Here is a 144,179-nt window from a genome sequence, read left to right as displayed (position 1 = left end):
CTTCAGCACTTCGGAACTTCGGCACTTCGGAAATTCGGCAACTTCGACACTTCGGAATTTTGGCATTTCGGAATTTCGGGACTTCGGCACCTCGGGACTTCTCTTGCAGCCGCTTGGTAGATAACTCCCTAATTCCCACGGTATTAGGGAGTTATCTACCAAAAGGCTGAAAGACCTAATTTCGTCTTTCAGCCAAATTTGCTAATACTAAGTAAAAATTACTTAGTATTAGTAAGTTTTGCCCCTACTCGCTATACCGCGAGTAGAGGCATGTCTAGTAAACAGTGAGCAGCCTGTGACTGCTCACTGTGTAAAAAAAAATAGAACCCCCCGGCGGTGGGTGGGGGCCCTAAATTATAATAAGGGGGGACCTAATGTCCTCCCCCCTGGCCCCCACCCCTGAGCGGTGGGTGGGGGCACTACAGTAAAATAAGGGGGGGACCTAATGTCCCCCCTGGCCCCCACCCCTGAGCGGTCGGGGGGACCTAAATACTAATAAAGAGGGGGGACCTAATTTTCCCACGCTGTGTAATTTGACTCATAACTCTCTTAATCCACCAATCAGAGAGTTTTGAGTCAAATTACACAGCGTAGGAAAATTCCAAAGAACTTTCCCAAGCTGTGTAAAATGACACAGAGCACTCTGATTGGTGGATTTCAAACCAACCAGACTGCTGTGACAGGTAAATGTAGAGACTTACCTGTCAGTCTCTTTATTTACCTGTCAGAGCACTCTGATTGGATGGCTTAAACCCACCAATCAGAGTGCTCTGAGCCTAATTGCAGGGCGGGGCAAGGTTTTATAAGCCTTGCCCACCCTGCAGAGCTCAGTCTGCGCGGAGCCCTCGCCTGGTGAAGAAGGATTTTTTTTTTTTGCGCTGGTTTTTTTGGGGTTTTTTTTTATAATTGCGTCGGTTATTATGGTTTTTTTTTGGCCTTTTTTGGGGCTGAAAAAAGAAGATTTTAGAAGAAAGAAAACATCGAATGGTAAGTATTTTTTTTTTTACAGGTACTTAGTAAAAGGTCCCCCCCTCATTAGTTTTTAGGGTGAGGGGGGTAGCGATGGGGATAATTTTTATTGGGGGGGAGGGGGTGACTAGGGGTTTGGGGACCCCATGTCACCTGGGGGGATTTTTTTAGGGCCCCCACCTGCCGCTCAGGGGTGGGGGCCAGGGGGGAGGACCATAGGTCCCCCCCCCTTATTAGTATTTAGGGCACTTGGTCCCCCCTCTTATTTCAATCTAGGGCCCCCACCCACTGCTCAGGGGTGGGGCCAGGGGGGAGGACACTAGGTCCTCTTATTTCAATTTAGGGCCCCCACCCACCGCTCAGTGGTGGGGGCCGGGGGGGAGGACATTAGGTCCCCCCCCTTATTAGTATTTAGGGCCCCCACCCACCGCTCAGGAGTGGGGACTGGGGGGGAGGACCTTAGGTCCCCCCTTATTTTACTGTAGGGCCCCCACCCACCGCTCAGGGGTGGGGGGCGGGGAGGAGGACATTAGGTCCCCCCCTTATTAGTATTTAGGGCCCCCACCCACCACTCAGGGGTGGGGGCCACGGGGGAAGACATTAGGTCCCCCCTTATTTTACTGTAGGGCCCCCACCCACCGCTCAGGGGTGGGGGCCAGGGGGGAGGACATTAGATCCCCCCCTTATTATAATTTAGGGTCCCCACCCACCGCTCAGGGGTGGGGGCCCGGGGGGAGGACAATAGGTCCTCCCCCCATTATTTTACATTAGGGCCCCCACCCACCGCTCAGGGGTGGGGGCCAGGGGCTCGGGAGGGGGGAACTTATTTTTATTATTTTACAGTGAGCAGCCACAGGCTGCTCACTGTTTAATAGACAGTGAGCGAGTAGGGGCATAATTTACTAATACTAAGTAATCTTTACTTAGTATTAGTAAATTTGTCTGAAAGACCAATTTAGGTCTTTCAGCCTTTTAGAAGATAGCTCCCTAATACCGTGGGAATTAGGGATTTATCTACTGATTTATTCCTGTCATTACATTGACAGGCTAAGTAACCTACATTTTATATGAATGTATGTTACTTGATTGTTGTAAGTGTTGCAAATGCTTACAGCTGAATCCTGGTATGTTTGTATACTTTTTATTTAAAATTATTTACAATGTAACATTCTTCTTCTTTCACTGGGTAAGTATATTAGTACTTAGGCAATACTGTGCTTCAGAACTTCGGCACTTCAGCACTTCGGATCTTCGGTAATTTCGGAACTTCGGCAATTCTGCACTTCGGTAATTCGGACTTTCGGAAGTACCCGAATGTCCGAAATTCGTCCGAATACATATTCGGACCGAAACGAATTGCACATGTCTAGTGTTAACCCAGATAGCTATGCCATGGAGGCTATTCGTGTAATTAAAGACTTTGGCTCCATGGCAATTGAACTGTGTGAATAGGATCTGAGCGCTATTCGGTAGTTTTGTGCGCTCAGAACCCAGCTATCTGGGGATGTGTGACATGTCTGTGTTTTATGTATAAAATATGACTTTGTGTATTTTAAAGTGTTTTTATGTACTTGTGCTCACCATGTGCATAATGGCAATTTGCCTTTGTCCTGGGAGATATTTGAATTACTTCTCAATTATCTCCAGAGCAGAGGAGAGGAAGCCAGGATGCATTGTGGGAAAGTATTGTGACTGTATGTCCTAAATTGATACCTGTCTGTCTTTTGTTACAGTCTCCCATTTGGTCCCCTAGGGGAGTGTCCACCAAGTGGGAGACCTGCATAAATACTGGGCGGGTAGCCCATAATAAACCAGACCACTGCTTGACCCTCAACACAGAGACTTGTCTCGTCTTTGGGGGGATTCACTGTATGCTGATAGAGACTGATTGCCAGGCCGCTTGGGAGCTTTTCCTGTTCGTCTGCTAGCTGCTATTTGTGAGGTTCCGGTTCGGGAGTTTGGAGTGCTACCTGATTCCCTTGTATGCAGTTTGGGAGTTTGGTGCATTCACTTGTATTCAATTCGGGAGTTTGGTGTTTTCCTGAAGCTGCCTTTATATCTGAAAGGGGAATATCGCCTTAACTGGAATTTAACCCCTTATCTGCTGAAACGGTCCGTTACAATTTGTGGCAAGCGGCGGGATCGTTCCTACAGCCAGAAGGACAGCTACAGGAGACACCATTCCGTGGATTTTACAATTTGAGGGCAACGCATGTCCCAGTACAGCGACCCTGACAGCACCGGGATGGAACCAGCAGTGGAGTACGATGAGGGTGTCATGGATGACCGAGATGCAGTCCGCAAAGGCATCTGGTACCAGGCACTGGGTTCTAATGGTTATACTACCATCCTTATGGTGGTTGACCGCTTTTCAAAAATGGCACACTTTGTTCCACTCAAACAATTGCCTTCCTCCTAAGATCTAGTTCATATATTTATACATGAGATTGTCAGGTTACTTGTTATTCCACAAAATATTCTGTCTGACAGAGGCTCCCAATTTTGGAGAGCATTCCATAGACAGCTTGGTATTGAACTATCCTTTTCTTCTTCGTAACATCCTCAAACTAGTGGTGCAGCTGAGAGGGCTTAGCAGTCATTGGAACTGTATTTATGTAGTTTAATCAACAGCACGCAGGAGAATTGGTCTGAATTGCTACCTTGGACCGAATTTGCCGATAATAATGCTACCCATGACTCATCCGGGCATAGTCCATATTTTGTCAACAACGGTCGCCATCCTGCTGTTCTCCCTGCTGTGTTCTCTGACACTGCTATCCCTGCACTGGATGACCACCTTACTTATTTACGTGAAACTTGGACTATAATCCGCTCAGCTCTTGAGACTGCGTTTGCTCGTTTCAAGTTTCATGCCCATAAGCGCCGGGGTGCCAACCCTGTTTACCAGGTTGTTGATCGAGTGTGGCTCCCCTCACGTAATATCAGACTCAAGGTTCCTAGCATGAAGTTTGCTCCCAGATTTATTGGTCCCTTTCGTATTGTTTGGAGGATCAATCCTGTTTCATACGCTCCTGCTCTTCCTGCCTCCTTACGTATAGTTACATAGTTACATAGCTGAAAAGAGACTTGCGTCCATCAAGTTCAGCCTTCCTCACATATGTTTTTGCTGTTGATCCAAAAGAAGGCAAAAAAACCTAGTCTAAAGCGCTTCCAATTTTGCCACAAACTAGGAAAAAATTCCTTCTTGACCCAAAAATAGCAGTCAGATGTCTCCTTGGATCAAGCAAATATTACCCCACTAATTAGAAATTATATCCCTGTATGTTATGTTTTTGCAAGTATTTATCTAATTGCAGTTTAAACATTTGTAGTGACTGACAAAACCACCTCTTCAGGCAGATAATTCCATATCCTTATTGCTCTTACTGTATAAAAACCTTTTCTTTGCCTTAGATGAAATCTCCTTTCTTCCAGCCTAAATGTGTCCTATGTATGCCCTGTTTATGAATAGATTTCCAGATTAAGGTTTGTACTGGCCCCGAATATATTTGTGTAAAGTTATCATATCCCCTCTCAGGTGCCGTTTTTCCAAACTAAACAGATTTTATTTTTTTAACCTTTCTTCATAACTAAAATGCTCCATTGCTTTTATCAATTTTGTAGCTCGTCTCTGGACTTTTTCTAGTGCCATGATATCTTTCTTTAGAACAGGTGCCCAAAATTGCACAGCATATTCAAGGTGTGGTCTTACCAGCGATTTATAAAGAGGCAAAATTATATTTTCATTCCGAGAATTTATGCCCCTATTTATACATGACAAAACCTTACTGGCTTTAGCAACTGCAGATTGACATTGTTGCCTAATTTGTTGTTTATAACAATTCCCAAATCCTTCTCGTGTGTGGTTATCCCTAATTCACTAACATTTAGTGTGTAAATTGCTTGTGCATTCTTAACCTCGAAGTGCATAACTTGCATTTCTCTACATTAAATTTCATCTGCCATTTTAGTGCCCAGTCCCCCAATCTATCCAAATCCCTCTGCAGCAAAGCAATATCCTGCTCACATTTTATTACTTTACAAAGTGTTGTGTCATCTGCAAACACTGATACATGGATTTTAATATCATTTATAAATATGTTAAATAGAAGTGGTCCCAAAACAGAACCCTGAGGGACATCACTTACCACTTTTGTCCAGCCTGAAAATGTACCATTAATTACAACTCGATGTACTCTATCCTTAAGCCAAATACCTAATTCATGTTTCTTTGCTTAAACCTCTTATTTGTAATAGGCATACTGTCCCTTTTGTCTCTCCTGCTCCCCTGGTTGTTTCTGGTAAGGAGGAGTACGAGGTCTCTTCCATGGTTTCGGGACTCCCTACAATACCTGGTTAATTGGAATGGTTATGGGCCTGCTGATCGTCCCTGGGTTCCTTTCTCTGATATGCATGCTGGCTGCAAAATTTGTGCTTTCCACGCCAAATTTCCTCTCAAACCTGGTGCTGCCTGCCCGGTGGGCAGTCTTCAGGTGGGGGAGGGGGGGTAATGTCACGTTTACATCCTCTCCAGATGCCAGGCACAACATAAATCACATTTCCAGGAATAGGAGAAGTGCTGCTCGGTGGTCCCATGCCATAAGACCGGGCTTTTGCAACATGCCAGTGGACGCCAGCCACTGGGGATCCACATTGTTATGTAGCCCCACGTCTGTACACGATGGTAGTGACGTCGACGTGCGGATGTTGTCATGCAGAGGACGCATGTGCATGTTTTGGGGTCAAAGGCCAGATACGGGCAATCAGATTCACAAGAGGGATATTTAAACTCACTAATTTCTTCTAATCATTGCCCTGTCGTGGTTTCCCTTTGCTGGTTATCCAAGAGTGTGTTCCTGATCTTGTTTCTTTGGTTATTGACTTTGGCTTCGTTCTGACTTCTCTGAATTCTGGTATCCCTGACTATTGGCTATTCCTTGCAACTGTGTTTCGTTCTGTGCTCCTGACCTCAGCTAGTATTTAGACTATTCTCTGGTATGTTAAGTCCGGCCATTCTAAGGTCCGGTTAGACCTTATCCCTATTCCTAAGTGTGATACGAATACTGTGTGTTTGCTCAATTGTAATCCTGACAGGGCTAATGTCTGATCCTCATGGTATACTCATACATCTAGGAAATCTACTTAAAGTAGGTCCACAGTCATGGTAAGTTCAATGTTGTTTGTAGCTTCATTGATGGATTGGACCATTGATTGCACATCAGAAGTTGTACCCTTCACCAGCATGACGATATCGTCTATATAATGTGTATATGCCAGTATACGTTCTTTGTAGGGTTCCAGAAGGTGCTTTCAAACTGGTACATGTATCCTTTGGCATACATGGGTGCCATGGCTGCACCATGGATGTGCCTGAGATCTGACGGTACCATTGCGACTGAAACCTGAAATAGTTCTGAGATAATACAATATCCAGCAGTTCCAATATATATTCCATGGGTGGACCATGGTAGTGAGGCAAATTAGAGAGCAATGTATGCATTGCTTGTATACTATCTTGGTGAGGAATCACCGTATACAGACTTAACAACGCAGGTCACTAAGACCACTAGTTCTTATGGTAACTTAAGAGTCGACAACATCCTCAGAAATGATGGAGTATCCTTGATGCATGCACTGAGATAGTTGATTGTATCTTTAAACAGAAAATCTAACAAGTTGGCCACTAGACAAGCTAGATGGTCCAGTATGCCACCGTTAACCGAGACTATCGGCCAACCAGGAGGATTCATGCTATCCTTATGCACCTTTGGGAGTGTGTATATGACTGGTGTTTTTGGTGTACTTTGGAATAGATATTGATATAATTCCATCGTGATGAAACCACTTTCAATGCCCCTTTATAGAGTACTCGTGATTTGCTGTTGAACCAGGCTAGTAGGGTCACCTGGAAGACAAGTAAATAGGTGTTTGTGTCAGATAGCTGGCGTAGGAGCTCCATCCTGTAATCAGAATAGTTTTGCAGGACTTTGCCACCCCCCTTATCCGCCGGTCTAATAATGATGTTGCTGTCTGTGGATAAAGATTTGATTATCTCTCACTCTCTTTTGGAGCACTTGGAGTGGAATTGGTGTATGTCCTTGTTTTTGTGTTGCGTTGCAGTGTCCAATGTCTGTGGGGTTTCAGATTCAGAGTTTGACTCACCAGAAGTTTTATCAATAGTAAACTGCCTTGGTTTGCAAATAGGTCTCCGACGTCTTGCAAGTCTAGGAATATCGTTCTTACCATTCAGCCACTTGTATACACAATCTTTATAGTCCGCTGTAACAATTTCCTGCTTTTCCCTTTTGAACCTAATCAGGTCTGTTTTATAATCGTTTACGTTGTCCTCAAGTTTTAGCAAGGTGGTAGCGGCCTCTGCTGAGGATAGGAGAACAGCTTGCTTAGTCTCCAGATCAGGGATTCTTCTCCTCACTTGATTAGATCCTTTCTCACATCCTCGATAATTAGAAGCATTAGATCAAGAGAACACTTATTGAGGACCACTATCCATTTCTTGCATACCGTTGGTTTCAATCTTCCTATTATGGGTACATTATTAACCCTTATCCCCCTTGGGATCACCTGACCCTTGATCGATTAAGGCCACATATCTTTGACATATGTAGTTGATCATCTGCATGCCCCTTCATAACGATTGGATATCTTCTGTTTTATAATCATGGGTTCCATGCATTAATGCAGTGAGTAATGATTCAGTGCTTATTCCTTGAAGTGGCTAGCTTGGTCCGCTTAATTAACTCACATCCACCATAGATAAGATATGGCTGATTTATGTGGCTTGATATTTTATGTTCTATTCTTGGGTAGTGTTGTCACGAACCCGAAATTTTCGGTTGGCGAACGCGAACTTCCTCAAATGTTCGCGAACCGGCGAACCGCGCGAACCGCCATTGACTTCAATGGGCAGGCAAATTTTAAAACCAACAGGGACTCTTTCTGGCCACAAAAGTGATGGAAAAGTTGTTTCAAGGGGACTAACACCTGGACTGTGGCATGCCGGAGGGGGATCCATGGCAAAACTCCCATGGAAAATGACACAGTTGATGCAGAGTCTGGTTTTAATCCATAAAGGGCAGAAATCACCTAACATTCCTAAATCACAATGGATATGGATTGACACCTGACATATGACATACTGACACCTTGACATATGGATTGACACCTGTCCTCAGAGACCCTGATACACACTGACACAGAGCAGAATAGGGACTGTTCCCCCTACATAGGGTCACTTGGCAGGTATAGCGTGGTCGTGGGAGGAGGAGGAGGATGACTTTCACCTCTTCCCCTGTTAGATTCCCGTTGTGCTGTGACATCACCCTTATACGCTGTGTAAACCATACTTTTTAATTTATTTTGCAAATGCTGCATCCTTTCCGACTTGAAATTCGGTAACATTTCCGCCACTGTCTGCTTATACCGGGGGTCTAGTAGCGTGGACACCCAGAACAGGTCGTTCTCCTTCAGCCTTTTTATACGAGGGTCCCTCAACAGGAACGACAGCATGAAAGACCCCATTTGCACAAGGTTGGATACCTAGCTACTCATTTCCCGTTCCTCCTCCTCACACAGAGCAGAATAGAGACTGTTCCCCCAACATAGGGTCACTTGGCAGGTATGGATTGACACCTGTCCTCAAAGCCCCTGATACACACTGACACAGAGCAGAATAGGGACTGTTCCCCCTACATAGGGTCACTTGGCAGATATGGATTGACACCTGTCCTCAAAACCCCTGATACACACTGACACAGAGCAGAATAGAGACTGTTCCCGTCCTCAGAGACCATGATACACACTGACACAGAGCAGAATAGAGACCGGGGGTCTAGTAGCGTGGACACCCAGCACAGGTCGTTCTCCTTCAGCCTTTTTATACGAGGGTCCCTCAACAGGCACGACAGCATGAAAGACCCCATTTGCACAAGGTTGGATGCTGAGCTACTCATTTCCCGTTCCTCTCTCTCACACAGAGCAGAATAGGGACTGTTCCCCCTACATAGGGTCACTTGGCAGATATGGATTGACACCTGTCCTCAAAGTCCCTGATACACACTGACACAGAGCAGAATAGAGACTGTTCCCCGTCCATAGAGACCATGAAACACACTGACACAGAGCAGAATAGAGACTGTTACCCCTACATAGGGTCACTTGGCAGATATGGATTGACACCTGTCCTCAAAACCCCTGATACACACTGACACAGAGAAGAATAGAGACTGTTCCCCGCCTACTGAGACCATGATTCACACTGACACAGAGCAGAATAGAGACTGTTCCCCCTACATAGGGTCACTTGGCAGGTATGGATTAACACCTGTCCTCAGGGACCCTGATACACACTGGGGGGAGCTACTGTCCTCCCCAACCCCTGCGCGGTGGGTGGGGGCCATAAATCACAATGGGGGACCTACTGTCCTCCCCCCCTCGGCCCCCACCCCTGCGCGTTGGGTAGGGGCCATAAATCACAATGGGGGGACCTACTTTCCTCCCCCCCCGGCCCCCATCCCTGCGCGGTGGGTGGGGGGCATAAATCACAATGGGGGGTACCTACTGATAGGAGTGGAGTATTGTTCATATCAGTTTAATACCTTCCGCGTCTCCTATCAGTGGACGTGTATATGGCAGCCATTTTAGGAACCGCACACCTGGGACCCGAGCAAGGTCACCTCTTTCAACAGGCGACAAGATTTGGCCCTGTAAAACTCTCCTGGATATTATGTACAATTTCTATGGATATGGCAGTGATTTATGTAACAGGGAGATGGAAGAAGATGCTTGGTCGGTCCTCTTACTTTAAATTTTGGGCACTGCGCGGGCAAGCTAATGTGCCACCAGATAGGAGTGGTGAGTTTAGTATTGTTCTGATCAGTTTAATACCTTCCGCGTCTCCTATCAGTGGACGTGTATATGGCAGCGATTTTTAATTGTGGAATCACCTCCCCTTTTTAGGTCAAGGTTGGAAGATGTTTAGACCACTGGTATATTGGTGCCATCTTGGAGGATTTTTTTTTGGTTTGGTTTTTGAAGCCACAGTGCTGCACCAGTGGGCCTACAAATTAGGCATGTACACATGCCTGAAAAATTTGGTATTGTTGCAGCCGCTGCTGTAGCAGCGGCCAGAAAAATTGATGTTTGTTTCACAGGCAGAAAGTGCCCTAAAACATGGCAGCTTGAACCCTAGTTGGTGGCGGATAAGTCACGCAAGTCAAACGTCATTCAGAGCTAAAATACAGCAGCGTGTGGACCATTTTTAGCCCAAGGCAGCTCATCTCATCAGGGCTTTTTTAATCGAATGTATCGCCCTGTGTCAGTCCCTTCGGGATCCATCCCTCATTCATCCTAATAAAGGTGAGGTAATCTAGACTTTTTTGACCTAGGCAACTTCTCTTCTCAGTGACAATACCTCCTGCTGCACTGAAGGTCCTTTCTGACAGGACACTTGAAGCGGGGCAGGCCAGAAGTTCTATCGCAAATTGGGATAGCTCAGGCCACAGGTCAAGCCTGCACACCCAGTAGTCAAGGGGTTCATCGCTCCTCAGAGTGTCGATATCTGCAGTTAAGACGAGGTAGTCTGCTACCTGTCGGTCGAGTCGCTCTCTGAGGGTGGATCCCGAAGGGCTGTGGCGATGCGTAGGACTTAAAAAGGCCCGCATGTCCTCCATCAACAACACGTCTTTAAAGCGTCCTGTCCTTGTCGGCGTGGGAGGAGGAGGATGACTTCCACCTCTCCCCCGTTAGATTCCTGTTGTGCTGTGACATCACCCTTATACGCTGTGTAAAGCATACTTTTTAATTTATTTAGCAAATGCTGCATCCTTTCCGACTTGTTGTAATTCGGTAACATTTCCGCCACTTTCTGCTTATACCGGGGGTCTAGTAGCGTGGACACCCAGTACAGGTCGTTCTCCTTCAGCCTTTTTATACGAGGGTCCCTCAACAGGCAGGACAGCATGAAAGACCCCATTTGCACAAGGTTGGATGCCGAGCTACTCATTTCCCGTTCCTCCTCCTCACTGATGTCATTGAAGGTATGTTCTTCCCCCCAGCCACGTACAACACCAGGGGTACCAGATAGGTGACAACGAGCACCCTGGGTCTTGCTCCTCCTCCTCCTCAAAGCCACATTCCTCCTCTGACTCCTCTTCCTCACAATCCTCTTCCAGCGTTGCCGCAGGTCCAGCAAGCGATGCTGATAAGGCTGTTTCTGGTGGTGATGGTGACCACAACTCTTCCTCTTCCTCTTCACGCTCATCTACGGCCTGATCCAGCACTCTTCGCAGGGCACGCTCCAGGAAGAATACAAATGGTATGATGTCGCTGATGGTGCCTTCGGTGCGACTGACTAGGTTTGTCACCTCCTCAAAAGGACGCATGAGCCTACAGGCATTGCGCATGAGCGTCCAGTAACGTGGCAAAAAAATTCCCAGCTCCCCAGAGGCTGTCCTAGCACCCCGGTCATACAAATATTCATTAACAGCTTTTTCTTGTTGGAGCAGGCGGTCGAACATTAGGAGTGTTGAATTCCAACGTGTAGGGCTGTCGCAAATCAAGCGCCTCACTGGCATGTTGTTTCGCCGCTGGATATCGGCAAAGTGAGCCATGGCCGTGTAGGAACACCTGAAATGGCCACACACCTTCCTGGCCTGCTTCAGGACATCCTGTAAGCCTGTGTACTTATGCACAAAGCGTTGTACGATCAGATTACACACATGTGCCATGCACGGTACATGTGTCAACTTGCCCAACTTCAATCCGCTATCAAATTTTTTTCAGTTGTCACACACCACTTTGCCGATATCCAGTTGCTGCAGGGTCAGCCACTTTTCCACCTGTGCGTTCAGGGCGGACAGGAGTGCTTGTCCTGTGTGACTCTCTGCTTTCAAGCAAGTCAAACCCAAGATGTGGAATATATCCGGGATGTGGAATAGTACCTGGGGAGCTGGGGGGGTGCCGTTGATGTGGAGCAAGATGCAGCAGCACAAGAGGACTCAGCCGAGGAGGTTATGGAAGAGGATGGAGTAGGAGGAGTAGAGGAGGTGGCAGCAGGACTGCCTGCAAGTCGTGGCGGTGTCACCAACTCCTCTGCAATGCCACGCATTCCATGCTTGTCAGCCGTCAGCAGGTTTACCCAATGCGCAGTGTAGGTGATATACCTGCCCTGACCATGCTTTGCAGACCAGGTATCAGTGGTCAGATGGACCCTTGCCCCAACACTGTGTGCCAGACATGCCATGACTTCCTTTTGCACAATCGAGTACAGGTTGGGGATTGCCTTTTGTGAAAAGAAATTCCGGCCGGGTACCTTCCACTGCGGTGTCCCAATAGCTAAAAAAATTTTGAACGCCTCAGACTCAACCAGATTGTATGGTTAAAGCTGGCGGGCTAATAGTTCGGACAAGCCAGCTGTCAGACGCTGGGCAAGGGGGTGACTTGGTGACATTGGCTTCTTACGCTCAAACATGTCCTTGACAGACACATGACTGTGGGCAGATGAGCGGGAACTGCTCAAGGCGGGAGATGGAGTGGCGGATGGTTGAGAGGAGGCAAGGAGGACAGCAGTGGTTGACGTGACTGAAGATGCTGGACCAGAAGGAGGCTTAGAGTAGGCGTGCTGCTTGTACTCATGTGTTGATCCCATAGGCGTTTGTGATGTGAGATCATGTGCATACGCAAAGCAGTTGTACCTAGGTGGGTGTTGGACCTCCCACGACTCAGTTTCCTTTGGCACAGGTTGCAAGAGGCATCGCTGTTGTCAGAGGCAGACACACAAAAAAAATTCCACACTGCTGAGCTCTGCAATGACGGCATTCTGGTGGTGGACACGGCATGCGTTGATTGGCGTGCTGTCGGGCTGACCCCGGGTGCCGATGCATGCTGTCTGACTGTGCCACTAGCTCCTTGCGACGACCCCCCCCTGCTTCCAACTCGTCTCCTCCTCCTCTCTGTCTCCCCATCTGAACTTTCGCCCTGTTCTTCTTCTTGCCGAGCGGGCACCCACGTGACATCCATGGACGCATCGTCATCATCAACCGCTTCGCTTGTATCTGACAACTCAGAAAAGGAAGCAGCAGCGGGTACAACATCATCATCATCACACCGTACCTCCATGTGTTTAATGCTGCCTGCCTGAGACATATCCCTGTTATCTACATCCTCTAGCAATAATGGTTGTGCATCACTCATTTCTTCAAACGGGTGTGTGAATAACTCCTCTGACATACCAAGTAAAGCGGCTGTGGTGCTAGTTTTGGTGGTGGCGGCAGGCGGGTGAGTGGTATCTTGAGAGGTGCCTGAAGCTAAGCTGGAGGAGGATGGTGCGTCAAGGTTCCGAGCGGAGGCTGTACAAGATTGGGTGTCCTGTGTTAGCCAGTCAACTATGTCCTCAGAACTTTTCAAGTTCAGGGTCCGTGGCTTCTGAAAACTGGGCATTATTCTAGGGCAAAAGGGAATCACAGCACCACGACCACGACGGCCCCTGCGGGGTGGCCTGCCTCTGCCTGTCATTTTTTTGGGGATTAGTGGTACTATGCGTGCAAGCTACTGTGAGACCAGATATGATTGGCATGTGATATGAATGTGAACTGTAACAGTTCTGCAGAGCACACACTGTAGGCCTGACACAACCGCTTGAAGACAAGTAACTGCTATTCAATCTATAACAGTGAAAAAAAAAATTTGGTTTTAAATGCACGCTATAGAGACACCAGATATGATTGGCAATGTGCAATGGAACAGTTCTGGAGAGCACACACTGTAGGCCTGACAGAGCCGCTTGAAGGACACTGACTGGCTGCTATTAGCTTACACTGGAAAACTTTTTTCTTTGTAAAAGCACGCTATAGAGATACCAGATATGATTGGCAATCTGCACTGGAACAGTTCTGCAGAGCACACACTGTAGGCCTGACAGAGCTGCTTGAAGGACACTGACTGGCTGCTATTAGCTTACACTGGAAACCTTTTTTCTTTGTATGAGTGGTGGCACTGGGCAAGAGGGCACAGTATCCACTGTGAACCTCACACAGAAGCTGGCAGGCAGGCAACTGCTCTTCTATTACAGTGGAAAAATTTTTTTGGTTTTAAATGCACGCTATAGAGACACCAGATATGATTGGCAATGTGCAATGGAACAGTTCTGGAGAGCACACACTGTAGGCCTGACAGAGCCGCTTGAAGGACACTGACTGGCTGCTATTAGCTTACACTGGAAAACTTTTTTCTTTGTAAAAGCACGCTATAGAGATACCAGATATGATTGGCAATCTGCACTGGAACAGTTCTGCAGAGCACACACTGTAGGCCTGACAGAGCTGCTTGAAGGACACTGACTGGCTGCTATTAGCTTACACTGGAAACCTTTTTTCTTTGTATGAGTGGTGGCACTGGGCAAGAGGGCACAGTATCCACTGTGAACCTCACACAGAAGCTGGCAGGCAGGCAACTGCTCTTCTATTACAGTGGAAAAAATTTTTTGGTTTTAAATGCACGCTATAGAGACACCAGATATGATTGGCAATGTGCAATGGAACAGTTCTGGAGAGCACACACTGTAGGCCTGACAGAGCCGCTTGAAGGACACTGACTGGCTGCTATTAGCTTACACTGGAAAACTTTTTTCTTTGTAAAAGCATGCTATAGAGATACCAGATATGATTGGCAATCTGCACTGGAACAGTTCTGCAGAGCACACACTGTAGGCCTGACAGAGCCGCTTGAAGGACACTGACTGGCTGCTATTTGCTTACACTGGAAACCTTTTTTCTTTGTAAAAGCACGCTATAGAGATACCAGATATGATTGGCAATCTGCACTGGAACAGTTCTGCAGAGCACACACTGTAGGCCTGACAGAGCTGCTTGAAGGACACTGACTGGCTGCTATTAGCTTACACTGGAAACCCTTTTTCTTTGTAAAAGCACGCTACAGAGACACCAGATATGAGTGGCAACTGTCAAAGTACGCTGGCACAGGTCTGCAGAGCACACGCTGAAGGAGGCCTGACACCCAGACGCTTGCAGACAACTAACTGCTCTTCTATTACAGTGGAAAAAAAATATTTTTTTTAAATCTAAAGCTTAAGCTATTGTAAAAACAGATATGAGTGGTGGCACTGGGCAAGAGGGCACAGTATCCACTGTGAACCTCACACAGAAGCTGGCAGGCAGGCACCTGCAATTACATTACACAGAAAAAAAAAAAAAAAAAGCAGCCTGATGTTCTAGCCCTAAAAAGGGCTTTTTGGGGTGCTGTCCTTACAGCAGAGATCAGATGAGTCCTTCAGGATTGTAGTGGACACTGAATACCCTAGCCTAGCTATCAATTTCCCTATCTAATCAGCAGCAGCTAAACTTTCCCTCATCTCACTAAGCATGCAGCTTCAGAACGAATCGAAAATGGATGCTGGGAGGGAGGTTGGAGGGTGTGGAAGGGAGGGAGTGCTGCTGATTGGCTGGAATGTGTCTGCTGACCGAGAGGCACAGGGTCAAAGTTTGCCCAATGATGATGAATAGGGGGCGGATCGAACTGCGCATGTGTCCGCCCGCCGCGGCGAACGCGAACACGCTAAGTTCGCCGGGAACTGTTCGCCAGCGGACAGTTCGGTACATCACTATTCTTGGGTGGTAAGTATTAGACATCTGTACATTCCTTCTTTCTGCCTTGCATTGAAATATAGATAACCCGTGATGCTTAGTGTTATGTTTTAATCAAGGTGATTCCTTGGGATGTCGGCTTAATTGTTTTGAAGCCATATGCTCTTTTTTCTTGTATAAGGTCTCCGGTAAGCTTGTGGTATTGTAAAATAGAATTGGAAACGTTTAACGGACTTGTTGACCGGTTACCATGGAGATGACCTCTGATGACGCAATCAGGGTCAATTAGTAACCAAGGAAGGCTCTGGCGGTCTCGGAATCCCCTCACTAATTGGGTGAGTGAATATGTTGGTGGTGGGTATATAATGATTATCTTTTACTGTATTAGCGCATCTTGATGAAAGTTTGGTTTACAAACTGAGACGTTGATCTTTTTAATTTGAGCAATAAATGCTAAGTTTTATTTTTTTTTTTTTAAATTTGTATTTTATTTGGTTTTGTACACACAGTATACAATTTTCCATTGTATGGGTTATTGAATAGGTTATGACAAGATCGTGTAACATTACGGTGGGATGCAAACATGGCATTAATCACAGTATTGGTGAAATATGTACATCTACATTGCGAGGTATCAAGTTGCTTATTCTACTTTTCGCTTTTATATTTTATACTGTTGTTATTGTTAAACTTTTATTGCGGTTATACGAGGATCCCTGCTAAACGAGTATGCAGAAGTGTAGCGTTCTCTACTGTCACCTTCTGTGTCTGTGAAGTCAGGTGGATGGTATCTATGTGTGAGGTAGTAGACTAGGCGTGTAAAACTTCTAAACATTCTGAAACTATATACATAAACATAAAGACACCTGGACTACAGCATCATATTAATTAAGTGTTGCAAGACTAAGTATTGCGTTTCTCAGTTCTCTTGCTGTGCCCGGTGGCTAGCAAATCTAGCTTTTTGAAGAAAGTCTCTGGGTCTGCCCCTGAGGACAAGGTGAGTACTTCAGTGCCCTGTTGCACCACCAGTGAGCTGTCTGTGCCCCATCGGTACCGGACGGAGTGCTCTCTCAGTCTCTTTGTGACCGGAATTAGTTGTCTCCTTGCTGCCAACACTGCGAAAGGGAGGTCATTATACATAGCTACCTCGTTTCCCTCAAATTTCACCGATCCCAGTGGTCTGGATCCGGCCATGATGGCGGCCTTCGCCGCTATGTCTCTGGTGGTAGCTATCGCGTCTCTGGGGGCACCGGCCGGTGCTGCTGGCGATTTGCGTACCCGGAAGGTGGATAATATCAGCGGAGTGTCTGAGTTGCATCTGAGACCCATGGAGGAGATAAGTCTCCGGACAAACGGTAGTAGGTCTTCTCCGCCTATTGTCTCAGGGATGCCCCTGAGGCGAATGTTACGGCGGCGGTGTCTGGATTCTAGTGTCGTCACCGTTCCTTGCAAGCGCCGGACCTGCTCAGCAAGTCCTTCCACTTGTTGCTTAGTGTCCTGGAGTTGGACATCCCTGGATTTGCCTTTGGTCTCCACCTCCTGGACTCTCTGCTGCAGGACCCCTATGTCATCCTGGGTCTCTTTTAGATCGGCCTTCCAGACCTGTCTTAGGTCAGTCAGCAGCCTCCTGATGTCTCCTTTAGTGGCTGGGGAGTCATCTTCCTCCGAGTCAGACCTGGGAGTGGGGCCTGGGAGTGCGGCTTGGGAGTCCCTCTCTTCCTGGGAGTCGTCAGACATCTCTACCTCACTCAGCGGTTCCGGCGCCATCTTGGCGGGCCGCGCCTGTGTAGGCCTCTGGAACGCCAGCCTTATGTCGGGAGCCTCGGGTCTCTCCGTGTAGTTTTGTCGCTTGTGTTTGCGCCCCATATTGTCTGCTGTCGGGCGGCAGGTAAGCTGGGTGATTTGGAGCGGTTTTCTCGGCTTTAGGTCTCTGAATCTGTGGGGCTGAAGCGGAGCTCCACAGACATGCGACTGTTCAGCTCCGTGGTCTGCCACGCCCCCCGCTAAGTTTTATTTTATCCTCCTTAGAAATCCTTGGAGCATTATCTGAATAATTTGAAACTGTGATTGCTGATTAGCACCGGCATTAACACCAGGTAGTTGGAGTGTAAGACTATTTTTTGGTTTATACACATATACCTACATATAGTTAATACAATGTTAAACAAAAATCTGCACACCAGTCAAGCCATAAGACTTGCTTTTCCCACAGGAATCACATATAAATGTTACAACCGCAAAGGATTCTGGGTGGTCATATGCAAATTAGTTCAACAAAGAATCACATTTTTGCCTCATTCAATTTTAGACATGGATTCCTTTGAGTCTGTCTTTGCTGTATACAACAGCTTTGGAATACAACTTAGGAAAAGATGCAAAGCCAGTGAACCACACGTGGACAGCCGTTTCATTGTTAATCCCCTTAAGGATGGCAGGCGTGCTATGCCGTCCTTGGGGACCCGGCTCTAAAGGCCGGGGGGCAGCATAGCACGCTCCCGCCGTCCTATTCACTTACACGATGGCCGGTGATGGTGGTGGGGAGACTCACCGGGCATCTGTTCCGGCCCTCCTGAGCCATGTGATCGCAAGTTCCTTGCAAGGACCTCACGATCACATGGACGGCATAGTCGTCCACAGCAGTGCCAGCAAGGGGAGTGCCTACATTACAAGTACTCCCCCTGCTGCCTGAAAAAATGAAAACAGTTTAAAATTAAGGGGGCGGGGCCAAGCCGGCAAACCGAGCGGTCGCATGCAAGCAGGGCTCCTGACTACCGAGCCATAACACTACTGTTATTAGCCGAACCCGAGCGCCTAACTGGAACCGGGAAGCGCTACTAAAGCCATAGGAACCCTGGCGACAAGCCTGAAACCGGAATTCAGCCCCTCGGAGACCGGGAGTCTGAGCTGGCCAGACGCGGCCCAGAGGTAAGGGGACTGGGGGGAGGCGGCCGCTCTCCCCGGCCCTGCATCGGAAAGGCAGCCACACGAACACCCTGTCCCGTCCCCCCCCGGACCGGTGGGGTTACCCCGGTCAAAGCCTGACGGTGCACTCACCAGTTTAAGCTCCAAGACAGAGCCCGCGACGGCGGGTAGAAGCGAAACGCCATCAAAATGGCCGCCACCACATGCGCCCGGCCCATAGAGAAGCCTGACCTCCTCACCAAACTCGACATGATTTTTGCCAAATTCTGGGAGAAGATGGCACTAAGAGAGCAGCAAGCACAAGCAGCCAATACTGCTAATCACATTCCCACAACGGGACCGGCAAGCATCAAACAAGGGTCGTACATTCTCCTCGGCAAACAGAGCCCAAAAATGGCGCCGAAAGAGACAAGGCCGCAACCAAACGCGGAAGATCCAAATACAGGCGGGATCCCATCGCACCAGAGACCCGGCAAGATTCAGCCTACCACCCAGGCAAGGGCTACAGACCATCCAGAACAGGCACTCTAACCCACGGTGGGACCGGGCGTTGCTGAGGAAGCTGAGACAGCAGCCACCGCAGAACACTACCCACTACTACCCAGAAGCGGACCCCCGAGATCAACGGGACATCCACACCAGCATACCGACACCTAGAGACTGTCCCAGAGCACTGAGCCGTGGCATTGGCTGAAACCACCATGTTGTACATGCTGAGGCACCCGCCATACTTGGGACATATCTCCAAGTGCTGCACTACTAGATCTGTGGTAGGGGGGCGAATACTCTAACTGAACTTAATCTGATGGCAAGTTACATCGGACCCCTTAATGATATTCTGTTTTTCTGTTAGTTGACTTATATACAGCAGTAGATGTTAAACTGACATATATAGCATGTACACTTCAGAGGGCCTAACCTAAAAATTATGTGTCACACACTACTAGATCTTACGATATCAGTTTAAACTATGACTCTCGTTGCTATATTAATGAAGTTCCGCCTGCCTCACTCAGATGTAACTTAATAAGCGCTAATTTTAAGGCACTATACGTATGCCCCTGCATAATCCAAGTCATCACGACAGGCTACCTTAGTCCTTCCTTATTAAAATGTGCAAATAGCCGCTCAATCACCCTAGTATGGCACTATTCCTCATAGCATATATTTGCTCAACCACTACTCGACTCTACGCATATGCCTACCTATTTTTTACTGTTATTGCGTGAAACTTGTTAATAATACTGTGTAAAATCAAATTACAAAACATGTGCATGTTCTCTACATACCACATATCTGTTATCACTTTTTGAAAATCGCGCTTGTGAGAGCTAATGTGGCTATACAAGCACTGTTGTAAGCCTTTATGCACAACAAAAATAAAGAATTTAAAAAAAAAAAAAATTAAGTTATATATATATATATATACTTAGATCATATAAATATATATATTTATACACACACAAAACATAAATCCTTGCACTCACGCTCAAATGTCCTACTGTCATACAGTGGTGTGGTTTGCCGGTTGCCAATCCTTCTGGGGATCTTTGATAAATACCAATTTGCAAAAATGTAGGCAGCACTCACGGACTTCAAATTTCAATATAGGTGCTTTATTCCATTAAATAAATAAATCGACGTTTCGGTCCACACAGGGACCTTCCTCAGGATGAAATGACACAAACATCAAGTGCATACAACACTAAATATATTTCAATAATAATTACATGTAAGTGACTTACCCCAGGTGTGATGCATAAAACCCGGAGTTCCCATTTACTCACCACGCATGTGCTGAAGTAGTGTAACTGCCCTTTGACCCGCATTAGCTACGTCGTGACGTAACACAGCGCCGTAACCCCGGCAACGTTGTTGTCATGCCTTAATTATATTATCCCCTTACTTCCTGGTTCCACGGAGCTTAGCCACACCTCTTCATGACCCGGTCTCCCTATTTAATCTGACCGCACCAGCTGATCGACGCTGGATTAATGAACTACGTTCCGTACTCACGAACCGGCTGCAACATCGTTGTGAAAGCCTGCTGTTACCGGACCGGACTGGAAGACTTCAAGTTCCCTTCACCTTCCCTCATCCACGGCTAAAGCTGAACTCTATCCATGCAGGATAATCCGCCTCTGAGGAATCTCGGGAACCAGTGTTCTATGTGCCAGAAGCTAAGTAAAACTTCTCTGATAAGCGTTGCATCTAAAGCTGTTATTTCCTGTCTTCAAAGTCCTTCGTTAAAGCCAACCGTTACAGCTAACTTCTACTCATACTTGTCTCAGTTAGCTGCATCTATCTTTCTTCAGTTAAAGTCTATGGAACAGCTATTGTAACTTCTTATCACCTAATTAATTAATACTACTAAAGGACTCTTGCTGCTTCAGTTACCGTTTACTCCTTAAAGCTACAGCGCATATAATTGTGGACTTCAGTTATCGTTTACTCCTTAAAGCTACAGTGCATATAATTGTGGACTTCAGTTATCGTTTACTCCTTAAAGCTACAGTGCATATAATTGTGGACTTCAGTTATCGTTTATTACTTAATGCTACAGTACCTGTAAATTGGAATTAAAGTCAATACCAATTACTTTCTAATAAATATTCGAACTATAAGAAATCTGCAGTTGTGTTCCTTCATAACAAATGTTTAAACGTGACAGTTGTCAACGTCTCCATAGTAACCGCTACGGGTAAAGTTTGTACTAAAGTACCGTGTGAGTGCTATTCATGAAGGAAATAGAGAAAGTGCCGAGTGAAAAGGGATACAAAATAATAAGAATAATTAAAAAGATATACATTATATAAAACCAGTGAGTTTAAAAAGAGCTAGTTTTCTAGTAAGCAGACAATATATAACTAATCTCTCTGTGACCTATTGTATAAAGCTGCAATTCTATAATTTTTAAATATCTTATACCCTAATCTTAGTGTATTAAACTGTACATCAAACTTTAATGTCTACAGATTTCACTTATATAGTGATATATTTGACACTGTTTAAGGTATCTTTAATTGGCAGCTAAATTCTAAAATCAGGATGAAAGCTCCCAAGCGGAGCTGAAACGTTGATGTGGTTTTCCTCTGAATAAAGACAATTATACTTTGAAAAGCCCAGGAGTGCCGGTATTTTTTCGCTTTATATATATATATATATACCAATATACCAAATCGGTATATATATATATATATATATATATATATATATATATATATATATATATATATATATATATATATATATATATATATATATATATATATAAAACAAGATCCAACCTCTGGCACTCAACCTCCAATAGTAGTAATCCACAGACACATACCCGGGTGCATCCCAGCAGACATGTAAAAGAATTGAAGACAGGAGCACTCTCTGGGATTTTTCAAATTTGTATTAATAAGTAATCACCACCTCTACATCAACGTTTCGACCCTTCTGGGCCTTTATCAAGACTTGATAAAGGCCCAGAAGGGTCGAAACGTTGATGTAGAGGTGGTGATTACTTATTAATACAAATTTGAAAAATCCCAGAGAGTGCTCCTGTCTTCAATTCTTATATATATATATATATATATATATATATATATATATATATATATATATATATATATATATATATATATATATATATATATATAAATAAATACCAAAAATGAAGGCTTGCACTCACGGTCTGTTGTTTGAATTAAAACACTTCTTCTTTATTCAAATTTGCTTAAAACATGGTTGCTGTCATCTCATCAACGTTTCAGCCACATCAGTGGCTTTCACCAGGATCAACTCAGCTTACACTTACACTGTGTAAGCTGAGTTGATCCTGATGAAAGCCACTGATGTGGCTGAAACGTTGATGAGATGACAGCAACCATGTTTTAAGCAAATTTGAATAAAGAAGAAGTGTTTTAATTCAAACAACAGACCGTGAGTGCAAGCCTTCATTTTTGGTATTTCTGCATATTTTTTGGCTATGGCTGGAATGCACCCGGCATTTTTTGACGTTCTGTGAGTGTGTGTGCTGGGTACTATTGGATACTATATATATATATATATATATATATATATATATATATATATAATCATACATACACGGTCTAAGTGTATTTTAATATTAATATATATATTTTAATATCAAAATACACGTAGAATGATATTGATTAATATATATATATAAAATATGTAAATATGTTAAAAAAATATATATGTGTTTAATTTCATTCTAACTATTTTAAAGTGAATATATAGGGGTGTTCCTTAAATACATAAGTGTATAACAATAAGCTCCTCCCACAATTACAGGCCAAACGGCCTTAATACACACATGTATATATATTCTACATATATATTTATGTAATAATTTTACATAATTAAGTCATTTTTAATTAATTACAATTTGCGGGACCTACCTGACAACCCAGGGCGAAAGGCCAGGGAATTTTATTTGCTAGCACTATATTTAACCCTGAAACTTTCCAAGACACCATAAAACCTGTACATGGGGGGTACTATTTTACTCGGAAGACTTCGCTGAACACAAATTAGTGTTTCAAAACAGTAAAATGTATTACAACAATGATATGGTCAGTGAAAGTGACATTTTTCACACACAAATGGCACTTACACGGACGATATAACTGTTGTGATATGTTTTACTGGTTTTGAAACACTAATATTTGTGTTCAGCGAAGTCTCCCTGGTATAACATGTACAGGTTTTATGGCGTTTTCAAAAGTTAGAGTCAAAAATAAGGCTTGTGTTTCAGTTTTTTCACATCGAAATTCACCAGATTGGTAACGTTGCCTTTGAGACCGTATGGTAGCCCAGGAATGAAAATTACCCCATGATGGCAATTATATATATATATATTAATATCAAATTACACATAGACTGATACTGATTATATATATATATATAATTATTGTTATATATATATATTTATATATAATATAAAAAAAATGTAAATACGTAAAAAAATAAAATAAAAAAAAATAATTAAAAATAAAATATAAAAAAATATATAGATGTGTTTTATTTTGTTCTAACTGTATTGTGATATTAATATATATACATTTATATCAAAATACACGTAGAACGAAATAATATATATATCTATATACATAAATATATACGTATATATCACTATATATATACCTATATATAAATAAAAATATTTAAAAAAATTATATATATATACGTATATATACACATATGTATATATATATATATATACATATATTAATTCTACACATATATTTATGTAATCATTTTACATAATTAGGTATCCTAATTAATTACAATTAGCGGGACCTGCCTGACAACCCATGCCGAAAGTATAGGGAATTTAATTTGCTAGCACTATATTTAACCCTATAACTTTCCAAGACACCATAAAACCTGTACATGGGGGTACTGTTTTACTCGGGAGACTTCGCTGAACACAAATATTAGTGTTTCAAAACAGTAAAATGTATTACAACGATGATATCGCCAGTAAAAGTGACGTTTTTTGCATTTTTCACGCACAAACAGCACTTACACGGACGATATTATTGCTGCAATACTTTTTACTGTTTTGAAACACAAATATTTGTGTTCAGCGAAGTCTCCCGAGTACAACAGTACCCCTCATGTACAGGTTTTATGGTTTTTTCAAAAATTACAGCGTCAAATATAAGGCTTGTGTTTCATTTTTTTCACATTAAAATTCGCCAGATTGCTTACGTTGCCTTTATGACCCTATGGTCACGGACGTATTAGCCGCGACGCAAACAAGGCATTTGCCTTGGGCGGCATTTTCCAGGGGGCGGCAAAAAACGCCGCCCCCAAATGCCCAGGCAAATACCTTGTTAGCCTTGGGGTTAACTGACAATCCGGGCGGGCTGCCGATCGGGCGGCGCTGGCGAGGGAGCTCTTCCCCTGAGCTCACTGCTCAGCTCCCACGCGCGCCGCCTGCAGAGTGATACCGGGAGCCGGAAGATGACGTCATCTTCCGGCTCCCGGTATCACTCTGCAGGCGGTGCACGAGGGAGCTGAGCAGAGAGCTCAGAGGAAGTGCTCCCTCGCCAGTGCCGCCCGCCCGACTGACCAGCAGCCCTCAGGGAAAAGGAGACCCCCTCCCCAGCATTCCCAAAGGTAAGGAGGCTGGGGGGGTTGAATTTTTAAAAGAAATTGTGTGTGTGTATGTTAGTGTGTGTCAGTGTGTGTGTATGTTAGTGAGTGTGTGTGTCTGTTAGTGTGTGTGTCTGTTAGTGTGAGTGTGTGTCTGTGTCTGTTAGTGTGTCGTTTAGTGTGTCTGTTAGTGTGTGTGAGTGTGTCTGTTAGTGTGAGTGTGTGTCAGTGTGTGTATGTTAGTGTGAGTGTGTGTCTGTATGTCTGTGAGTGTGTGTTTGTCTGTTAGTGTGTGTCTGTTAGTGAGTGAGTGTGTGTCTGTTAGTGGTTTGTCTGTTAGTGTGAGTGTATGTTAGTGTGTGTGTGTCTGTGTCTGTTAGTGTGTTGTTTAGTGTGTCTGTTAGTGTGTGTGTGTGTATGTTAGTGTGAGTGTGTGTCTGTATGTCTGTGAGTGTGTGTCTGTTAGACACACACACTCACTCACAGACACACACACAGACACACTAACAGACACACACACTAACAGACACACACTCACACTAACATACACACACACAGACACACACTCACACACACACTAACAGACACACTAACAGACACACACACTCACTCACAGACACACTAACAGACAGACACACTGTTAGTGTGTGTCTGTTAGTGAGTGAGTGTGTGTCTGTTAGCTAGTGTATGCATGTCTGTCAGTGAATGTGTGTATTTGGAAGGCGGGGGAGGGGTGGGGGGGCGGGGTGTCGGTGGCGGGGGGGGGGGGTGTCTGAGTTTTGTCCTGCCTAGGGCAGCACAAAACCAGGATACACCCCTGCCTATGGTAGCCCAAGAATGAAAATTACCCCTATGATGGCATACTATTTGCAATAGTAGACAACCCAAGGTATTGCAAATGGGGTATGTCCAGTCTTTTTTAGTAGCCACTTAGTCACAAACACTGGACAAAATTGGCGTCTTTTGCATTTTTCACACACAAACAAATACTAACGCTAACTTTGGCCAGTGTTTGTGACCAAATGGCTACTAAAAAAGACTGGACATACCCCATTTGCAATACCTTGGGTCGTCTACTTTTGCAAATGGTATGTCATTATGGATGTAAATGTATTTCCTCGGCTACTATACAGTCTCAAAGGCAACGTAACCAATCTGGCGAATTTCAATTTCAAATGTAACACGCTATATTTGACCCTGTAACTTCCCAAAACACCATAAAACCTGTACATAGGGGGTACTGTTTTACACGTGAGACTTTGCTGAATACAAATATGTGTATTTTATTGCAGTAAAAGCAAACAGTATTATGACATTGACAGTTAAAATGTCATGTAGAACTAAAAAAATTAAAAAAAAAAACGTATTTTCTCCCATTTTTTCATATTAAATTATGTTTCATAGCTAAATATTTGATATTAAATGAAAGCCCTTTTTCCCCTGAATAAAATGATATATAATAAGGGGGGATGCATTTAATATGAAAGAGGTGAATTACGGTTGGACAGACATATAGCGCAAATGCCAGGTTTTGTTTACATTTTGTTTCGTTCACAACTTGTACATTTGGCTGCGGTGTTAAGGGGTTAAGGGGCTAATGCTAATCATCTAATTTTTGTTTAACATATCCACAGACTCCAGGTGGAAGATGTTTAAATCACAATTTTTCCCCACCATACCTTTTTTGATTTTTGCTTTACATTCATACATAATATATATATATATATATATATATATATATATATATATATATATATATATATATATATATATATATATATATATATATATATAGCTCAAAAAAATAAAGGGAACACAAAAATAACATCCTAGATCTGAATGAATTAAATATTCTTCTGAAATACTTTGTTCTTTACATAGTTGAATGTGCTGACAACAAAATTACACAAAAATTAAAAAATGGAATACAAATTGTTTAACCCATGGAGGTCTGGATTTGGAGTTACACTCAATATTTAAGTGGAAAAACACACTACAGGCTGAACCAACTTTGATGTAATGTCCTTAAAACAAGTCAAAATGAGGCTCTGTAGTGTGTGTGGCCTCCACGTGCCTGTATGACCTCCCGAAAATGCCTGTGCATGCTCCTGATGAGGTGGCGGATGGTCTCCTGAGGGATCTCCTCCCAGACCTGGACTAAAGCATCTGCCAACTCCTGGACAGTCTGTGGTGCAACATGACTGACACACTACAGCCACATAAAGTATAGCATTGTCTTGCATTAGGAGGAACCCAGGGCCAACTGCACCAGCATATGATCTCACAAGGGGTCTGAGCATCTCATCTCTGTACTTAATGGCAGTCAGGCTACTTCTGGAGAGCACATGGAGGGCTGTGCTATCCCCAAAGAAATGCCACCCTATACCTTTACTGACCCACTGCCAAACCGGTCATGCTGAAGGATGTTGCAGGCAGCAGCAGGGCTGCCATCAGAAATTTTGGGGCCCCTGACACAGCTCAAGGTCTGGGCCCCCCGGCGCCTGCACCCAAGTCCCCCCCCCCCCCCCCCGAGTCCGCCCACAGGGATGCAGTGTCTGCAGGGCCGGTGCAAGGATTTTTGCCGCCCTAGGCAAAAGTAAAGTTTGCCGCCCCCCCATGTGACATCACAGTGCCCCACCCATATGATCTGCCATGTTAACTAACACAGTGCTGCAGTGCCGACGTGTTTACAATAAAAGGCCTGCAGGGACAGGCTATGGACACCAGAACCACTACATTAAGCTGCAGTGGTTCTGGGGACTATAGTGTCCCTTTAATGTGAGGTAAATTAAAGATTAGTGCCACGAATAATATACTAGATTGCCTACTTACAACCAGATGAGGATGATGATGGGCTTCAGCTGCCGTCTGGCTCCACTGGTCTGGTGTAGAACAGGCTCTCTGGAGGCGGTTTGTAACTGTGGTCACAAAAATCAATGTTCTGGGAGAACGGGAAGCAGCTCCATTTTTTGAGGGCCATTTACACAGCTCAAGGTCTGGGTCCCAGGGTCCACCTTCATGTTCCACCAATGAGTTTGTACACAGGGGTGTGTGTGTGTGGGGGGGGGGGGGGGGGAGGGATGTCCTGATGTGTGTAAGGAATGCGTTGTGTGAATCTGTGTTTGTATGTGTAAGGGCTGCAAGGTGAGTTTGTGTATGTATGGGATGCAGTGTGTGTCTGTAAGGGATGCACTGAGTGTGTGGAAGGGGTGCATTGTGTGTTGCTGTGTGTAAGGGATGCATTGCTTGTGTATGTGTGTCTGTGTGTAATGCATTGTGTGTTTTTCTGTGTGCAAGAGGTGCATTGTGTGTGTGTGTGATGGATGTCAATCTCTCCCCCTACCCCCGTCAATTTCCTTCTTCTCCCCCTCCAATTTCCTTCCTTCTCCCCCCTCCCTCAAATTTCCTTCCTCTCCCCCCTCCCTCAAATTTCCTTCCTCTCCCCCCTCCCTCAAATTTCCTTCCTCTCCCCCCTCCCTCCCCCTCAAATTTCCTTCATCTCCCCCTCCCTCAAATTTCCTTCCTCTCCCCCTCCCTCAAATTTCCTTCCTCTCCCCCCTCCCTCAAATTTCCTTCCTCTCCCCCCTCCCTCAAATTTCCTTCCTCTCCCCCCTCCCTCAAATTTCCTTCCTCTCCCCCCTCCCTCAAATTTCCTTCTTCTCCCCCCTCCCTCAAATTTCCTTCCTCTCCCCCCTCCCTCAAATTTCCTTCCTCTCCCCCCTCCCTCCCCCTCAAATTTCCTTCATCTCCCCCTCCCTCAAATTTCCTTCCTCTCCCCCTCCCTCAAATTTCCTTCCTCTCCCCCCTCCCTCAAATTTCCTTCCTCTCCCCCTCCCTCAAATTTCCTTCCTCTCCCCCCTCCCTCAAATTTCCTTCCTCTCCCCCCTCCCTCAAATTTCCTTCCTCTCCCCCCTCCCTCAAATTTCCTTCCTCTCCCCCCTCCCTCAAATTTCCTTCCTCTCCCCCCTCCCTCAAATTTCCTTCCTCCCCCCCCTCAAATTTCCTCCCTTCCTCTCCCCCCCTCAAATGTCCTCCCTTCCTCTCCCCCCCCTCAAATGTCCTCCCTTCCTCTCCCCCTCCCTCAAATTTCCTCCCTTCCTCTCCCTCCTCCCTTCCTCTCCCCCCTCCCTCAAATTTCCTCCCTTCCTCTCCCCCCTCAAATTCCTACCTCTCCCTCCCCTCCCTCAAATTTCCTTCCTCTCCCCCCTTAAATTTCCTACCTTCCTCTCCCCCCACAATTTCCTTCCTCTCCCCCCATCAAATTTCCTCCCTTCCTCTCCCCCTCCAATTTCCTTCCTCTCCCCCCTCCAATTTCCTTCCTCTCCCCCCTCCAATTTCCTTCCTCTCCCCCCTCCAATTTCCTTCCTCTCCCCCTCCAATTTCCTTCCTCCCTCCCCCCTCAAATTTCCTTCCTCCCTCCCCCTCAAATTTCCTTCCTCTCCCCCTCCCTCAAATTTCCTCCCTCCCCCCCTCCCTCCCTCAAATTTCCTCCCTCTCCCCCCCACTCATTCATATTTCCTCCATCCCCCCCCCCTCCCTCAAATTTCCTCCCTCCCCCCCCCTCACTCAAATTTCCTGACACCCGGCGGGCGCGCGAGGGAGCACTCTCCCTGGCTGAGTGCTTCCTCTTCAGCTCCCTCGCGCGCCGCGTACTGATGCCGGAGCCGGAAGATGACGTCATCATCCGGCTCCGGCATCAGTACGGTGCGCGAGGGAGCTGAAGAGGAAGCACTCAGAGGAGAGTGCTCCCTCGCGCGCCCGCCGGGTGTCAGCAGGGCCAGCCTCTGGGGGGCCCTGAGGTGACCGGCTGCTGGGCCCCCCAGGAGAAGAGGCTGGCCCAGTGGGAACATACCGGGGTCGCAGGGCCCCCTGCGACCCGGTATGTTCCCACTGAATGTGGGGCCCGGACGACCTGAGCAGTCCGGGCCCCCCAGGACCGCCGGGCCCATGACAACCGTTGCGGTTGTCATGCCCTGATGGCGGCCCTGGGCAGCAGAACGTTCTCCACGGCATCTCCAGACTCTGTCACGTCTGTCACATGAGCTCAGTTTGAATTTGCTTTCATCTGTGAAGAGCACAGGGCACCAGTGGCGAATTTGCCAATCTTGGTGTTCTCTGGCAAATGCCAAGTGTCCTGCACGGTGTTGGGCTGTAAGCACAACCCCCACCTGTGTACGTCAGGCCTTCATACCACCCTCATGGAGTCTGTTTCTGACCGTTTGAGCAGACACATGCACATTTTTGGCCTGCTGCAGGTCATTTTGCAGGGCTCTGGCAGTGCTCCTCCTGTTCCTCCTTGCACAAAGGCAAGGTTGTTGCCCTCCTACGGCCTCCTCCACGTCTCCTGATGTACTGGCCTGTCTCCTGGTAGCGTCTCCATGCTCTGGACACTACGCTGACCAACACAGCAAACCTTCTTGCCACATCTCGCATTGATGTGCCATCCTGGATGAGCTGCACTACCTGAGCCACTTGTGTGGGTTGTAGACTCTGTCTCATGCTACCACTAGAGTGAAAGCACCGCCAGCATTCAAAAGTGACCAAAACATCAGCCAGGAAACATAGGAACTGAGAAGCGGTCTGTGGTCACCACCTGCAGAACCACTCCTTTATTGGGAGCGTCTTGCTAATTGCCTATAATTTCCACCTGTTGTCTATCCCATTTGCACAACAGCATGTGAAATTGATTGTCACTCAGTGTTGCTTCCTAAGTGGACAGTTTGATTTCACAGAAGTGTGATTGACTTGGAGTTACATTGTGTTGTTTAAGTGTTCCCTTTATTTTTTTGAGCAGTGTACATATATATATATATATAAAGAAATGCCAAATAATAGCTGCTCACCGGTCTTTTAAAATCCAAAAGTTTAATTAAATCATATTAAAATCTGTGATCACAGATTTTTTTTTTTTTTAATTCTTTATTTTTGTAGTGCAGGAAGGTACAGTACATTGACAAGCGCCACAACAGCGTACGTATATGTAAAGAGTTACAGACTTAACATTGGCAAGAGAATATGCACATTTTAAGATATAAAATGAAATACAGGTGAGATCGATATAGCAGGTTTACAAGGGTTGAGCGTTTCTGCGAGTAAGTCTGCGTGTGTGTGAATTAGGATGCTTTGCTGTGTGCTACTACTGCAGTATTTTAGGTACATAAGTGAATATTCTGGCTGCACTAAACATTTATAACAGTGAAGTATATATTGCAAGTTGGTAAATAATTAAAACAGGTAAGTACTCGAAACATTAAAACATACAGTGCTTGATAACACTAATCTATCTATATCTTTAGCTTTTTTTTTTTTTTATTATGTCACCTGCTGGACATGCTGTTCCTGTCGTTCTGGTCAGGTATACGTGGGTTGTGTTGGCGTGTGGTAGGTGTTTCAAGTAGTGCTGTATTAGCGGTGGCAGAGGGACAGCATAAGAGAGTGATGATATGTGTTGTTGCATGATATGCCTTTGCTGGCGCGTATGCTATTGCTGGACATTATGTGAAGGCTTTTATTGAGCCCACAGATCTGGAGGCTAGTTGCAGCCTGTCGCATCAGAGTTGTGTGGGAGGTTGTGTGTCATCTAGTACCGTGTCTCTTATATTAGCTTAACAGCGAGTAATTTAGATTAAGTGGTAGGAGCAGGGTGGGAGTCCTGACGGTGCGGTGAAGCTTCCCAGCGTCTAGTCAGCCCTATGTACTTGCCGCTAGGCGAGTGCCCGGGCTTTAGGGTAGTGCTAGCGGTGGTCATGTTCCCTGAGCTGCATGAGGCAACCGTTTTGTTCTCGGGGTGTGTGCCTATAGGGATTCCCCCTTCAGTCTGCACCGTAGGAAGTCAGTTTGTCTGGGCTCCCGACTGAGCGGATGGATTCTTCTTGGAACCCTTCTTGAGTTGGGTTGAGGGAGTATTCTATCCGTCTTGGCTGGGGAGGGAGGGTAGGGACGGTCTGAAATATGGTCCCTGTAGTGGGCCCCAGTAGACATATTATGGTCCCTTCCAGGGGCCTTAAAGAAACATGGCCTCAGGTGACCCTCTGTTGGTGGCAGAGGAACTTAAGTAAATTATAAATGTGTTGAAAGCAAATAACAATTATAACTTGCGGTGGCGTGTGTCGTAGTTCAATGAACGGTGGGGTCCTCCCTTAGGTCTGACCCAAAAGTGAAAGTCCTGACACCAGGGCGATAGAGTTCAACCTGTGCCTGCTGCGGAGCTGGGCACAAAAGGAGCAATATTTGCAACGTCCCATGAGCTTCCAGCGCGGGTGCTGGGACGGGTGGCTTGCGCTAGCCCCATGTTGTGCAGGAAGGCACCGGAGTCGTCGGGCGAGGTGAGTTGGAAGGTGTTGTCTCCTTTGGTGGCAGTGAGGGAGTGGGTTGGCCCCCACCTGTACTTGATGCCGGCTTCCCGGAGGGTTAGTGTCACCCGGCGAACTGAGCGCCTCCAGTCCAGTGTGGCTTTGCATAAGTCCTGGAATACGGTGAGCTGCATCTCTTCAAATGTGAAGGGGCTCTGGGTCTTGAAAGCCTCCACAACCGCCATCTTGTCGCGGTAGGTTTGGAAGCGAAGAAGGACATCGCGGGAAGCTGCTATTGGAGCCCTTGCTGATTTAGAGAGCCTGTAGTAGCTCTCTAGGGTTGTGTGTTTTGCTTGCCTGGGCTGTAAGATCGTTGCGAGTAGCCTTCGGAGGAAGTGGGGGAGCTCTTTGTCATCTATTGTTTCTGCTATGCCCCGTATTTTCACATTATTCCGTCGCCGTGCGTCGTCCAGCATGTCCAACCTGTCTTGCAGCGCCTTGTGTGAGGTCTCGAGTTTTTGGACTTGTGTGCTCGTGTCTGTTTGGCGTTGTATGACTGTGGGTAGGTCCTCTTCTATGACTCTGACCCTGTCAGTCACCGCCGTAATATCTTCCCGCAGTATTGCCATATCGGCGTGGAACCAGGAGCGCACATTTTTTAGTAGGTTTACTATGTCGCCTTTTGTGGCTGGAGCTCCCAGGTCGCCTAGAGGGGCTGTCGCAAACGGATCCCTGGCCTCTGGTATGGCGTCAGGTGCATCCAGTGTTTCCTCCTCGGAGGATGAGTCTTGGGAGTTAATTGCGGCCGCCATCTTTGAGGTAGGCCTCACTGGAAAGAGGTCTCCAATCTTCCTGCTGCCATCTCCCGGGTGAGTCTTTAGCTTTTTAAGCTTCTTCCCCATGGTTTTGCACGGGTCTGGAGTACTTGCGGGTGTCGGTATGTGCCGTATTTCGGGCTAGTTATGATTATTTGTCCGTTTGGTGTACGGAGCGCTGCTGACATGCGACTGCTCACTTCGCTGGTCCGGCCACGCCCCTGTGATCACAGATTTTAATATGATTTAATTAAACTTTTGGATTTTAAAAGACCGGTGAGCAGCTATTATTTGGCATTTCTTTGTATCTTTGGAGTCCAGGCTTTGGCACCCGGCTAATGAGGAACGACTAAGCGTGAGTGCATGGGATTTTTTCTATATTTATATATATATTTGTGCTCGGAATTTAATACGTAATGGATAGTATCTGAAAAGGAAAAGTTGGTTGTGGTGTGCCGAAACCAACATACGAGTGGGCCTGTAAATAAAAGAAGCCCACCAAGGAGAATTGTAATGCTAACTGGGTGTAGGTAGGTGGGGACAATCAACTGGATTGGCAGAGGTGAGTAGGGGCTGGGAGTTTAAGTAGGGGACTTACTCCTCCCACAAATTCAGGCCTAATGGCCTTTCAACATATATATATATATATATATATATTTGAAGGCTTGGTTGTGGGAGGGGCTTGAATTCCCTTTAAAAGGGTTGCCAATCCACTCCAACCTTACTGTTACTGGTCTGGCGAGTCTGAAACGTTTTACTTCCGGTTCAGACCGCCATCTTGGATTTTCCTTACCTGTTTCCTCGAGGTCTCCTGGTCCGGCGCTTCCATGGGTCTCCCCCCGTCACCGGCGTCTGCACAGCCCGTTTCGTTACTCACAACCGCGGCAAAACCGTAAGTCAGGCCCGCCATAAAGCAACCGCCGCAAAACTTCCTAGCTTTACACGGCGGAGCCCCGTTCGTTTAAACCAACGCTCGGTTCTTTTCGTTTCCGCATAAATATACCGTTCGGCTAAAAACTTGTATTTACTCACATGATTCACATTTCTTAAATCTAACGAACAATATTATTCGGTTATATATATATATATATATGAAATTGCCAATTCGGTTTACGATCTACACTTAGGATGTATCCATTCGTATGTTTCAATACTCTATCTAGTCCTTTCAGGGATTACATACAACTCACGAATAAGCACGAATTTCAAACGGTACTCCAAAGGATTTTGCCCCTACTGGTTACAAACGTTATTACAGTCACTTATAAATTTCTACTAATATAAATGGTTATACATGGATGATATGTCCTGATTTTCCTGACCTTTTTTCACAGGTTCATACCAGGGGTTCGTACTAGGAATAGTGATTTATCAAACCTGTGTTTATTATATTTACCTTATAGGTTGGTTGGAATTTATTAGGTTTAAATTTAAAAAAACTAAACAATACACATTAAAAAATAGGTAAATGTGTAAATTTACTCTTTTAGCTTATTATACGCTGGACGGCAGCTTTTACAAGCACTGAAGCCGTCATCTTCTTTCTCATTAAAACTATCCTCTGCAAAGTATCGGGTAGGTTCTTGTTTTAGGGCCCACGATCTGGCCAAAACTACTACATTACAGTCAGACGTCTATATATCAATCTCATATTCACAGGTAAACATCCTAATACTTTTTCAGTCACTGGTTACCTCTACTGTAACAACTCGGCCTGACTCACATATCCGGTACTACGCCAGAACCCATTACTTTCTATGTGTTAAGGGGTACTGGTCCTAGGTTATGTGTCCCAATTAGGTATATTCTTCTGGTCTTAATCCATAGGCTAGTGGTCCCGCGAGGCCAACATCCCCATCTCCATCCCCATCCTCATACTCAGAGGTACTACGCCCCTCGGGCCAAATCATAGTTTGTCGCCTCGCAACAATGCAAAGAGAGGGCCTCACCTGTCACTCCCATTCTTTCTGATGCTTTAATTAACACCGAGAGGCCAACACCCCGCCACAACATTCGGTGGCCTCAAACTTCCACTCGGGCCCACGCATAGATAGCGCCTCTCAAGCCGCTTGGCAACTAGCAGGGACTCATCTGTCACGCTCAAAAGCATAATTGTTTCACCACTTGGTATTTAGCTAGCCCACCAGTACCCACCCATTTCATTTCATGTACAAACCAACAAACCACAGCATTTTTCACCTAAACACTGACCCCTATCGATCATTCGGTATACTACAGGCTTCTTAGACGTTTTGCTTTTCATGTACAAACCAATAAACCACTGCATTTTCACCTACACAGTGACCCCTACCGGTCATTCAGTGTACTACAGGCTTCTCAGACATTATTGCATTTCATGTACAAACCAATGAACCAATGCATTTGCGCCTACACACTGACCCCTACCGGTCATGCGGTGTACTACAGGCTTCTCAGACATTATTGCATTTCATGTACAAACCAACGAACCACTGCATTTGCGCCTACATGCTGACCCCTACTGGTCAATAGGCATACTACAGGCTTCTCAGACTTTATTTTCATTTCATAAGCAAACAAACTAACTACAGCATTTTCACTTTTATACTGACTCCTATCTGTCAAACGGTATACTACAGGCTTTTCAGACATATGGTTATTCCCCTCATAACATTCCCACTATAATTATAATTACACAATAACACTTCCTTACAACTCATGCTTGCTATGATATAATCATTTCCGAATACCTGCCTCCATAGGCATTTAGTTACATTTACTGACAATACGCATACTTTTACCCAAGAATGCACATACTATTTAAAGCACTATGCAGGATTCCAGAGTCTAATACAGAATATTGGCATGATTGCACGCTTAAAATATAAGTCTTTCTAATTACGTATTTTCACATATTAGGTTATTCAGCTGCCAGTCATGGTTCACTACACTCAGGTTTCGGGGTACAGTGGTTTTCCATGTCACACATGATTCAACACTCCCGACAAGTTAATTTTCTTCAAACAGGGACATTACAAACATACAATAAACATTGGGGCGGAGCACTTTTGCTCTATTAAACTTGCATAACACACATATGGGTATACGCTTTTAAATGTCTATATTTAATTTTCATACATTGTTTACCCGTACGGGATATAGGTATTAATAACCCTTATGATGAGAAGGGTACCTAATCATACTACCAGGTACATACACCTGCTCATGTGGGATATACATACATTTTCTGTTTCCCCCTGGGTATATCCTTAGGGTACTGGCAATTAGGGACTATAGGTTTCCAATAGGTACTCTCCTTTGTTGGCATCTACGCCTGTCATATAGTGGTCACGCGAGGCCAACACCCCGCCTCAACGTTCGGAGGCAAACACCCATTGGGCCACTCGTGAGATAGCCGCCTCGCATGATATAGAGAGGGCCTCACCTGTCACTCCCTTCCCCTTTTTTCTGGTTACAGTCACCGAGAGGCCAACATCCTGCCACTACGTTTGGTGGCCACAAAATATCCCCTCGCACCACTGCATAGATAGAGCCTCTCATGCCACTTGGCAACTAGCAGGGCCTCACCTGTCACCAAACAAAGGGTTAATTGTTTCACCATGTGGCTTTAGCTAGCAAGCCAGTACTAGCACACTGTGGGTTTATATAATGATGGCTATCGTCATGTTTTTAGTATGTATCAAGCAGGTGGTAAGGATTTCTCTCTACCTAACACTCCAGCTAGAGTCAACACACTTTCACTTGGAGAAGATGTTGCTAGTCCCACACGACAATTTTGTCCCAACACAGTGGACGATCACGTTTCAGGCTTTAACACCTCTGGTAGTACATAGAGAACTACCAGAAACAAATTGGGTTGTCTCATTCTCTTTGGCAAATCCCAGATTTGCAACAATTTCCATGTTGGCACATGTACTTTCAGTGCATGCAGACTGTTGCAGATATGTTCTCAATATGTCAGGGCACATGCAAACCATGTGTCCCAATAAATGTACCCGGAACCTTATTTTACGTATGTAGACATAATGAATGTCCAGTACTGTCTAACTCATCACCCTTCCAGACATTTAGTCGATTTCCTAACCTCCGATTTTAAAGGCCTTCCGTACAGGTATGGCCATATACTTTTGGGGGAATCTAGAATGCCATAACTTGCAGTCATCACAGCAGCATCCAACTGCGGGCATTACACTCATGGCCCAAGAAATGGCAGAAAGATTTCTACCTGGGCCTCTCCGATCTACACCATTTACAGCATGGCGCAATCCCATTGGGGATTGTCACAGGGAATCTTCCCTCACACTGTAACTAATCACAGACTTCTCTGCACCTCACGTCTCGGCTACCCCAAGTCTCAAACTCCCTAATACCCTCCGAGGAGTTTTCATGACTATATGCCATCATTGTTCATACCATTATTCAAGAAATGCATCACTGAATTCCACATCCGTGACATGTTCACGTTAGAATTCATATTGAGTTTCACTTCTTTTTGCCACATTAACCTTAAACTATCATGTAACACGATAAAACTGTACCTTACTGGTATTCAACATCACATGCTTATCCAACAACCCAACGCTACAGGTTTTCTGTCCTCGTATCAAATTAAGACAATACTTTAAGACATTAAAATGGGACGCACATGTCCCCTCACAAAGACTACCCATAGACAACAACATACTCCATTCACTAATCAATTTATCTTCTCCTTTTGAGCCCATAACTAATATGGTAAGAAGACGGCTATATTAAGCCTTCATGGGTTCCTCCGACCCAACAAATTCACGACTAAGACCATTACAACCCCCGACTACCTAAGAACTATGGTCTTGCAAACATAACGACCGTTACCTACTAATTTTAAAACAATCAAAAACCAGCACCATAGGTCCTACTATTACAATCCCCTTGTCTCCTACTCATAATAAATGGTGCCCTGTACAAGTTTTGACGCTTATCTTCTTTCACTTCACAACAACCTTTACAACCTTTGCTCAAACTGCATGGTAACATTCTGACTACAACAAAGTTTATGCTTTATGTACGTCTATTGACTAGGCTTGGCCTAAACCCCAATCATTTCTCAGGTCATTCTTTCCGAATCGGGGCAGCATCTACAGCATCTGCTAATCACATACCCCCGCACATTATCAAGACAATGGGACGGGTGTAGACTGCACATTCTCTCACTATCATACACGTGTGTCACGTTTATATTTTTGTTATTTTACACAGATTGCACTGGCTTATATTCACAGGTTTCTTGTCCACTCTATTCTTATTTAACTTTTATTTTGGCAGTATTTGCCTCTATTTCTTGTTGGCATTAAACATAGCCAGCTTTTCTCCATAGCGGTCTTTTTATACCCGCTCGGTATTTGGTTTGCACTGTCTACACACGGTCACTATGGAAACCACATCATTCCGCCGTGCGTCTAGATCATGTGACGTCACTAGCGGCTTCCATTCACTTCCGGGTTCTAATGGGCAGAGACACTTCACTATTTGGTAAGTGTTTTCATATTTTGTATATAAGCACATGTAAGATATGTATTCAATGATCTTGAAAAAGAACCGGCAGGGTCGAAACTTTGGTCGATTTTTGTATACTTTCAATGGATTAATAAAGCACCATTTTTTCACATATATGAAGACCTGTGAGTGCATCTCATTTTTCTAATTCTCTCATATTATAAATATATATATATATATATATAGATAGATAGATAGATAGATAGATAGATAGATAGAGAGATAGAAACTCAAAGTTAAAAAGTTTTATCAAATATTTATTCTGTTACTAGCTTAAAATATGTTTTAATTCAGTGGTGGAGAGCAACATTCCAGTACCACAGCTTCTCTAAAATATGAATTTAGCAAGTAGATTATTCTTTCAGCATAAAACAATAGGTGTTACAGTTAATGTTCTAAGTGGCACCCCCAGTCAACCCCCCTCCCCACCCCAAATTTACTTTCTGTTCAATTATTTGCATAAGCTATCAAAAACAACGTGCATTTCCCCTATTCACAAAGGAAACAGGTGTTTCCAAGATAATTACCCGTTGGAATGGGGCTTCCCTAAGTTTTAAAAGAATGAGTGACTCAGACATTTGAAAGCAAAATTATATATATATAAGTTTTTATTTAGCAAAAGAATATTTGGAATGGGAAAAGGAGCATGTTAATCAAATAATCTAGCCCCAGGATTAGCAGCAATCTTTTTAACCCCTTAAGGACGGAGCCAAATGTACACGTTGTGAACAAAACAAAACCTGGCATTTGCGCTATATGTCTGTCCAACCATAATTCACATCTTTCATATTAAATGCACCCCCCTTATTATATATAATTTTATTCAGGGGAAACAGGGCTTTCATTTAATATCAAATATTTAGCTATGAAACAATTTAATATGAAAAAAATCGGAGAAAATAAGACATTTTGTTATTTTTTTAGTTCTACGTGACATTTTAACTGTCAATGTCATAATACAGTTTGCTTTTACTGCAATAAAATACACATTTGTATTCAGCAAAGTCTCACGTGTAAAACAGTACCCCCTATGTACAAGTTTTATGGTGTTTTGGGAAGTGACAGGGTCAAATATAGCACGTTACATTTGAAATTGAAATTTGCCAGATTGGTTACGTTGCCTTTGAGACTGTATAGTAGCCCAGGAAATAAATTTACACCCATAATGGCATACCATTTGCAATAGTAGACAACCCAAGGTATTGCAAATGGGGTATGTCCAGTCTTTTTTAGTAGCCATTTGGTCACAAACACTGGCCAAAGTTAGCGTTAGTATTTGTTTGTGTGTGAAAAATGCAAAAGACGCCAATTTTGGTCAGTGTTTGTGACTAAGTGGCTACTAAAAAAGACTGGACATACCCCATTTGCAATACCTTGGGTTGTCTACTATTGCAAATGGTATGCCATCATAGGGGTAATTTTCATTCTCGGGCTACCATAGGGTCACAAAGGCAACGTAAGCAATCTGGCGAATTTTAATGTGAAAAAAATGAAACACAAGCCTTATATTTGACGCTGTGACTTTTGAAAACACCATAAATTCTGTACATGAGGGGTACTGTTGTACTCGGGAGACTTCGCTGAACACAAATATTTGTGTTTCAAAACAGTAGAAAGTATCGCAGCAATAATATCGTCCGTGTAAGTGCTGTTTGTGCGTGAAAAATGCAAAAAACGTCACTTTTACTGGCGATATCATCGTTGTAATACATTTTACAGTTTTGAAACACTAATATTTGTGTTCAGCGAAGTCTCCCGAGTCAAACAGTACCCACAATGGACAGGTTTTATGGTGTCTTGGAAAGTTATAGGGTTAAATATAGTGCTAGCAAATTAAATTCCCTATACTTTCGGCATGGGTTGTCAGGCAGGTCCCGCTAATTGTAATTAATTAGGATACCTAATTATGTAAAAATATTACATAAATATATGTATATATACACATGTGTATATATATATATATATATATATATATATATCATTTTTTATATTTTTATGTATATATATAGGTATATATATAGTGATATATACGTATATATTTATGTATATAGATATATTATTTCGTTCTACGTGTATTTTGATATAAATATATATATATATTAATATCACAATACAGTTAGAACGAAATAACATCTATATATTTAATTATTTATTTTTAATTATTTTTTTATTTTATTTTTTTAACATATTTACATATTTATTTATTTTATATATAAATATATATAACAATAATTATATATTTAATCAGTATCAGTCTACGTGTAATTTGATATTTATATATATATATAATTATATATATATTAATAGTGAAATACACCTAGACAGTGTATGTGTGTGTATGTATATGTGTATACATATATATATATACTTAGATCATATATATATATATATATATATATATAATCTAAGTATATATATATATATATATATATATATATATATATATATATATATTTTTTTTTTTTTTACACTTATTTATTTAATTTTTATTTTATTTCCAGCCAGCAGGGGGACTAACTGTCATTACAGTTAGTCCCCCTGCTGGCATTGCTGCAGCCAGCTATCCCGGCCATGTGATTGTGAGGTCCTCGCAAGGACCTCACTCTCACATGGCCAGGGGGGGCTGAAGAGGGCAGACGTACCACGCCGGCGACCGGGTAAGTAAAAAAAAAAACGGAGGGCGCCCGGCGGCGTTTAGAGCCGCTTAAAAAAGGACGTAATTGTACGCCCTCCGGTCTTAAGGGCTTAATACTACATATTATTCCAGTCTTCAATTTAGATAACATACCGTATATACTCTAGTATAAGCCAACCCGAATATAAGCAGAGGCACCTAATTTTACCACAAAAAAAACTGGGAAAACTTATTGACTCGAGTATAAGCCTAGGGTGGGAAATGCATCAGCTACTGGTAAATTTCTAAATAAAATTAGATCCCAATAAAATTACATTAATTGCATATTTATTTACAGTGTGTGTATATAATGAATGCAGTGTGTGTGTGTTTGTGTAGTGTGTGTATAGTGAACACAGTGTGTTTGTGTAGTGTGTGTATATAATGCAGTGTGTGTGTGTTTCTGTAGGTAGGTATGTAATTTGGGGGAGGGCATTTTTAAAAATTAAAATAAACACCAACAAACAGACAAACAGTACAATGAAAAGTGGAGTGCTTAATAAAAAATAGTAACATAGGAAACACAAATTCTAATTGCTTGTTACACCATTACAGTGATGGAATTATGATCTAAAATACAAACAAAATCTTTGTCACCATGAAATATGCAATATATAAAAAAAGCAAATAATGAGGTATGAACATTTCTTGCATCATATTTGCATGACACTTGCACTTTAAAACTAAATCATCTAAATCCGCACTAGTGAAATATGTGAATTATTTTTTTTGTCCCCCCTCCCTGCTTGTTACCTGGCCAGGGAGGGGGGCTATGGCATTCCCTGGTGGTCCAGTGGTATGTACTGAGCAGTGTGGAGGGCCGGCAGCAAGCTGTTCGTCACCTTTCCAGCAGCTCCTTCAGCTCCCGTGTAAATCTCGCGGAGCGTTGCCACAGGACAGCCGCGGGACTCGCGAGATTTACACAGGGGAGCTGAAGTGAGCCGCTGGGAAGGTAACAGCTTGCTGCTACTGAAAAACTCAGCTTATACGTGAGTATATATGGTAATTATGCATGTTTTCAAGGTTTCAGTTTTTGAAGTGCAAATATGACTGTGGTTAATTTAGACAAATTGAATCTGTATATTGTGTTGCCATATATATATATTTTTTTTTTAGCAAATCCTGTATGCAAAGGATTGACTTACAGACGAGAACAGGATCCTCATCAAGGCATGTCTATTTTATTTAACCCCTTAAGGACCGGACTGTTTTTGTGATGTTGTACATTTACGACCAGGCCTCTTTTTACACTTTTGTGGTGTTTGTGTTTAGCTGTAATTTTCCGCTCTCTCATTTACTGTTCCTATACAAATTATATATTGTTTTTTTTTTTAGGACAAAAAGGGCTTTCTTTACATACCATTATTTATATAATCTCATGTCATTCTTTATTTTTGCAATGACGGTGGATATTACAATTGTTACAGTTTAGTAGCTTGTGCAAAAGCCCATGTGTGGTTCTGTTGTGTACAGTTGGATCAGAATCACAGGCAATGTACGTGGTATATCTTGTTAACACTTGTGCTGTAGCTGCCATCTGTCAGCGTTTTTTATACAAGAAGAATGAGAAACATTCTTAACATACAGTAACAATGTGTTTAATTACATGGTCTGTCTAAGTGTCCCTATTGTTTGTCAATGTAGCTTTCCCATGGTTCCCATGTCTTAGAAAATGTTTTTGTGGAGCCTCGTATTTGGGCTGTCAGTTTGTCCATGAGGTGACATTCTTTAATTTTGTTGAGCACTGTGGCCATGGGTGGTGTGGTGGGTCGCAGCCAGGTTTGGGCCAAGACCCTTCTGGCTGCTAGGGCGATTTTGTTAAGCAGCTAATGTTCTGGTCTGGTCCAGTTGTCGAAGGGTTTTGCCAGCAGAAACGTCCATGGGTTCAGTTCTACCGGTCTGGATAGTATCTGGGATGTTAGTGTTTGGATGTCTTCCCAAAATAGTCTAACCTTAGGGCAGTGCCACCACATGTGGGTGTAGGTCCCTTTTTCTCCGCAGCTTCGCCAGCAGAGGTCGTGGGCGTCTTTTTCATATGGTTTAATTGGACCGGTGTGGTGTACCACCGGAACATTGTTTTAGGACTGTTCCTGCATTGTGACACATATGGAGGTTTTTGAGTTGGCCTCCCATATGTTTTGCCAGTCAATACCCTTAAGTGTTTCGCCTAAGTCCTTTTCCCATTTGTCGGTGTAGTGTAGGTCGCCCCATTCCCGTGTGGTGGAACAGAGGTGGGAGTAGAGTTGGCTGATCATGCCCCGTTGGTATTTTTCGGCGTGGCAGAGTTGTTCGAAAAAGCTCGGCTTGGTTTTGGCGGCAGTTTCCGTCGTCGTAAGGGTAGCGTAGTTTTGGAGTTGGAGCTATCTGAAGAAGTCAGATGGGGTTAGGGTTGCTCTAGATTGCAGTTCCGGGAAGGAGACCACGGAGTCGCCTGTGTATAGTTGGTGGACTCTCTGGAGGCCAGCTCGCTCGATGCCCCTTAAGTCCCTAGGTCTCATGCCCGGTTGAAGGCCCTGTTACGGTATATAGGGGTAAGGTCGGGGACTTTAATTCGTAGTTAAGGGCAAACCTGTCCCATAGTTGGATGAGTTGGTGATGGATGGGCATGCTGTTCTTGGGAGTGCGCTGTGTTCTTTCGGGGTCCAGGTGTAGAATTGTGGGAGGTCTGATTTCATGAGCAACGATTCTAGGTCAACCCATCTTCTAGTTTATGGCGGGGTATGCCATAAGGCTATTTGCGTCATTTGGGCCAGTAGGTAGTAAAAGTGCAAGTGGGGTTATTCCAGGCCGCCTCTCGTCTTGGGGCAGTAGAGTATATTGCGGGACACTCTGTGTCTCTTGTTTTGCCAAATGAATCGGTCGATTGCCCGTTGCAACGGGATGAGGCCATGTTTTGTAATGGGGTGAAAGCTCATGTAATTTAATTTAAAAAATAAATAAAAATATGAAAAAAAAAATACATGTTTTTGACTTTTACTTGAAAAAATCTTTTACTCATCTACAAAAGCTAATGGAAAAAAAAAACTGCTAAATAGATTCTAAATTTTGTCCTGAGTTTAAAAATACCCAGTGTTTACCTGCTTTTTTTTTGCAAGTTATAGGGCTATAAGTACAAGTAGGATATTGCGGTTGCAAAACATACAGTTTTAAAATGTATCAATAGTGACATTGTAACACTATTATCTGTCATAAATCTCTGAATCACAACCCACATGTACATATTTTTTTTTAAAGTAGACAACCCAGGGTATTTAATATGGGGTATGTCCAGTCTTTTTTAGTAGCCACTTGGTCACAAACACTGACCAAAGTTAGCGTTCATATTTGTTTGTGAAAAAAGTAAAAAACGTAATTGAACGCAAATTTTGGACAGTGTTTGTGACTAAGTGGCTACAAAAAAAAGACTGGACATACCCCATTTGCAATACATTGGGTTGTATTCTTTTGCAAATGGTATGCCATCATGGGGGTAATTCTCATTCCTTTGGCAGTGCTGGCATGGAGTCTCTATGTCCCAGTGTGGCTGCGCGTGCAATCGCTGGGGTCCAGTGGGGCTGCTGAGCGGCTGGCAGAGAGGGAGCAGTGATTTCCCTGCTCGGCTCCCTTGCCTCTTAGTGATGTCAGAGTGATGTTATACTCCGGCTCTTGCATCACTGCTATGCGCGCGAGGGAGCAGAACAGGGAGATTATTGCCCACAGCTCCATCGCCGGCTGCGGCCATTTTGCTTTTAGAAATCTTGGCGGAACCCCATTTGTGGAACACCAATGGGAAACGCTGCTATAGTGTAAGGATTATAAAGTTACACTAAAGTTCCCTTGCGCCCCCCCATCCATGATGGAATGGGATATAAAAATTTTTTTTTAAAAAAGACAAAACACCTTTCTGTACTCACCCAATTCCAGCACTGATCTCCCTTGGTCACCCGACAGAGGGGGAAGGGGGGAAACTAATTCCCATGTGCGGCAAGCGCATTAGACCCTCCCCAAAGGAAAGCATTGTATAAATACTTTCCTATGGGGATTTAACGGACGCTGGATATCCTCATGCAAAGCTTGAGGGTGTCCAGCGTCATAAAGGCGACGAAAAGTTGCTAAACAAGCAGGAAGTGCCCCTAATGGCAGTCTTAATGAAGCAATGTAATTATTGCAGTTTCAAAAAACTGCAAGGATATACATTGCAGGACTAAGTAGGACAGGAACATTGCACCCGACAACTTTAATGAGCTGAAGTGGTCTGGGTGCCTATAGTGACCCTCTAAGAACCACTGTATTAGAGTAACACTCAAAGTCTGTATAATGGTGATAGCAACAGCTCTGGAAAGGGAGTAATTGCACACATAGAATTGTATTTAATTTATTACATAATTTTAATCACTTAAAGAACAGGTTCGCTTCAACCTTAGATCAAGCCATGAGGATTAGAACAGATACCGTGATCTGATTGGAATAGGAAATAAAATTTAGCAGGAAAAGAATTGGAAATTAAGCTAATTCCATGCATATAATTTGGTGGAAGTGAAAAAAATTGCAATAGAGATATAAATCCCAATGTTTTTTAGGGCACTACATGACATTTCCTTTAGAATCCTAGTCTAACAACAAGTATATTTGTAATACACGATTGGATAATTTTGGACTCCGTTGGCACACAAAAAGTCTATCCTTTTACAAATGCCTAAATTGACTGACCATGCAAGGTGCTGATGAACATGCATTGATATGTTCTCTCAATAAGTGCCAAGCCAATTCCATTATACATAAGCATTTCCATTAATATAGTATTTATTTTAACCATAATCTTCGTACAGTGTGTGTTTTTTTGGGGGGGGGCGGGGGGCTCTGGGAAAAAACAACCAATAATTGTATGAAACCAGATTGCATTGGATTGTTTCCATAGTTGGTGGATAATTGATGATCTTTTTGCACTATATACCAAACAGCAAACATATGCTGTCCAATTGTTTTAATCAAACATAACAAATGTGACTATTCATAAACACAAATTTGATTAACTTAGACGTAATTAATGTGGTCGAGATATTTTAAAAATTATCTCACCGCAGTTATCAAACCCATCTGAAAACAGCAGGGACCCATTTGGCTCAGTCCAGCTCCATATTGTGGTCGTGTCTGAGTTTATACCAGAGGTCCACAGCAATAATACTCGGACTAATAGGTCTTTATATTACATTAAATGTGTTTATAAACAGTTGATAATTGTTCACGTTCTAAACTACTTTTTAGTTTCATAGATTGTTCTTAGTAAGTCACCTAAAATGTCTCATAACAGTCCCATCCCCACTCACACCCCAAGTGCCCCTCTTTGACCATTTAAAATGTTGGGAGTGACTTCACACTTTAATGGCCATTGGAGTAATATTAAAAAAATAAAAACATCCAGTTATTCAAATGTGCATAGGGACTTGGGATAGTGAGCAGGTAACACTTTTTTGTTATTCTATCAGTTGTGCGAATGCAGGGTCCCCCCATCCATGTTAACCATGGTATGCATACCCTCAGGTATGTTTTAGCCTATTTAAAAATGGTAAAATGTAGTAAGATGTTTTCTCTAAATGAGTAAGATAATGACTCGTCAAACAGCAAGTTTAAAAGAACTATATTTGTTTTGCATAGTTAAAGTAGTCAGTTATTATTAGCGGTCTAAGATGCATTCCCTTTATTGGGGGGGGGGGGAAGATCTATGTTCAAATTATTACCAGTTAAGGGTTGAATGAAGTACAAAAAAAATAGCAAGTGCACAACAAAACTAGTTTTAGCTGTAATCTGACAGATTTGCAAACAAGAGAATGCCTTTATGCAATAAATAGATTACCATTTAATAGATAAAATAATAATTTAATGCATCCTGAGATTGCTTCTACTTAATGTGTTAATTGCATTATTGCCATCAAAAACAGATTTAGAAAGAAAGAAATAACATTTTCAGCATGAAAGAAATAGTATTTTTGCATTACTACTAACTGCAGTATTTGTTTTAATTGTATTTGTTTTTATAACATTGGGTCATTTACCCACAGTATAGTTAGAATTAAGTGGGTTAATATATTCTACTTAATATAAAAATACAAGTCTGTCTTTGGGTATGAAACATACAGTAACTAAAACATGTTCCTTACCAGAGGAGTATTCAAGAGTTTTTATAATGCAGTGGTAGCTAAATATCCTGGTAGTGAGAACAAACAATTATTTTGTAATAAGCACTTGTTGAGGTTATTTAAACAAAAGAGGGTGTTGACAAGAAACATGTTTCATTCACATGTTCATTTCACCTCCATAGGAGATGCAATTGCCTGCAAGCACATCTTGATGAAAATATAGTTTTGCAGAAATAAAAGAACATAACGTTGCCAAAAAATGTGGCGATAATTCAGTATTCAACATGGATGGAGACACAGGACAGACAACCAACTATGTAAAACCAAAGAAACTTCTAACGGAAAAACAACTTCCTGTCTTTAAAGTTTAGACTTTACATACACTTAAAAAAAATGGCTCATGTTAGCAGTAAGTGTAATTGTCTTCACTAGAGTTAAGTGAAGTAAATTATTATGAACAATTGTGGTCCAAGAGTAAGCAACGTTTCTAAAAAAACAAACCATATTTTTTTCTAAATCTTGCATATAATTAAGGACTAACACGAGAGAAAAAATATATCCAGTAGGCAAATAGCATTAGGTTTAGGCACATGCTTATAATATCAATGTTTTCTGGCCCAGTGTTGTACTGAAAAAAAAAAAAAGATGCATTCAAGCATCAAGAATAACAAAATTACTACAGTATTGCACAATATAGCAGGGTTAAAGATTAATTCCTAGACTGATGCCATGCGAACCCTACTAGAGCCAGTAATGAGATTGCTTAGTCCATTGTGAACCTGAGCTTGAACAGGGCCATATTCTACCCGTTCTCCATCTACAGTAATTATCCCCTTTCGTGTTAGAGGCTCTAAACGGAAAGCTCGAACAGGGACATGAACAAGGTATGGACACTCCATCTCTATGTGGTTACCTTTTTCCATGGCTAGGAAAAGGCGCACAAGGGCTGCCCGAGATATACCCGCTTTCACATAGAAAAGGTGTATTAAACCATCATTAAAGGAGGAAAACGGTGCTGTAAATAAGTCTGCTCCCAAATGACTCTGATAAATTGCCAGTACCAATACAAAATCCTCTTCCACTGTTACCCAGGTCTTCGGTATTGGTTGCTCCAATGCAGGAACAAGGTCATCCTTGGGTCCATTTACTTGATGGTGGATTGTACGTTCCATCTCCCTGTGCAGTGTGCTATCTTGTTGTGAAGAGTCAGACACAGAGTCAAATGGAAAGCTAGAAGAATTCAAGGCTGTTGGAGAGCCTGGAGAAGGTGTTTCAAAACTGGGTAACTCGTTGGTGTCAAGAGAAGCAGAGCTGCGCTTATACATAACATTGCGTTCTTCACAGAGGCCCATATCTGAAACAGTACGGTGCAACTGAGAGCGCTGGAACGGAACAAGACTTCCATTAGGAGCCAAGGTGATACTTCTACAAATCGGACGGTGTGCATCTAGCACAGGTAAATAAGAGAGACGGCCTTTATAGGTTCGCAGTGAAGCCACCCTTACCATAGTCCCTACTGTAAAACGAGCAGAGCCCATGTGTCTGTACTTCTCACTTTCTATGTCCACATCAGAAATGAAACCCCAAGCAACACTTAGGAAAGAGAAAGAACGGATTCCAGAGCAGGTTGTTACTGACACAAGGTCCATAGGCATAACTGTACCACGGCAAAGCAGTAAGATACAGTTAAGTAGCAGCTCAGACCCCATTGCCTGTTCAAACCTGAAAATAAAAATACAAAATAATTAAAGAATATGAATAATAAATACAATTGCAGTACTCTCAACTATAAATATGTTCTGTTCATGAGGAGTGTCCAAAGAAGTGTAGATCACTGCAGAGCCATAGTACATGATCTCCAGAACAAAACTAGATTTAGACTCTAAAACAACTATTCCCTCATTACAGTAAATTGTTGATAGGACAGAAGCAAACAAAACTGGAGTCAGTAGGATGCAAACAAAGTGGTCCTATTTGTGATGGTATAGCCCCCATTTGTTTTCTAGACTTTTATTATTAATATTTTTTTTAAAGCAGTCAAGCATCTTGCAGCCAAATACATTATTTTGACTGTTTTACCCTGCATTGTAGTTGATCGCTCCAGCCAAGGCATTTCCTGAGCCACAAGGAAGAATTCCAATTGGCATTTTTATTGCATCTTCCCAATCAGAGCGCTCCATCAAACCATTAATAACCTAACCAGAGAGAGCAAAAATGTGCAGATTAAAAATAAACCACAAACAATTATATTGAGGCAGAATTTGTATTGCATTAAACATTTGCATGTTACAGAGAGGGAAAAAAAATAATAAAAAAACAAGAATTTATGGAGCTATTAAATGCAAACCACAAAATGTTAGTTTATCTATAAACCCGATCATAACAACTGAACAATATTAAAGGTTGAAGTGAAAAATATATTTACGACAGGTATTAAAGTCCATCCACATTTGTAGATTCCTCTAACGGAGAAAAAAAAATGCATGGAGTCTAATGCTCTCCAGATACAGAGATAATGTGCTTTGCTGCAGGAATTGTAACTATACTTAGGGCAGCATCATTAGCAGCCCAGAACAAGGGTTCTATGCTTCTAATGCCAATTCTTTGCATGAAAGGTGTCAGTCATTAACATGACTACCATGTTTGCAACACTTGATCATTGGCGCATGGCCTCTCTCCGAGGCACCCATAGTACTCACTCTGCCCTGCATCTAAAATGTTTCTCTGCCTGCAGTGAAAGGGGAGCAACATCCCTGATGTCAGATTGGACTGCAGGAAATATTTGGCCTTACAGGTGAGAGAGTCGGTTCCAGCAAAGGCTACTTCAACCAAAAACAGTGTTTGATTAAAACAGTTTTGGTTGGAATAACCATTAACAGAGCAGTCTAGCAATCATAACCTCTACATCTCATTGTTGCGGGCTGAGTGCAGCTATTCTGGACACTGCCCTCCAGGTTTGTGTCAAACTATAAATGGGTCTTTTTTGGCATAAAAAAGCCAGCCATTCTCCAGCTGTTTGGGTAATGGGGAGGTGAGCTAGCACAAGGCTAGTGCCTTGCCTAGCATATAATTGCAGTCCAAGGCAAAGATAATGTAGAATTTATCAGTGTGACAGACCACTGTCCCTGGGTTTTATATTTTCTCTCTTATTTTATCGGTTTGTTCAGCAATCCTAATTTTCCCTATGAATACCCTGTGACTATGGCCCCTTTAATGTTGAGAGACCCTATTTGTGCCTATTTGGACTCTGGACAATAGCACTTCTAACAGTACACTTGGCGGAGGCTATCTTATTTGGTCGAAGTGCTCAGCTGTGTTTTGTCGTCGAGTTCATGGAACTCAAATCGGACACGCGATGGCACGAACACCGCTGAAAAGTTACCTTCCAGGAAACTTCGACAAGTCGAACGGCGCGAACAAGGGACACACATTGACTATGTTCATTCGGTAATTCGAACAGATATTCGACTGTTGGAAATATACCAGTCAAAATGGGACTTCAACAAAATTCCTGAACCCCTGCTCTGATCTGGGTGATTTTTAGATATGTTGTTCACCCAGATCAGAGCTATCAGGGGATCAGGGACATTTAGGGGAATGTGTTGTATTTTAGGGTGCTTGTGCCTATTTTATAAAAATGTGTTTTTTTTTCTGCCTTAGGTTAATTAACCGCTTAACCCCTTAAGACCGCAGGACGTTCTATGCCGTCCTTAATTGGCCGGCTCTAAACGCCGCAGGACGGCATAGAACGTCCTGGGCGGTCTTGCCTCCCACGTGGCCGGCGGCACATGGCCGCTGCAGATCGCGGTCGGGGGGCATGCCTGGCCCCCCAGGCAGCCCCCCTGTGCCTGGGGACCGCGGTCTGCAGCTTCCGATCGCAGTGACAGGCTGTCACTGCGATCGGTATTTACCATGCGTCAGCCGATTTTAAAATCGGCTGACACATGGAGCCGCGGCATTTTCCCGCTGCAGATCGCGGTCGGTGGACATGCCTGGCCCCCCAGGCAGTCCCCCTGCGGTCAGTGACCGCGATCTGCAGAGTATGATCGCAGTGAGAGGCTGTCTCTGCGATCTGAATGCAGAGACAGCCTGTCACTGCGATCAGAGTTACTATGTGTCAGCCTATGGGCTGACACGTGAAACTACAGGCAGGATCCCCCTGCAGATCGCGGTGGGGGGCATGCCTGGCCACCCAGGCACTCCCCCTGTGGCCAATTACCGTGATCTGCAGGAGGTGATCACAGTGACAGCCAGTCACTGTGATCACTAGTCCTGTGTGTCAGCCAGTGATGTAAAATCACTGGCTGACACTGTCTCTGCCCCTCTCCTCCCCTCTTAACCCCTTAAAGTTAAAAATAAATAAAAATAAATTAAAGTTACAAATAAAATATACTTAGATCAAATATATATATTACACACACACACACACACACACACACACACACACAGACACCAAGTGTATTTTAATATTTATATATATAATTATATATAAAATCCGAATGCCCCGCACTCAATTTAACCGGTCTTGTTAGATGCCTTGGTGCAACAGCTCCAGCCACTCCATATATTCCCGAAAGAGTGCACTCAAAGGACTTGAATAAATTTCAAATAGATACTTTAATGAAGTATTATATTACAAGAAAATACGGATCGACATTTCAGTCCCAACAGACTTTTATCAAGACAATTTTCTAACGTGCAGGCAATGGTTAAATACACAACAGTGCATACTGATTGGAGAGTGAAAACTGAAATCGAGGTTCTGTGATGTCATCAATGACGTGAACAGATTCAAAAAACGTAATGTGATTGTATTAACCCCTGTGAGGGAGGGGGAGGCTAGATTGAGTGATGCTCAAAGATTGAGTTAAAGTAACAGCCATAAAAATACCGATATATATATACAGAGGATTATTTACAAAGAACTATTTACAAGCCACGGATAGTAGTCAATGGAGAAGAGGCAGATAAGGACAGCAGGACCTGCTGAGAAACCAACAAGCAAAAAACACATACATAGATCATGAAATAAACATGTTGAAATAAAAATGTTCGTATGCGAGTCCTAACCCCCCTTACCTCTTACAAAGGAGGCCCCTTAACTCACCAGAGACAGTATTGAAAAATTGACACATTAGTATATTGGTACTTGCTCAAAATACATGCTAAAAGTACGTATAACAAAGCATATGGTATAGCATGGTATACACGTACTCTGATTCAAACATTCGTAGTTTCATAATTTCATAATACGATAGCACTAGAAAGCAGACAGCATCTATACTATGGAGCTAATAACTGCAGACAATGTAACCAAAAATTGAACAATTGAAAAACTAAAAGTTCATTCACCGTCTCGGAATGAAACAGTATAACAGATTCTTCTCATTAAGTCCGTGCGGAGACATAGTCCCCAGTGTGTGGATCCAATACGCTTCTCTCTTCAGAAGCTGGTTGTCCCGATTACCCCCCCTAGGAGATAGAGGTACATGGTCTATACCCATGAAGCGGAGTGATGGTAGGGTATGTTCTGCTTCTAAGAAATGTCTAGCCACCGGGGTAGTGGCCGAGCCACTAAGTATTGCTAATCGAATAGCTGATCGATGTCCTCTCATCCGTTCTCTAAGATCATTAGAGGTTTTTCCAATATATATCAAACCACACGGACATATGATCCGATAAACAACATGAGTCGTAGTACAAGTTATCCTATGGCGAATTTTGTATATGTTTCCCGTTCTTGGATGAGGAAACGATTTCCCTGGTATCATATTATTACATGCCATACAGTTTAAACACCGAAAACATCCCAGATTTTTATTGGGTATCTGTTCCTGTATACGGGTAAATTGATCCGTGTGTACCAAAAAGTTCCTCAAGTTTTTACCTTTCTTATAACTCATCACAGGGGGTTGCCTGAATTGAGTAGGGAGAGAGGGATCTTTCTTCAAGGTCTCCCAGTTGGCTCGTATTACAGAAGCCACCTCCTGGGACTGGGTGTGTAGTATCTGAGGGAAGATGAATCTATCCCCTGTTCCCACACTCGATGTCTGGTTCATCCTTGGTTCCTTTGCTTTGGATAGTGCCGTCTGTATAGAGTATTTGGAGTACCCTCTTTCAAGGAACTTCTCAGACATATTCAGTATCTGCGCCTCCGCATTCTTTGGGTCTGAATTGTTCCGTATTACCCTAGAAAACTGTGCCACAGGTAATGAGTTTTTCAAGCTCTGGGGGTGAAAACTAGTGGCATGTAAGATCGTATTCCGATCTGTCGGTTTTGAAAAGAGAGTGTATCCCAGTTTGTTGTTGTCAACGTAGATACGTAAATCCAAGAAATCGATTTGTTGATCATTCAATTGGTATGTAAATTTAATCGGTGATACATGATTATTTAATTCTTCTACCATCCGATGCAGTTTTGGTTGTCCTCCTGTCCAAATAATCAAAATATCGTTAATAAAACGAAAGTATTTCTGTATGTACTGGCCGTAAACTTGCAAGATATTTTCTGTTTCGTATTTGTGCATATATGCGTTAGCATACATAGGGGCCATAGGTGCCCCCATCGACGTGCCAGTCCGCTGTATGTAGAACTTGGATTCAAACCTAAAGTAATTCAATTTCAGACAAAGTTCCAGCAACTCCATCAGATAGTCAATAGGTGGTGTCATTTTGTCATTGTGCAGCTGTAAGACTTCTTTCATGGCTTGTATGCCGTCTTCATGCGGTATCACCGTGTAAAGACTACTCACATCGAGGGTTACTAAAGTAATACCCTCCTCAGGTAAGGTAAAGGTTTTAAGATGTTCAATTACATCTTTAGTATCTTTCACGCAGGTAGGTAATGCAATTACCGGTGCTTTGAATTTTAAATCCAACCATTTACCAATCGGCTCTAGGAGGCCACCTATGGCAGAGACTATTGGACGTCCTGGTGGCTTACTGAGGTTTTTATGGACTTTAGGTAATGTATAAATGATGGGGCATCTTGGGCTCGTTTCCCATAGGTATTCAAATTCCGTGCTGGTCAGATAGCCTGCTTCTAATCCTCTTCGTAATGTATTGTAGATAGTGCGGCTAAAATTAATTACGGGGTCCTTCACAGAGATTTGATATACTTGTTCATCTGATAGTTGTCGAAGGATCTCAGCTCTGTAGTCATCATACTGCATAATCACAAGTGCACCCCCTTTGTCTGCTGGACGTATGGATATAGACATGTCACTAGCTAGTGTGTTCAAAGCCATTCTTTCCATTCTGGAAATATTCGAAGTTCCTTTCTTATCTTGGTGTAAAAGTCTAGTGCTGTCTGTCTTGAGGTTCTGCGAAAACACTTTCAATGAAGCACTAGTAGATGGGGGGGTCGAATGTACTGCGGAGTCGTAGAGTATCACTCGGATTAATGATGGCAGGTTGAGATTTAAAATACTCAGCTAAGCGGAGTTTCCGTGTGAACTTAAATTGGTCAACCTCCCATTCAAATTCATTGGTCCCTAATGTAGGGATAAAAGACAGTCCTTTAGATAGTAATGCAGTTTCTGTTTTTGTGAGTACCCTGTTTGACAAGTTAATGATCGGATGATCTATTGTCTTCTCGGGGGTCGCCCTCTGACTCCAGTGCCTTTTCCCCTTCTGGCCCCTCCTGGTGGTGTATCGATAGGATGCGGGCGATCTATAATTCCTGTATCTCTGGTTGAAGATTCTCGGGTGAGGCCCAGACCTGGGTCTAAAAAAGTGCTACTTGAATCACTGCGGTACACTTGGTGTTTCTTAGATGAGTCACTCAGTTCAGACTCAGACACTGATTCCCCTGCATCGGATGGTAGAAGAATTAAATAATCATGTATCACCGATTAAATTTACATACCAATTGAATGATCAACAAATCGATTTCTTGGATTTACGTATCTACGTTGACAACAACAAACTGGGATACACTCTCTTTTCAAAACCGACAGATCGGAATACGATCTTACATGCCACTAGTTTTCACCCCCAGAGCTTGAAAAACTCATTACCTGTGGCACAGTTTTCTAGGGTAATACGGAACAATTCAGACCCAAAGAATGCGGAGGCGCAGATACTGAATATGTCTGAGAAGTTCCTTGAAAGAGGGTACTCCAAATACTCTATACAGACGGCACTATCCAAAGCAAAGGAACCAAGGACGAACCAGACATCGAGTGTGGGAACAGGGGATTGATTCATCTTCCCTCAGATACTACACACCCAGTCCCAGGAGGTGGCTTCTGTAATACGAGCCAACTGGGAGACCTTGAAGAAAGATCCCTCTCTCCCTACTCAATTCAGGCAACCCCCTGTGATGAGTTATAAGAAAGGTAAAAACTTGAGGAACTTTTTGGTACACACGGATCAATTTACCCGTATACAGGAACAGATACCCAATAAAAATCTGGGATGTTTTCGGTGTTTAAACTGTATGGCATGTAATAATATGATACCAGGGAAATCGTTTCCTCATCCAAGAACGGGAAACATATACAAAATTCGCCATAGGATAACTTGTACTACGACTCATGTTGTTTATCGGATCATATGTCCGTGTGGTTTGATATATATTGGAAAAACCTCTAATGATCTTAGAGAACGGATGAGAGGACATCGATCAGCTATTCGATTAGCAATACTTAGTGGCTCGGCCACTACCCCGGTGGCTAGACATTTCTTAGAAGCAGGACATACCCTACCATCACTCCGCTTCATGGGTATAGACCATGTACCTCTATCTCCTAGGGGGGGTAATCGGGACAACCAGCTTCTGAAGAGAGAAGCGTATTGGATCCACACACTGGGGACTAGGTCTCCGCACGGACTTAATGAGAAGAATCCGTTATACTGTTTCATTCCGAGACGGTGAATGAACTTTTAGTTTTTCAATTGTTCAATTTTTGGTTACATTGTCTGCAGTTATTAGCTCCATAGTATAGATGCTGTCTGCTTTCTAGTGCTATCGTATTATGAAATTATGAAACTACGAATGTTTGAATCAGAGTACGTGTATACCATGCTATACCATATGCTTTGTTATACGTACTTTTAGCATGTATTTTGAGCAAGTACCAATATACTAATGTGTCAATTTTTCAATACTGTCTCTGGTGAGTTAAGGGGCCTCCTTTGTAAGAGGTAAGGGGGGTTAGGACTCGCATACGAACATTTTTATTTCAACATGTTTATTTCATGATCTATGTATGTGTTTTTTGCTTGTTGGTTTCTCAGCGGGTCCTGCCGTCCTTATCTGCCTCTTCTCCATTGACTACTATCCGTGGCTTGTAAATAGTTCTTTGTAAATAATCCTCTGTATATATATATATATATATCGGTATTTTTATGGCTGTTACTTTAACTCAATCTTTGAGCATCACTCAATCTAGCCTCCCCCTCCCTCACAGGGGTTAATACAATCACATTAAGTTTTTTGAATCTGTTCACGTCATTGATGACATCACAGAACCTCGATTTCAGTTTTCACTCTCCAATCAGTATGCACTGTTGTGTATTTAACCATTGCCTGCACGTTAGAAAATTGTCTTGATAAAAGTCAGTTGGGACTGAAACGTCGATCCGTATTTTCTTGTAATATAATACTTCATTAAAGTATCTATTTGAAATTTATTCAAGTCCTTTGAGTGCACTCTTTCGGGAATATATAATTATATATATATATATATATATATATATATTAATATCAAAATACACGTACAAGGATATTGATTAAATATATACATAATTATATATATATATTTTATAATAAAAAAAATATGTAAAAAAAATAAAAAAATAATAAAAAATATGTGTGTAATTTCGTTCTAACTGTATTTTGATATTTATATATATATAGATATCAAAATACACGTAGAACAAAATAATATATATATGTATATACCTAAGTATATACGTATACATCACTATATGTATACCTATATATAAATAAAAATAATTGTAAAAAAATATATACATACATACATACATACATACATATGACCAAGTGGCTACTAAAAAAGACTGGACATACCCCATTTGCAATACCTTGGGTTGTCTACTTTTGCAAATGGTATGCCATCATGGAGGTAATTCTCATTCCTGGGCTACCATACAGTCTCAAAGGCAACGTAACCAAACTGGCAAATTTCAATGTGAAAAAACTGAAAAGTGTAACATGCTATATTTGACCCTGTAACTTCCCAAAACACCATAACACCTGTACATAGGGGGTACTGTTTTACACGTGAGACATCGCTGAATACAAATGTGTATTTTATTGCAGTTACACTTTTCAGTTTTTTCAGTTTTTTCACATTGAAATTTGCCAGATTGGTTACGTTGCCTTTGAGACCGTCTGGTTGTCCAGGATTGAGAATTACCTCCATGATGGCATACCATTTGCAATAGTAGACAACCCAAGGTATTGTAAATGGGGTAATGTCCAGTCTTTTTTAGTAGCCCCTTCGTCACAAACACTGGCCAAAGTTAGCATTAATATTTGTTTGTGTGTGAAAAATGCAAAAAACTGTAATTTTACTTACAGTAAATTCCTTTTTTCTTAGTATAGTGGCAGTACTTACAAGTGGGATGTGCCTTCTATAGAGGACAAGAAGCTCCCCCTTATTTTAGAAGATAACTGTGTGCCCCGCCTGCTGCACCTATAAATCCTGTATCTTAGAGGAGAACTCCAGTTATACAAAGGAACCAAACGGAGCCTGAACACTGCAAAATTTATTTAATCCAAAAAAAAAAAAAATAGGAGGGAAAAGGCAGTACTGCCACTATACTAAGAAAAAAGGAATTTATGGTAAGTAAAATTACTGTTTTTCGGCACGTATAGTGGCAGTACTTACAAGTGGGATATAGCAAGATCCCTGCAAACAAACAAAGGGTGGGAACTTAGAAGGCCACTGCCTGGAGCACCTTATACCCAAAAACTGCTTCAGAGGATGAGAATATGTCCAGCCTATAATGCTTAATAAATGTATTAAAGGAAGACCAAGTAGCCGCCTTGCAGATATCTTCAGGTGAGGCTGCTGCTCTTTCAGCCCAGGAAGTTGCCATAGCCCTTATGGAATGGGCCCTCAATGGAAATCCAATTGGAACCCCTCTGGTTTGATAAGCCAGTTTAAAGGTTTCGGTTAGCCATCTGGATATAGAAGATCTGGAGGCAAGACTACCTTTATCAGAGCCCTGAAAAGAGATGAACAGAGGTCCTAAGGCATTGTGACCTCTGAAGATATATTTCCAATGCTCTTCTAACATCATTTTCTTTCAAGATCCGATGAAGGGAATTGACAGAAGGAAGGCAGAACAATAGGTTGGTTCATAGATTTTCTTGAAATAACCTTAGGCAAAAAAGAAGGTCTGGGGTGCAGGACCACGTTTGTCTTGATGGAAGATCGTGAATTCAGAAGCAGAGGAAAGAGCCTGAATTTCCCCTATCCTTCCTGCTGAGGTGATTGCTACCAGGAAAGCCGTTTTGATAGTAAGCAGTTTCAGGGGAACATCCTGTAATGGTTCAAACAGGGGTTTACAAAGGGCTTGAAGAACCAATGACATGAAAAGGAGAGAGCTTGGGAGGACGCTTCAGACGAATAGATTTAAAAAAATCTGCGGATAAGCAAGTCAGAGGCAATATCACGGACAAGGAAGTGACTTAGACCAACTACAAAACCATCCTGCAAAAAAGATAAAATATCAGGGATAGATGCTTTAGCAGGATCCAAACCATGTTTAGAACACCAGTTCCTGAACTTCATCCAAATTCTGAAATACATTTTGACAATTGATAAATGGACCGAAGACAGAAGAATGTCACACAAACTGTCTGAAAGCCCTTGCTCTCGGAGAATCAACCTTGCAGCAGCCATGCCGTCAGGTGGAACATTACTAGGGTCTCTATTGGAAGTATCACCTTTTCTATGACGTTGGTAGAAATTGGGAGAGACCAGCGTGAGATTGTCATGTTTTCTACTTCGGAGAACCAACTTCTGTTTGGCCAGAAGGGCAAGATGCTAGAATCCTTGCTTTCTCCCATCTTATTTTTTGAACAATCCTTGGAATCAATGCTATCGGAGGGAAAACGTAGCCCATCTTGTAGTTCCAAGTGAAAGACAGGCCATCTAGGAAGTCTGGGCAATCCCGTGCCTGGAGAGAAGCAAAGGTAGGAACTTTCCTGTTTCTCCTTGTGGCCATAAAGTTGAATCCCGGTAAACCAAAACGGGTAACCAACTCCAAGAACATTTGGGGTGTCAGTGACCAGTCTGCCTGAGACCAATGACGTCTGCTGAGGTCGTCTGCTATGATATTCAGAGACCGTCTGACATTGGTTGCCGAGAGCGAGATTAGCCTGGATTGGGCCATGATCCGGTAGAATAGGTCCTGTAGAGATCTCACTTTTGTGCCCCCTTGATGGTTTAATTAAGCCACTGTGGTGGCGTTGTCGGACTGGATCCTTACTGCCCGATTGGCGATAAATGGACGGAAGGTGTTTAGAGCTTTCCATACCGCTTTCATCTCTCTGAAGTTGGAGGATGCCTTTGTTTCTTTCCAATTCCAATCTCCTTGAATGAAACGAGAACCTAGATGGGCACTGTAACGGAACGCAGTATATTAGTCCACGATATCCGTTGGTATCCTCAGGAAATCCACAGTCAAGACAGAAAGCACGGCAATATTCCCCATCCTCCCAATAACCGGACGAAACACAGTTTGGGAGTCAACTAACTTGCTTTATTCACAGACTTCCATATTTATGCAGTTCCCCTTGCAAGGGGTTTCCTTACAGCTGTTACAGGGGATTTCTCCCATCAGGCATTGTAATTATCCCAACAGGCATTGCTACACGAGAGGGATACTCCCACTAAAATGGACGATTAAGTGGATTATCCCCTCGTGGAGCAAAACCGACAATTTATACAGAAATCCATCTTTTATACATTTTTGCTCGCTTTTAGACGAATGACCGTTCGGTAGATAGCTGGGGTCGGCGAGCACATTTAGTGAGAATACCGCTCTGATCCCAGCTACTCTAACCGAACGCCGCACAAAATACATTAAAACATTGAGTTCGGTTTAAAAGTACCGAACATCTATGGGGAACAGAATGTGCCGAACGCGGAACTCCCGAACGCTCTAGAAGTCCAGCGGTGTTCGGATCATCGAGTAGCCGTTTTCAGTTCCAGGCTCTCGACGACCGAACACCGCTGCAGAGACAAAGGATCCAAGATGGCCGACCGCCGCATGGTCGGTAGCAGGACGGCGGCCACCTAGGAGAGCCCTTAATTACCGATTGCAACATTGTTGCAATCGGTTAATTGGTACCACACGACTTGTGAATGTGTGGTCTACCTGGGGAGCCCGCATTCGTACGGCGAACGGCTGGGATAGCCGTGTTTCGTCGAACGAATGCTTTGTATGCTGGCAGCGTACGGCTGCCAGCATGCGAACGGCCATAACACAGCACTTATACAGGTAAGGACATACAGTATACATTCAGCCTATGGACAACCTGTAATACATATAGTCCAGAAGTGGCTAGGTTTGCCACAATGCTCCCCCAGAACCAAGCCGGCATACACAGTCTGATCCCAACGGATCGGCTTGGGGATGTCCGGGGGAGTACTCACAGATCACTTCTCTAGTTCAGTCTGTCTGGATAACCCGTCAGCGTTACCGTTTTGTTTTCCTGGCCGGTAGTGGATGGTAAAGTCAAAGGGCTGCAGCGCCAAACTCCAGCGCAACAGCCGGGCGTTGTCCCCAGATACACGGTTTAGCCACACCAACGGGTTGTGATCTGTGAGTAAGGAGAAAGGTTGTCCATACAAATACGGCTGTAACTTTTTAAGGGCCCACACCACGGCCAGGCATTCCTTCTCAATAGCGGCGTAGCTCACTTCACGGGGTAACAACTTGCGGCTTAAGTAGGCTACGGGATGTTCTCCGCCATCGGCTCCCACTTGACTCAGCACTGCCCCCAATCCAAACATTGAAGCGTCTGTGTGGACAAGAAATCTTTTAGTTGGATCAGGAGCAGTTAACACGGGAGCATTAGTTAGTGCGGTCTTGAGCTGTTGGAATGCCTGCTCACACTCTGGGGCCCAGACAACCAGTCGGGGAAGGTTCTTTTTGGTCAGGTCCGTCAGGGGTTTGGCCAGGGTACTGTAGTCGGGTACAAATTTCCTATAATACCCTGCAGTCCCTAGAAACGCTAGCACCTGGGTTTTGGTCCTGGGAGTAGGCCACTTGGCCACGGCCTCAATTTTGGCTGGCTCGGGTCTCTACTGCCCACACCCTACTCGGTGTCCTAGATACTGCACCTCGGCCATCCCTATGTGGCACTTACTCGGTTTCAGCGTTAACCCCGCTCCCCCAATACGATCTAGGATCGCCCCTATATGTTGGAGGTGGTCTTCCCAAGTCTGGCTGAAGATGGCTATGTCGTCCAGGTAGGCACAGGCATAGTCCTGGAAGCCGTCCAGTAGTCGATCTACCATCCGCTGAAAAGTAGCCGGAGCGTTTTTCATCCCGAAAGGCATGACCTTGAACTGGTACAGGCCAAACGGGGTGACAAACGCCGACTTGGGGATGGCATCATCGGCTAAAGGAATCTGCCAGTATCCCTTACATAAGTCAATTGTAGTGAGATACTGGCCCCGTGCCATTTTATCTAGCAGTTCGTCTATACGGGGCATCGGGTAGGCGTCAGACACGGTCTTGTCATTCAGCCTCCGGTAGTCAACGCAGAATCGGGTCGTGCCGTCCTTTTTAGGCACCAGGACTACCGGTGATGCCCAGGGGCTATCTGAGGGTTCGATAACCCCTAACTGCAGCATTTCATCCAGCTCGGCCTTCATATGAGTCCGGACTGATTCCGGGACCCTATATGGTGCCTGCCGCATAGGTAGCTGTCCCGGGGTTTCAACTCGGTGGGTGGCCAGCGGAGTGTACCCAGGTAAATTAGAGAACGTAGCCCCTTTAGCTACGATCAGCGCCTGTATCTGGGCACGCTCGCGAGGGCTTAGCCGCTCCCCCAGTTGAACCCCCTGGGAGGGCTCTACCGGCTCTTCCTGTTCTAGCAGATCAGGTAGTGGTAAGTTCTCCTGATCTTCCATGGCTGAGGCACAGATTGCCGTCACATCCTCTATCCGCTCGTGGTAGGGTTTGAGCAGGTTGACGTGAAGCATGCGTCTCTTCCCTACCCCGGAGCAGGGGCCAATCACATAGGTAGTGTCGCATCGCTGCTCCACTACCTGGTATGGGCCTTGCCAGATGGCCTGCAGCTTATCTGTGCGGACAGGTTTTAAAATTAAAACCTTCTGCCCCACTTGAAAGCTGCGGTCTCTGGCTCCCCTATCGTACCATCGCCGCTGACGTTGTTGGGCCGCCTGGAGGTTGGTGTGTACGGCCTGGGTTAGCGCCTCCAGTCGGTCTCGGAACTCCAGTACATACGATACTATAGGGGTTTCGCTAGCGATACTCTCCCCCTCCCAGTGCTCCCTAATTAAGTTTAAAGGTCCCCGTACTCTTCTCCCGAACAGTAGTTCGAATGGGGAGAACCCGGTCGATTCTTGGGGAACCTCTCTATACGCAAAGAGCAGGTGAGGTAGAAATCTCTCCCAGTCTTTGTGGGTTTCCCCGAACGTCCGAAGCATCTGCTTCAGCGTCCCATTGAAGCGTTCGCATAGTCCATTGGACTGGGGGTGGTAGGCTGAATTGACTATGGGCTTAATGCCACACACTTTCCACATCTGTTGGGTAACCTCAGCAGTAAATTGGGTGCCCCGGTCAGATATTATCTCCTGGGGGAACCCTACTCGTGAAAATATTTTTATTAGAGCTTCCGCCACGGTTTCAGCGTGAATGTTAGAGAGGGCTACCGCTTCGGGATATCGGGTGGCGTAGTCCACCACAGTTAAAATGTATTTCTTCCCAGAAGGACTGGGTTTCGGCAGGGGCCCTATTATATCTACTGCGACCCTGCTGAAGGGTTCGGCGATAATGGGAAGGGGGCATAACTTGGCCTTGTGGCGATCCCCTCGTTTTCCTACTCTCTGGCAGACGTCGCAGGATGTGCAATATTGTCGCACATCCTGTGAGATTCCGGGCCAGAAAAACGCGTGCGTTAGGCGGTACCGGGTACGGGTCATCCCTAGGTGTCCTGATAAGGGGATATCGTGAGCAATTCTGAGCAGCTCCTGCCTATACTTCCGGGGTACCACTAGTTGTTTGTTCGTCAAAGTGACGGACCCCCCCACGTCTTTGGCCGTGATACGGTATAGTAACTCTTTCTCCCACGTGTAATGCTCCCCCTCTAGCCCGGCCTGGACAGCTTGTGCCCGGTCCCTATAGACTTGTAGAGTGGGATCGGTCTGTACTTCGGTGATAAAGGTAGTCGGGGTATCCCAGGATATGGAAGTCGGGGAAGGGTCGTGGTCTCTTACCTGAGCCTCAGAGTGTATCGGTGTAGCCGTGGTGCGTGCCTGTTGCCGTGTGGTTACTGGATGGGCTTCCTGGTAGGGTGCCTGTGGAACAAAGGCAGAGGTCATCTGACCCAAATCATTCCCTAACACAACATCTGCTGGTAAGTTCTGCATTAGTCCCACTTCTACTGTCCCCTCTCCCGCACCCCAGTTCAAATGTACTTTCGCCGTGGGTAGTCGGTATACAGCTCCCCCGGCTACCCGAACGGCCACAGATCCGCCGGTATGCGTGCCCTCCGAAACCAAATGGGGGGCTACCAGGGTTAAGGTAGCTCCCGAATCTCGCAGACCCTGCACTTCGGTTCCCTCAAGAGTTACCAGTTGTCGGTGATGTTGCCGGTTATCAGTGGCTCGGACCGACATGACTTCGTGCAATATGCCCAGAGGTTCCTCCGCCTGCACACTCCATAAATCCTGAGTGGCGGGGTCCCTCTGGTAATGGTGAGCAGCCGCCCTGGGTGCGGGGTTTGGACGGCCCTGATTCCAGGTGGGCCTGCTGCGATTCTGGGTGCACTCTCGGGCCATATGCCCCCATTGTTTGCAGGAATGGCATTGGATGTTGGCCCGCCCGTTGTATCTGGACGGTGGCGGTATCTGTCCTTGGGAGGGACGGAACGGGGCAGCGGTGGGCGCTAGGGGGGTTGTAGCGCTCGGTAGTCCTGGGGGTCGGGAGTAGCTTTTGGCTACGGGTCCCTGGGGTCTCCGGGCATCAAAATGTTGATCGGCCAATCTAGCCGCTTCCGTTAGGGTAAGGGGTTTCCTATCCCGTACCCATTCTTGCGTCTCCGGGGATAATCCGTTAAAAAATTGTTCCAGCAACATCAGCTGGCGTAATTCCTCCATGGTGGTGGCGTTGCTGGCCTGGATCCACCCTTGGGAGGCTTGATCCAATTTGTGTGCCCATTCTGCGTGCGAATCTCGCTCTGGTTTGCGTAAGTGTCGGAACTTGCGCCGGTATGCCTCTGGGGTAATGGCATACCTCTCCAAGATTGCACGCTTTACTTTGGCATAATCTTTGCTGTCCTCACTGGGTACAGCACGGTACGCTTCGGCTGCTCGACCTGCTAGTTTGCTTGCTAGCAGTTGTACCCATACGGACCGTTCTAGCTCATGCAGATCACACAGTCTTTCAAAGTCCTGCAAGTACCCGTCTATCTCGTCCTTTTCCTCGCAAAAAGCCCTGAAGGCCTGGTACGGGATCTTGGGCTTTACTGGGTTGTAGAGGGACCCTGGGTTTGACTCGGTTCGAGCCAGGGTGTGTTGCGGGCTGTGTGCCATAACATATTCCTGCACATTTGCCATTACCATATTTAACATGGCATCTGATATCGGTTGCGGCAAAAACGCTAGCCTGGTCCTCATTTCTCTTTCATAGAGCGTTTCCTCCATAACTACCAGGGGGGTAGCGCTGCGGGCTTGGTCTCCCTCCATCAGCTCGGCAATGATTGTCGCCTTGTTTTTGCTGCTGGCTACTTTCCCTCTGGCTTCTAGTAGTTCCTTTAACGTCTGTCGCTTCAGTATGGTATAGTCAATCTCCATACGAATTGCCTTTGCTTTCCTCGTTCGGTAGTTCCAGTTACACGAACTCCGTTTTTCGGCTGTAAGGTTCGGATCCCGTCGCTTGCCACCAATTGTAACGGAACGCAGTATATTAGTCCACGATATCCGTTGGTATCCTCAGGAAATCCACAGTCAAGACAGAAAGCACGGCAATATTCCCCATCCTCCCAATAACCGGACGAAACACAGTTTGGGAGTCAACTAACTTGCTTTATTCACAGACTTCCATATTTATGCAGTTCCCCTTGCAAGGGGTTTCCTTACAGCTGTTACAGGGGATTTCTCCCATCAGGCATTGTAATTATCCCAACAGGCATTGCTACACGAGAGGGATACTCCCACTAAAATGGACGATTAAGTGGATTATCCCCTCGTGGAGCAAAACCGACAATTTATACAGAAATCCATCTTTTATACATTTTTGCTCGCTTTTAGACGAATGACCGTTCGGTAGATAGCTGGGGTCGGCGGGCACATTTAGTGAGAATACCGCTCTGATCCCAGCTACTCTAACCGAACGCCGCACAAAATACATTAAAACATTGAGTTCGGTTTAAAAGTACCGAACATCTATGGGGAACAGAATGTGCCGAACGCGGAACTCCCGAACGCTCTAGAAGTCCAGCGGTGTTCGGATCATCGAGTAGCCGTTTTCAGTTCCAGGCTCTCGACGACCGAACACCGCTGCAGAGACAAAGGATCCAAGATGGCCGACCGCCGCATGGTCGGTAGCAGGACGGCGGCCACCTAGGAGAGCCCTTAATTACCGATTGCAACATTGTTGCAATCGGTTAATTGGTACCACACGACTTGTGAATGTGTGGTCTACCTGGGGAGCCCGCATTCGTACGGCGAACGGCTGGGATAGCCGTGTTTCGTCGAACGAATGCTTTGTATGCTGGCAGCGTACGGCTGCCAGCATGCGAACGGCCATAACACAGCACTTATACAGGTAAGGACATACAGTATACATTCAGCCTATGGACAACCTGTAATACATATAGTCCAGAAGTGGCTAGGTTTGCCACAGGCACTTTAGCCAGTGTGGGAGGCATCTGTAGTAATTGTAATCCAACCTCTTTGTCCGAAAGAAAGGCCTCTTGAAAGGTTGCTTTTGTCTTTTTACCAATTTAGTTGTTTACCACTTTGGGTAGGTGAAGAGTAGAGTCCAGATCTTCCTGTTGTCTTGACCATTGAGCAAGAATGTCCCATTGCAACAGTCGTATTTCTGCTTTTTCCCAACCAACAGCTGGGATTGCAGAAGTGAGAAGCCCCAGTACACTCATTGCTTCTCTGATGGAGCATGATTCCTTTTGTAGGCTTGAAACGGCCTTGCAAATCCGTCTTTGTTTTGACCTTGGAAGAAAAAGAGACAGGGACCTTGAATCTACCAGAAGTCCCAGGAATTCTAGACTCAATGAAGAAATCAACTGGGATTTTTTTGAGGTTTAGAAGCCAACCATGATCTTCCAACACCTTTATAGTGATCTCAGGAGCTGTTCTGATTCTGCTTTCAAGAACCAATCGTCTAGGTAAGGAACTATCGAGATACCTCTCAGGCGTAAAGATGCTATGGGAGCCAGGATTTTTGTAGACATGAGAGGGGCTGATGAAAGGCCAAAGGTAAGTGCCTTGAACTGAAAGTGCAGAATCTTCAGTCTTCCCGTTCTGAGAAAACACAGACACTGGCAAATGGAAGTAGGTATCCTTCAACTCTAATTTTGCCATGAATTCTCCCCTCTGTAGGATGTAACTGACAGGATATTTTCCATACGGAATTTCTGATACGGAATGCAAGTGTTGACCTCCTTGAGGTCCAGGGTAGGCTGCATGGATCTGTTTGGTTTTTGCACTAAGAACAGGCGCGAGTAAACTCCTTGAAACTCCAAGTGCTTGGGTACCTTCTCTATAACATCCTTGCGTAACAGGATAAGGGATTCTGCCAGGAATGCCTCTGATTTTTGTCTTGCCGGGTAACTTGAAAGCAGGAAAGATGGTTTTGGAATTGTAGAAAACGGATTCTGTATCCTTCCGAAATGGTTCTTAGAATCCAACAATTTGAAGTTGTATTCTTCCATTTGTGAGCGAAGAACCAAACACCTCCTCCTACACTCTTGGCGTCAATATTTTTTCTTTTTGTCCTACTTGTTGAGATCTTGTTGACCATTGTCTGCTGGTGTCACCGGGTTTTTGAAATTTTCGAAATCTCCCCTGGTAGCGAAAAGAATGTTTGTCCCCTGAACTGATACCTTTTATAGTTCTGAGGCCTTGTATCTTGAGGTAAAGCTTTCTTGGTTTCAGACATCTGCCTAATTAGGTCTTCCAAAAAGCTTGTTTCTCTCGAAGGGTAGTTCACATAAAATCGCTTTAGAGTCTGAATCTGCTGTCCAAGTTCTGAGCCATAAGGCTCTTCTAGCCACTGAGGACAAACCCATGATCCTGGCGGATAAACGTAGCATCTCAAAGTAACTCGTTAGACAGTTTCAGTGGGAACATAAGCTGAGCCGGGTCATTATCCGATTTTCCCATGAGAGAGATTCTTCTAGGGCTTGGAGCCACACACTTTGTGCTTTAAGAACTGCTGAACCCGCTGTAGCGGACTGGACCCTGCACCAGAGTCTGCCCCAGTTCCCTGGAGGGGACTGCTTGCTCGCCTCCTGCCCAGTGATTATGGTTCCGGGAAGATGGGACCTGTTAAAGAACTGCATTTGGACATATTGTACTTTATTGTACTGTGCTGGCCTTTTAACAACAGTGAAGGGAAATACTGAAACTTATTGGACACTTCCTCTTCCCCTCCCCCGGATCCATTGTTTTCCAGCAGGGTGTTGTCCCAGGGACACTGCCAGACTCTTGTGAAACTGGTTTGGGCCGGAAAGCCATGCTGGCAGTGGGTTTTAAAAATACTTTTGCTGACTTTTGAACCCCTGGTCTGATTCGTGCCATTTTTTAATATGTTGTTCCCCTGAATGGATTGATTATGAAAATGTATGTTTTATGTTTGTGACATGTATATTTTAGAAGTTATAAATATTGTGTAAAAACGGTATTCCTCTGCCTGTGATAATGAGATTAACCATTGTGTTCAGTAATCATATCACAGGCAGAGGGGAGGATTTTGTGTGGGAGTGCCTGTGTGTATTGTACGGATTGATTGGTTGTTCTGTAAAACCCTGTGGGCTGTACTGTGTTTGGGGATTGGGAATAAAAGAGGCTGTATGGGCCAGGACAGGGAGTTCCTGTTTTAACCCTCAAAGTGAAGTGTTTTCTCATTCTTGGGGGAGGATTTATTGTATGTTGTTCCAGTTTGACTGCTAGGAGTGTAAACCTATTCGTATGGTTTCCTATTCAACTGTCTACAGCATTCATATGCTTGAGAGGATTTATATGCTTCTTCGGTTCGGTGATTGTGGTGTCTGCCAGAGTGCTTGGAGTCCTCAGGAAACGCTAGGAGCATCCTTCAACAGAGGTACCCAGTCGGGGTGCCAGGCGATCCGTTACACCCGCTATTCCGGCACTGCATTGGTAGCCAGCGGCCTGGAAAATCCTTCTACTATAAGTTTTGGCTCGCTTGTCCATGGGATCCTTCAACCCAGAAACCTCACCAATAGGGATCTTTGACAGGTCTTCCCATTTTCTTCAGACTGCAGCTTGAAAAGAAGTTTAAAGTGCTTAGAGATAAAAGCACGTCTTTCAGGATTCTTCCACTCTCTTTGAAGGAGATCCATGATTTTAGGATGCATGGTAGATTCAGATTCTACCTGGTAGATTCAGAACTGCTGATACTTCTTTGATTAACTTTTTTAGCTCTTCTGGTAGAAAACCTTCCTCCACACTTGAAGCCAGACTGGAAATTTCTGAAGATGAGGATGATGAGCATTCCCCTGATGAGAGCTCTCTCTCTCCTACGTTTGTCTGTTTTTCACGAGCCGGTCCGCTGTCTTTCTTCACTGAATCTCGAAGGTCTGGGATAGATTTTCCTGGAACCAGCAAAGGAATGAGGACATATCAGTTTGCTTGGCTTTCTCCAGCAATTCCGTGGAGCATTGGTTGCAGGGTTTTTTTACGACAACCGCTAGATAGAGGGGAACACATTCCAGGCAACACAAGTGCTTAGATTTGCTTGTGGCCTTTCTTGGGACAGTAGCTGACATCTTTTCTTTTTCAGCCTTATAGGTTCTGCACAGCTTTATAGCCAAAATGTTTTCAAATTTGGCACCAATTCTCTAACTACTTTTGCGCATGCGCAGTAGCGTGATTCAGTGTTCAGTGGAACGCAATACCTCCCGGGCGTGCGTTCCACTGCTGTGTGCATGCGTGAGCATAGTTGGTGGGAGGTCCACCCGGGACTTCCCTAGAAGAGGCCATAAAAGGAAGCTTCCAGTCGCGTTCCGTAACGCAGCTCCGAAAGTAAATCTGTCGCTCACCTCCCCGATCAGCAGTCTGTGCTGACCGCACCATTCTCCACCTAGACCTTTGAGGAGCTATCTGTCCCGTTGCCGGGGACAAGAATAAGAACAGGAGTTCTCCTCTAAGGTACAGGATTTATAGGGGCAGCAGGCGGGGCACACAGTTATCTTCTAAACTAAGGGGGAGCTTCTTGCCCTCTATAGAAGGCACATCCCACTTGTAAGTACTGCCACTATACATGAGGAAAAACTAATTTGAATGCCAGTTTTGGCCTGTGTTTGTGACTAAGTAGCTACTAAAAAAAGACAGGACATACCCCATTTGCAATACCTTGGGTTGTCTACTATTGCAAATGGCATGCCATCATGGGGGTAATTTTCATTCCTGGGCTACCATACGGTCTCAAAGGCAACGTAACCAATCTGGCGAATTTCAATGTGAAAAATGTAACATGCTATATTTGACCCTGTAACTTCCCAAAACACCATAAAACCTGTACATAGCGGGTACAGTTTTACACATGAGACATCGCTGAATACAAATGTGTATTTTATTGCAGTAAAAGCAAACCGTATTATGACATTCACAGTTAAAATGTCACGTAGTACAAATTTTTTTTTTCAAAATTCTTATTTTCTACCATTTTTTTAAATATTTTATTCATATTCAATTATGTTTCATAGCTAAATATTTGATGTTAAATGAAAGCCCTGTTTCCTCTGAATAAAATTATATATAATAAGTGTGGGTGCATTTAACGTGAAAGAGGTGAATTACGGTTGGACAGACATCTAGCGCAAATTCCAGGTTTTGTTTGTTTTGTCTTGATCTGTTTATATTTGGCTCAGTCCTTAAGGGGTTAAATAACTTAATACATTTTTGGTAGTTAACCTACTGTCACGGTAATATACCCCAACACGCAGGAATAGTTCACAGTCAAGAGACAAGAAACAGAGTTCGTCTACCGGACCTTAGAATGGCCGGACTAGGACGAGAGAAAGACAGAGTCAGAACAAGCCGAGGTCAAGGGAACTGAGAGACAGCGTAACGTAGAACAAGCCGAGGACTGGTACACAGAGGACAAAACAGCGGATAAGCAAGCAAGGATAAGGAGAGAGCGGAGTCAGGAACAAAGCCAAGGTCAAGCACCAAAAAACCAACTGAACGATACAAGCACTAAAGGGAACTGGACAGAAACCACGATAGGGCAAGGAGCAAGGGGAAACAGGTGAGTATAAAAACCCTAAGGTTCACTTTGATTGGCTCCTGTCATATCCACGCCCCCAAAACGTGAGTGAATGGGGAATGTGGCCTGACAGGGGCCAATGGGAGACTGATTCTAATTTAGTCTCCCACTGTCCCTTTAAGAGCGCGCCCGAGACGCGCGGCGCGCTCTTAGTGTCGGGCGGGACATGTGACCGCTTCTCGCGGTCACTGCCCGCCTGACTGATCCCATCGTTGGCTGAGCCGCGCGCGGCTCGTGCAGGAGCAGGACCGCGCGCGGCGAGAAGGGAGGACCCCGGCCGGCCCCTGGAGAGGGTAAGTACCGCTACACCTACCAACTCTATCCTTATGCTTTCACTAACTGTACACCTAATGTAATTTTACCACTAATCTTAACCCTACATTATCACTAGCCATAACCTAACCCTAAGCAAATTATCTCCTGTAATGCTGAAACTAATGCATGCTGTTGTGCCGATCAACGTGTAATCACAATTGACATGGGGCCATACAGAGGCATTAGTGTCTGTTCAAACCCTAGGGTTTTTCCTTGAAGAGCTGGAAGCCAAAAAACTCTGTGGCTAGGCATGATTGCTCAGCTGCGGTTTTCTCGATGTATTTAAATGGCTGTATGATGTGCTCACTTTGAGTTCTACATACAGCTTCTTGGTCAGCATTTAAATGCCTATTTAATTTGCTGTGGCAGCTCTCAACGTTAGCACTTAATACAGCGCATCTGTCTACCTGGGGCCACTAAAAATGGCTACAGCTGACAAAGGAGAGCCCCAGGTATTGATTCATACCTGGTGTTACAAATGGATGCTCAGGTTACTGGATAAAAACCCAGTGCCGCGAGTATCAGCTGGAGAAGTATTTGAATAATAGTAAAGAAATGAAATGATAAAGGTAAGTATCAAAAAGAGGTAGTGGTCATGAATAGATACAAGACTAATCAAGCCTAATGGCTACCTCCTGTCTTATGTACTCTTCATTGCATATACTAAACTCAGACTCTGGACTTTAATATAATAGGTATGGTCCAAGTCTGAGACATATGAAAAATTAAGAAGAGAATTACCTAGAACCCATGGTGTCTAAACCTATTCCAAAAAAGTGGATTTACAGGTACCATAACCACTTGTAGTATTATCATTTTCTAGTCACCTTCATAGGGTGTTAGCATGGAATTAATCTTGGTCACAGTGAATTGCAGTCAGTGTGGATTACATAGCCTATTTATAGTGTTTTATGCAGCACTAACTTTGAGCTGTATGCAGTGCTCAGTCAGTCATAAATGAATGAAAACAAACTACTCACCTTTTCTCCTACAAGACAGCCACTAGAGGCGTTTCCTGGAATTTCATATAACGCAAGCCTTATATTTGACTTTGTAACTTTTGAAAACACCATAAAACTTGTACATGAGGAGTACTGTTATACTCGGGAGACTTTGCTAAACACATATTAGTGTTTAAAAACAGTAAAACGGGCTTCCGGTTGGCGTATCGAGGTGAACAGTCGCACATCTCAGGAGCTCCGTGCTGAAACCGAAAAAAAACACACTTAAATCGTTAAAACTTACCACCGCTGACCGCAGCCTGCACGCAGGTATCCCACACGACAAATGGGTCGCAAACACAGGAAGAAGGCGACAGAAATGACAGCCCCAGGACTCACAATCGGGGAAATGTGGAGGCGAGCACGCGGCCCGAGCGAAGCCAATATGGCGGCGCTCCACGGAGGTTGTACGGACTTCTCGGACGAGTATTCCGATGAAGCAGAAGAAGACTACCCCCTAACTCCTGACCCGAAGCCAAAGCAAACCCCAAGCACTGCAAAGAAGGACCCTGATGCCGAGCTTGTGACCACTGGGGTGCTAAAAGCCCTGCTGGCGGACCTACAACATAATATCCTCACTGATACCGCGGCCTTGAGGGGCGAACTACAAGGCCTGACAGGCCGTATCACGGTGCTAGAGGCCTCCACCCAAAAGCACGAGAGCACTATCGCCACGCTGCGGGGCGAGCTGAAAGAGCTGCACCATAAACACGCATTGCTGGAACGGCGCTTAGATGCCCAGGAGGATACGAAAAGGCGATGCAATGTTAAAATCAGAGGGCTTCCGGACGAGCTGCCGGAGACAGAAGTCCCGCGTAAAATCGATCGCCTCCTAACCAGCATACTCCCTTCAGGTAACCGTACCTCTGTCATACCCACAAACATCTTCCAGATCCCAAAACCAGCCAAAGCCCCTAAATCAGCCACCAGAGACACTATACTTACCTTTAAAAACGGAGCAGACAAGGCAACGGTCCTAACCGCCCTCCGGGGAAAAACCCCCTTACAATTTGAGAGCGCAAAGCTGACATTCTTCGAGGACCTGTCAGGGGGCACCCTGGCGTGGCGAAGATCACTCCGACCCCTCACTACCACACTCCAGCAACATAACATTCCATACCGCTGGCGGTTCCCCAGCTCACTCCAAGTGCAGCATGGGGAAACAATCCACCAAATCCACGACCCACAGGATGCTGCAGACCTGCTACAGACTTTGGGCCTAACATGCGACTCACTTCTCCAGGCGGGCCCCAAAGCCACTACCACTCCGACTCACAGTTGGAACCCGGCAGCCAGCGCCCCGTTCGTTCCTCGGAACCTCACGCCAGTCACATATGCCGCGGTCACCACCTAAACAGAGGACATTTATGGGGTACAACCTTGAAGCCTCTTTTTCTATGGACGCTGTCCATGCTACACTGCAACCTCTTAAAAAGAGACTTTCCGACGAGATTGAACTTTCACGTAATATACACGGTCAACTAAATGTTTACTGCTAACTGCCAATTGTTTCAGCACCTCCATGAGTCATTATACATTAGTATAGCGCCCCAAAGCACACATCAGACCTGCTCTTAGATAACCTGCCACCTATTTTGCATGCCTACATGGCACCCAACTTGTTTCTCCCTCATGTTTATTTCCTCTCCCTCTCTCATGTAGGCATAATTTGTGTTGCTCTCAGCCTAATTCACACGTTGTATATACCTAATATTGGAGCATAGACTAGGTGGAATTCCTGTCATACACCTGCCGTTACTGTTAGAACAGCAACCATGATCGGCGATGCCAAGACCCCAGGGGACTTTTCGGTATGTGCCCGGCCAGAGCCGAACATTGGTGTAGGCTGACACTCACTAACTCTCCCTGCCGCACGGCGGCATGGACTGCTGTCATGCTATCACATCAATGCAGCCATTGAGGACTATGTCCCGCAAATTTTTAATTTTAGTTTTGATTTTTCATGCCCCACATCCCCGCGACAGGCGAATGATAGAAAGTTTATGATCTGTTTTTGTAACGTACTGTTTAATTAGCCTACCCACACATAACGGCTTAGCTATATCACACTCCGGCTAGACACCTCTGCAGGGGACCCGTTCAGATATACGCTGATTTTTCATGGGCTAGGTGATAGGTGTCCGGCTCCTCTCTGAGGGTTACCTCTGGGCCTCGCGCACATCGCTACTATAAACTTACCGCTTAGCACTAGCCTGGGTAATCAACTAGTGTTACCTGAGTAAGCCTGTCTATCCCATGATATTACCAGATCGACGAATAGATCTAGCCGGTTTGCAGCTTAATAAAACACTTTAAGCCGAAGTTATGCTCCATAGTAGGGCTTCGCCTGTTAATATTAAATATTACAGAATTGACATGTACACTTATAATCACTCAGGTATTGTTTAGCCTGCCTAGCTTGTTTAGCCTATGTAACACTGTTTTGTCTTCCCTAGGCACATTTTGTGTGAGGTTTCAATCGTGCATAGTGGACAGTATGCCACAAATGTAGGCAATATGTTTCTTATTTGGGTTTTATTTTCTTTCTGTGTACCGTACCTACTCCACCTGAATATCCTGGCCTAACCTACTTAACCATCATCACACTCGGACCGCTGCTGTGCTTAAATATGTTTGCAGATTGGATTCCTCAAAAATTGAGTGTGCCTGATTATTAGCTACTGGTACAACTATGAAAACCTGCATGTTCATAGCATATCTACTAACATAATCGAGGCAGGACAGATTAGGAACTAACTGAACATACTGTGCTAACTAGCAGCTCTCTAAACACCATACTGCCGGACTGTCTGACCTGACGTATTTACTTACCTGCCCTCAACACAACGTCTAAGTTAGTGTATAACATTGAATTTATAAAGCCTATGACTCTTAGCATATATGATTGTTTCTACCAATGTTGTGAGTTCAACTTTTGAAATAAGCCTGTAATCACAAAAAAAAAATGCGCTAATGCCCATGCCACTGTTTTGAATGTTTGGTATACACGAGTGCGCTGTTGTGCCGTCTGTATTGTTATTGTACTCACCTGCGCAACCAAAATAAAGAATTTAAAAAAAAACAAAAAAAAAACAGTAAAACGTATCACAATAATTATCGTCAGTGTAAGTGCCATTTGTGTGTGAAAAATGCAAAAAATGTCACTTTCACTGACGATATCGTTGTAATAAATTTTACTGTTGTAAAACACTAATAATGTGTTCAGCGAAGTCTTCCGAGTAAAACAGTACCCCCTATGTACAGGATTTATGGTGTCTTGGAACGTTACACGGTTAAATATAGTGCTAGCAAATTAAATTCCCTGGACTTTCCGCCTGGGTTGTCAGGTAGCTCCTCCAAATTGTAATTAATAAAATTACCTAATTATGTAAAAATATTACATACATACATACATACATACATACATATATATATATATATATATATATATATATATACACACACACACACATATATATATATATACACACATATACATACACATATACATATATACACACACATATACATATACACATATACACATATACACATATACATATACACACATACACATTTCAAATGAGAAAAGCCAGGACTTGTAAACAAATAACTTCTCAGTTTATTCCAATATAGTCGTCATCGTTTCAGTTCATATTCATGAACTTTCCTCACGACATAAAAGTTCATGCATATGAACTGAAACGTTGCCTGATCCTGATGAAAGTCCCTGCTGGGACTGAAACATTGATCTTTTTTTAATGGATTATTAATACACTGTAAGTTTTAACCTTCAAAAGTTAGAGAGTGCTGATCACTACCTGTACATATTTGAATTTCCTGGATTTGAAGCACCCGGCAAACAGTTTACTAAAGCGTGAGTGCAAGGAATATATATCTGTCTGTTCAACCGTAATTCACCTCTTTCATATTAAGTGTACCCACACTAATATATATATCTATATCAGACATATAGTCAAATTCCAGGTTTTGTTTACGTTTTGATCACAATGTGCACATATGGCTCAGTCCTTAACAGTCAAGAGTGAAATATGAACCTATTAGGAGACTGAAATTAAAGTGAAATTTAAATGAAATTAACTGAAATTAAAGTGCTGATACAATTTTACGTAACCTTGTTGGCAACCTCAATAGAAAGCGATGTTGAAAGGTAAGTGGAAACTACTGAACTATATACGTGCAGCATGAAAGTTACCTCATAAAGAAGACCATCTCCCGAGATGACTACTACACCATCCCATTCTTCCAAACTGATTGCCTGCACTAGCTCTCGAGCATGGTTCTGCCGTTCTAAACCAGGTTTGAAATAGAACTTGCATTAGACACCATGCATCATTCATTAAGACAGAACAATGTGCAATGTATATTATTGAACCTACCTGTCTGTATAAGGTTATAGCTGATGTCGGCCTCTGTGATCATGGGTAGAATGTGTGAATGGCACTGTTGAAGGGAATTGCCCCGTCCTCCACAGGGATTCAGCAACAATAATAATCGCCTTGTTCTGGGCAGAAGATCAGGAATAAAATCTGTTTAAGAAGGGAAAAGCAAATAATTATACTGAAATAGTCACTGTGCAACAAAAGATATATAAACAAATATAACTTTTTACAGTAAAACATTTTAGGGGTTATTTTACGCACTCAGATAATGGCAAGCTGCAGGGGTATTATTTATACATCAAAACTGCTTCATTGAGCTAAAGTTGTTTTGGTCATAGACCGTCTTTTTAAAGGAATAACCAATGAGGCATATAGTCTAAATTGTTGGTTTGAGATAAAAAGTTCTGTATCAAAGGGCTAATCATTATAAATCTGGGATGCGAAATATGGATCTGCAACTCCTCACTATGTTAAAATTTATTTGTAAGATGGGTGTATGTGAACTTGGCAACAGTGAGACAAATGTGTGTCTTGGTATAGAGTATAATATTATTGAGTGCCTGTTAAATACAGTATTCATTTTCTGTCATCAATGAGATACAAAAAGTTAAGCAACTAATGTGGAAGTAAACTGCACTTTGGTTGTTAGAAGCAATTTTTTATGAAACTGCTCAAAATAGTTTCATACCAGGGAGGCACGAAAACCAATACATTAAGCTACAATGGTTATACTGTGAAAGCAACCTTTTAACATTTGTACTATCACTACAACCCTATAATTGCTATCAGTTTTGGGTAATGCCTTTAAACCAATAGTTAATATACAATACAGCATAATCAAGTTAAAAAGATATGCATGAAGATTTAATTACATTTCTCAGCGATCTCCTTTGATTAGTTTTACAAACCTGTCATAAAAAGGACTATTTTAGTGACAAAGTCTATACAGTACTTTGCAAAATCGTTTCTCAAACACACACGCGAACAGTGATTTAATAAACAGACTGGAATTTTGCCCTCCCTCATATAGCAGACTATCCTAGAGGATGATATACATTTTCTTAACAGTCAGGCTCCTTACCAGTTTCACTGCTAATGGGAATGCCTTGAATAAGACACTTAATTGCAACTGCCCACTTTTCAGCAGCAGCTTGATTCTTGCTATAATCAGATGCTTCATCCACCCTAAATGTGCGTACAGTCCGCTGGCGTGTACGACTAGATCCCATTGTGACTTTCTTCTTCTTAAGTGGATAGGTGTAGATAGAAAAATAGGCAAAGGTCTCTGAGGAGCCCCGGCGTAAAGTGTGACAACCCACCATATCAAGAATCGGCACAACTGTCCGGTGGTCATCTTCAGGCTTGGGAACCAGCCTTTGGATGTGGAGCCCTGTTTGAGTCAGACTTAGTGCATAACGAATTCCTTTGGACGGATACACTCCAAATTCTCCATGGAGTAGGGTCTCAGATGACTGCCAATATCCCAGATACATTTTAGGCCAGTGGTATATATTTCACTAGTATTGCTATCAAATAATCAATAGCATGCAAGGGCACAATTGTGGCTGTATGCATAAAGGCATATATCAATGAGCAATCCAAATCAAAGCTGCAGTGTTTAAATGAAGATGTCTGCATATTTTGAAGAAAATGGCATTGGAAACAGAATGCATCAGTCAATGACAATGCACAAAAACTTGCAGCATTATTGCAGTTTTACTATGCCTTGTTTTCTGGAACACAGGTGACAAAAAAATAAAATTCTAGTATTTAACCTTCAAAAAATTTAACTTAAAGTGGCTTTAAGAGATGAAAATGTGCATTCAATTATTTTTCTAGGATGTCAACATTCTTTGCAGAGGAAATAAATCCCATTCTGAAATCATCCAGGCTTGACCCTCTGTTCTGATTTGAACCTTCTGTAAAATGCCAGTCTTTTCATTGATACCTAGAAAGCTGGGGAACAAATAGAGAAAAAGCACATTAAAAAACAGGAATAAGTCAGTGTGTGACAATATACAAACAATATGAAAGAATGAGTTTGTGAAATCCAATATGCCTGTGTAATTAAGTGACAAGGTAGACATAGGGGTGTCATATGTCCAGTTTTTTTGCATCCATACCCACATTTTAACATTTAGGTAAGATTAGCAATATGATGGTCAAGGGAAGACGACGACTACTACTACTAGGGGGGGAAAAAGTACCCCTCACAAAATAAGGCTCTGTATCCGCCCCTGACTGAAATACATGTGCTGTGGTTACTATGGAAACTCCCTAGCCTAGTGCTAGATAGGGAGTATAGGAACATCACTCCATTCAGATGCTGGCAATAAAGCCAGTGTGTCGGTGTCATGGAGGAGGTTTGCTCTGCTTGAGAAAGTGTCCCCAACAAGGAAAATCAATAAAGAGAGCAGAAGGAGCAAAGGCAGTCTAGAGGGGAGTGTAACAAAAGTTTAATTCCCACCACTGTAATGTCAATACGGCGTGGAAGTAAAGATTCAAGTAAGTCATGACAGGCTCCCTTTTAAAGGGACACTATAGTCACCCAGACCACTTCAGCTCAATGCCAGGTCCCTCAGGTTTTAACCCTTCAGATGTAAACAAAGCCGTTTCAGAGAAACTGCCATGTTTACATTGCAGGGTTAATCCAATCTCTAGTGGCTGTCTTCCTGACAGCCGCTAGATGCGCTTCTGCGACACTGGATGCGAAATTCGCATCCAGCGTGCAGAACGTCCCTAGGAAAGCATTGAGAAAGCGGGAGCTGACGTCGGCGGGGGAGGAGAGGTCACCAGCGCCGAGGGAGCCCGGCGCTGGATGAAGTTAAGTGGCTGAAGGTGTTTTAACCCCCTGAGGGTGGGGGGCTCCTAAGGATGATATAGTGTCAGGAAAACGAGTTTGTTTTCCTGACACTATAGTGATCCTTTAAAGAACCATCCTGAGGGCTCTCCTACTCCATAGAGCAGCTGTTTTTAATGATTTATGTAGGTTATATCCAGGTGGAGTGTATAAAATAAGATAAGGAACCCAAGGTCATATGATTCGCTTGGGAAAGGCGTTTTATTGGTCTCTAGCCTCGGGTCAGTATACCTAGGAGTACATTTGTGGGTTTATATTTATGCATTTTTTTTTTTTTAATCTGATTTAAGGGTTTGCTATATGTTTTTTCTATGTATGTGGAGACATATTTATACTTGTAACAAGCACTTTGTGCCATTCTTGGACTAGAGGATGTATAAATAAAATCTATTTTTGCATTATAGGGTGTGCCATGGGTTTATTTTTTCAGATTTTTCTTCTATAAAGAATCAAGGTTCTCTTTTTGGGGGCTTGGTTTAAATGTATGAGGAGCATGGGATGCTTGAGAAGTTTGCGCCTACTGGTGCTGTCCTGGGAAGACAAGATGTCAGCTGCACCCCAAGTTTGCATTGGAGGAGAAGCAGGCAAGCAGATATACCAGAGTGCAGTGTGTGTAACATTTTAGTAGATTTATAGGTCCATTGCAGCAAAGGAGTTTACTCATCCGCAGCGAAACAGATGAAGGGCTGGTTAGGTGGCAGCAGGCTCTCTCCTCTGCGGCTGACAGCTGCGTAAGGTACTGATGGCACAGTCCATCACTTACTAATAAGTGCACTGTAGTACAATATCTCTATACAGCAAAGCAAACTGTAAGGGTTTTATTTTTCCCCATAGGGATTTAAGTAGTTTCCCTCTTTCAAAATGTATTTGAATTTTTCTCTTGTCTCACACACACACACACACACACACACACACACACACACACACACACACACACATATATATATATATATACACATATACATATACATATATATACACACACACACACACACACACACACACATACATATACACACACACACACATCTCACCCTCCACAGTGCAGAAAGTGTTTAAAAACCCCTGTCACTTACCTGAATCCATTGTTGATATCCCTCGGCGCTGGGTCAGGCTCTGCCTCCGCTCCTCCTCCCCCAACGATCTAATGTGCATGTGCCGTGATCGTATTAGGACTACCCCATAGGAAACTAAATTAACTGCTTTCCTAATGAATTTTAGTTGATGCTGGATGTCCTCAGGCAGAGCGTGAGGACATCCAGCACCAGTTAGGCAACCAAAAGTCACCTAACAACCTGGAACCACCTCTAGTGGCTGTCTGGTGGTGGTCTTGGTAGAGTGTCCTTTTAATTAATTTAGCATGACCATTTTTTAGAAAGGTGGCAACACTAAGCATGTGGACTATGGCATGCCATATATATTCCCATAGGTATAGCACTATGGGGCATTACAGTAATTTGAGTTGTATGCAAACAGGTAGTTTAAAAACAAATATATATATATATATGCCCATACCTACCTTTTAGTAAAAAGAGACAACTGTTCAGATTTCAAAAAAGATAGAGAAGCACAAAATATGCAGTATTACATTTATGGAATGGTGTGTGGGACAGACAGGATCAATAGCGTAAAAGACAGTTTAATAGACAAGGCATAGAAATCTATTTTCAGAAGGAAAATCCAAGATCAGGGTAGTTTATACATGGTGTGCCAATTGTATATTCTACTAGCTTTAGTGTAACTATAATCTTAATTTTATTAATGACAGGAGGCAAACATTTGCTTAAGTCTCTCTTTACTAGAACTCCACAGCAGCACATTAACATAGTGAAAAACAACCAATCAAAAAAAAGTAAGGAACCCATAAAAGGCCCCTCCCAACCAACTACTTCCTCTTTCAAGCTGGGACAAACAAGGTACATGAACAATATAACTCAATAACAATGGCAGAAGAATTCAAACAAAGTCAGCCGATGACGGTCATCCAAACACGAAATGAACGTGGATCAGTAGATGAAGTCTTGAACTTTATCCTGAAGGAAGTCTTGAACTTGGATCTGTAGACAAACCATTAAAAGGGACACTCCAGTGCCAGGAAAACAGCCACTAGAGTTAACCATGCAAGGTAATTATTGCAGTTTATAAAAACTGCAAGAATTACACTTGCAGGGCTAAGGATAGTGGGAGTTGGCACCCAGACCACTCCAATGGGCAGAAGTGGTCTGGTGCCTGGAGTGTCCCTTTAAACTGAAACAAGATAAGCAGAGTCAAAAACTCAGATTAGTGAATGAAATGTACTGTGAAAAACATGAATATCCATAACCAATCACAAACCGTAAAACATCCCTAAAATCACATCCTGACTTCCCCTAGGAATACAAATACCTGACCTAACTGACACAGACCTGAAGAACAGACTATCAGCTAGAGACGGTCAAATAAAACAAACAAAAGTACAAGGGGAGGGAGAAACTGGGAGGGAAATATTCGCCTCCGATCATTAATAAAATTAAGATTATAGTTACACTAAAGCTAGTATAATATACAATTTTATAACATGACAGGAGGCTTCATGTTTGCTGTTTTAACGCTCAGACAGCAAAGCATGAAGGCGCCGCCGAGCCTCTAACCGAATGCGCTCCGAAGGTCGAAGTCACCCTCGCCAATGTCAACAACCATCCATCGTGCCAGAAAAAGAAAAGACTGGTTTGTGAGGTCTGACATAAGAAATCAATAAGTGACCGGAAACGAGAAGGGCAAAGAGAAGAGTTAAGTCGCCACATAATGAGACCGCGCCGTCGCTACACAGAGTTTAGGTGAGTCGTGGAAATATGGGTAAAATATAGCAGTCAAATCCAACTTAGTACGTCTAGACACCCTGAAGGTGACCCCTTCCGGAGAATAAGAAAAGACATCGAAGGCCTGGACGTCTGAAACACGTCTGAAAGAAATAAAGGCATAGCAAGAGGGCAAATTTAGCCGAAAGTTGACGAAGGGAAATGTCTTGATTAACAGGCCAATCCTGGAGGAACGACAAAACCGCACATACGTCCCAGAGAGAGGAATACTTAGGCATCGGAGGTCGCGACAGTCTCACTCCTAGGAGAAGTCTGCAAACCAGCAGGTCCTGACCGATGGGAAGACCTCTAAGCGGTACGTGGGCCGCCAAAATCGGCGATCTTGCTAAATTAACCGAACGATACGAGCAACCCAGGTCAAAACGGGTGTGACAGAAGGTTCAGCACGCTGGTCACAGGGCCTGTAAAGGGGTCGGTATCCCATTCCAGGCACCAACGGCACCAGGAGCTCCATGCTGACAAATAGCATCTCCTAGTCCCATGGGCCCAGGAGTCCCAGAGGAGGTCCTTAGCCGGGGATGAGGATTGCCCTGAGAGTCCGAAAGAAGCATCAGAGATATGACAGGAGCAGTGAGTCCTGATGGCACAGATCCAGGAACCAGGCTTGACTCTGCCATAGCGGAGTCAGTAATACCAAAGGCACACGTTGACGTCGAACTTGCAGCAAAACCCTCGGTATCATAGCAAATGGAGGAAACGCATAGGCTCCCTGTGACGGCCACACTTGACGGAAAGCGTCCACCGCTGAGCAAGCCGGATCCGGAAGCCAGCTTAAGTAGGTCGGGACCTGATAGTTCGTCCGGGAGACGAAAAGGTCCACCGTGAAAAGACCCCTCTGGTCTACAATCTCGAGGAAGATGGGAGGAAAGAGCCTCCAATCGCTGGCATCCCTCCAATGTCTGGAGAACAAATCCGCTGCCAGGTTCGACTCCTCCGGCAGATACTCCGCATGGAGGGTGATGTTTTGTTGGAAGCAGAAGCTGTAAATCTCCTTCGTCACCTCCGAGAGAATCCAAGAGCGGGCTCCTCCCAGGCAGTTGATGTAGTGTACCGCCGAGATATTGTCCATCCGGAGGAGGACACAATCTGAAAGGTGGCTCACCAGATTCCAAATTGCGAACAATCCCGCAATCAGTTACAGGCAGTTGATGTGGAAAGCCAACTCCATCTCCGACCATTGACCCCCGTGGAGCTGGTCATGCAGGTGGCTCCCCAACCCCAAAGACTCGCGTCTGACTCTAGCACGAAATCCGGAGTCAGACCGAATATCGCTTTGCCGGTCCAGGCCGACATGTGAAGGAGCCACCAACGTAGTTCGGTCTTCACATCCGGAGATGTCGTAGGAAGGTCTCTTGCGTAGAAAGCCAAGAACTCGACCACCTGGGAGGGAGAGAGAGACGACTTCTCCTGGTTGCCCACGAAAGTCAGGGATTCGAATTAAGAGACCGCAGAGTGCGTCTGACACTTCAGTCTGGAGGGCTCCTCGCAGAAGATCAGCAGATCGTCCAGGTTGTTGATACAACGGACGCGTTCTGATCGGAGGCGTGCAATCACTGATTTAAAGAGCTTGGTGAAGCACCACAGAGCAGAGCTGAGGCCTGAAAGGGAGACAGGTGAACTGGCAAGGTCTGCCCTTTCAGAGGAAACTTAGGAATCTGCGGCACATCCTTCAGATCCAATTTTGTGAACCAATCTCCAGGCCGGCGGAGGTCCCATAGGAGATGGATGCCCTCCATCTTAAAAATGATGGTATACCACAAAGGCGTTTAGGCTTCTCAGGCTGATCACCAGGTGGAAATCTCTGGACTTTTTCCTTACCAGAAAAACCGAGCTGGAGAAGCCCGGCCTCTTCAGAGCCCACTGGACCGTGTCCTTGTCGAACAGGGCCGAATCTCTGTATCTATCAGGAGATGAGAACCGGAGGAGGTCGAACAGGAGTCGGTAGGGGAATGAAAATCTATGACATATCCCCGAACAGTCTGAAGAACCCATGCGTCTGAAGACACCTCCCGCCACCTGCTCCTGCAGTGAAACAGTCTGCCCGCATGCAACAGGGGGAAAGGAGAAACGGCAGGAGTTGCTCTCACCTGAAGAGAGTTTTGCATGTCCTCGGGTTCGGCTTCCTCTACCTCTGTCCAACCTCTGGGAGTAGAAGGACCGGGAATGGTAGTACGGAAAGAAAGATGGTCCACGGGATCCTCGGTAACCAGAAGCGGTTGGAGACATGACCACGCTGTTGTCCAGCCCTGCCAAAAACCTGTGTATTCTGTGGACGAAAGACCCTCTTCATGGAGGCCTGGGTCTTGTCTAAAGAGGTAAATAGATTCACATGCTTATGAAGCTCCTTTATGAATGGTTCCCTAAACAGAAGGCCCTTAGCCAGGGGGCCCAATTCCTTGGACCCCAATTCCGACAACTTGTAATCCGTACGAAGAAGACCGCCTTCCTGCATTCCGTGGATAGTGTCACATTCGTATTGCCCAGCAGGCAAATAGAGCGCAGAGCCTAGTCCCGCATGGAGGCCGGGTCCAGGGTAGTAGGCCTCGTCCGCAAGCATGAGCATCCTGGATAGGGGGCCCAGAAGTTTGCCCTGTGCAAGACTGAGGCTGCGCTCGACCCCTTTCTTAGGATCCCGACCGGTGTGGGCCATGTACGTGGAGACCAGGGAGTATTTTCGGGGTCGCGGCGACCTTATCCGGTAGTACAGTAAAATTGAGTGCAATAGCTCAAAACACTACAAAAGGGGTCAGCAACCTATGGCACTCGAGGTGGCTTTGCATGGCACTCACGGCTGCCAGAGCCAAACAGGCTTATTAAGATAATAATAAGCTCTGGCTTATTATGAGTCCCAACGGGTCTTCAGATATCTGCTAGTGCAAAAAGGCAATAATGGACAATCCTCAATTTGCGCATTGAGGCACTTAGAGGAACTGATCTCAGATCACATTTTTTCCCCAGCAATTGTGAAAGGGAATCCGTACTAGGGCAAAGCATCCCACAGCAGCTATCGCAGCTCCTGCTCTTGACCTGTACCTGGCCAGCCCGGTCCCCACTGGACTCTCAGGAAGCCACCCACACTGCTAGATATACACAGATCATTGGCCCCTTCATGTAAATAATACAAACAGCCCACACACAAAGTCCCTACAAACACAACACCACAATCTACATACCTGCACACAATACCACAAGCAGCCCCACCACCAAACACACCATGTGATATATCATCTACACTCCCTCTAGCATGTAAGCTCATTGAGCAGGGCCCTCAATCCCTCTGGTTCCTGTGTGTCCAACTTGTCTGGTTACAAATACTTGTCTGTTAGTCCACCCATTGTTCAGCGCTATGAAACTTGTTGACGCTTTATAAATAGTAATAATAATACAAACACAATTCCACAAGTAGCTCCAATACAAAGTCCACATTTATTGGTATCACACAACACCACAAACTACTCATGAACATGTACAATATATCAGGCCACATACTCAAAAATACAATGCTACAAAGCAACTGCAGCACCCATAATAACATAAGCAGGATACGACAACCTTAGTTTTGGAAAACAGGACTGGCACGCCAAAGGACTTCAAAATCTTGTTTTGGCACAGAACTACTAAAAGGTTGCCTGCCCCTGTACTACAATCTACAAAACTCGAAATAAGGCTCTGTCTTTGAAAGTCTCACAATTTGCATGTGACTTGTTTCAAAACCATACGATGTGTATGTGATCACTCTAACATGCAAAGAGAGTAGAAAATACAACATATAGTAACTGTGTTAATGCCACTCAAAGCAGTGTTCCTGAACAATTCACAGACATAAATAGTTCACATGATTTGTTTATTTTTGTGACAATTGATCAAGATAGGCAATGGAAGGTTTCACAATCCACACATGTTCTGCAAATGATTGGAGCATGTCATTCAACTTAGAGCGGCACTGTCATGCCGAATCCTGTTTTTTTTTTTAACCCCCCCTCCCGCCTCCACTACATCCAATCGACCCCCTAGTCACCCCCAAATGCCCCTAAGCCCCCCACATTACCTATTTTTTATTCTTTATTTTCTGCCCCGATCTTTATTCAGGGAGCCGCCATCTTTGTGTGGGTAGATGAAATCCCTGTGGGACACGTCATCTACCCACACTACACAGACTGTGAGATTCCCGCACATGCCCAGTGAAACACCTGGACATGCGAACGGGAATTTCACCTATTCATTCATTCATCAGACAGACGAATGAATGAATAGAAAAAAATCAAACGAACAAACTAACACTGAGTATCAGTGTTAGTTTGTTCGTTCTGTTTATTACAAGGAGAGAGCTACCGGCGTGCAGCTCCCTCCTTGTAATATGTAACTATAGAAGCGGCAGGGAGCAGTGCTCCCCACCACTTCCTAAGCCCCCCATGTCCCCCCCTCACTCTATGGGGGTCAATATGACCCCCATAATAGCATAAGGGAGATTCAAATCTCCCCAATGCCCCCTACTCGCTATACCGCGAGTAGGGGCATGTCCACTAAACAGTGAGCAGCCTATGGCTGCTCACCGTAAAAAAACAAAAGGGTAATAAGGGGGGGGGGGGGCCTACTGTCCTCCCCCGCCGGCCCCCACCCCTGGGCGGCGGGTGGGGGCCATCATAGTAATAAGGGGAAGGGGACCTACTGCCCCCCCCCGGCCCCCACCCCTGGGCGGCGGCCATAATGGTAATAAGGGGGGTAGGGGGGACCTACTGTCCTCCCCCCCGGCCCCCACCCCTGGTTGGCGGGTGGGGGCCATAATAGTAATAAGGGGGGGGGGACCTACTTATAACGATAATGGGGGGGGGGACCTACTGTCCTCCCCCCGCCCCCACCCCTGGGCGGCGGGTGGGGGCACTAAGTAAATTCCCCCCCCATCAAGGTGACTAGGGGTCCCCAAGCCCCTAGTCACCCACCCCCCACCGAAATAAAAATGCCCCTACCTACCCCCCTCACCCTAAAAAATAGTGAGGGGGGAATACAATTGCTAACCTGTAAAGTAAAATTAAACTTACCATTCGACGTCTTCTTTTTTCTAAAATCTTCATTTTTCAGCCCCAAAAAAGGCCAAATAAAAAACCATCATACCCGTCGAACTAAAAATAAAATAAAAAACCCGAGCGCAAACAAAATAATCCATCTTCACCCATGGAGGGCTCCGCGCAGACTGAGCTCCGCAGGGCGGGGGAAGGCTTATAAAGCCTTGCCCCGCCCTGCAATTAGGCTAAGAACACTCTGATTGGTGGGTTTAAGCCAATCAGAGTGCTCTTTGTCATTTTACAAGCGTGGGAAAGTTCTTTGGAATTTTCCCACGCTTGTAAAATGACCCAGAGCACTGTGATTGGATGGCTTGAAATCCATCCAATCACAGTGCTCTGTGTCATTTTACAAGCGTGGGAAAATTCCAAAGAACTTTCCCACGCTTGTAAAATGACAAAGCACTCTGATTGGCTTAAACCCACCAATCAGAGTGTTCTTAGCCTAATTGCAGGGCGGGTCAAAGCTTTATAAGCCTTCCCCCGCCCTGCGGAGCTCAGTCTGCGCGGAGCCCTGCATGGGTGAAGATGGATTATTTTGTTTGCGCTCGGGTTTTTTCTTTTTCGTCGGGTTTTTTATTTTATTTTTAGTTCGACGGATATGATGGTTTTTTATTTGGCCTTTTTTGGGGCTGAAAAATGAATATTTTAGAAAAAAGAAGACGTTGAATGGTAAGTTTAATTTTACTTTACAGGTTAGCAATTTTATTCCCCCCTCACTATTTTTTAGGGTGAGGGGGGTAGGTAGGGGCATTTTTATTTGGGTGGGGGGTGGGTGACTAGGGGCTTGGGGACCCCATGTCACCTTGATGGGGCGGGGGGGGGGAATTTACTTAGTGCCCCCACCCGCCGCCCAGGGGTGGGGGCGGGGGGAGGACAGTAGGTTCCCCCCCCATTATCGTTATGGCCCCCACCCGCCGCCCAGGGGTGGGGGCCGGGGGGTGGACAGTAGGTTTCCCCCCCCCTTATTACTATTATGGCCCCCACCCGCCGCCCAGGGGTGGGGGCCAGGGGGGGCAGTGGGCAGTAGGTCCCCCCCTTATTACTATGATGGCCCCCACCCGCCACCCAGGGGTGGGGGCCGGACAGTAGGTCCCCCCCCCTTATTACCATTATGGCCCCCACCCGCCGCCCAGGGGTGGGGGCAGTAGGTCCGTCCCCCCGCTTATTACTATGATGGCCCCCACCTGCCGCCCAGGGGTGGGGGCCGGAGGACAGTAGGTCCCTCCCCCTTATTACCATTATGGCCCCCACCCGCCGCCCAGGGGTGGGGGCCGGCGGGGGAGGACAGTAGGTTGTCCCCCCTACTACTATTATGGCCCCCAGGGGTGGGGGCCGGGGGGGGACGGGACAATAGGTCTCCCTCCCTTATTTTACTTTAGGGCCCCCACCCATCGTTTAGGGGTGGTGGGGCAATATATATATTATATATTTATTTTTTTTTACAGTGAGCAGCCACAGGCTGCTCACTGCTTACTAGACATGCCCCTACTCGCGGTATAGCGAGTAGGGGCATATTATTTACCAATACTAAGTAATCTTTACTTAGTATTAGTAAATGTGGCTGAAAGACCAGTTTAGGTCTTTCAGCCTTTTAGTAGATAACTCCCTAATTCCCACGGTATCCGGGAGCTATCTACTAAGCGGCTGCAAGATGCAGCCGCGGCAATCAATAGGATCGGAGTTTCATTCATTAGAATGAAATTCCGATACGATCAAAGTACCGAATTGCATCCTAACACCAATGGAGAAACAGTGCTCATTCTGTTAGGATGCAATTCGGCAGTTTTGCCGGCGTTCTGTCTAAGTGACAGGACGTCCGGCAATACTGACAGGAAGCATTGTGGGAACAGGGAGTAAAGCTAGGGATCATGGGAAAATTGCTCTGACCAGCGGAAATGAAGCACACTTTGCTCCTCCGCTGGTCAGAGCTGGTCAAGCGGAGGAATCCTCCATAAGGCAAAGAGTCCCTACTTTGTCTTATGATTTTAAAGAAAACTAAAGAAGACAGGAAGAAAAGAATAACAGATCCCGAGAGAGGGGGAGAAGAGGAAGAGATTGAGGAAAGGTAAGTTCGGCATGACAGTGCCGCTTTAAATATCATCATGATACCACTAAACAAAACGAATATGCAACATTTAAATCTGTTATTGTGTAAATAGATAATTCACACTAGAAGAACAGTGTTTAAAAATGTTAACCGCTACCCTTTAATGCTCGGCCAATATTCCCTCTTAACATTACCATCAAAACACAAGATCAAGAATTTTACTGTCCATCCTTTTAACAAAGTATGTAACATATCTTGTGCCTCCTTAATGTCACGGATCCTGGGCGGCAAAATTGGGCATGTTTCCTTGTGTCCTGCACGTGGTTAAACAAGGAAATTGTCATCAGTGAGCACAAAGTGAGTGCATCATTAGATGCACTTGTGATGTGTAAATTGCACTCAGATGGACAGAGCTCTTAAATGAAAAACTATAGTGTAAGAAACACAAAACTGTATTTCTAACACTACAGTGTCACTTTGCCTCCCCAAGTAAATAAAGGGTTTAAAAGGCACACATTGGGCCTTCCCCATACAAATGGTTTGTTATGGAGATTTTCAATACAGTGGACGTCCTCATGCAAAATAGGAAGAAGTCCAGCGTCTTTCAAGAAGTGACTCTAGTGGGTGTCTGGGAGACTCTGAAAATGAAATGTTTTCACTTGCAGAGTTACGGGGACAGGGACACTGCACCAGACCACTTCAATTGGATGAAGTGATGAGGGTGACTATAATGTCCCTTTAAGATGCCTTCCATGCAGCCTTGAGTGGGACTAGCAATAGATGTGCATTCATGCCAAGCAAACATCTCCTTTTCAGGAGGATACACTCCTTTTTTATAAAGATTCTCCCTCCATTCTCCACCAGCATTCTCCACCAGCCTGGTCCAAATTTAATAACGTTGGGAGGTATGGCGGCTTAACTTATTAAAGTACAGCACCTATTTACAATCCATGTTTTGATTTGTAGTGACATGGGATATTATATTATTATACAATGCTTTTCATGGGGATTCCGGCAACGCTGTAAGTCCTCATGCATAGCGCAAGTACGTCCAGCGTTGTGATGACCAAAAGTTGTTTTAGCACCCAGAAGTCCCTCTAGTGGCTGTCTGGTAGACAGCCACTAGAGGTGGAGTTAACCCTAGCAGGTAATTAGTGCAGTTTATAAAAACTGCAATAATTACATGCTCATGGTTAAGGGTGATGGGAATTTGCACCCAGACCACTTCAATGGGCTGAAGTGGTCTGGGTGCCTACAATGTCCCTTTAAGTTGTTAAATGGGCAGGAATTTTGCATTCAACTGTCGTTATAAGCCCAGCAGCAGCCAAAACCTTCCAGGTAACGTACTGCAGAAGAGAACTGAATCCTGGAGGCAGAAGCACCTTACCCCAGATTTATGGTTAAGCCATTGCCAAACGGTTAAAACCATTAAGGTAAAGAGGAGCACAGACACTCCTGCGGTCATAACAAATAAAATAAGTATAGGTTGTTATGGGGGTGGGAGTGTTCCTTTAATGTGTTTTATATACTATGTTATTCGTTTCAATTAAGACATTCCTAAATAAAAAGCTACCGTATATAAAAATAAAAAAAATCTCAAAATAAAAATTGTTTTAAAAGGAACAATCCAAGGAGTGCCCTGGCACCCCCACCAGAGTAAGTAGTCAAACCAGTTTGCAATGGCTACTAAAACCGTATACTAATAAAGAAGCCCAAGTAGCCAGTTAGAGCATAAACACAAATATGTATATTTGAGTAGTTGTATATTGTGTGAAAACAAAAGTCCCCGAAAAAAAAAAAAAAAAAATCAAGCTTCTAACTTTTACTTCTGATGGTATCTACCAGTATCTGTCTAATAAGCCTATATAAAGGGAATTGGATACTATTATTTTCGAGTTTCACTGGAGCATCACTATAGTACAAATGAGTAAACCAAGCATGACAAACTCACTGGTGTTATATCAGAGTAGGCACCTGCTTTCCCCACATTGCAGGTGCCTACTCTGCTAAAACTTACCCGGCCAGCTCAGTGTTCCTGCTCCCTCGCGCCCCAGAATATGACATCATATTCCGGCATCACTAAACCGCGCGCGGGAGCAGGTAGAAGGACCCCAGGGAGAGGCCCCACATCAGCTCAAAAAGGTAGGGAGCAATAAAGAATAATGTGTGTGTGTGTGTGTGTGTGTGTGTGTGTGTCTGTCTGTCTGTGAGTGAGTGTGAGTCAGATTTGACACAGGGTGGTAGAGGAGGGCTCTTTTTTTTTTTATACTGTACTTTTTTTTAAAAAAAACTACGTTTCTATGAAAATTTAAGGTATTTTTTTTTTTTTGGCGGCCCACATAAACTTAAGCCTTGTTTATGTGTCCCGTGCCAGACTGAGTTTGACATGCTTGGAGTAAACAATTTCTTTGATGCTTTCTAATAAAACAAATTCAGCTGTTTATATTTTCTTTTTGTAGAATATCAACATTTTAAATTATACTTTAGATAGAAACATTTTCTAAACCTGCCATTTCAACCTTCCCATTTACATTGGCCACCAATCACAAAGAATGCAGGCACAGACATTTTTTCCCACAGTAACTAGAGATTGGAGCCACGGACATTTTTATTATCAAAACACAGTTGAAGCATATATTAATTCAAAGAGACAGTATAGTCATCTGCTGTCTATAGCTTGTCCCTGCAGACTGAGCACTGAAACACTGACTTTTCATTGCTGCATAGTAACACATCTAGGTGCAGTCATTCAGACAGCCACTAGAGTTCCGAGTCCAGTGCTGAATATCTATGAGGAAATGCTGATTGGCAAAGCACGGTGGTTTGTGCGCATGTGCAAACAGTAATGCTTTCCAATGGGAAACCGATTGTTCCTATGGCTGAGATCATCAAGATTGATGATTTCAGCCATGGAGGCGAATCCAGCCATGGTGAGACCGGTGTGACGTGGGAAAAAAGGTGACTAAATACACCAATCCCATGCAATCCAAGGGGGGCTGGAGACCTAAAGAGTTAAACACTATAGTGGGAGTAATACATGTTTATATTCATGACACTATAATGTTCCGTTAATGCACCTACAAGTGAGACCTGCTGTCTTTTGTACACTCATATTAGCAAGAATATAATGATTATGATACACCAGGGCTCGACAAATCCCAGGCACCAGGTCGCCAGGTCCAATTTTATATTATCCTTTCCTGGCATTTTATATATCCTAAGGTGGGGATTATACCACCCATGCCATATCTCAAGTGCAGTGTCATCTGCACTGTATACTGTGAGTATATTTATTTTGTTTTGTATATACCACATCTTATCTTCAGAGAGCACTATCTGTTATATATTTTTCTCCCTTCTCCTGAGAATTGGACAGCACCAGTGGATCAGAATTTCCTGATATCCTACTAGCAGGGATTATACTGCAGAACGCCCATTCCACCTGAGCTGGTTATAGCTCATACAAATGTGAGTTTATTACATCTTTATTCTTCATTTTCCACGTACCCCACAATCTGCACCATTGGTCCTTTTCCCTTTTATATTTTACATATCACGGGAGGATCCAAAGCATCATAAGAAGAGAGAACACCAGCGCAACATAGACATTTATCCTCCTTTTTAATATTGACTTTTATATATATTTATATATATCCTTTTTATATTTTTATTGGGACTTATTTTATTGTATCTCTTGGCGCAGCCTTTTCTCCCCTTTTTTCCTGTACATCCTTATCCCAGAGGGTTAGAGGGTGACCCTCTGTAAGGTTGCTGCCTCCTTTGTATATTATTAGCGCTAACCTACTCTACACTTTTTCTTGTATTTTGCCTATATCCCTCTGGTTTTAGCTGCTTTTAATATGTCTATTTTCGATTATAGAACCAACCACACTATTGATATAGACCATGTGTTTTCTACCCAACCTAATAGTCCTATTTATGTTAGGACCCCTATCTTCTCCCAACAAGAACTTTTTATCAAACTAGAAAGAGCTCTTACAGTAGAAATTAAACTCAAATGGGAGATTGCTACGTTTAAAAAATATATTGACGAACATATCACACCCCGAGGCCTAAGACTTATGAAACTACCTACCTCAGATCAAGATGATCTAGAATTTATGGAGGAATGGAATAGCAAACTGGAAACGTGCACATTTGGCCTCATGGACACCCTAATTAAAAAAAAAGAGCAAAAAATTGTCCAACCTAGATAGGGAAATTAATGATCTCAAAGAAAAACTCTTGCCCTTCACAGAGAGCAATGTATACCAACAAAATTCAGTTTTAATTCAAAGTAAAATTGAAAAAATAGAAATTGATACTAAACATATCAAAGTCAAAAAATACATAAGGGACAAACAAGATTATGCCAACAGACAAGTTAGGACTTATCACCTAAAGAAAAGATATACGTCAGATAACCCCTCCTCAAATATGAGGACAGAACCATACCAGTACAAAAGACCAACTACATCCAACACACGACACACGTCCCCATATGCCCCTAAAAATCACCACTCTGTGTCACACAAACCTACAAATTTTTCTCCTAATAAGCCAAGACCTTACTATAGAAATTATAACTCTGGCTATGCACCTGCACCCTCATACCACCAACCAGCACCCTACCAACCACGTAGAGTTACTAACAATACCTCTACTCACTATGCCTCTCGTCACAACTACTACCATGCACGTAGCCCAGATGCCCACAATCACTCACATCAAACCCACAAACCTAACCACTACTACAAAAATCACTCTGAGACCCCTATTGTACATACCAATAGGTACCAACTGTTATCCATTGATTCTGAAATAGACAATGACGATCATTTTTTAGAGATTCAAACACATCCACACACCTTCACCAACACACCATACCCAACAAGGACCAAAAAAAGACCCCTAAGTCCAGAGGCAAACGAAGTGGCAGAAGACAACAAAAAAGAGAGACTAGAGAGAGTAGAAAGACAATAACTATCCCCAAAGAGTCAGATACTGGTATTTTTAATCTATCACAAAAATTTTTAAGTGCAGCACAAATCTCTGTTTTAAGCAAAGGGCTAAAATATGCCCCGACCAATTCTTTTAAGCCATTTCAGGCATTTTTAGACGTAAATAAATTCACACGCAAAGCCACATTAAAAAGATTCTATAAGTCACAAAATATTACCACTAATCCCGCTTCTCCTCCCCTCTCACTGCCTACAGACCAACCTACAGTTATCAGCACAGATCTTAAACCACAATCTACTTTTTATCCCTACAATTTTAAGTCAGCTCCTCTTATAATGTTTGAAAAATCCGTATTAAGAGATTTTGAAAAAATCAAATATAGCAAATACGATACCCAAAATTTAAATAAAGTAGAGATAACAGCAATGAAATAACTACAAGAAGATTTAGACATTGTTATTAAACCTGCAGATAAAGGTGGGGGTCTGGTCATTCAATCAAGTGCCATGTATATACAAGAAGCCTATAGGCAACTAAATGACACTGATGTATATAAGAAATTATCTGAAGACCCAACGCCCTGTATACAACAAAAACTTAATACCTTCTTACAAAAGGGGCTAGATAAAAATATTCTAAACAAAAAAGAGTTTGACTATATATCCATCAGAAATCCCCGAATTCCCGTAATTTACTTTCTGCCTAAGATACATAAAGATGCCCAAAACCCCCCAGGTAGACCCATAGTGTCAGGGATAAGATCCCCCTTATGTAACTTATCTCAGTACATCGACACTCTACTACAACCGACTGTGAAACTTATGAAGTCTTATCTGAAGGACTCTATGACACTACTTAATTTTTTAAATGGATTTTACTGGGAACAAGACTTTTTACTTGTGACATGTGACGTTACCTCCCTATACACTATAATCCCGCATGAATTAGGTTGTAATGCCGTTAGATCCATGCTCTCTAACGAAAAAAAAGAGTTCCAGATACTCAAATTGATTTTATTATAGAAGGCATTGATATTATTTTAAACAATAACTATTTCTGGTTTTTTAACTCATTTTACCTTCAGAAGAGAGGCACAACGATGGGGACCAGGTTCGCTCCCAGCTATGCCAACCTCTTCATGGCGGACTGGGAATCCAGTGCCATTTGGGGGCAGCATACGTGGGAGCAGAACCTGGTCACCTATTTTAGATACATTGATGACTTGTTTTTTTATATGGAGAGGTTCTGAGGACTCACTCAATGCTTTTATTTCACACCTCAACTCAAATAATAGAGGGATTGTTTTAACACACGAATATAGTAGAGATTTAATCAATTTTTTAGACCTAAGCATTTTTATTAAACAAGGGGTGGTACATACAAAAACATTTTTTAAAAAGGTATGTACCAACACAGCGATCGACCAGTCGAGCTGTCACTATAAACCATGGCTTGAGAGCGCCCCTAAAAGCCAATTTTTAAGAATGCGAAGGAATTGCTCTCTTATCAATGATTTTAACGAACAATCACTGCTTTTAAAAAATCAATTCATTGAGAAGAACTACTCACCCACAAAACTGGAGAACATTATAACAACAGTAAAAAGTAAACCTAGAGAAAATCTCTTAACCTATAAAGAAAAAGACTCCTCTAAAGCCCCTACTCTTCCCATAATTTTTAATTTTAACAATAAAAGCGGCTTTATCAAAAAAACGATTAAGAGACACTGGCATCTTTTAAAACAAGATGACCTCCTTAAAGAAATATTACCAATACAGCCCAAAATTGTTTTTAGAGGTGCACCAAATTTTAGATCAATTTTAACCAATAATTACACCAGAGAAGTAAAAGAAACACAATCTACTTTTTTAAACGGGATGACGGGTTTTTATAAGTGCAAACGCTGTGTCGTATGTAAAAGTACTAATCCCACTACCCAGTCCAAAATCACTAGTTTTAAATCAAATACAACTAATAAGAGTTATACTATTAGAGACTTTATTACATGTCATACCACTAATGTTATTTACCTATTGGAGTGCCCATGTGGCCTCCAATACGTTGGTATGACAACCAGATGCCTGAAAACAAGATTAGCAGAACACTGTCGCAATATAAAAAATGGATATGCTAATCATTCCGTATCAAAACATTTTGAAATACATAATCGGGACCCCAAACTTCTTAATTGCATGGGTATAAAAAAATGTAAAATTCCCTGGAGAGGGGGAAATCTTAAAAATATCTTAGGCAGAAACGAGATGGAATGGGTATTCAACCTACAGACCCTAGCCCCCAAAGGTTTAAATGCAGACTTTGATTTATTTAACTTTTTATAATTTTAAAATGGTTTAAAAATATTTTAATAAATATGTGGTTTAATTCTTCTATTGTGGTCATTTGGGGGCTATCCTAGTCATAGTTGTCACCTACGGCATTATGGTCTGGGATACCCCCAATATGACCACCAAGCAGAATAGATATTCTTATCGATATTTTTATTTTCATTTTATTATTCAATTTCTACTTGTCTGTATATATATATATGCTTCTACATATGGTTTTAAGCAAGTGTTGCCCTCTAAGACATTTTATATTTATCTTATTTCCTATAATGGAACATTATGCTGCTAGTTCACCTTGCACTAATGTGATGAATACCACCCATGCTGCTATAGTACACATATCTAATACTAATAAGATTATCACCATATATACTGTCTATGCCTGTTAATACCAAGTTAATTCTTATATGTTATTCTTTTACTAACTTTATATATGGCTATTTATTGCTATCCAGCATTTTTACATGCATACTAATTTGTCTGCTGATATTATATATACCTAAGCTAGCTTTTTCTATATATATATCATTTATGCCTGTTAATACCAAGTTAATTTTTATATGTTACCCTTGTATTAATTTTAAATTTGGCTATCTGTTGCCATGCATCCTCTTGCCGACATTACATATTCCTAAGCTAGCTATTTCTATTTAAAAACCCATTTGGGGTTCTCTAACTACATCTCCCAAGCTCCTCAGCGGCGATCACATGACTCCTGCATCACACTGTCTTTGTGTGATGAGGACCATGTGACGTGCGCAAGCCCCGCCCAGGATGCTCATTGGATCTGAACTGACACATGGCCAGCGGACTACATCTCCCACAACCCCACACACTAGAGTGTAAATACAATCTAATATTATACAAGCTATATAGCTTCGTTTTCCATTTTTCTTCTGCCTATTATGTCTGGCACACACCAAACTTTTAGAATATACCTATTCTTAATAGTATTATAAGCTGTATCCTTCATATGTATTATGCCTAACTGTGATTGGCTAATGTTAATTGATGCTATGTTTGGCGCCGTTTTTAAAGTAACAGTGCACCTATATATATTTTATTCTTGCCAGGTTTTAAATGTTATTCCATTTTGATAAAACCCTTGAGGTGAAACGCGTTAATGGATTTTATTGTATACTTTTAATAATAAATTACGTTTGGCTTTATCTCTGTGCCATTCATATTTTATTATATATATTTTTATCACTCCAATTTTATATTATCCTTTCCTGGCATTTTATATATCCTAAGGTGGGGATTATACCACCCACGCCATATCTCAAGTGCAGTGTCATCTGCACTGTATACTGTGAGTATATTTATTTTGTTTTGTATATACCACATCTTATCTTCAGAGAGCACTATCTGTTATATATTTTTCTCCCTTCTCCTGAGAATTGGACAGCACCAGTGGATCAGAATTTCCTGATATCCTACTAGCAGGGATTATACTGCAGAACGCCCATTCCACCTGAGCTGGTTATAGCTCATACAAACGTGAGTTTATTACATCTTTATTCTTCATTTTCCACGTACCCCACAATCTGCACCATTGGTCCTTTTCCCTTTTATATTTTACATATCACGGGAGGATCCAAAGCATCATAAGAAGAGAGAACACCAGCGCAACATAGACATTTATCCTCCTTTTTATATTGACTTTTATATATATTTATATATATCCTTTTTATATTTTTATTGGGACTTATTTTATTGTATCTCTTGGCGCAGCCTTTTCTCCCCTTTTTTACCAGGTCGCTATGGCAACTAAAAATTTCGCCCTGGCACCTGGGATTTGCCAGCTCTTTAGTTAATGTGTGCGCCGTGGGAGCTATGAAGGCGGCCGCCGCAGGGAATATTGGAGCCAGCCACCCATGGGAGCATTGTAGGCAGCGTGTGAGGGAGTAGTACTCTTCCTGCAGCTCCTCTCTGCTCCCTCGCTCTGTTTAATGATGCCGGGAGCCGGAATATGATGTCACTCTGGCCCCTGCATCACTACAGAAAGATCAGGGAGCAGAGAGGAGCTGCAGGAAGAGTACTGCTACCTCGCACGAAGGAAGAGAGCAGCCCCACTGGACCTCAGAGAAAATCAACTCCGCTCTCCCAAAGGTAGCAAGGCTGAGGGGGTTTCAACAAAACAAAAATGTAAGTGTGTGAGCCTGTCAGCGTGACTGTGTGCAATAGCCTGTTTAGGTACCTGCCCGCTGATCACATGATGGTGTTTTTACGTATCTTTTTTGCCACACCTGGCCAGTTTCACAGTGGCTGGGCCCACCAACATGGCTGAGATTACCAATCTTTATGATCTCAGCTAAGCCAATGCTTTGCCTTAGGGAGGATTTTGTGCATGCGTAGCAAATGTGCCAATCCGCATCTCCTCATAGAGATGCATTGAATTAATGAATCTATGAGGAACATTCAGTGCCTCCATGCAGAACTTGGAGACACTGAACAAGGGTGCTGCACTTGGTGCAGCAGTGACTCAGGACTCTCTAGTGGCCGTCTGAGTGACTGCCACTAGAGGTATTAGTAAGCAGCAATGTAAACACTGTCTTTTCACTGAAAAGTCTGCAGGGACAGGCTAGAGACACCAGAACAACAACATCAAACTGTAGTGGTTCTGGTGACTATAGTATCCATTTAAGAATTGCATTTTTCTCGTTGAAAATGACTGGCTCCTAACTTTTTTAGCTGACTCCTAGATTCCAAACAAATTTGTCACGCCCTGTGATACACTGATGACACCTGGCAAGGTAGACTAACAGGAGAAGCTGTGACAAGATGTTGCCCTGAAACTAGCACTTACACTTGTGATTTTGAGGGTACTATTAACCAACTGAAATGTAGATTTTTAAATGGGTGTTGTCATGTAAGCGGTGTGAATTTTATCCTAAAATTAATAAGACATAGATGACGGGTCCAAAACAATCTGCTATGATTTCTGCCCTATGACCCAATTCCTACAAACTCCCTTTTGACAACCAAATAAATTCTATTTAAACTTACCTAAGCATGTGGGAATTGTGCAAAAGAGAAGAGATGTAAAAAAAAGAATGTATTTCCGTAGGATAGATGCTCTAATATTGGCTACGCACCACCCAGGTGACATGCAGAGTGTAAATAAAATAGTTACCAAATATGCAGAAATGTGAGGGACAGGGAAGAAAGCAAGAGCCCACCGACCAGGTCCTTTGCACTGCTTCAGACCATGCTTGATCCTAATCGAGCTCTGGATATATAGAAAAGTAATACAGAAAAAGAATCTGGCAGGGTTGTGAAATAACATCTTAAGTAGTACAGCCAGAAATGAAGGATTTTGATCTTCTCTGATTGGCTTATGAGAGCAGTTCGCTGCCCCTGGGTTTGTCAGCAGATTGATCTGAGTAGAGTCTAAAGGTTTAAAAGGACAGTAATGATTGTGCAATACACTTATTTCTTCAGACACAACAAATACAGGAATATTAAAGGAAGACAAATACCATCTCAATGCATTATAACCGCCTATGCTACTTGAATAAATGAAGGTAGAAGGAGGTCTCCACTTCTCAAAATACAATTTATTATAGATGCAATGGTTTCCAATAGTTAAAAGCAGCCAATCTCTCCATCCACTATGCTTCATTTTAAGATTTTACCTGATATGTACACAAAACATCAGACCTCAGAAGATTGTACAAGCTCTCCGTAAACATAAATAATAATAATAATAATAATAATAAAATGGAGTCTAGGAGAAAATGTTAAGTTAATTTTTTTTTTTGTTACTAGAGGGGGGCACTTGGCAGTTACAGGGTTAAAGAAATATTTTAAACGTTAAAACAGAAAATCTGTTTTTAACATTGAAGGTTTTCTTTAAAAAACATGCCATCATGAAATGTCTGCTTATTTAGCACTGTTAGCATCACACAGCCTAGCAATTGTTAAAATGGTGTGTCATTCCATTTAAAAATAGGATCTCTAGAGAACATTTTGTTATGGCAGCAAAGGCTAGCATTAGTCTTTAGGGGGTGAAAGATAGATATGCATGTGCACAACACATACACAAAATAAAAAGTTCTCTTCAGATTTATTTTCAAACAGTAATGTATGGATCAATTTATATCAAAGAAGGAAAAAAGTTGGAGTTAGGACGTAATGAGTGCATGTACCAGCTTGTACCCAAGCCATATAAAATAACCTTCAACCTCTCTAGTTTATGGCACTGCTTTTCTTTCGTTATACAAAGAATACGGAAACTGAACATATATACCTTTCTAGGTTCAAGTGGACAGAGGAATGAATAGGGAAATAAATACAAATTGGTTCCTTGTGCAACTAAAGAGAAACTCATCAAAACTTACACACACACACACACACACACCACCTTAACGCAGTATACGATATATGAAACATAGGCACATGACTGAAAAGAAAATTCTTCTGTCTGCATGAAGGAGAACAAGAAGTTACTGTGATTGCTACATTGTGAGTCAGAAAACAACCACATTCCACACACAAAAAAAAAAAGAAGATAACACCCCCACAAAACTGCAATACTCAAGGCATTACATTTCATATCACGTACCATGCCAACATATCACACTTCTTTACACATCAGCATCACAGCTGACCACTCTCACCCAAAGAGCTAGGTCCTAAAATGCCAGCTTCCAGAGGTAACCAGTATCAGGCAGTGCCCGTAAAGTTGTCAAAAAATTAGCAAGACGCTTGACTACCTATACTGGAGAGCATTTCAGGCAACATAACCACTACAACACCAGTACTCTGTAGTGTTCCTTTACTTGTAAAACTATAAAGGAGAAATTTGCCATAAAAAAAAAAAAATTTAAATGCATTCAAAATATTGAAATCTATACAGGTGCATACTCTTAACAATTCAAAACACAACATAGATAAACAGTTCAGTGGGTCTGCAAATAGCTACTGGCAGATCCCCTCCCTCATCAGAACAAACACTGCAATCAGTAATGTTTCATCCTGTTTTGTGAGGGGCTAAGCTTGTCCCATAAACCTCTGTCTAGTGAGAATTTATAAGAATTTATTGGATGACTAGTTTATCATCTTAAATAAATCACATGTATTATTTAGGATCAGTGTGTAAACTGATGTGGCTATCAGTTTACACACTGTCTGATTGACCGTATAGAGAGAAGAGAAAGCTCAGTCAAACATTGAGCAGTCAAAGAGAAAAAGAAAAGAGAAACCAGGTTGCTTGACTGACAGCTCTGAGGGATTCTCTTAGAGCTGGAAAGATTTTTAAAATTTGGCAAATTTTGACTCGGTTCTCATAAAGGAACGTCTCTAGAAGGTATCAGGGAGACAGCAACTTGAGCTATGCTTAAAGGGACATTATAGGCACCAAAACAACTTTACTGTAATTAAGCAAGTCTGATGTATATATATCTTTACCTGTGTTGTGGAATGTTCGAGTGAAGTCAAATAGGTTATACATTGCAAAACTTTTAAATCATTGTAGTAAAAAATCATCTAGTAAAAAACAGCACTGTAACCCCACCGAAAAATGAGTATTTCCTAAGGATATAATCTTTATGAAATATTCATTTTGACTGTGTTGGAATTTCACTGTAGGACTACATTGTCTCAGTATTTTTCATACGCTTGTCACTTCTAGACACGGGGCAGAGCTACCGCTATCCAGAAGTGTCAATCCTCCAGGCCGTCACAAGTGATGGCTGCAGGGAATTGGCTCGGTCTATGGAGAATCAGGAGGTCATAGACTTAATGCTGTACTTTTGTGCATGCATGAAGACAGCAGTTATGTTGGCTCCCTTAAGGACACATGACGTGTGTGACATGTCATGATTCCCTTTTATTCCAGAAGTTTGGTCCTTAAGGGGTTAAAAGGACGTGCCAGAAGAAGATCGCTGCGCATGCGAGGGACAGGTTCAGGTAAGTAGAGTTCACCTTCATCTACCCCACACAGCAGCGATCTAAATGTTGGGGGGTCCTTGCGAATTCTTAGTAATGTGAGTGCTCCTTTAAGCTAAATATTCAATAAATAGTGGTCTTCAAAAGAACCTGAAGATGACATTAAAAATATTTTCTCATACAGATAAATTATATATTAATTTAAACATTTTCAGATAACTTACCTCCCCTATGGCCTAGCAACACTATACCTACAGCTTTGTGGGAGTTACACTACTGTGACATCCACCTCCAGTACGAGGACACCTCCCTAACCAGGACAATCCTCCTCTGACACCGCTATGCTAGTTTTCATTGTGGAGTAATGCGGGTCACTCCATGCCTATAATCCCTGGTGTAGCCACTGCATGATAGCATTCATATCACATGTGCTGTGGTTGCTATGCTTGGAGACTGGAAGGACCAACTGTTGGAGGTCTCGCCTGTTCTCCCCGTCAGTCAATTGTTTAGAGGTCTTTCCAAAACAATTTATTAGCAAGGTAAGAAAAATACTTATTTTTTAAGGCATTCTCCAACCAACAAAATTACTACAGCCCACTGAAGTGATTATGGTGCCATGCATGCCCAAGCCGCCTCCCAGGGTAGGAAATTAAACCATCTGAGAGCCTACTTGGTGTTTGCCAGGCAACCACTGCCATTTCCTCTGGTTCATGAACTGACGGCATCAGTTGAACACTCTCAGCCAATAAACATTTTTCTGCAAACAGTTTGACTATTTACTCTGGTTGGGTGGCAGGGCACTCTTGGCACCATAGCAAGTTGTTACTACCAGGCTCTCATTTCCAGGGCCGCCATGAGGGGGTGACAACAATGATAGTTGTCATGGGCTCGGCGGCCCGGGCCCCACGTGTAGCGGCGGAAGTGCCACCGGAACACCTGCATCGGGGTCCGCGCGCTGACAGGATCCATCGGTGGCCCCAGCATTTAGGGCCAACCGATGTGCCATATATCTTCAGGGGCCCGGTCAGCGCTGCGGCAGTGCAAAAGCGTGACCGGGCCTCTTTAAAATAAAATTGCAGTCACAAGTAATGCTGGGAGGAAGTGACGGACGGTCCCTTCCTCCCAGCTCCCGCGCAGGAGAGAAGAGACACACAGCCATGCCGCGAGGACAGGAGAGCCAAGCCGACTCCCATCAGCCCCAGCCACCCTCCTGCAAAAAAAAAAGGGGTTAGAAAAATTAGCTATGTGTGTTTGTATGTCTGTCCGTCTGTGTCTATTTTTATGTATGTATGCATCTGTATGTATGTATGTATGTTAGTATGTGTCTGTATATGTCTATGTGTCTGGTTTAGAAAGTGTGTATCTGTGTCCTTTTTGTACCAGTGCGTTTGCTTGTGTCTGTGTATTCCTGTGGGCGGGGTTTGGAGGTGGGCCCCGGGGACCCAGACCTTGAGCAGTGTTAGGGGCCCCAAAATTTCTGATGCCGGCCCTGCTCATACCCAAGCATACTGTAGCATCACACGTGCATGTACAGTACTGTCACAGCTTGTCATAGAAAATAAATATACATTCTTATTTTCTTCTTTAAAGTGCACACTGAGGGGGGCATAAAACTAACTAGGGACATAAAAACGTTTGCGTTAGGAATACAAAACCGTATTCCTAACGCTATAGTGTCCCTTTAACTATAACTCACATCATTTACTAAATTCTAAACTTAAAAATGAGCAGCACTCCATAGTAGTAGTGGTGCCAGGTACCCTCCTAGATAAGTAGTCAAACGGTTTGCAAATGGTTTGACAACTGGGTTTCACTAGGAGCCCATTACTGCCAGCACCTCCTGCAAGGAGCATCCAGTTAGCTCCACTTGTGCAGGGTTAAAATTATTGGCTAAGTTGTATTACACATTAGTTTCTTGCAGCAAGGGGGATGGTGGCAGACACCCAGCAAGACGCAAGTGGTCAAACCGTTCTTAAGTTGTTTGACCACTTACTCTGGAATGGCACCAGAGTACTCCTGCCACCATAACCACTATAGTGCTTGGAGTGTTCCTTTAATACAAAATACTTGATGAAAATAAATTCAGCTAATGATTTCAAACTATAACACGGATTAACTGTATATGTGTAAAAAAATAAAATAAATAAAAATAGACGTGAATTTGAATAGTTCACAATTTGTAGGAAGGGCTCAATTTATATCGCTAACAAAAATATATCAACATTTAGTGCTGCATTGTATATTAATGATGACACAAATGCTACTTAGTAGAAGAGAGCAACTGTATACAAATCACATTATAAAACGGATATATAAATTGCAGCATGAAATAATACTTACATTCTTTTATACGCAGACAGATGTCAGAGGAAGACTATGGAATAGGAAATCACCGAATAAATCACAGGATCTGAGAAGCACTTGATACTCATTCAGCAAAATCGTATTCTATTCTTATTTTCCTAGTTCTCTTATAAATATTTATCTACTGCATGTTTCCCGTCAAAGCTCTAGTTATTTAAACCTAAAAAATAAAAAATTTATAAAACTTAAATAAAAATACTATTTATAGGTTACTGTAGCCGTTGCTTCATTGACAACCTCTTGCTTGGGAGGCTTTGACTCAGCGATGCCTAACAGGAAGTGATAATAACATCCAACTCTTTACAAAGAACACCAAGAGATCATCTCTAGCAAGGAATGTGAGAGTGACAGCAGATCTAGCCAATCACCTCCAGAAACCGGTTCTCAGTTAACCAATCGGCGCTCGCTAACAGACCTACTTTGTTTCCAGTTTGTTTTTTGTGGGTTGCCTGGGTGCAGTCGCTTTGTTCCACAGAATTCTAAGCACTAGAGACAAAAGCATAAATGTGAGTGTCCTGTACCGGAGCCATTTTATTGGAGGTACATGTCAGAGCAAAGTGTATTTAAAGAGACACTGCACTGTGAAGGCGGAATACTTTTTTAGTGCATTGAAAAGAAGGAAGAAAAAAAACGTAAAACGATAACCTTACTGAAATACCACCTGTCTCATTTTCCCATAAACAAAAATAAACCACCAAAGGGTTTATGTCACTAAATTAAAACCAATTAAAACATGTATGCCAAAATAGCTGATTTGGAAAAAAGAATGCTATTTTTTGCTGAATGTGGCATGTCACTTATTTACTGTTTACTGTATGAACCGTCAAATTTTGAATTTGAAGTTTATAAAAATTTGTCGAAATTCCTGAATTCAGTTATTTCAGCCAGTACATTTCTAGTTGACCTGTGAATTGCAACTTGATGGTCAAAATAGCCAAAGTCAAATTTCTCCAGATTATTTGTTTCCAGTTCAGCTATTGTGACTCCCTGCTCTGCTGAACCCCCATCAACAGAGTCGGACTACCTTTAAGGTGGCCACCTAGGGCACAAGATCAGATAGGGACCTGATAGTCTTGGCCTGGATCTCCATCTCTGGATATGAGGAGGCCCTTCTTAAGGCAGCTGGGAGATCACAGCAAAATGTTAATATTCTTCAAAGGGCCCTGACAGTTAGTGCAGTAAGGTGTGGACCTGAGTACCAGTATTGTTCGCAATGCAATACCCTTTGCGCTTGTGATACAGGTGTAAGAGCAGTGACAGGTGATGTCTATCACAGATGCCAATAATTGTTTTATGAGTGGTACTTTTCTAATGAGCAGGACCTGCTCCAAAACAGCATAATTTTGGCCCACTCCATTCTCACATGGAGAATCTATGCGGAAAGCAGTGACATACAGATGTGATCACACATCATCTTTCACTGCTCTTATACCTATATCACCAACAGTAAGATACCTTCAAAACAAGTAACAGTTGCTTTAAGTGGTAGAGCGTTCTCTTACTGGTTATTGCTCGCTGCAATTTGTTATGCATGTGCACTAGTATCCCAATGCTTACCTGTGGAAAAGCATTGGATTGGATGCAGGGCCATCTATAATATGAATAGGACCCTGGACAAAGCATTTTCTTGGGTCCCCTAGTCCCTGCACCTCCACCTCCCCCCAATTACACCCACACAGGCATACTGACATACTGACACACACACAAACAGACATACTGACACACATGCTACAATTAGCCACCCTCCAAGTTCTTAACTTTTTCTGGAGGGTGGTTTGCCTGGGGTCCAGTGGCAGGCTGAGGCAGTTAGGAGTTATCTTCTGGAACTCCCCTTCTCCCTGCCTTCCTCCTCCCGCGCGGCTCTGATCTCCGGTGGGAGAAAGTGACGAGCGGCACTTACTTCCTCCCAGCCGACTGCTGAACAGGAAGGGGCCCGGTCGCGCTGTTTAAGCGCCACAGCGTCCGACCGGGCCCCTGCTGACACATGCCCACCGGTTGGCCCTTAGTGCATGGGCCACCCGGGGAGCCTCCTTAGTGTGCGGGCCGCTGCAGCTCTGTGCAGCTGCACCGCCTGGTCCATGGCGGGCTGCGCAAATCGCGGGGCCCATGGGGCAGCTGCTCTGGGGCCTCCAAGGAGCAACTGTGCCCGGGGCAGCTGCCCCGTTTGCCCCGCGTTAAAGACGCCCCTGATTGGATGAGATCATCAAGATCATCTCAGGCTTGGTTGCAGAAGGAGTCCTGGAATATTCTACAGTGGCCTTACTTGAACCCCATAGAAAATTTCTGGTGGAATTTGAAGAAGGGAGTTGCAGCACACAAACCCAAGATTATTACTTAAAGGACCACTCTAGGCACCCAGACGACTTCAGCTTAATGAAGTGGTCTGGGTGCCAGGTACCTCTAGGATTAACCCTTTTTTTTATAAACATAGCAGTTTCAGAGAAACTGCTATGTTTATAATGAGGGTTAATCCAGCCTCCAAATCCTCTAGTGGCTGTCTCATTGACAGCCGCTAGAGGCGCTTGCGTGCTTCTCACTGTGAAAATCACAGTGAGAGCACGCAAGCGTCCATAGGAAAGCATTGTAAATGCTTTCCTATGCGACCGGCTGAATGCGAGCGCGGCTCCTGCCGCGCATGCGCATTCAGCCGATGACGTCGCGATCAAGATGGAGAGGAGGAGGAAAGCTCCCCGCCCGGCGCTGGAAAAAGAGGTAAGTTTAACCCCTTCCTCTCTCCAGAGCCCAGCGGGAGGGGGTCCCTGAGGGTGGGGGCACCCTCAGGGTACTCTAGTGCCAGGAAAACGAGTATGTTTTCCTGGCACTAGAGTGGTCCTTTAAATGGAGGCCATTGCTCATGAACAATGGGCTAAGATTCCTCAGGAACGCTGCCAGAAGCTGGTGTCTGGCTATGCATCTTGTTTGCAGCAGGTCAAAACACCAAACTCTAGTAAGTACTAAACATACTTGCCATGAAGGGGTTGAATAATTTTGAGACTGGAGAAGTCATTATAAGTTTAATTTTCAGTTGAATTTGGGGAAATCACTTGAAGCATTTGTTGTGTTGGGCTATTTCAATTGCTTTTGTTTGATTTGTTCATTGCAAACAGTTAAAAGTCTGTACATTTTGACAATAAACCTGATTTTCAATGGGGGTTGAATCATTTTGATAACCACTATATCAAGATGTCAAGTCTTCAACTCCTCTCTGTAAATACTTAAACAAACTTCTAAAGGATGAATATAGTAATGTACATATAATAATCAACAAAATCCGGTATAGATAATAATACTAACGATAAGACACTTTATGTCAAGAAAGCCTATGATATGTAAACCCTCCAACAAAGCATTACATCCACATGGACTATGATTAGATTGAGTTATGATAAAGAAGCAGTCTAAGCAACATTAGGTCAGAGTACTGCAAGGCGCTTAAGGGTACAGTGTCAGTTTTTTGTGAATCCAGCTCCATCTTGTTGGTGTGTCTGAGTGTATAATAAACCGCCACAGCAATAATATTCCCTCTAATGTGTAAATGTTCTTAACATTTTTAGTCTCACACCTCCCCCGAAAGTAAACTTAAAGGACCACTCTAGGCACCCAGACCACTTCAGCTTAATTAAGTGGTCTGGGTGCCAGGTCCTTCTAGGGTTAACCCATTTTTTCATAAACATAGCAGATTCAGAGAAACTGCTATGTTTGTGAATGGGTTAAGCCTTCCCCTATTTCCTCTAGTGGCTGTCTCATTGACAGCCGCTAGAGGCGCTTGCGTGATTCTCACTGTGAAAATCACAGTGAGAGCACGCAAGCGTCCATAGGAAAGCATTACGAATGCTTTCCTATGTGACCGGCTGAATGCGCGCGCAGCTCGTGCCGCGCGTGCGCATTCAGCCGACGGGGAGGAGAAGAGGAGGATCGGAGGAGGAGAGCTCTCCGCCCACCGCTGGAAAAAGGTAAGTTTTAAACACTTTCCCCTTTCCAGAGCCGGGCGGGAGGGGGTCCCTGAGGGTGGGGGCACCCTCAGAGCACTCTAGTGCCAGGAAAACGAGTATGTTTTCCTGGCACTAGAGTGGCCCTTTAAAATGCACACCTTCCCCTTTTCCAAAAGCATTTTAAAATGGGTAAATTACATAATTGACATGGAAATCCTATTTTAACACCCTCAGATACACAGAAATAGTAAAGAAAATTTTGCTGTAGTGGCATTGGTGACTATCATGTCCCTTTAAGAATTGTATTTTTGATAGTAGCGATCACTCCTGGTTAGACGAACCAGGCCTTGGGGTGGATGGGGATGGGGTCTCAGTACATATGCTAACAGATCTAAGGGTAATCACGGGCGGCCATGAGGGCTATCTAGTGGATAGGCTGGGAGGAGACCTAATGATTACGGGCGATCGAACCTCACCGTCCACTCGCTGGAGCAGTGTTAGTGGGTGGTGAGTTCTCCAAATATCTATTAGGCCTGTATGTTGTATAAAGGTGTTCTATAACTTATTAAAGTATTAAAGTCTCCCCCCACTATAACCATGCCATGATATAGCCGTTTTAATCACCAGTTTACTCACTGTGTTACACATTGTTTTTTCGTTCGCACACCTGTGGTGCCTTTAAGGGTTGGTCCGTGTCCCCGCTGCACCGGAGCTTGTTTCGACGGTCCGGTGGAGCTGGGACATAAACCCCAATTGGACCTGGCTACATGAAAGACCAGGCGATTTATGTATCATAAGTTCTTCTATTTCTTTCCTTGTTTTCTCTTTATCTTTCTGTTAACCCTTCCTTCTTTTTTACCCACATCTTGTACCTTACCCCCAGGGGGAGGAGCGGAAGATACCCGAAAGTGCGTATTCCTCCGGGGAGGTCAAGAATTTACAGCGGCACTTCTGATTTACAACACAAAATCCAAGTACTTGGTGTGGGTCTATATGCAACAGAATGGGTGAGTACAGCGATAACCCATATCCCACGATATGCCTCTAAAACTATTATCTTTAACTGAAAGGGGCCTTAACACTCCTAAAAAACGATGCCTTAAGCGTATGAACCCCGACACTGCAATCCTGCAGGAGATACACATGCCAGCGTTGGCGAAATTTGCCCTCAAAGATCACACTTTCAGCACCGCATCCGATTCTAAGGTCCTTAATAAGAGAAATGGTGTAGCTATCCTTATACATAACAGATGCCCGATCACAATTGGCAAGGTACATTCGGACCCGGGGGGGGGAGACTATACGAGTAGAATTGACTCGTATAGTCAACACGCTACCTCATGGCATGGTTATAGTGGAGGGAGACTTTAATACTTTAATAAGTTATTGCACACCTTTATACAACATACAGGCCTAATAGAACTCACCACCCTGACGTCAATGATTATACATTGTATTTGTCTCCCCGCGATACCTATTCGAGGATAAACCTGTTCTTAGTGAACCCCCTGACCGTATCTAAAGTTGCTGACTCTACAGTGGGCTCTATAATGTGGTCTGACCATGTTGACATTACACTAACATTAGATGAACTGTGTGGGGCGTCTCCTTGGTCTTGGCAACTGAATACCTCTTTGTTCCGGGACCCTGAGATAGTCACGAAGATTAGGAATGACTTAAAGGAGTACTTTGCTCGTGAAGCAGAGTCAGGCCTGCCAATGGCAACGGTATGGGCGGCCCATAAAACGGTTATCAGGGGCACCTCATACATACACGTTTTATAACTGCCCCCAGTGGCATACATACCGGGGTCGCAGGGGTCGCGGCTGCGACCGGGCCCGGCCCACCAGGGGGCCCGGCCGTCCTGCGACCCAGGTATGTACCCACTGGGCCATCCTCTTCTCCTGGGGGGCCCAAGAGCCGGCCACCTCACGGCCCCCCGAGGCTGGCCCTGCTGTCACCAGGCTGGCGGGCGCACGAGGGAGCACTGTCCCCTGGGTGCTCCCTCTTCAGCTCCCTTGCGCACCGCACTGATACCGGAGCCGGAAGATGACGTCATCTTCCGGCTCCCGTATCAGTACGCGGCGCGCGAGGGAGCTGAAGAGGAAGCACTCAGGGGAGAGTGCTCCCTCGCGCGCCCGCAGGACCAGCCAGCCGGCCGGGTGACACCACTGGACCCCAGGGAATCCCCTCAGCTCTCCCACAGGTAAGGAGGCTGGGGGGATTAAATTAAAAAACAAACAAAAAAAATGTGTATGTTAGTGAGTGTGTGTTAGTGTGTGTGTTAGTGTATCTTAGTGTATGTTAGTGAGTGTGTGTTAGTGTATCTTAGTGTATGTTAGTGAGTGTGTGTTAGTGTATGTTAATGAGTGTGTGTTAGTGTATGTTAGTGAGTGTGTGTTAGTGTGTGTGTGTGTGAGTGTATGTTAGTGAGTGTGTGTTAGTGTGTGTGTTAGTGTGAGTGTATCTTAGTGTATGTTAGTGAGTGTATCTTAGTGTATGTTAGTGAGTGTGTGTTAGTGTATGAACAAAAATAGATACTTTCCAAGAAAATATCTGTGGGTGGATTGGCGCTATTAATACTGGTATAAAGGTGAAAACACAGCAACTACCCCCAAGTCCTAGAAATCACCCAAAGGCACTATACAAATGGATACAAAAAACAAAACATAGAAAAGGGGGGTGCTATATATACATGAAATACTTAAAATACTTATGTCTGTACAAGGAAGATCTTACTGCTGATAGTCAAATCAGATCAATCTAGAAAAACAAAAACAGATTGCACATAGCATAATACTGTATGAGGAAAAATAAAATCAATGATGGTGGTTTGGGTCACTCACGATAAACAGAGCCTATTGTAGCAGGCTCTGACTGTATGGGCTCATCAAAATCTCTGTATGCTGTATATTCCAACAGGATCAGCTCCAGGATCAGCTCCCTCCTCCTTTTAGTACTCTTCCAATCACACCAAAAGAACCAAATGGTAAGGTGTAAAAAAGGATTTATTCAGAATACTATTAAACAAATAAAATGACAAAGCACTACGCGTTTCGACTGTTCAGTCTTCTTCAAAGGTGCATAACATACAAGTCCATCTGATTTCTTTAAATACATCCGGAGTTGTTGATTTTCGCGGGTAAAAGTTCGTGTTACTTCCGGGTTGTGATGTCACTTCCGGGTCCGCCGGCTCAATTTGCGTCATATGACGTCATCACGCTTCCGCCCGTCTGGCATCCTTCAACCTGGATGTTTATGCTTACGGACGCCATTTTTGTACCTGGCATTGTACTGGCGAACTATACTTAGATGAGGGAGAATAAATCAGGCAGAACTATAACATACATATTGTAGAAATCCGCTTACAAAGCTGGTAACATATATATTATACTCTACAATATTAGGAGAAATACTAGAAAAAAGAAAATAAGAAACCATTAAAATTATCCTTATTGGAACCGAAAAGATTAAGCTTATCGGTAATAAGAGAGGGAAGGGGTTAAAACTATATAACCCTTTCTCAAAAAAAGCAAACATATACTTTTTAAAAGAAGGAAATCCTTCCATATAACAAAAGATGGATATGAGAAATATATAAAAAATATAAAAAATATATAAAATATATATATAACCCCTATAATTTGGGCCGAACTTTTTAGATAAGGGCTGCCATCTCAAAGTCCACATTAAGCCCGCCCGGGGTCAGTGTTCCTAGATCAAAGATCCACCTCATCTCACAGCGGCTCAATGTGGACTCGAGATGACCTCCCCTCCAGTGGGGTTTAATGGCCTGGATCCCAAAAAAACTGAGCCCCGCAGGGTTTCCACCATGTACATTTAAAAAATGTGTAGAAACACTATGTTTTAAAAAGCCTCTCCTTATATTGTAGATGTGCTCACGTATCCTTGTCTTTAGGTTTCTTGAAGTTTTCCCCACATATTGGAGTCCACAAGGACACGTGAGCAAATACACCACATTCTTAGTGTGACAGGTCATAAATGAATTGATTTTAAAATTAACAGAGCCAATCTTAGAGTGAAAAGCCTCTACTTTCTTCGGTTTACTCTGGTGGTTCCTACAACCCATACACTCCCCACAATAGTGAAAACCTTTCTGTAGGGATTTATTGATAGTTAGAAAATTTTCTTTCAATTTAGGAGCTTCTAAATAACTCGAGGTTAATTTCTGTCTTAGATTTTGCGCCCCTCTAAAAATCAATTTGGGTTTATCATAAAGGTATGGTAGGATTTCTTCATCCTGTTGGAGGATATACCAATGTTTATTAAAGATTTTTTTAAGCTCTCTGTGATCTTGACTATAATTGCAGATGATAGGTATTTTATCTTGTTTTTCCTCTGATATAGTTTTTGATTTATATTCTAGTAGAGTGTTCCTTTCCATATTTCTAACCAATTCTATCTCCTGGTCTAAAAGTTCGTTACAATATCCTTTCATTAGAAATTGTTCTTTTAGAATTCGGGATTGGAAATCAAAGGTTTCTATTTTTGTACAGTTCCGTCTCATGCGTAAGAATTGACCCTTCGGTATGCTCTCTAACCATGGACGGAAATGACAACTTTTTTTGTGGATATATCCGTTCACATCAACCGGCTTAAAGAAAGTGCATGTGTCAATACTATTCCCTGTAGCTGAGATCTCTAAATCCAAAAAATGGATTTTCTGCTGGCTATATTCCTGAGTGAGCTTAACATTCCACTCATTAGAATTCAAGAAGTCGAAATATTCCAAAAAGGTGGAATGATCCCCCCTCCAAATAATGAAAATGTCATCTATATACCTCCTATAGAGGACCAGATTCGCACTCCAGTTGTGCTGGGAATAAACAAAAGAATTTTCCCAAAAAGCCATAAATAAATTAGCATAACTGGGTGCGAATCTGGTCCCCATAGCGGTCCCCCGACGTTGCAGATAGTACTCCCCCTCGAACCAAAAGAAGTTGTTCCGAAGGATTAACGAAATTCCTTCCATCACAAAGTCTATTTGTTCCTTGGGGTACAACCCGGATGTTTCCAGAAAGGAGTAATTGGCTCGACATCCAATGTCGTGATCTATACAGGTATATAGGCTAGTGACGTCGCACGTAATGAATGCGAAGTCACTTTCCCACCTAAAGTTCTTAAGTATTTGTAATAGGCTCATAGAGTCTTTCAGGTATGAGGGGTTTTCCTTCACTAAGGGTTGGAGAATCGTATCTATATATTTAGACAGATTCGAGAGAAGTGAACCCACTCCAGAGACAATGGGTCTCCCTGGGGGGTTATTCACATCTTTATGGAGTTTTGGTAATATGTAAATTACAGGGATTTTTGGAGATTTTATGTTTAAATAGTCATACTCTTTCTTAGTTAAAATTTCTTTTAGGAAGCCTTTATCTAGATATTCCAAAAAAATCTTTTGGATATCTTGTTGGGGATTTTTATTTAATTTGACATAAGTATCTTTATCTTCCAACTGCCGATTAATTTCCGTAATGTATTTAGCCCTGTCCATAATTACCACCCCCCCCCCCTTATCCGCTGGTTTGATTACAATCTCTGAATCTTTTCTTAAGTCCTGTAGTGCCACTACTTCTGATTTCGTGAGATTATTCCTTTTGTTTATTTTTATCTTTCTAATGTCTTTGGTGCATGCTTTTTCAAAGACCTTCATGGCATTAGATTTTAGATGGATGGGGTAAAAGGTGGAAGGGGCTTTTAATTCGGTATGTACAATGTTTCCTGTTATTCCACTAGTCACATTTTCCACCTGTGGTTTTCTATCAAAGAATTTTTTTATACACAATTTTCGCATAAAGCGATTTATGTCTGTGTACGCTTCGAATTGGTCGATGTTACAGCTAGGAACGAACTTAAAACCTTTTCCTAGGATTTTTATTTGGTCACAATTTAAAACTTTTTCGGAAAGATTGAAGATTTTTACCTCCTCATCACTTTTCCTCTTGGGTCTCTCCAGTCTTTTTCCTCCTCTATTTCCCCTTCTTCTACTTCTCGATATCTCCTTTTTGTAGGGAGTGGGGTTTTGTCTAGGGGTTCGTCCCAACGCTCCTCTAAAAAAGGAGCATTTCTTTGTTTTTCTATTTGGTTCAGGGGTTCAAATCGGTTAGATGTTGGGATTCTCCTACTTTCTCTACTAGAAAAACGATAACCTTGATCAGAATTATGTTTATATTGGTTCCTTCTTTTGTAATCATACTCCTGGGGGATCATACGAGTATCAGATTTTGAAGGGTAGTCATAATGATTCGTTCTTTCGCTACGTCTCGTTCTTTTTACCTCCCTCCATTCTGACCTAGAGTTTTGTCTTATTGGGGATTTAGTTCTTGTTCGTTTGGGAACATAGTTGTTAGAAAAAGGTTCCCTCTCCTTTTGTCTACTTCTTTCTCCTGATCTGGACTCTCTTTGGTTAGGATAATTTTTTGGTTTTTTCCTAACATTGTTGGTGGCATAGTCATTAATGTCTCGTTGGTATTTTTTCTTTTTATTGGTGATAATAATAGTCTCTAATTTATCCAATTTCTCAATAATAGGATCAGAAATTACTTCAAAGTCCCTGGTTCCAATATAGGGTTCTAATTTGACTTTGATTTCTTTAATAATTTTATCCAGGACCTCTAAGTTCATTTTTCTTTGATCTACTATGATTTTCATCATGGTTATTGAGAAAGACTCTAAGGCCCTTTCCCATATATCCATGAACCTTTTGTCATCCTGATCAAATGTGGGGTATTTTGTAAATCGGAGTCCCCTAGGGGTTATTTGGTCACTTAAATATTTTTCCATGATGAAAACCTCCCATTTAATTTTTAACTCCTTGGTTAACAGTTTTTCTAACAGTAAACCCATATCTTTTAAATTGTCAGTAATTTTATATTTTTCAGGGGTCTCAATTTCTGTTTCCTGGAAAATCTCTTCTGACCATTTCTGCAACTTAGTTCTTTTCTCAAAAATGGCCATTGTGACTTAAGCTGCCCACACCCTGGTGATTGAACTGCTAGTGAACAAAAATAGATACTTTCCAAGAAAATATCTGTGGGTGGATTGGCGCTATTAATACTGGTATAAAGGTGAAAACACAGCAACTACCCCCAAGTGCCTAGAAATCACCCAAAGGCACTATACAAATGGATACAAAAAACAAAACATAGAAAAGGGGGGTGCTATATATACATGAAATACTTAAAATACTTATGTCTGTACAAGGAAGATCTTACTGCTGATAGTCAAATCAGATCAATCTAGAAAAACAAAAACAGATTGCACATAGCATAATACTGTATGAGGAAAAATAAAATCAATGATGGTGGTTTGGGTCACTCACGATAAACAGAGCCTATTGTAGCAGGCTCTGACTGTATGGGCTCATCAAAATCTCTGTATGCTGTATATTCCAACAGGATCAGCTCCAGGATCAGCTCCCTCCTCCTTTTAGTACTCTTCCAATCACACCAAAAGAACCAAATGGTAAGGTGTAAAAAAGGATTTATTCAGAATACTATTAAACAAATAAAATGACAAAGCACTACGCGTTTCGACTGTTCAGTCTTCTTCAAAGGTGCATAACATACAAGTCCATCTGATTTCTTTAAATACATCCGGAGTTGTTGATTTTCGCGGGTAAAAGTTCGTGTTACTTCCGGGTTGTGATGTCACTTCCGGGTCCGCCGGCTCAATTTGCGTCATATGACGTCATCACGCTTCCGCCCGTCTGGCATCCTTCAACCTGGATGTTTATGCTTACGGACGCCATTTTTGTACCTGGCATTGTACTGGCGAACTATACTTAGATGAGGGAGAATAAATCAGGCAGAACTATAACATACATATTGTAGAAATCCGCTTACAAAGCTGGTAACATATATATTATACTCTACAATATTAGGAGAAATACTAGAAAAAAGAAAATAAGAAACCATTAAAATTATCCTTATTGGAACCGAAAAGATTAAGCTTATCGGTAATAAGAGAGGGAAGGGGTTAAAACTATATAACCCTTTCTCAAAAAAAGCAAACATATACTTTTTAAAAGAAGGAAATCCTTCCATATAACAAAAGATGGATATGAGAAATATATAAAAAATATAAAAAATATATAAAATATATATATAACCCCTATAATTTGGGCCGAACTTTTTAGATAAGGGCTGCCATCTCAAAGTCCACATTAAGCCCGCCCGGGGTCAGTGTTCCTAGATCAAAGATCCACCTCATCTCACAGCGGCTCAATGTGGACTCGAGATGACCTCCCCTCCAGTGGGGTTTAATGGCCTGGATCCCAAAAAAACTGAGCCCCGCAGGGTTTCCACCATGTACATTTAAAAAATGTGTAGAAACACTATGTTTTAAAAAGCCTCTCCTTATATTGTAGATGTGCTCACGTATCCTTGTCTTTAGGTTTCTTGAAGTTTTCCCCACATATTGGAGTCCACAAGGACACGTGAGCAAATACACCACATTCTTAGTGTGACAGGTCATAAATGAATTGATTTTAAAATTAACAGAGCCAATCTTAGAGTGAAAAGCCTCTACTTTCTTCGGTTTACTCTGGTGGTTCCTACAACCCATACACTCCCCACAATAGTGAAAACCTTTCTGTAGGGATTTATTGATAGTTAGAAAATTTTCTTTCAATTTAGGAGCTTCTAAATAACTCGAGGTTAATTTCTGTCTTAGATTTTGCGCCCCTCTAAAAATCAATTTGGGTTTATCATAAAGGTATGGTAGGATTTCTTCATCCTGTTGGAGGATATACCAATGTTTATTAAAGATTTTTTTAAGCTCTCTGTGATCTTGACTATAATTGCAGATGATAGGTATTTTATCTTGTTTTTCCTCTGATATAGTTTTTGATTTATATTCTAGTAGAGTGTTCCTTTCCATATTTCTAACCAATTCTATCTCCTGGTCTAAAAGTTCGTTACAATATCCTTTCATTAGAAATTGTTCTTTTAGAATTCGGGATTGGAAATCAAAGGTTTCTATTTTTGTACAGTTCCGTCTCATGCGTAAGAATTGACCCTTCGGTATGCTCTCTAACCATGGACGGAAATGACAACTTTTTTTGTGGATATATCCGTTCACATCAACCGGCTTAAAGAAAGTGCATGTGTCAATACTATTCCCTGTAGCTGAGATCTCTAAATCCAAAAAATGGATTTTCTGCTGGCTATATTCCTGAGTGAGCTTAACATTCCACTCATTAGAATTCAAGAAGTCGAAATATTCCAAAAAGGTGGAATGATCCCCCCTCCAAATAATGAAAATGTCATCTATATACCTCCTATAGAGGACCAGATTCGCACTCCAGTTGTGCTGGGAATAAACAAAAGAATTTTCCCAAAAAGCCATAAATAAATTAGCATAACTGGGTGCGAATCTGGTCCCCATAGCGGTCCCCCGACGTTGCAGATAGTACTCCCCCTCGAACCAAAAGAAGTTGTTCCGAAGGATTAACGAAATTCCTTCCATCACAAAGTCTATTTGTTCCTTGGGGTACAACCCGGATGTTTCCAGAAAGGAGTAATTGGCTCGACATCCAATGTCGTGATCTATACAGGTATATAGGCTAGTGACGTCGCACGTAATGAATGCGAAGTCACTTTCCCACCTAAAGTTCTTAAGTATTTGTAATAGGCTCATAGAGTCTTTCAGGTATGAGGGGTTTTCCTTCACTAAGGGTTGGAGAATCGTATCTATATATTTAGACAGATTCGAGAGAAGTGAACCCACTCCAGAGACAATGGGTCTCCCTGGGGGGTTATTCACATCTTTATGGAGTTTTGGTAATATGTAAATTACAGGGATTTTTGGAGATTTTATGTTTAAATAGTCATACTCTTTCTTAGTTAAAATTTCTTTTAGGAAGCCTTTATCTAGATATTCCAAAAAAATCTTTTGGATATCTTGTTGGGGATTTTTATTTAATTTGACATAAGTATCTTTATCTTCCAACTGCCGATTAATTTCCGTAATGTATTTAGCCCTGTCCATAATTACCACCCCCCCCCCCTTATCCGCTGGTTTGATTACAATCTCTGAATCTTTTCTTAAGTCCTGTAGTGCCACTACTTCTGATTTCGTGAGATTATTCCTTTTGTTTATTTTTATCTTTCTAATGTCTTTGGTGCATGCTTTTTCAAAGACCTTTTTGATAATTTTAATGGTTTCTTATTTTCTTTTTTCTAGTATTTCTCCTAATATTGTAGAGTATAATATATATGTTACCAGCTTTGTAAGCGGATTTCTACAATATGTATGTTATAGTTCTGCCTGATTTATTCTCCCTCATCTAAGTATAGTTCGCCAGTACAATGCCAGGTACAAAAATGGCGTCCGTAAGCATAAACATCCAGGTTGAAGGATGCCAGACGGGCGGAAGCGTGATGACGTCATATGACGCAAATTGAGCCGGCGGACCCGGAAGTGACATCACAACCCGGAAGTAACACGAACTTTTACCCGCGAAAATCAACAACTCCGGATGTATTTAAAGAAATCAGATGGACTTGTATGTTATGCACCTTTGAAGAAGACTGAACAGTCGAAACGCGTAGTGCTTTGTCATTTTATTTGTTTAATAGTATTCTGAATAAATCCTTTTTTACACCTTACCATTTGGTTCTTTTGGTGTGATTGGAAGAGTACTAAAAGGAGGAGGGAGCTGATCCTGGAGCTGATCCTGTTGGAATATACAGCATACAGAGATTTTGATGAGCCCATACAGTCAGAGCCTGCTACAATAGGCTCTGTTTATCGTGAGTGACCCAAACCACCATCATTGATTTTATTTTTCCTCATACAGTATTATGCTATGTGCAATCTGTTTTTGTTTTTCTAGATTGATCTGATTTGACTATCAGCAGTAAGATCTTCCTTGTACAGACATAAGTATTTTAAGTATTTCATGTATATATAGCACCCCCCTTTTCTATGTTTTGTTTTGTGTGTTAGTGTATGTTAGTGAGTGTGTGTTAGTGTGTGTATGTTAGTGAGTGTGTGTTAGTGTGTGTGAGTGTATGTTAGTGAGTGTATGTTAGTGAGTGTGTGTTAGTGTGTGTGTGTGTTAGTGTGCGTGTTAGTGTGAGTGTATCTTAGTGTATGTTAGTGAGTGTGTGTTAGTGTGTGTGTTAGTGTGTGTAAGTGTGTGTGTGAGTGTATGTTAGTGAGTGTATGTTAGTGAGTGTGTGTTAGTGTGTGTGTTAGTGTGAGTGTATCTTAGTGTATGTTAGTGAGTGTGTGTTAGTGTATGTTAGTGAGTGTATGTTAGTGTGTGTGTGAGTGTATGTTAGTGTGTGTGTATGTTAGTGAGTGTGTGTGTGTGTTAGTGTGTGTTAGTGTGTGTGTGAGTGTATGTTAGTGAGTGTGTGTTAGTGTGTGTGTTAGTGAGTGTGTGTGTGTGTGTTAGTGAGTGTGTGTGTGTGTGTGTGTTAGTGTTATAGTGTGTGTGTGTTAGTATTAGAGTGTGTGTGTTAGTGTGTGTGTGTTACAGTTAGAGTGTGTGTCTGTGTGCGTCTGTAGTGAGTGTGTATGTATGTCTGTCACTGAGTGTGTGTCTGTCAGTTAATGTGTGCGTGTGTCTTAAGCACTTACCTTTCTCTGAAACTGCTATGTTTTCAGCTGCAGGGAGAAAACTAGAGAGACCTGGCACCCAGACCACTTCATTGAGCTGATGTGATCTGGGTGTCTGTAGTGGTCCTTTAAGTGTATGTGTTTATGCATGCACTGGCGTACATACCGGGGTCGCAGCCCTGCGACCAGGTGCCCGCCGCCATGTGTTGCGGACCCAGCCCACGCGGAGTAAGCGCGCGCGTGGGGGGGGGCCATGGATCAGTTTTCGCACCGGGGACCCATGGGTTGTGTGTACGCAACTGACTGCCCCTCTTCTTTTGTCCCTGTATATATAGATGTGTGGAAAGTAGATGGCTGCACGGTCTTCAAGTAAAAATGTACTTTTCTTATACTATGTTAAAATCAGGATCAACGTTTCAGTCCTCACCAAGGACTTTCATAAGGATCATAAATGTATACAAGTAAACAGTGTGTTTATATATGTTGTATACAATTGTAAAATGACTTACCCCAGGTGCTGTGAGTTGAAAAACGGCGTTCTGCCGAACCCAGTGCGCATGCGTGACTAAGCTCCGCCCCAATGATGACATCATCGCGTGCATGCCGTCGCGGTTACCATGGAAACGCAGCATGTTATAGTATTAAAACATCACCTCCAGTGGAGTGTGTATTATACTGTGGCAACTGAGTGTTGGTGCTCCAAATATATCCTAGGAGCTATAGATTATAGCTCATTGTAACGGATCGACGGGCACCCCGACTGGGTACCTCCGTTGAAGGATGCTCCTAGCACTTCCTGAGGACTCCAAGCACTGCAGCAGACACCATAACCACCGTAGACTCATCCAGAGAGCAAAACAGGAACAAGCTCTTACAAGAGCTTAGCAGTGATTTAGCAAGGGAGTATGACAAGCATAGCAATCCCTTGTAGCAGATTCCCCCAATAAGAGACGGCACTACAAATTGAGGGTGAAGTAGAACTCAGGTTTAATGACACACACTCTGCTTTTATGCAATTCTCCCCTGCAAGGGAGACGCCCACATATACATTACCCAATCACACAATGGTTACATCCCACAGATTCCCTCCCCTTAGCCTGAGAGGTAACCCAATTATACGGACAGTTTAAACATACTTTTTAACCAACTTTCATAACTCTAAAACCATGTATCCAATATTAATAACAGTTACATATTATTAATCAGCACATTCCCAATACAAACATACCCAAAAATCATTCGAATCCCTTCAGCTGTTCGGGAGATAGGTATAAGTCACTTTTGACCGACCGCAAGCATATTTTCATGCCCAAAACAGTTCCATGGATTTGGGCTGTGCGGTTGGTCTATTTTACACCGAGAAAATAAGTCCCATTCAAATGAGCGTTCGAATCTTCGAACGGGACTTAGTCTCCAGCCGCGGTGTCGAAGAAGGTCAGCGGTGTTCGTGCAATAGATTTGGCTGCACACACCGCTGACCGCTGTTGTATAATCCGTTCGATTAAGTTAAAATGGCCACCGTCACGTGTTCGTTTGTCGAATGGCGGCCACTTCGACGACTTCGGCACTTCGACGACTTCGGCACTTTGACTGCATCCGAAGTGCCAGTTTAAAAGTTGCAACACTGCTCCAAAGTAATTAAAGGGCCATGAACAGCATTATACAAATCCATTGTGCCCAAATACAGTTCTTAAAGGGTTAATACACCCCAGGGCCATAGTCGCAGGGCAGGAGGCTAGCAACCAGGCTTCTCCAGTGCACAGTGGCGAGGTTGGTTCCGCCACACTTATAACTCCTACTATGTGCATAAGGACGAACATATAAAGGTCTAAGTAGGAAGAAATCAGACCTAGGCATATAAATGCCCTAAATAGTAAAGTGCATAAAGAATTGTAAAGTGGCAAATATTTAAAGTGACATATGCCATAAAGTGCATTATAGTAGATAAGGAAGTGCTCAAAGTGCAAAAAATAAAGATCATTTGTGATAAAGTGATACTTGTGTAAAAAAAGTCTCAAATTGAGACACATATAAATGCAATAAACACATGTAATTAGGCAGGCAATATCCACAGGATAATGAATTAAACAAAGGATATACAGTCATTAACTTAGCTCTCTATACTGAGGCTTAGAAAGTATCTCAAATCATATATTCAGATAACTGTTCTGACTATTGTATATAACCTTCATATTCATATTCTGTTCATAAGGAACCTGTGTACTTGTCTGCTATTCGCCTAAACAATTAAAAAATGAATTAATAACCTAAGCAAGCTGAAGTTCGAAACTTATAAGAATTAATGCAGAGACAATGTTTCATTAAGTTCTTTTGGGGAAACTGCGTTTAGTTCATGTATCCAAAATGCTTCCCTATTGAGGAGCATTTTGCCACGGTCACCTCCTCTTCTGGGTGTAGGTATATGGTCTATCGCCACAAATTTGAGCGTGGTAAGGGGATGGCGGTGTTGAAGAAAATGTTTGGCAACTGGTTTATCTGAGTGTCCATCTCTGTACGCCAGTCTGATGCTGGACCTGTGGCCCCTGATGCGCTCACATATAGCTGTTTCCGTCTTCCCAATGTATGAGAGTCCACATGGGCATGAGAGTTTGTAAATCACGTGTGTGGTTTTGCAAGTGATGGTGTACCTTATGTGGTATATCTTGTTGCTGTGGGGATGGCAGAATGTTTTTGTTGGGGTTATGTGGCTACAGGTGACACATCCCAGAAACCTGCCTGATCCCCGGATTTGTTCCTTTGTGGATTGCGTATAACTTTGGACGGGGTCTGTATGAACCAACAGGTCCTTCAGATTCCTATTCCTTTTAAAACAAATTAAGGGGGGTTCCTTGAATACTTTTGGGAACGTGTCATCGGTTGACGCTGACTGGCGTTTGGAGATGGTTCAAGTCATGGACCATTTCATGCGCTGAATCAATGGTGTTGTTCCAGATAATTAGCAGGTCATAAATAAACCTATAATACCCTTGTATGTGGTGTCCCTATTGTTCCAATATATGTTTCTCCTCATATATGAACATGTATGCATTTGTTAATTTTTACTTGAAGACCGTGAGTGCAGCCATCTACTTTCTACACATCTTTACAGAGCCCTGGTAGTGCACTCGTCTAAGAACATTTTGCAGCTTGTGTGCAAGGTACTGTAGCCTTTATATATATATATATATATATATATATATATATATATAGATGATACTCGAAAAATTAGAATATCGTGCAAACGTTAATTTATTTCAGTAATGCAACATAAAAGGGGAAACTAATATATGAGATAAACACATTAAATGCAAAGCAAGATAGTTCAAGCCGTGATTTGTCATAAGTGTGATGATTATGGCTTACAGCTCATGAAAACCCCAAATCCACAATCTCAGTCAATTTGAATATTGTAAAAAGGTGCAATATTCTAGGCTCACAGTGTTCCACTCTAATCAGCTAAGTAAGCCATAACACCTGCAAAGGGTTTCTGAGTCTTTACATGGTCTCTCAGTCTAGTTCAGTAGGAATCACAATCATGAGGAAGACTGCTGACCTGACAGTTGTGCAGAAAACCATAATTGACACCCTCCAGGGAGGGAAAGCCTCAAAAGGTAATTGCGAAGGAAGTTGGATGTTCCCAAAGTGCTGTATCAAAACACATTAATAGAAAGTTATGTGGAAGGGAAAAGTGTGGAAGAAAAAGGTGCACAAGCAGCAAGGATGACCGCAGCCTGGAGAGGATTGTCAGGAAAAAGCCATTCAAAAGTGTTGGGGACTTTCACAAGGAATGGACTTAGGCTGGATCAGTGCATCAAAAGCCACTACACACAGAGGATTCCTGGACATGGGCTTCAGATGTCGTATTCCTCTTGTCAAGCCGCTCCTGAACAACAAACAACGTCAGAAGCGTCTTACCTGGGCTAAAGAAAAACAGACCTGGTCTGTTGCTCAGTGTTGCAAAGTCCTCTTTTCTGATAAGAGCAACTTTTGCATCTCATTTGGAAACCAAGGACCCAGAGTCTGGAGGAGGAAGGGTGAGGCCTGCACTGCAAGATGCTTGAAGTCCAGTGTGAAGTTTCCACAGTCTGTGTTGATTTGGGGAGCCATGTCATCTGCTGGTGTTGGTCCACTGTGCTTCATTAAGTCCAGGGTCAACGCAGCCGTCTACCAGGAGATTTTGGAGCACTTCATGCTTCCTTCTGCAGACGAGCTTTATGGGGATGCTGACTTCATTTTCCAGCACACTTCCCACACTGCATAAAGCATCAAAGCCTGGTTCAATGACCGTGGGATTACTGTGCTTGATTGGCCAGCAAACTCGCCTGACCTGAACCCCGTAGAGAATCTATGGGGCATTGCCAAGAGAAAGATGAGAGACATGAGACCAAACAATGCAGAAGAGCTGAAGGCCGCTATTGAAGCATCCTGGTCTTCCATAACAACTCAGCAGTGCCACAGGCTGATAGCTTCCATGCCACGCCGCATTGAGGCAGTAATTTCTGCAAAAGGGGCCCAAACCAAGTACTGAGTCCACATGCATGCTTATACTTTGCAGAGGTCCGATATTGTTCTATGTACACTCCTTGTTTTATTGATTGCATGTAATATTATAATTTATTGAGATTGTGGATTTGGGGTTTTCATGAGCTGTAAGCCATAATCATCGCACTTATGACAAATCACGGCTTTGCATATATTAGTTTCCCCTTTTACATTGCATTACTGAAATAAATGAACTTTTGCACAATATTCACATTTTTAGAGTATCACCTGTATATATATATATATATATATAAACATACATACACAGGGCTCAACAAATTCCAGGTGCCAGTGCGCCATGGCGACTAGACATTTCGCCCTGGCACCTGACATTTGTCAGCACTTTGCATAGCCGCGCAGGAAACATTAGAGTCAGCCGCGACGGGGAGCATGGAGACAGCGCGTGAGGGAGCAGTAACCTTCCTGCAGTTCCTCTCTGCTCCCTTGCGCGCTGTTTAGTGACATGATGTATCTCTGCCTCTGGCATCACTATAGAGAGCGCGCAGAGGAGCAGAGAGAAACTGCAGGAAGACTGAGAGGAGACACAATGGACACCAGGGAAAGATCCACTCAGCTATCCCAAAGGCTGGGTGGATTTAAATAAAAATAGCAATTTGTGTGTGTGTGTGTTGCAAGGGCCTGTAAAGTGTGTGCGCATGCATCTAGGTGCTGCATTGTGAGTATATGTGTATTGGGTTTGCATTGTATGCTTATCAAGAAGCTGTAGTTATGGTGCCTGCTAATTTGAGAAAGGACATCTTGGAGGGGAAGGATGTAAATTTGGTATCACTACTCATTGCCTCCCAAGATGTCCTGGAAAATAAGACATATGCTTATGGTGACATATCAGTGATACTTAAATCTAGGGACCTCAGACTGAATCGTAAGCTGTCAATCCCTGTATTTGTCTTGGCCTTTGTGACCTACAGGGATGTAGTATGCTCAGTGCATCCCCATAGGAGGGAGGAATTGGATCTGTACCTACACAAGCTGGTGGATTTGGGGCACAAGTACGGCTTTTTACGACTACCACCGTGCTTTCGCCACAAAAGCGTCGGCGGCTCTATCCCAGTTTAGTTATCAAGTAGACTGGAGTGTGCTGGATACAGAGCTCTTTTGTCGACACTTTGCGGGCCTCAAGACACCAGCTTGTGCCATTTGTGCTTCCAATTCGCACACGGCAAATCTATGTCCCAATACCCCAGAGGTAAATACTTTCTGCCCCCCTCCCAATATGACACCGGCCGGGAGACCAGCCAAGGTCCTTAAAGATAAACTGGGCCGCGATATTATATTTCTGGGGAAGTCGCAAGTTTGCAACAATTTTAATACAGGCACTTGCGGGTTCAGTGCCTGTAGGCTGCTTCATGTTTGTTCCTTATGTTTCCGGGCTCACTCTAAAGCAATGTGCCCAAATAAATTATACCCCAAGCAGTACTTATTGTCTATTGATTTCTCACTGCTGAGAGAGTTATTATGTGATCACCCATCTCAACACTTAGTGGAATTTTTGGTGTCAGGTTTCACGTCAGGATTTCACACAGGTATTATCCACATGCCTACTGGGGTCTTAGAATGCAAGAACTTGCAAACAGCCATAGCGGATCCTGACGCTATTGACCGACTTATACAGAAAGAGATTGACCAAGGGTTTGTAATTGGCCCTTTTGATTCTCCACCTTTTGCTGTATGGAGAACCCCATAGGTCTGGTCACGGGTAAATCCTCAAACAAGCAAAGGTTGATTCTTGACCTCTCTGCTCCCCATGCATCATCTACACCAAGTCTAAACTCACTTATTCCGTCAGAAGAGTTTTCGCTGCAATAGGCAACTATAGATAATGCCATCACGGCCATCCTCTCAGCAGGAGTGGGCGCTTGGCTTAGTAAGACGGACATAGTAAATGCATTTAAGCTACTCCCTATTAATCCATCCCTGTGGCATTTACATGGTGTTAAATGGCAGGAGTTATATTATTTTTTCACACGTCTCACATTCGGTTCCAAGAGCAGCCCACGTATTTTTGATATGTTTGCCGAGACGTTGTGTTGGATATTGCTTAACACCTGTAGATGCCCCACCATTATTCATTATCTGGATGACTTTCTTTCCATAGAAAGTAACCTCTTACCTCCCAGTAGCCTCCTGGCTACGACACGACTTTTTACACAACTAGGAGTCCCGATTTCACCTACTAAGACTGAAGGTCCCGATACGGTCATCAACTTCTTGGGGGTTGTGCTTGATTATGTACACATGCAGGCTAGTCTTCCCAGGGAAAAGATCGAACGCATACTGGCCGCCATTGACCTTTACTTAACCGAACAGTCATGCAGCAAAAAGGAGTTGCAATCCCTGTTGGGTTCCCTTAATTTTGCCATGAAAATTATTCCTCAAGGGCGGGCTTTTATATTCCGCCTGCTCAGTTTATTTCCTCGTTTTCAGACCGATTCCTCCCGTATAACGTTAGATGTGCATGCCACCGCTGACTTACGCATGTGGAGGGAGTTTTTACTGCACTGGAATGGAAAGAGCATTTTTGTACCAGTATTATCAGATGAGTCTGTTTCTATTTGGACAGATGCTGCGGCCACTTCCGGTTTTGCCGCTATTTTTGGCAAGGAATGGATGTGGGGCAACTGGCCAAAGGAAATTGCTGAGATTCCAGAATTCAAGGACACGTCTGCTTTATTTGAACTTTATCCCATTGTAGCAGCCGCGGTTAAATGGGGAGCTGTCTGGTCAGGGAAGTCGGTGCGGTGCTTCTCGGACAACATGGCAACATGCAATATTGTTAACAAGGGACGTTTCTCTTCCCTGGCCATCATGCAATTTATTAGGAATTTCACATGGCAAGCAGCGAAATACAGTTTTTCCTGGGGTTCTCAATGTTGCTGCTGACCATTTATCCCGATCTCGTTTTCAGGGGTTCCGGGCGGCCCTACCCACAGCGGCCTTAATACCCACTCCAGTACCACAGTGGCAGGAGATAGTGTTGGATTAAACAGATTACTCGGAGGTGCTGAACGGACGGCGCGGAGGAGGAGAGAGCTGACAGGAGCTGCAGGACAGGGGGGCGTGGTTTGGCCGTGAACGAAGATGGCCGCGTAAAGACCGAGCTCCGACCCACTCAGCTAATAAAGCGGACTTACCCATCAGCACGGCACGAAAATGGGGCGCACTAAACGCCCAGACGGATCCCAAACACCCAGGCACCCAGCAACTGCCGCACATACGGGCCCCATGGATGGCTACCTGGCTCCGGCACCCGCCGAATACCACGAGGCAGCCGGCGCAAGCATGGCCGACTCCCCGACCACCTCACCAGTACCGGAGACGGCTGCACCCACGCTGGCGGACATCAGTGCGGACATAAAGGCAATTAAAGCCCTGGCAGCAGCAATGGTAACTAAATCAGACATGCAGACCCTATCCGAGAATCTACACTCAGCGATCCGCACTGAGGTAAACTCTATTAAGGCCGAAATCTCCACACAGGCCTCCAGGATACAGGCAGCTGAGGCCTCAGTGCAAGCTGTTGGGGAGAGGGTTGAAGCCTCAAATCTGGCCATACATAGACAGGGCAATATCCTCCTACACCTTAGACGCCAAACCGAAGATCTTGATAACAGGGGCCGCAGATCGAACATTAGGGTCCGTGGCCTTCCGGAACCTGAAGGGGCGGAAGCCGTAGAAGCAACACTACAGTCGCTGTTCCGCGACATACTGGGCCCAGAAGCGCCAGACTCCATAACATTTGACAGGGCGCATAGGGCTAACAGAGCACGCACGTCTGATAACACACCGAGAGACATTATATGTTGCCTCCACTCCTATAAGCTGAAGGAGAAAATTATGAACAAGGCCCGCGCAAGGCCCACCTGGCGTTTCAATGGCGCAGAAGTTGCCCTCTTTCAAGACCGCTTGAGGCTCGTAGGGCACTGAGACCCATCACAGCACTACTCAGGGATAGAGGGATCCCATACAAATGGGGTTTCCCCTTTATGTTATTAGCCAGACATCATGACGACTGGTTCCCGCTACGCTGGCCGGAGGAGGTGCCCAGGTTCCTTCAGCGCCTCAACCTCCCACCTACAGAGGTCACCGACTGGATCCTGGGGCCACTGGACCAGAGGCAGGGACTTCACACCCCGAACTTACAACGAAGACGACGAGACGTCACACCTAGGCGCCCACAGGCCCGTAGGCAACTGATGCCCACGGACCCGGAGGAATAAAGTTCTACCCCCCACCTGTATCCTCCAAGCAAGGAAGACCGACCAGGACACACTAACGTACCACGGCCCGCTGACAACCACAGATGACATCGCTATCCCGTGTACATCAGATGCCAGATAAGTACTGTTTACGCACACACAAGTAAGGGGACTTGTTCATGACCGGGTGCTACAACACTCCGCTAACACGCCCCTGGGTGAGGAAAGCTACCCCAAGTTGTTTAGGGAGGGGGGCCTGTAGGGGGGGGGACTCACCGTTTGGCCTACCCATGGGATGGGGTATCTGCAGGGCATATCCCGCATGTGCACGTAAGACACAACCTATGTCGCTATATGGGACTATTGAACTGCTATACACACGTGCACATATATGGAGACTTCCCTAAGGCAGGGTGTTGCCACACATTCTCAACATGCCCCGGGAGACGGGAGGCTGCTCTAAGTTGTTTTGGAGGGGGGCCTAAGGGGGATAGGATGCACCTTCTAGCTTGCCCGCGGGATGGGACTCTTGCGAGACATGCCCCACTTGTGCACGCGGAACACGAACTAGATTGCTCCATGAGACTGCTGGTTATTCAAGCATTTGATGTATTATGGTTTTACTGAAGCTGTGCTGCGAGCTGGTCCGGTCGTAGCTGTAACTTATCACCGGCTATGGCACCAGAAGGGGGATAGATGGAGGGAGGGGGGGAACGAATGGGGGATTTTTATGTGAATATTGCTTTTATTTCGTTGATATTGTTATGCCGGGCCATATTGGGTGTGATAGCTTTATGGGCGGGAGAAGGGCGGAGACGCCACGGGGACATAGGGCTACGGAAGGGACGGGGGCCACGAAGTGAGCTTACCTGGGACTACACCTACGAATGTACATATAGTATCAGATTTCTGGGGTGGGGGGGGCGTGGGGAGGTCGGGCTGGGAGGGGGGGCGGCTGATCTCTGAATAATGTTACGATGTGAGGTCATATGTTTATTAGGTAGCATTGTTTATACCTTGCAATGTATGATAAGACTCACTTGCGATGTTCACTCTTGGCAGACAAACACACGCACTCCCATACCACCTGACTCTTGCCCTCCCCCCCCCCCCCCCCATGGATGGCCAGCCCCGCTTCCTGCCCCCGGAACATAGGAACGGGGACGGAGCCCGATATGGGAGACAGGGGGACTAAGACCGAACTCCCTGTGCGGCCGGTCCGGCCAGACACGGCCCAAAATTCGAACTACCTTACGACAGCAATGGGCTATCCGCCCCGACACAGGGTAGGACCAGCAGCCACACGTACCGTCTATCCCTACAGTTGTAGACCCATTCCCCCATACTTCGTGACCGTAATACTCGATTTTTTATACAAGTATTGGCCATTAAATTCAACTTAGGAACATGTGGGACACGGACACTCCTTTGAGAGTACACACACTACTACATCACTGGACACTGTACATCCATTACTGACCGGACAGTGACACAAGACATCTTCGGCCACACCGCCACCCCGACATACACCTGTGTAGACCACATTACTGGGGGCCCCAGGACCGTGGCTGCCCTAGCCTGATAGGGAACGGTACGGTCTTGTTATCCACCCAGCTACACAGGACACCCTCGAGTGGAGGAGTTAACTTTAATTCTTATTGATAACGTAACACTGAGCACTCACAACAGGGGCCTCCTGGGACGGGCTACACTGGGTGTGGGCCGAGCCGCCCCCAACTCGTGGGACCTGTAACTTACGAAGGTTCTACCTTTCATCTTCTTTAACTGCACTTATAACCTTCTTCTTTTTTCTCTTCCACCCTCCCATCCCCCCCCCCCCCCTCCCCCTCACACCGACAGGCAGCGCGCGCGAAGGCCACTGGACCCAGAACACCTAAACACGACCGCGGAGTCACCAGCGACCTCGCCCGCACTATCCCAATGGCGTACACAGCAGCGCCTCTACATGTCCTTACGCAAAACTGCCGAGGCCTTAACTCACCTGAGAAGCGCGCACACCTCCTACGAGAACTTCATCGCAAACGGATCTCGGTAGCAATGCTACAAGAAACACATCTCAAATCCTCGGACACCCATAGACTGAAAGACAGAGTTTACCCAATTAACTATCACAGCACTCATCCCGAAGCCCGCAAGGTGGGAGTTGCGATACTGCTGGCCGCTAATCTGGCCTTCACTCTGCTGGACCGACAGACAGACCCCAACGGTAGGTTTCTCTTCATCAAAGGCACGATTACGGGGAAGACATACACCTTTGCCTCTATCTATGCGCCAAACGCAAAACAGGCGATGTTCTTATGCAAAACATTCCGCCAACTGGCAGCATTCACGGAAGGCACCCTCATCATAGGGGGGGACTTTAACGCACCACTGGATCCGTTGCTGGACTCCTCGACGGGACACAGCTGTATCCCACAATCCGCGATTAGGGCCATCAAGAAGACCATGCGAGACTCGAGATTGGTGGACGCGTGGCGGACCATTCATCCAACAACCCGTGATTTCACGCACTACTCCGCCATACACAGAAGATACTCTCGCATTGATTATATTCTGATCCAACAAGAAGGCCTCCAACACATACAGTCGGCAACAATCGCACCTACACCGTGGTCAGACCACAGTGCAGTGGCCGTGAAGCTTGACTCCCCGCTGTTCAGGCCTGCCAGGATGGAGTGGAGACTAAATGAGTCGCTCCTCTCGGATCCGGGTGTGCTGGCTGACCTGACCGAACACCTCACTAATTACTTCAGGGAAAACGACACGGAAGAGGTATCAAAAGTGACGCTATGGGAGGCACATAAGAGTGTACTTCGAGGTCACCTCATTAGAATTGCTTCCCGCAAGAAGAGGGAATCGCAGCGACGTATGTTGGAGCTCACCGACCAAATCTCCCGCTTGGAAACACAGCACAAACGATCACAACTTGAAGAACACTATCGCCCACTTTTGGATGCCCGCCGACAACTGGCAGACCTGGTTGCCAGCAAACACCATAGGGCGACACAACGATCCAAGGCCTTCTTCTACATCCATGCGAATAAAGGAGGGAGACTCCTGGCCCGTATGATCCGGCCCCAACAAGCGAGGGCACAGGTTCACGAACTCCGGAAGACCGATGGCTCACTTACTCAATTCCCTGAAGCAATTGCCACTGAATTCTGTAACTACTACAGACAACTATACAATTCCACACCGACACTCCCCGACGCCCACGGAGCGAACCTACAAGACGCAACATGGCGTTACCTACAAGGTTTCCAACCCGACGCTCTAACACCAGAAGAAGCAGAACTGCTGGAGGCCCCGATCACCACGGAAGAGGTACAGGCAGCGATTAAGACAGCAAAAAGAGGGAAAGCTCCGGGACCGGACGGACTCTCGGCGGGATATTACAAATCATTCAGGGACATTCTTGCGCCGCATCTAATGTCAGCCCTCAATCGACTCCAACAGGGTGACACACTACGCCAGGAGACGTTGGCAGCCACCATCACGGTAATTCCTAAACCAGGCAAAAACCCCGAAAACTGCAGCAGCTACCGGCCGATCTCGCTTCTTAACGCGGATGTGAAACTCTTCACTAAGATCATTGCTACCAGATTACAACGGTATGTGCCACGCTTGATACACCCGGACCAAACGGGTTTCGTTCCGGGACGGGAAGCCAGAGATTGCACGCTCCGGGCGTTCTCTGTTCAGGCATTAGCCCTTAGAGAAAAATCAGGCCTACTAATGCTCTCCACAGATGCCGAAAAGGCTTTTGATCGGGTAAACTGGAGCTTCATGATGGCGACGCTACGAAAAGTGGGACTAGGAAGAGGGATGATGGCTTGGATAGAGGCGCTATATACGGACCCCTGCGCTAAAGTACGGGTGAATGGCGCCCTCACGGACGCCTTCACCATCCACAACGGCACGCATCAGGGTTGCCCATTATCACCACTCTTGTTTGCCATCTCGCTGGAACCATTCTTGGATAGGGTGAGACTTACCCCGGAGATCAGGGGGTTTCGGCATGGGACTCAGGAACATAAGGTAGCTGCATACGCAGACGACATGCTCTTCTTCGTGAGCGACCCGACTGATTCCCTGCCGGCATTGATGCGAGAATTCGATACGTATGGCCGGTTATCGGGACTGAAACTTAATCTAACTAAATGCGAAATATTAGATGTCTCGACCCCGATGGACGTAGGAGAGCAAATTCAACGTGAATACCCCTTTCATTGGTGTCGGGACCAGATGCGATACCTGGGAATCTGGATACCCAGGAACCCGAAAGAAATTTATGCCACGAATTACATCCCCCTTTTGCGCACAATCCTCAACGATCTCAAAAGCTGGAACTACGACCACATCTCCTGGCAGGGACGTATATCGGTAATAAAGATGAACGTCCTCCCGCGGCTCCTTTACTACTTTCACACCATCCCCTGGCACATCCCGACGGGATTTTTTGCATCTCTTAAGTCAGCGGTGATACAATACATCTAGAAGGGAGAAAGGGCACGGCTCAGCTTTGACAAGTTATGCCTACCCAAAAATTGGGGAGGCCTGGCTTTGCCAGATATCCGCAAATACTATCATGCCACGGTACTACAGCGGATTAGGGATTGGCAGGTGGCACCTGACACCAAACTGTGGGTGGCACTGAATAGAGAGGGTAGTAACAAAGCCCTCCACAGACTCACGTGGCATAATTCGGTGGACGCAACGTCAATGCTAGGTGCTGAATCACCCGTCGCTCAAACATTGAAGACATGGTCCCACCTGAGACGTAACCAACACATCTCCCCGCAGCCGAGCCCCCTGATACCGATCACCTTCAATTCTGATATAGGAGGAGGACTTCCCCGTTCTTCCTGGCCAGTTGTAGGAAATGATGACTTTGTCCTGATATCCGAAGTCCTCAGTAACGCGGGTATACAGAACCTTCGAGACTGGAGTGGGATACCACATCCAACACTCATGCATAGATTTCATTATGCGCAACTACGACATTTTTACTATAACCTTCCCAACAGGGTAGCAATACATAGAGAACAAACGTGGTTTGAACATCTCTGCACGACTGACTCAGATGCCGATGGCAGAGTCTCAGTCATATATCAACGGCTAATAACGGGAGAACGCTCCAGGAACACGGCGTTCAAAAGAAGATGGGAAGAGCTGACGGATAGGACGTTCACCGACACACAATGGGAACAGATATTGATTCTGCAGCACAAGAGCTCCATCAGCACCAATTACCAGGAGGTCAACTTCAAACTGCTTTCCCACTGGTACAAGACCCCCTCCTTGCTACATAGAATATTCCCGGGATCCTCAGACGCATGTTGGAGATGCGAATCCCACACAGGCACAATAAGACACATTTGGTGGGACTGCGCACGGATTAAGCCGTTTTGGGAGGATATACAACGAGAGATGAAGACCATACTGGGAGACCTACCTGACCTCACCATAGAAATGGCCCTACTCCATCACACCGAGGGCTCAATTGCCCAATACAAGAGGTCGATAGTCCGACACCTACTAAATGCGGCTAAAGCATCCGTTCCCGCTAAATGGAAGCAAACACAACCACCGACTGTGACGGACTGGCTTCAGAGAGTAGAAGACATCCACACGGCTGAGGCGCGATATGCAGAATTGCTCGGAAGGAGTACCAAACATGTAGAGGCCTGGACCCCGTGGTATGTATACCTCTCACGACCAGGAGCAGTGAGACCATGAAAACACACCATTTCATACGGTCTTGGAGAGACCGAGCGTGCGCTGATGTCTGGTGCCATATCTAAACCCAACCCCTCCCCCCCCTCCCCCCCCCTCCTCACCCACCCCCCCCCCCTCTTCTTCTCCTTCCAACAATATACGAGGTTTCTTACTCATCCCCACGCGACCCATCTCTGGGACTCAGTGGTAGCGGCTCGGACTGCCCCAGGGGGGCCGGAACGGGGGTACCTGACTGTGAGGATGCGTGAGCTATAGGAGAACTTTGTAGTAGACACCAGAGAGGCACTCCAGTGCCATCACCCCCCAAAACATTAAATAAACAACTAACAACTGATTACAGGGACGACTAGGACACTAAACGAACTGAATAACGACTCCACAGTATGACTCAATAGACCGACGAGGGGAAGGGAACATAACATACGCCCTGCGACACTCCAAGGCACCCCATCAGGCGTCTGACTGACGGACCTACGAAGGGGACAGACTCACCTAAACCACTCCTGTAACATAGGTAGCCACTGGAGGTTCTCCCCCAGGAGACCCTAGACTAGGACGAGGACTTGAGGGTTACACCCTTAGTGGTGCACTGAATGTGCTTGACAATCACACCCTCAATTGCTACACAATGCACTTAGCTCATCGATAAATACTCACATGTCCTCGACACTGCTCCCACGCAGGATTACGAAGAGGCCCTCAGTCATGTATGTCGCATCTCGTTATGACTACAAATATGAACACTACCTTCCCTCCCGGCTATTAGACTTAAAACCGGGCCACCTGAAGGTGCCACGGAATAGGGGCCCTAAGTTATCCCATTATTTAGCTTTCATTGAGAGGTTTTTGATGTTACTGGAATGGCATTAGCTTTTAACGATGCATCTAACTATATTTGTTCGCTTGTCACTTTGCTAGAGTTGCCTACGCTTTATTGGCTAATGAACAACCATATGACGCTTGTTGCATACCAGATGATCAGAAGATAAAAATGCTTACTTTTGATGTTAATTTTCGAACTGACTTGCCGTATATACACTGTTGTGGTGTATGACTGTTTGTTTCTGTACTCACCTGTTCGTAATAATAAAGAATTTACAAAAAAAAAAACAGATTACTCGCTCACAGATATCACCTCTCACAATTAGGGCTTTCTGTTAACACTAGAAAGGTTTATGGCAGGGCTTTTCATATGTTTAATACATTTGTGATGGAACACAAAATTTCTGACAAATTTGCCATGAGCACAATGATTGCGTTTATTTCTTTTTGCCATCTTCACTTAAAACTATCCTTCAACACCATTAAATTATATATCACTGGTATTCAACACCACATCCTCACCACATGGCCTGATAAACAACGTTTCCTGTCCTCTTATCAAGTAAAGTCCGTACACGGCACCTACACCATCCAGATTACCTAAACACGATCTCCTATTTCAGTCACTGTCGAATCTTTTAGACACTTCACCTTTTGAGACTCGCACAAACCAGGTCATTAAAACAGCCATCTACTTGGCATTCTATGGGTTCCTTCAGCCCAAAGAGTTTACCACCACTAATTATAACACTCCAAACTTCCTCACAAGAGCTAACCTAGTTAAAACACACGACCACTATTCACTGTTCCTACACCATACAAAAACCAGTGTGAAGAGACAGACGGTGACTATTCCCTATTACCCTACTGACAATAAATGGTGCCCTGTGGTAGTCTTCGACCAGTACCTTTCTTCCATCTCAATGACACCACATCAACCACTACTGGCATTATACGGTAAGACTCTGACGATCAGTAAGTTCATGCTCTCCGTAAGAACATTGTTAGTACGCTTGGGATTAAAGCCGGCCAAATATTCTGGTCATTCATTTCGAATAGGAGCAGCTACTACCGCTTCAAAAAAAGAATATCCCGGCACACATCATTAAAATTATGGGCCGCTGGAAGTCCACAGCTTACACCCGATACATTCCCCAGCCAGTTCAAGAAGTACGCCTAGCATTCAAGAATATGATTATGTGGGGGCGGAGCCTGACCGGGGAGCCGAACAGACACGAAATCAGTGAGCTTCCGATCCTGCACCCAAATATCGGCAGAAAACAAGCGGACCCCGCCTGATATTGAACCCCAACCCACCTCACCCTGTGCCACGGAGGCTGAGGAACTGGGGGATACCTCACACCCATGACTACCTTGCAGGGAACCCGGAACGGAGGATCGAGGCCTACATCACACAGTGCAGAGGAGAGGCGGCCGCTCTCCCTGTACTTTGAAAGCATGCAGCACCCGCAGTATCGGGCTGCCCCCTCCCCCTGGGACCGGTGGGGGTTATCCCGGCCCCACTCAACAAATCCTGTACACTTACGCAGCCTACAAACGAAGACGGCTACCAAAACTACCTGCTACACCAGCAGGACGCAAGCGACACTAAAATGGCGGATGCACAGTCTACTGAGGGCCATGCGCTGCCAGAAGCCCAGCTTCGCCTAGACGACTCATTAACCTCTCGCCTGCAAATGCTGCTTGAGAACCTCTGGGCGAAAGTGGAAGCTCGACAAAGTAACGCACTGATGCAGACACAAGTGAACCCTGGTGCCCAGCTGAAACGTGAGATCGCCAACCGGAGAGCGCCCGGCAAACCCCCGGGTGTGTACTCGACAAAGCTGACGATCACTCACTAACCGACCCCGTCCGGGCTGAAGGCCCACAAGGGCGAAACCCCGATGTATCTCCCACAAAGGTGGAGACTCATACGCCGCAGGCGGCGGAACACCACTACGAGCTCCAGACCTGTCCCAAAGGGAAAGGGCCCGGCCTTGAAAAGTCCCCGAGCCCGTGGAACAATGATACTGGCCTTCACACAAACCCGGAGCAGGGGGATGAGCCCAGGTTCTCCCTGGCTACTCGCCACCATCTGGACTTACCCGACGCTATCACTACAGCTCCCACTCAGAGGCCCAAAAAACCGCAACCGTCCGAAGCAGACAGGACCCCAGGGCCTAACTACTCTCCTCACCGCAACGATGCCGCCGCAGACTCCCAGAGAACACAGCGGATGGGGCCTCCGGCTACAGTGGGCGCATGAACTGCCCCTGATGGGAATAGGCTGAGAGGGACTATCACGGCCCGATGGCACGATGTATCCCGGCAAGCTGACCTACTGCAATGGCTCAATTTATTTAGTTTCTATATATGTTTAACAGTTGCCCAATAGGCCTCAAGAGATGTAGGCATCTTTAATGCGGCTACCTCCTTAGCCTGGTCAGCCAGCTAACGTTTAAGACTCACTGATTAATCTGGTTTTTATGCTATTTTGTATCACGCGAGGTCATTCTTTGTAATTGTTTTATGCCTGCTTTCAGTTTAAACTCTGTCTAACTAGACTAGCGCCACTAGCCGGTGTATTAATGCACCTCCCTAGAGAAGCTGAGCCAGCCTGCCTGGTACTCATGTAATCCGCCCCACCGTCTACACTGTATTACTCACTCGGTAGGCACATGAGCAAGTTATTATTTTCATTATATTTTAGTACTTTGTAGGCTTTAAAGTGTGATCTTGCCTAACTTAAATGCTAGCTACCTTAACATGAGTTACCCGCACTTAATGTTGAGCTGCTTACGATTTGTTCCTATCGTCCTACCACATTTATCATTGTTTACCCTAGCTAGACTAATCTAGGCGCATACAGCACTTAAAACGCTGGTCTCCCAGTCCACCTTTCTCAAAGCATTAGTCTAACCGTTTTTCCATTAGTTTAACCGTTTTTCCATAAGCTTTACCTAAATTACTATTGTAACCATGCTTCACTGCAATAGCCTGTGTAACTTACCAGCAATATAAGCTTATACAACTTGTGTTATTACTACACTTTAAATCGATCCTGCAATGCCTTAACTACTTCTGCCTACTTATAACATATTATTATAAAATTGTGCATGTAAATCAAAACCCCGCATGTTCAGCGAGGGAAATGCCTGAGGAATGCTGTCGGGGCACCTCAAGACTGTTTGTATTATCTCACTGCACTGCAAAGATAAAAAATTAAAAAAAAAAAAAAAAAAGAATATGATTATGTAATAATATTATTCTGTATTGTAGGCTGAATAAACTGGTTACATCTTTTTGCCCTCTTTTATTTTCAGGCCTACTGCGTCGTCAGTTACGGCACACCCCAACTGACTGTTCAGGTCTTGTTTGTTTAGGTTACTAAATCTACGGCTTTATGCCTTGACCACAAATGGAAGGCAGGGCCTGAAGTTTTGGGAGAGGCTTGGTTCCCCTTCTTAAAGAGATCCAGCCCTTCACTCACTACCATCTCAGGTCTAGAGATTTGTCCCACCCACCACTCCTCCTTTTAAACATTTCTTGAGGTAGGCCCTCTTTTATTTTCAGGCCTACTGCGTCGTCAGTTACGGCACACCCCAACTGACTGTTCAGGTATTGTTTGTTTAGGTTACTAAATCTACGGCTTTATGCCTTGACCACAAATATATATATATATATATATTTATATATGAGATATGGTGTGTAATGGTGTGAAGCATGTATGTATGTGTGTGGGGGTGAAGGTATTTGGGGAAGAATTATGTGTGTGAGGGGTACACTGTGTGTGTATGCAAAGGTGTACTCTGTGTTTGTGGGAGTGTACTGTATGTGGGTAATTCACTGTCTGTGAGGGTGTACTTTGTTCAGGGGGTTAGAGAGTGGGACAGTGAAGGTATATATATATAATAGGTTGATGGCTTGGCACTCTCCTTACCAGGATTTCAAATATACCTGCCTGGGTGCAATCCACGTGTATATATATATGAAATATGGTGTGTAATGGGGTGAAGCATGTATGTATGTGCGTGTGTGTGGGGGATTCATTGTCTTTGATGGTGTACTGTGTTCAGGGGGTGTAGAGAGTGGGACAGTGAAGAGCTTTACAATTTTTACTTTAATTATTGTTTACAAAAAAAAAGAATATTCCCCTTTCCGTCATCTTACCTTGCAGGGAGTGGGTGGAACAATCAGATCTGTGGTGGTTGAGAAGGCTGCCTATCCATCGGGTACAGGGGAGGTCACGAGATGAGAGGTATCTCTCTTGGAGCTCAAGCACTTACAGAGACTGACCCATACAAACCCAGACTGACCCATACAAACCCACAGACAGACCCATACACAGACAGACCCATAAACATACACAGACAGACCCATACACACACACACACTGACTGACCCATACACGCACTCAGACTGCTCCCTTACACAGACTGACCCATACATACACAGACTGACCCCCACACACACAGACTGACCCACACACACAGACTGACTCATACACACACAGACTGACCAACCCCACACAGAATGGCAAATAAACACAAACTGACCCCCCAACACACAGGCTGACCCATGCACACACTCACACAGACTGACCCTCCACACACATACGGACCCCTTCACACACAGACTGACCCATACACAATCACAGAGACTGACCCCCCCACACACAGACTGACCCATACCACACAGACTGACCCACCCCACACAGAATGACCCATACACACAAACTGACCCCCCACACACATACTGACCCCCTCACACACAGACTGACCCTTACCACACAGACTGACCCACCCCACACAGACTGATCCCCATACACAAAGACTGACCCCCCACCCACACCCATACACACACAGACTGACCCATACACAAACTGACCCCCACAGACACAGACTGAACCTCCACACAGACTGATCCACACACACACAAACTGACCCCCCACACCAATACACACACAGACTGATCCGCCCCCCCACACACACACAGACCGAGCCCAACACACACAGAGACTGATTAACACTTACCTGCAGCTGCTGGATGCTTCTGTGCAGAGCTCAGCTTCCTCTCCCTGTCTCTCCCCTGCGCTGCTCTCTATGACCCAGGAGGAAGTCCTCCCAGCACAGTGCCCCCTCTGGCCGCACGTGGGAAAAGTCCACCAGTAACAGTAACAGCTTGTGAAGGGAGACACAGTGCTCCCGACTCCAATTTCAATTAGGGGGGGGGGGAGCACAAGGGGGGACACTGCATGATATGGGGGGGGGGCATGGCCCCCTCTGGCCTCCCCTAGTGACACCACTGCTCATAGGTATGACCGAAACGGACGCGGCTTATATAGGGACGACTTACCATATACACATAGCGAAGGACTACATAAATTTTTTAGGTATTCGCTTGACGGTAGACCCCACTCAACTATACCAACATAACTACACCCCATTGATTCGAACTTTAATAAGTGACATGGAGAAATGGCTGGATAAGCCGATTTCATGGATTGTGTGGATACACTCCATTAAAATGAATGTCCTTCCTAGCATATTGTTCCTTTTCCAAGCCCTCCCGGTCCAATTGACTAAGTCTAATTTAGGGACACTCCAACAGGCCATCGGCAAGTTCATTTGGCAGAACAAGTGACCTAGAGTCTCATGTAATGTGCTTTTCAGGGCAAAAAATAGAGGGCGATTGGGTTTCCCGAACCTTTATTATTATTATACAGCAGCGGAACTGGCCCAGATAGCACTATGGCATTCTCCCCCGGAGGAGAGAAGATGGGTGGATTTGGAGTCCTCCCTTATGGGGGCGGATTTTCCCCAATTCTTGATGTGGATCCCTAAAGAACACAGACCGACTGTTCTGGTAGCACGCCCCGCTATATTAAACTCCCTTAAAATATGGGATGATGCTGCTCTTAAATATGGCTTAACATCTTCCCCTTCTCCGATGACCTCATTCCTGAGGAATAGAGTGTCTCCCCCCAGAATGGTAGCACAGGATTTTAGGGATATTGAGAACACGGAATTGCAGAGATTAGGACATCTCTTCGAGAATGGCTCTTTGGTGACCTTCGAAGAATTGAAAACTAGGGCCCCATTGAGACCTTTTGACTATTTTCGATATATTCAGTTAAGGGATTATGCCCAATATCCACAGGTTAAAAAAGCGGCTTTAACACAGCTAACATTCTTTGAGGTGATGTGCCTCAGAGTACAGTTTCCGAACGGGCCAAGCTCATGTCTCTACACTCACTTGAGCACTCATACACTAGAATGGGGACGGATCACATACACGGAGCAGTGGGAGGCGGATCTAGGCCAAAAACTGTAGGGCATAGAATGGCAGGAAATTTGGGAGGCCACCGCAACGTCCTCTGTGTGTGTCTCTCTGCCGGAACAGTCAGACCTTATTTAGATGGTACACTACACTGGTGAAACTACACCGAATGAATAAAACCCCAACAGACTTGTGTTGGAGAGGGTGCGGACAAAAAGGCACCTATATCCACATGTGGTGGGAATGCCCGGAGGTGCAGGCTTACTGGAAGCTGATTGCGGCGTTAGCACAAGATGTTTTTGAAAAAGAGGTCAAAATGGACCCATGGGTGTTCCTCTTGGACAGATCTTCTACATAAAATAAACCTAGTCGCCAGGGGGGCGCTGGAACAGGTATGGTTACAGAGGGAGACACCTACAATTACTGTGGTGATACAAAAAATTAAAGACACTTTCCTTATGGATAAATTAACGGCACAGGTTCGAGGGTCATTGAACAAGTTTGAAAGGACTTGGAGCCCCTGTATGGCCAGCGCAGCTAGTGATTAAGGGATGGATGGGGTTGGCTCACGTCCCGCTCATCATACAATAGATAACAAAAATAGCTGCATATAGCACTTATCTCCGACTGGGGGGATTTTAAGGATCCCCCTAGGGTATACTCATAAAATAAACTGCCCCAGTGAATGCACCTGATACGGCCAATCGGCCTGTCCGCCTTTCGCAAGTGGTACTTTGGTCGGCTCCCCCTGACCCTCGTCCTACATTCCTTCCCCCCCCCCTCCTCTTTCCCCACTATTCTTTTTCTCTTTTTCTTTCCACTCATACTTCTGTCTTTCTTGTTCACTTTGTACAACTTTGCAACGTAGAATTACTAATGGAATACAAAGAGGAGGACTGAGAAAATTCACAATGTCCTTTGGCATTCCTGAATGGGAAAAATAAAAGGAGAGAGGGCGGTGGTTGCGCACACAGTAAATGATATCCTTAGTCTTAAGTGCAGACCCTTAGGTTCTGTGAATATAAAAAACCATCATAGGGCAATACATCTTAGACACAATAAAAGTATAAAAAACTTGGAAAACTCACAAATTTTAGAGCCTTTCTGAGTTGGCTCTAAACTTTTAAAGCAGTATAATCAATCTGGTGCTGGTAATGCAGTATTGGTCCCTTGGGAAAAACGTCAACCGCCTCCTTTGTATAGAAATCAGGAACCAGGATCACCAAGTAAGTAAAAGGTAAATACTTTAATTAAAACATAAAATGTATATATAAAGCACAACGCGTTTCGACCTAGTCCAATAGGTCTTCCTCAGGTGCATAACAAAAACGGACTGACAACTTTCTTATATACCATGCATAATAAATACAATTACTGATAAATATTAGCAGCTGTGAAGTCCATCCTTAAAATCCATATAAGGAGTGTTTCCGGCGAAGATTATAGTACTTATGCCTCCTCCAAGATGGCCGCCGTCTATTGGTGTCTATAGGAGTGCGTGCGACCTTCCCAAGATGGCCGCGCGTCATTACCAAGAGGATATGTGTGTTCATTTCCAGTTTCGCTTTACTCCGGTCACGTGATGCAGCTTCTAGTCACGTGACGCCGGAGAGGGGCGTGGATAAGCGATTGCACATCCGGCCACATCATAAATAAGGAGGATAGAAAACCCTATCACTCCAAGTTCGTATTTTAAGTCCATATCACATAAAAATTAAGAAAGAGAGAGAGTAATATCAGGTAGAGGTATCCAACAACAGTATCATTAAAGGGAAAGAGTATAATACATCATCATGATTGAAATAAATATAATAAAGACATTTAAATAAGTAAAATTGATATAGTAAAAGCCTACATATCGAATTTGATTATAATAGATTAATAATATCACACACATAAGGGGAAATTTATAAAATTGAGCTTATTCCAAAATCAATATTTAAGCCCTTTGGGCATAATGTTTGGAGCTCAAATATCCAGTTTGATTCTTTTCTAATTAAATTCGTAGCACTATTGCCACCTCTCCAATGATTTTCTATTTTATGGATTGCTGTAAATTGCAAATCATTAGGATTAGAGTTATGTCTTTCTAAAAAGTGACTAGATACACTATGATTTAAAAACCCAATATCTTTAAAAGATAGGTTTTGTTCATACTTAGATAGAG

General features: G+C 44.0%; 1 protein-coding gene and 1 pseudogene across 2 annotated transcripts; one reads left to right on the top strand and one right to left on the bottom strand.

Annotated features, from left to right (window-relative positions):
- Nucleotides 1-46,581: 46,581 nt before the first annotated feature.
- Nucleotides 46,582-104,954, bottom strand: SPHK2 (sphingosine kinase 2). 2 transcript variants are annotated; one of them, XM_063436430.1, is made up of 6 exons: nucleotides 104,848-104,954; nucleotides 77,562-78,436; nucleotides 76,478-76,627; nucleotides 76,294-76,388; nucleotides 49,135-49,250; nucleotides 46,582-48,777 (listed from the first exon to the last, which is right to left on the bottom strand). In XM_063436430.1, the coding sequence occupies exons 2-6, from the start codon at nucleotides 77,971-77,973 to the stop codon at nucleotides 47,772-47,774; spliced, it is 1,779 nt and encodes a 592-aa protein (XP_063292500.1). In that variant the 5' UTR covers nucleotides 77,974-78,436; nucleotides 104,848-104,954; the 3' UTR covers nucleotides 46,582-47,771. The 2 variants fall into 2 exon arrangements, with proteins under 2 accessions (XP_063292500.1, XP_063292499.1); XM_063436429.1 differs by lacking the exon at nucleotides 104,848-104,954 and adding an exon at nucleotides 103,178-103,245.
- A 36,767-nt stretch (nucleotides 104,955-141,721) lies between these two features.
- LOC134576876 (zinc finger BED domain-containing protein 4-like) overlaps nucleotides 141,722-144,179 on the top strand; it is a 41,359-nt pseudogene continuing 38,901 nt past the window's right edge.

The sequence above is a fragment of the Pelobates fuscus genome, chromosome 11 (assembly GCF_036172605.1).
Source record: "Pelobates fuscus isolate aPelFus1 chromosome 11, aPelFus1.pri, whole genome shotgun sequence".
NCBI lineage: Eukaryota > Metazoa > Chordata > Amphibia > Anura > Pelobatidae > Pelobates > Pelobates fuscus.
Note: the sequence above shows the minus strand (reverse complement) of the source record. Positions and strands in the feature narration are given on the sequence as shown.

Excerpts from the sequence above, each read along its gene's own strand:
- SPHK2 (XM_063436430.1), bottom strand. The coding sequence starts at position 77,973 with ATGTATCTGGGATATTGGCAGTCATCTGAGACCCTACTCCATGGAGAA. Across the intron at positions 76,389-76,477 it reads CTATAACCTTATACAGACAG|AACGGCAGAACCATGCTCGA; the intron begins GTAGGTTCAATA and ends AACCTGGTTTAG. Across the intron at positions 48,778-49,134 it reads GCGATCAACTACAATGCAGG|GTTTGAACAGGCAATGGGGT; the intron begins GTAAAACAGTCA and ends TTTTATTTTCAG.